The 144,179-nt window shown below is 39.2% G+C and overlaps 1 pseudogene; it reads left to right on the top strand.

The window, feature by feature from the left end:
- Positions 1-55,095: 55,095 nt before the first annotated feature.
- Positions 55,096-142,661, top strand: LOC118656746 (annotated as a pseudogene).
- Positions 142,662-144,179: the final 1,518 nt, after the last annotated feature.

The following is a 144,179-nucleotide window of genomic DNA, read 5'->3' as shown; positions in this document are numbered from 1 at the left end:
CACAGGCTAGGCTGAGGGAGCCCCTCCCTCCCGAGTGCACAAATTTTTGTGCACCGGGCCTCTAGTATATATATATATATATATATATATATATATATATATATATATATACATATATATATATATATAGGTATAAATAAATATATATATAATTAGAGGCCCACTGCATGATATTCATGCAAGGGGCTCAGCCCTCACAGCTGCAGCTGTTTGCCTTAGCCCGAGGCAAACACGGTGGTTGCCCTGGCACTCACAGCCCTGTCTTAGTCCGGAAGGTCATCCAGAAAGATGCCCATTCTAATTAGCATATTACACTTTTATTATTATATATACTAGAAGCCTGTTGCACGAAGATTCACTCAATAGGCCTTCCTTCCTCAGGCTACTGGCACCGGTTTTCCTCTGCCACCCAGGACCCAGGCCTTTGGTCCAGCTGCAGTGGAGAAGCCAAGCCCCTTCAGTCTTCAGTCTTCAGTCTTTGCTCCGACCAGAGCTTTCAGTCTTCGTTCCATGCCTGCATATGCAAATTAACTGCCATAGTTGTTGGGTTAATTTGCATAGTCACTCTGATTGGCTGGTGGGCGTAGCAGAGTGACACAATTTGCATGTTTCTCTTTTATTAGTGGAGATATATATATATATATATATATATATATATATATATATGTATTTTTATTGATTTCAAAGAGAAAGGGAGAAACATAGAAACATCAGTGATGAGAGAGAGTCATTGATCAGCTGCCTTCTGCATGCCTCCCACTGGGGAACTATCCCACAACCCAGGAACATGCCCTGACAGGGAATCAAACTGTGACCTCCTGATTCATAGGCCGATGCTCAACCACTGGCCAGGCTTGTAGTTATATTTTTATTTGTTATTGGTTTTCTTGGCTACACAATTGCTTTGTGGGCATTCCTGTGGGTAATTCAGTGACAATATCTGAGATGCAATCATTCTTCCCTGGGAAATCATGCTAACTGATCTATACTTTTACTCTAGGTTATTTTCTCTTGTTTGAAGGCCTATTTTATTCTTCTATTCCGGTATTTTATAAACGATATAATTGGTTATCCTACATTTGAATAATAGGCATATCACTAGGTTTACATTTTAATGCATATGTCTTATTGATTTTAAATATCTATTTTCACAAAGTCAGATTTAATGGTAAATTTGTTCAAGTAGTGTTTTCTAGAGAGCATAGAAAGCACTGTAACATAGCTATGTTGCTGGTTTTCATCACTGAACTTTCTAATCTTTTGTAAGCAGATCCTACTTCAATATTACTTTGCTTCTTTATTTAATACTAGAGGCCTGGCGCATGAAATTCCTGGGCGGGTATGGTCCCTAGGCCTGACCTGTGATCAGGGCCATTTTCCCTGGCAACCCCCGGCAGCCACCCATCCCCGGTTCCCCGTTTACCATCAGTCAATCGGAGCCTGCCGGGTCAGGGGGAGGGGCCGAGAGGTGGTCAGTGCACCTCATAGTGACTGGTTGAATGGTCGTTCTGCCATTAGGGTCAATTTGCATATTATCCTTTTATTATATAGGATTGAAAATATATGGAACCAATATACAGTCAGCAAAGACCTAGTGAGGCAGTTTTATTAGAGAGCAAGAGATCTTATCTCTGGCTGCTCAGGTTAATAACTGTAGTATAGAGAGAAGAAACCATGGGAAAAGGGCATTGTATATTAAGAAATGTTCTTCATGGGCTCATCTAGATGTCCTGCTCACAAATGGGAATGACTGAGATCCCCTCTGACATGCAAAAGAAGATTGCTAGGATAGCACACTCACATATTGTCTGTCACGCTAGGAACCCTGAAGAGTTTCATCATTATAAATTATATAACAGAAATTATATATAAAAATGTAAGAGGCAAGAACAAATCTATGTGGCTAGGAAGAAATTATCTATGAATAAAATTAGAGGGAACTGCAAACCAATAGACTGTTATAATACAAGGTGATCATTCCAGTGCAGAGTGATAAAAGCACTTCATAGGAGAGTTGTCTCAGCTTCCAGCAGCAAAACAGTATGTGGAAATAAGGGGGATTGAGCTGAAGACAAAGATATCATCCGACTTACTTGTGGCCGAAGAAATAATAATTAAAACTCAAACCATATGATCTCTTATTTGGAAGTTGTAAATCTCTTATTTGTAATCTAGTATTTAAAATAAATATTAGTGAGCCATGTGTTTTTCCAAGACTGTGGTATTAGCTATTCTTTAACTACACTTTTTGTGGTTTTCTCACAAATAGTCCAACTCCAAATGAGAAGTGCTTCTTTATTGTTAAACAAGAGTCTCAGCCATGTTGTCATCACTTCTTCTAATATTTTCCTGGTTGATCATGGCTTTCTCTTATTGTCCTTACAGACTTATTTCCAGAGGACAATGTTTTCATAATATCCTCAACATTTTTATTTTCTCATTTATTTCTCCTATCAATTCATACCTAGATTTCTGCAGTAGCCTTTTATCTGTGCTCCTGTTTTCGTGTATCTTTCTCCTTCATCTGTTTCATGCAGTAGGATGTGTGTTGACTAAATGGAGGAGCCAAGAGGTAAAATAAGGTAGCACTCAAGTCCAAGTAGCAATCACACATTTGGATAGCATGGACAATTTGAACAATGTCCTTTTTCTTCCATAATTTAAGGACAAGGAGGCCCTAACCAATTTGGGTGGTCACCCTGAGCAGGGACGTGCATGGCTCTCTGTGACACTGCCATTCCCTGACTCACAGGCCTTCATTTACTGCGACACACACTCAGTTAACTGGTACTTGTTGAGGATGGTGACTAGTGGGTAAGGAGCCCCTTCCCTGTTCTCACATAATTTATAAGCTGGCTCAAGATGTAGACAGAACATTTGAAGCCATATCTACTTTTATATTATGTTTTAATGTTTGTTATAAATTATATAATGAGGATTTGCAGTTATTAAGACCTCATAGGTTAAGGGCACCTAATTAGTTTGGGGGACCAAGCTAGTCCTTGCAGAGGAGTGCTTTCTAAATTGAGACCCAAGGCGGAGTTAAGGGATATTCAGGCCTGAGGCAGAAGGCAAAGTGTGACCTGTTCTCTGGCCTCTGAAATGCGGTTCTGAGGTATATAAACACAGAGATGTCAAGGGGCATGCACAGGAAAACTGAGATGGGGTGAAGGGCAGAGCATGTAAGGGAGGAACAGTGTCAGAAAGACAGACAGGGCCAAAATGTTCAGTTTGTGCACATTCATTTCCTAACATTTTTGTGTTCTGCAAAGTGCATCACTTAGGCCCCCTTGTCAGTTGTATTCCAGGTAAGTTCAGTGATGGACAGCACAGGAGTGAGGCTGCAGGGCAGGAGAAGTGAGGCCAGGCAATATTGTTTTTCTTTTTCTGCAGAGATTACATTTTCTCCATGATTCCAGCTTCCACTGGACCTTTGTCACTCACAATCTCAGCTCCTGTCAAGCAAGTTTCTGCAGAAATTCCAGCTTCTTCCAGGAATCTCTGACTCTGAATTCTGGTAACATTACTTACTCTCTTTGTCTGTGCTACCCTAAAGAGGCAGTGGCTTCTTACTATTGTCATTTTCTGCTTTTCTCAGCATCCCCCATGTATCTTTTCATTTCTTCAACTTCTTTGTAATTGCTTATTGCATTTGTTTTCCTCTTTTGGATTTCCTTCCGTGAATTCGGTTTTCCTGATTACACCCAATTAATAAAAGGCCCTTACATGCCACACTAATAAATAAGAGTTATTCTGGAAGCAATGGTGAAAAAATATTTTCAGCAGAACATGTGACTTAGTTCTATATCTACTGCAGAGTGATCACACTGGCTGTTCTGTGAAGCATACACAGAGGGGCAAGACTGGTGGCTGGAGAAAGAGTTAGAAGGTTCCCTGTGAAAATCTGGGTGAGAGAAGAGGACCGGGGCTATGCAACCTGCAGTTGGGACCCACCCATATGAGGAGAGGAGCTCCATTCCAGATCAATTTAGGAGGGGTGAGAAGGAAAGGGGATCAGGAGTGATTCTCAAGTTTCCCATCTGAACAGCCAGATGAATGGCGGTGCTATTCACAGATGGAAAGCACCAGAGGAGCTGGCTGCAGGCGCGTGCCTGCTGAGGTCAGCGTTGCGATGCGGAGTTGTCTGTGTCTTTGAGATACAGGGGACTGCACAGCACTATGAGGTGAACCAGGCTGGAGCTTGAGTGGGAAGTCTGTCTTGGAGAAAAAGATGAGGGAGTCATCTCCTTGAAAAGTGTAATTGAAGCCATAACCGTGGAAAATGTTGCTGGGGGAATTGAGAACAGTGGTTCTTAAAGCTTGACCAGGTTATGAAATTCTTGGATGATTCCTCCCAGGTTAATGCATATAAGCAACATACTGACTCTGTTGTAATATAATAGAGGAGAGCAGGCCAGGGCATATTCCCTTCCCTGCTTCTGGAGGTCTTCTATTCCTAGTTCCCATCAGTGGAAAGTAAGTGGACAAGGTGTGAGCCATTCCTGGCCAAGATTCTTAAGGAAAACTTGGTGGTTCATCTATCTCTCTTGCTGATTGATACAAAAGGTCATCAGCACTTTGGAGGCAACAAAGCCTCAAAGTGGAAAAGTCCTACTCTCAGAGTCACTGTGTGAAGAGAGCTTCCCACTGACTGGGAACGCTCACTTTGGACCATTGCAGGAATGAGATAATAAATTTATGTTGCTTGAGACACGTATTTTTGATTTTATCTTTTATAAAACTGTAGTCCACATCAACTAATACACTGCATGATCGGTGAGTGTTCTTTAAATTCTACTTAAAAATGTCCAGATTTCTGGTATTCTTATCAAATCAGAAAATCTGACCACAATGGGCCCCTGTTACTTCATGACAATGACTGCCTGAAGCTGAGTAGAGATAGTTCTTACCCTATGTATCTTGCAAATAACACTTCTCAAGGGAGCGGATCCAATTGGCTTTGTTGATTACCATCTGATAAAGTATTCCTCTCCAGCCCAGATTTTCCTGCCAGTCACCTGGGCCTTCTTATGTCCATCTACAGGTGACTGCCTTAAGGTTAGTCACAGACCCTTGAAATTTATTCTGGTTGTGACACAGGGTCAGATGGCACTCCACATAAAATGTGTGTGTGAGCTATTCTTTCTGACCACTTGGCTTAGAAAAAGAATGAAATTTGCCCCTGTTTTGGGGGGCAGAAACTCTCAATTTATGTCCCTTATTTCAGCATAACCATTAAGATTGCCCCCCTTTACTCTCAAAATGTTCTGGCTTGAAATATAAATGACATTATCTCTCTATTAAAAAGAGACACACCTTTCACAGATATTTCTCCAGTGATAAACATCACTCTATGTCAATTTCACTTGTATGTGCAATACTGAGGTTCAAATACCTCACATGTAAACCCCCTCAATATTTTTGAACTTTGCCCCACATTTATCCAACCTCATGTTTTATGCTAATAGTTCCCCTCCTTGTTTTCTAGCCAGTCAGTTTACTGTCTCTGTCTTCTTTGGACATTGGATGTTTACCTAGCCACCATTTATTTTGCTTTTAAGTAATGGTTCTCCCAGCTCCCTTGGACAAACACTTATCAGTGTGCTTGGTTAAAATGTCTGCCTCTATCTTCAGGTGCAGAGTTGAGCATGTGACCTAGCAGTGAGGATCAAAGCCCCATGTTTCTTTGGCCAATCAGATCCAGTAAAGGTTGGACCCATGACCTAAACAATGTCAGTCATAACTGTCTCTAAGATTTGTAGTAGAATAAAAGAGGAGTTATTCCCTATGTGAGACAGAGAGATTAATTCCCAACAATCTTATGTACGTAAATATGAATCAAGATGATTCTGATTTCAGACTCCCATAAAGCTGTTCAGTATTTAGCTAATAAATTCTTTCATTAAAGGCATAAAAGACTTACAGCAAATGCCTCTAACATGCGCCTTTGTGCCTTTGTTTATGCTATTTCTTCAAACTGAAATGTTTCATTTCTTTTGCCTATCCAGCTTCATTACTTTGGGATTAGGCAAAAGCACTAATCTATCCTCAGAGATCCTTTGGTGACCTACTTCCTCCCAATATAATCAGCCATTGGCTCTGAAAACATCAGTTTGACATACAGTTTCAAGTGGCACAGCAAAAGATGCCTGTTATTCCATAGTAACCGGGAGCACTGCTACTAGGGATAGATTGGTAGCATTCTATTATGCACACTATCTTTTCTAGCAAAGTGCAACAACTGAACTAATCAGTATACCACTGGTGTATATCAGAACTCTTTCATTTGAATACGACAGAAACTCAACATGCACCCAGTTAATTGAGGAAGAATCCATTGGCTCATGTAAGTAGGAAATGTTGGTAGAGATTTCAGTGATGGTTGGAACCAAGAGTTCAGTCAGAGCTTGTTCCAGATGTTTCCACCTTTCAACCCTCCTCCCCTCCTTGTGTTTGCTTAATGCTGCACATAGACTCTCCATGTAGTGAAGGATATGGCATGGCGGTGGCCATTTTTTTTCCTTTCAGTTTAGCAACCCTAGCTATTAAATGCAATATTTCAAGCTGTCATATAAAAGTCCAGGGGAGAATTCTAATTGACCAGCCTTGAGTTTGGGTCCTTCCACAAAACAGCCACTGAGGCAAAGAGTTTGGACTTTTCTCATTGGCAGGGCTTCTGCTAGCCCATATGGCTCCATAGCCTTTGTACAAATGAGCAAATGATTTCCCCACTAGGTAGAGGCAGCCCTGCAGGTGAACAGCTTGGCAAGCAGATGGAGCCTTTCTGAGAATTAGAAAAAGGTGACCTTTCTCCGGGCATATACACCCCATGCCAAGGTACACAGCTTGAGAAGAGAAGCATGGCTAGATTTCAGGCCTCACTCATTCCCTTGGCCAGACATCCTTAGGCATAACAGACTGTCCACGGTGTCCCCACTCACTGGACATTGTGGATCATGTGATCAGCTTCTGTTGGAGCCAGGTAATGAGCATGGAAGTGAGATGCAGGCAGAGAAAGCTACTATGACTGCAGCACCCAGGACCTGACATATATAGAGATGGAGTGATTCCTCAAAAGAAAAATGTTACAAAGACACAATATGCTCAATTCTTGATTTTTAAAATGAGTATGAACACCACAAAAAAACACCATTGTAATATAGCTGTACATTGGTTTCTTCACACTACAGGTATATTACACGTTCTTTTCAGTTAGAATATTTGCAACTTTCTGCCATACATTGATTGCTTACTATATATGTTTTTATGTTATCTCAAATCATGTTTTCCATTTCTTTATGATTACACAACCCTTGAATTGAAGGTAGATATATAACAGAAGCTTGATAAATAGTATGTGTATCATATATTATTTCTATAAGTTAAAGTACTTTCAAGATTCATTGCATAATCATAAACATTATGTGAACTTTATTGCAAAACAATTGATCAAAAGGCCACAATTCTTTTCTTGTTGAGAAAATATGAAAAAAAGACATATAAAAATATAAATAAAGAGTATGGTAAAGGAAATTTATATATATAAATTTATATATATTCCCAATGTGTTGCTTGCAAAAAAATAGGCCCTATAGTTGCACATCTATAAAGGTGATTTACCTGATTCACACCTAATTCTGTCACATTGTGCTGTCTATTGCACATGATAATAAAGCACTGGGCCTTTAAATTTAGAGTTAGAACTGCTATAGGGGTAACTGATTAAGTATCTGTGCTACAGAAACTAGGGCAGCAAAAAGGCATTGGGAAAATGTTTGAAGGTCATTAATGTAATGAGGGAGAAACCTCTCAAAGGAGCAAAGGGTAGAATACCAAACCATTGTCTGAAATATTTCTGAGCCAAGACTAGATGTAATGCTGAAATGATAATAAGGTAGGCAGATGCACTTTTCTAATTATTTGCCTGCCATTATGAAAAGGGTGGTTTGGTGACAAGAAAACAAACAAACAGAAAACACTGAACAACATCATTGCTCAATGTTCATATACACAGAGATTTTCATGCTAACATTCTAAAAAATGTTTTCCTAAGAAAGTTGATAATCTGTTGAAGAATTCTTAGAGCCTGTATTCTTACTTCTCATCTTATCCTAGTTAAATATAATCCCACTCAGGTATAACCTCCCATTTGAAGTATGATTGCATAAATTCTTTTTGTGTGGATGGAATGTGTGTGTGGTATATGTTGAAACATTAAGTGTATTAATTGTGATGCTCATTTATTTGTTTCTCTCTCTTTTAACTACATTTCTATAATAGGACTAATTAACTTATCTTAGCTCATCTGTTTCAACCTATTATCTCCCCAATTTATTGCATTTTCTAAAAGTCTTCATAGTATTTTTTTGGATACAGTATTGAAATAATAAATTGAATTGCAACACTTGAGAAATCTTAGATTGTAAGGTAAGGAAATCCTAACTCTAGATGAGAAAAACTAATTTAAATTATCAGTCTAAAAATCAAGGAAAAATTAAACATCTCGAATGTGAGGAGGTCCAGAGTGGCATCTATACAGACCACAGTAATAATAAGAACTGTCCCTCAGATGCCTCCAAAACTGTCATTGAGATCCTTTTATTTCTAGAAAGTAAGAAATATAATCAATTACAGCTTCTGAATTGTATATGTGAAAGTTAAGTTTAACTGATTTTTCTCTGATTTGATATGTTACCAATGGATAATTCTGGTTGTCTTGTCTCAGGTCAAAGGTCCATCCTGGGTGAGTCAGAAGAAGTAAAGAAAAGACTCATGAAAGATCATGGTTGAGACAAACAAAGGGGAAATTCCAGGAAGAACAGGGCTGCTGTTGCACTTCCTGGAAAGATTGAGGCATTAGAGAAAAAATTATAATTGTTATGTAATTATACATTTAATATGGTATAGTACATAAACATAAATATTAAAAATAGGTTGGTTTAAAAACACTTAAATCAAATGTACAAATGATAAGGCACTAATGATATGAAAAGTTTTAGAGGATTTTTAAAATATCCATAAATATACATTATAGCATATTTATTAAACAAGAAGCTAAATTTAAATTTTCAACTGAGACATTGAGTTAAGGTAGATTTCTAATGCTTAATGAATTGTGAGATATAGCCAAAAAAATCAAAAGCAATATTTAAGAACTGTTCCCTGCCATTACCTGTTAGGGACAAAGCCCAGATTAAGGGAGAATTGGGAGGAGAATTGCAAAGATGTTGGAGAGAGGTGTTGCTATGTCCTACTCAGCCATAAGGGAAGGGTGGAAATTCAGATAAACAATGATCAGCTTTTGTATAAGTTTATCCTAAATATTGCATTATTTGTTGTTTATCTGAAGTTAAAATTTAATTTGGCATTTTGTATTTTATTGGTTAACTGTGGAGGAACTGCACCCTTTGACGCCAAAAGGACTCCCCAGAGAGAATGCCCGCCCACTCGCCCCTGGGGACTTGCCTGACAGGCTAAGAAAGCCAGAATGGTAGCTGCTTTTTAGAAGACTGTACGAATTGTCCATGAAAAAAACATGGACCACACAGAAGTAATGCAAGAACAGAGCCCTCGATTCCTGTCCAAGAGACTGTGTGGGAATGGGTAGTTAGAAAACTGAAGGTGGATGATTGGGGGTCTGAGGGGCAAAGAGAAGTGGGGAAGCTGGGGCAGGGCAGTTATAGGGGAGATTGTATCGTCCACATCAGGGGTTGTTCATAGAGCCCCAGCAGCCAGTTTAGAAGGTTTACCTGAAAGCCACCATGAAGCCAAGATTTTATTTTCAACCTACACCACGCCCAAGGAGTATAAATATTATTTTATTACACCAATGAATGCACATTTTATGTATTCCACTAGATTTCCCCAAAATCCAATAAAAGAAGGGCTAAATGCTTGAGGTGGGATTATCAAGCAGAATAAAGGGAACAAGCCAATCATGTTCCTTCACAAAAGAGGAGGCACCCTACTTGCTACCTAGCAATCCTGGTGGTGAGGGGTCTGGTAGTTAAGGATTGTGGGGAGAAGAGACCTGAAACTTTTCTTTTCAATGAATCGTGCAGATTTCTAAATAAATAATCCAGAGGGTGTGTGTGTGCGCACGCGCGTGTGTGTGTGTGTGCGTGCGTGTGTGTGTGTGTGTGTGTAGTGAAGTGATCATAGATCTTTTTTATTTTAATGAGTACAAGAAACATCTATGAATAAATTTTGAAAGGAATATGAGAGATAGTTTATAAAGTTGTGTTGATTATGTTACTTTATCAAGTTTATTCGACCAATCAGTTACATGTGTGTTTACTTTTTTTTGTTAAGGATACAATAGCATTAGTTTATGAAGCATTCAAATAAAACAGTATAAGGATTTGACATTTTTTTTTTTGGGGGGGGGAACTCATTACTTGAAAAAATCAACTTAAAGAAGAAAATAATAATTTTCTTTAATTCTTTTATTTTCATAATACATTTAATGCCATTTTTTAGGTTGGATGAAGTTTTATAAAGAATATGGAAGATGGTAAACAAGGGATAAATGGTGACAGAGAGAGGCTTGACTTTGGATGGTAGGCACACAAGGCAATGTGCAGATGATGTATAATAGAGTTGTATGCTTGAAATCTATATCATTTTTACTAACCAATGTCACCCCAATAAATTAAATAAAAAATGTTAAAGAGACCCAGGACTTGAAAAAAAATAGAAATTCAATGATCAAATTTAAAAGAAATAGTAAAAAAACACTGTTCTGTTGATAATTGTATACAGAACATTTTTTTTTCCTATTAGGTATCTAGAAAATATGTTTTCAATAAAACTAGGAATTGATGACTCCATAATCAGGGAAACACAATAACAATGTACATTGCACACTATTCACACTGATGGTTCTGCCACTATTTCTAAAGGAATGTGTTTTTCGAATGGCAGACTCTTTGGAAGACACTGTTGGTGAACTCCAACTAAATTGTGTTTCTGTGCACCATCTCTTTCCTTAGCTTCTCTGTGCTTGGGTACAGCCAGTTTCAGAAAAGGCAGTGCATGTCAGACTTGACACATAGCTCAAAAATACAGTGTTAAGGAAAATGGGTTGTTTTAGGGCTGCAGAAGGGGCACAACTACATAAGACAATGTATTATTTCATTGGAAATCTAGGCTCAGAAAGCACCAATTCAATGAACTTTGAATGTGCCTCGATATTTCATACCATTTTAGTGTTGTTGTTTTTCAGATAAATCAGTACAATTTTGCAAGCAGGTCTACATCTAAGTGAGAAAACATTTGTTAAGCAAGCAAACAAAAAAAACAACAACAGAAAAGCAGTATTCATGAAGTCAATATTTATTATATACTGAAAATATTTAAGCTGGTTATTTCATTATATGATATGGTGGTGAGCCTTTTGAGATTATTATAATCAGAATGTAATTATATATATATTTAACTTTATTTGCAACATAATAATAGTACTTAGAGAAAAGTTTGAAGTTGGTAGAGTTCTTTGAAATCTTCTTATAAATATACTAAAATGATGGGTTCAGGTGTCCAAATTTATCATACTTAAAATGTGTTTTAAAAAAATATGAGTCTTGAATACTCAATGACTCCTTCAGCCCTCTGGTTCTCATTTCTGAATGAAGATGGATTTGAGCCACCATTAACCACACATGAAACGGGGAAATTTAGATTATCCATGTTTTTTTAAATGAGGAAAACTACTTTTAGATTGTGACACACAGTGTAAACAACTGCTGTTCTATTTGCCATCATGTCCAACCAAGGGGCAGCTGTCAAGATTATGTCGAACATTTGTTATAGCATTTACATCAAAGCAGTTCTCCTGCACACACCTCTACCCCATTTAAAATGAGGCCTTATCCCTGACTCATGTGGCTGGGTTGGGTGGGCAACCAAAAAGTTGCCCATTTAATTTCTGGTTAGGGCACATGCCCAGATTGTGGGATGGATCCCTAGTAGGGGGCATCCAGAAGGCACTGATCAATGTTTCTCTCTCTCATTGATGTTTCTCTCTCTCCCTCTCCTTTCCTCAATCAGTAAAAAATCTTTTTAAGAATCAGGCACAATGTCAAGAAAAGCCTTTTGAGGCAATGGTCTTCCTCCAGGGGCTATTTCAATTCCAAGTTAAGAATTGCAGAAACATGCTTAAACAGACATCCTGGGCTGGTTAAGGCTCCTCTGTGATGTGTTCTAAGCCAAAATTCCAGTCTATGTTATATATAATTATAACAATTACACAGTACTTTAGATTTGAGAATACAGTTTATACAAAAGTATGGAAATATCATTTCCCTTTTAAAGAAATGTGGTGCACAGTATTTTTCTTATTAAGTGATTAAATTTAACCTAAGATATGGTACATGTTTTTAGACTCTTACAAGCATTTAGGGAAGAAGACTTTAATGTCCACGGAGACTGCCATGATATTAAGGTGATCATGTAATTTCTTCAATTGTCCTCAGAAAATAACAATAGCGATAGAAAACTCTTTCCTTTGTTTCTTGCAGGGGAGAACCAAAATGCCTCTCCCATAGTAGAGTCCCAGAGAGCTCTCCTTCTGTGAGAGACACCTTCTGGTTTATAGCACAGTAAGTAGGGCATATATTTGAAGATAGCAAATTATGGTAAGCTTTAAAAAAGGTAAATCAGTTGACTAATTTAACACTAACTGCCTGGAACACACTACATACTATTCCTGTTCAAGGCTAAAAGGATTTATTAATTCATCAACTATTGAAGTTAGTAGTAATGACTTTACTTTCTTCTAGATATGTGAATTGGTAGTTCCACTTCATTCAGTTCCTATTTCACAATCCTGACAAAATAATTTTGAGTCACAGGTCCCCCGTCAAATGCAAAATATTGTTATTGTCTGAATGTGTTTTGCTTCTGAAATCATAGAATAACAGCCTGACTAATCTGGTAAAGGATTATAAATTTAAACTCATATTTTTGTAGATGAGGTAAGTGAGGCTTGGAGAGTACATGGCAAAGATACTAGAAATATGTAGATTTTCTTTAGTTTATTTTTCTATTTATGGTTGCAAAAATAGAATATAATATTTCCAGTATTGACTTAGCACCAGTACAGTGACTATTTCAGTGAAACATGCCTGCCATTTATCCCTGGATTTTAATTTTCTGTAATACCGCCCCCTGCAAAAAAAATAAAAAATACTCTACCTAATTCTTTCTTGAAATAAGAACACTTGATTGCTGACCTTATTTGAGGTGGATAGTAAACCGTGTGATGACACATGTATTCTTTGTCCAGCTCTGAAAGTGGTTCATTTTTATGACATTGGGAAAGCTTTCCTATTTTTCTATACCTCAGATTTACTGAATCATATAATCAACTAATTGTCATGTTTCTATTTACTGAATATTTAATGTGCACAGTATACTCTTTTAGATGCATCATATACTCTACTATAGTCATAACAACATTGCAAGTTAAGAATTCTAATCTTCATTATACAGATGAAAAAGCTGAAGGTAAGGAAAGATAAATGGCCTTCCAAGGTCAAAGAACCAATAAAGGGCAGTCCAGACTCCACTTGAACTCATGTCTTCCTGCTCCTAAAGCCCATGTTTTTCTCATTGTACTAGACTTCCCCCCACCCCACCCATTTATACTAGGTACCATGATGATGAGTCACTATTTTCCAAGTAGTAATATGTGCTTTGTGCTTTATTATTTTTATCCATTGCTCTGTAGGAAGAACAACAGCAAATATAATTTACTTACTCTGTGTAAAAATGCTTTAAGTATCATTTAGAACTTAGGTTAGTATCATTTAGAATTTGAGTTAATGGCAGAAAAAAAGAAAAATAGAATTGTAAAACTACTTTCCTCTTTGGTGAGCTTTATTTTGCTGGATTACAAACAAGGAATCATGAACTGACTGGTGTTCAGTAAGGATTACATGTGAGGAAGTCATTGTGGCATATAAACACACTGGACATGGATTTACAGCCTGGGTCCTCACCTTGGCTCCTCGCTGTCACCAGCAGGCTCATCCTCAGGGCATCACTTGAGCCTTAGTGTCCCCAAAGGGAGATGCTTGCTCATCGCACTCCAAAGGGTGATTATAAGGATCCAATATCTATCTATCTATCTATCTATCTATCTATCTATCTATCTATCTATCTATATATAAAAGCCAAGCGATCAGAACAACTGGAACGACTGGAATGACCAGTCACTATGGCACACACTACAGCCGGCCGGCCAACCAGCCTGATGAGGGCATGTCCAGCTGGCCAACCTCCCATGGCCCCTCCCTCAGGCCCACCAACCCCAATCGGTCCCCATTGGGGCAGGCCAGCCAGACACACCCATGCATGAATTCATGCACTGGGCCTCTAGTTAATAATATGTGAGCAAGTATAACCTACACAGAAAGTGAAAGTGAGTAATAAACAATTTAGAGATTCAACTCTCAGTGACTGGGAGGAAAATTATTGGTGCACATTCATATACTGTAAGGATTATGTAAACTGATGTGTCCTTTACATGTATGAGTGAAGGTGATTTTTCCTCTTGAGTAGCCCATTAACTAGCTAGATGATTTTCTCACCCTGAAAACAGCTAAGGCACTGTTAATAAAAATCATTCCCATTCTCATGATGATGCTGGGTCAAGATTATAGAGTCTTGAATTTTGATCCAAGAGGTGTAGAACTGAAGCAGCTGGCAAATGACTCATTGTTTTCTGGGTTGTATCCTGAGGAATAAGGAATAAGCTTTTGTAGCCAGCATTTTTTAGAAAACGTGCTGGAGGAGAGAAAAATCTTTTTAAATTTCAGCATTGCAGAGCAAATTGAAAAGGGGGGACTAAAGAATCCAAAAAATTGATATTAAAATTCTATTGCAGTATTAAATACACAGGAGAGTTATTTTGGCCAACAGAATTCAGAAATGAAAGATGGCAATATAAATGGAACCAGAAGCCCTGGCCAGGTGGCTCATTGGTTGGAGCATTGTCAGGTACACCAAAGGGTTACAGGTTAGATTCTCACAGTAAAGGGTATGCAGGAGGCATCCAATCAATGTTTCTCACAAAGATGTCTCTCTCCTTCTCCTTACTTCTCTCTCTAAAAAGCAATAAAAATATTAACAATAACACACAAATATCTTCAGGTTAGGAATAAAAGAATGGAACTAGAAAGGAGATATAACTAGAGATCTGGCTAAAATGTCATGTTAATTCAAGAAAGGGGAAACAGAAAATCAATGTAAGTGTCAAAGTAAATACTATTTGTAGTTTACCGAATACATATTTATGTTTGCATTAATAATTGTCTAGTAAAAAGTATGTAGTTTATTCTACAATGTGTCTTCAGTTAAAATTGACTAAGTATGAGGTTCTGGATTGAAATGAAATAAAATGTCATTAAAATAATCATATATACTAATTTTAGTCAAAGGTCTGGTACACATATCAAATTGTAAGTCTCTCATTACAGAATGATAATTTAATTACTATTTTATGTCTCATGTTAAGGAAGTGCTTTGAAAATTGTTAATATTGATCACATACAGTTATGAAGCATTCAAGTTATCCACAGTTAATCCTCACAAAATCTCTTTTGTGGGAAGAGGGGGTTCAATTATTCAAGCCATTTACAGGTAAGGAGGCTGAGACCTGTGATTCTGTCACTCGCCAAGGCTAGCCTGGCTGATAAGAAGCACACAAGGGATTTGAAGCAGACACTTTGACTTCAGAATGTGAGTTATTGGTACGTGGTTGGATTCCTCTCTGTTCCTCATCCGGCGCATGGAAAAGAGTGCATGCAGATTTTTTGATGCACTTAAATGTTCTGGGCAGAGTGCCAGGACTTTTGTTTGTGGCTACGCCTCCCTTCCCCTTATCCAGACAGCTTCTTTCTCTTTCTGCAGAGCTATTGATGAGAGAACATTGCCTTTGGTATTATAGCTGGGGAACACTGAATAAGATATTCTTAGATATAAACTTGTGCTTTATCACTGAATGGAAATGATTGCAGCACAGCAGTCAAGTATGTGAGCGCTGTTTATGAGTCCTGCGGAGTATCAAGTCAAGTAACGATTTTTCATTTTCTGTAGGATTTCCATAGGAATAGGCCAGAGGAGGCACAGTGTGACTTTATCAGTCAACAAAAGATTGCCAGACAGAAACATCCTGAGTGTGTGTGTGTGTGTGTGTGTGTGTGTGTGTGTGTACCCGCGCCAGCATTTATATATTCACATATTACCCCCATAATTATGTGCCTTTTCTGAAATTTAAAATACATTGAGATTTGTATCAGGCCGCACGTTTCCTTACTAAATGCCTCCTCCTACTGCTGCCAAGGTAAAATGTAAAATCATGTAATTTAGACATACTAATAAATTTCCTCAGAAGCCTGTTGATTTGTCCAGTGACCATAAAGACCCAGGTGGCTACTTTTAAAATATTGATACTCTTTTAGGATAGAAGTGAATTCCATAAGAGCCATTCATTCATCAAGAAATATTGTCAAAAGCCAAGGCTTCAATCTCAGACCATCTGTTTTCCCCACTCCCTTTTCATAAGGCAGGAACCTGTCATGTATCTGCAGGGGATACGTTCAAAGACCACCAGCGGTTGCTTGAAAATGCAGATAATACCAAACTCTCTCTCTCTCTCTCTCTCTCTCTCTCTCTCTCTCTCTCTCTCTCTCTCTCTGTGTGTGTGTGTATAATCATTTTTCTTAAACATATATGTCTATAATAAAGTTAATTTATAAATTAGGCACAGTGAGAGATTAACAACGATAACTAAAATAAAATAGAACAATTATAGCATCATACTGTAATAAAAGTCATGTGAATGATGACTCTTTCTGTCTCTCCGTCTCTCTCTCTCTCTCATAACTGAGACAATTACTAGGTGAATAATGGGCAGGTGGCATATCCAGTGTGGATACACTGAACAAAAGGAAGGTTCATGTTCAAGACAGGATGGAGCCAGACATTGCGAGATTTCATCACAGTATTCAGAATGATGCACAATTTAAAACATATGAATTGTTGATTTCTGGAATTTTCCATTAAATATTTTCAGACCTTTGTTGACCAGGAGTAACTGAAACCACAGGAAGCAAAACTGCATTTACGGGGGAACTGTGACAATTTTCTGATGTTATCTTTCCAGAAATTCTCCATCGTGCCTGGCTATTAGTTCTCTTACTCCTTTCACAAGATACACATACATCAATCCTGTCCTGCTGCTCCCAAAGCCAAGGAAAAAGACTTTTCTTTTGGGATTTGTCATTAATAGACATAGGGACCAGACATGAAATTGACAAACGGGGCTAGGTTATTGCTCACTATAAACTGAGAGAGGCCAACACATTAAAAGAGTGACTCTAAGTTAGACTTAAGAGCTCTTTATACTAAGAGTATTATGCTGATAGTTTTACAAAAATGCCAATCTTTAATCCTTGCAATGACTGTTCTCCCAGATTTGCTTACGCCTATTTTCTTGTCAACCTGTTCTCAACTCAAAATTGGCTATATTATCACCACCCCAAATACCAGTCTCTCTTGATTACCCTGCTATATTTTCTTCATAACACATGTCACAATCTGAATATACCTTGATTATTTATTTGTTTAATTTGCCATTATTTCTCTCTCTTATGCAGAGTGACAAGACTAAGAGATCTTAATCAAAACTCTTGTAATAGTTGTGTGAATTTAGCAAGTTACCTAGCATAACTAACCCTCTGTTTGTATATCTGAAAAATTCTAACCCTCTGTTTGTATATCTGAAAAATTAAGCTAATAATAACTTAATCATTGTTGGGAAGACTAAAAATGATAATGTGCATAAAGCTCTGAGCACTGACCAGGACCAGCATATGTTAAGGATAACTTTCACTTCTCCATTTTTATTTTCGTAATCAAATCCAAACCTCTATAATCGCTTTTCTAAACCTCTGAAATAGCCTCCTGTCACTTTTTCCTGCAGCCTTCTCCCGTTTTTGGAGAAGGCATGCTTTCAAACATGAATGAAATATGATATGCCAGCTTAAAATAATGGTTTCACTCTTAGAATGAAACACAAACTCTTTACAATCACCTCGATAACCCTGTGTGTTCTGGTTACCTTTTGAACCTCATTTTATACTATCCTTTCTCTCCCATGCTGTTCTTCCCTATTGCTTATTGTTTAAAAAAGTAGAAAGTGAACAAAATGTTGAAAAAAATGAAGCATATCTCCTTACATAAAATTAATTTCTAGAAAAAAAGTTAACAATGAATTAATTTAACAGTAGATGCCAAGAGAAGGAGAACAACTGAATTGAAAGAAATGCCTGGGAAATACATCATGAAAGAGAAAAGAAATTAGAAATATGATAGAGCAGTGTAAGTTCAGTGCATAGAATGAGAAGCCCTAAATAGTTATCAGGACATTTGAAAAGTAAGAGAGTATAGGTTTGTTAATATTTCATGAGGCAATGACATAGAGTTTTAAAGATTGGAAGAGCATAAAAAGCCCTTAACAAACAAACAAACCCATGTTTATATGTGTTACACTGAAACTACAGAACCTGGGAGACAAAAGTAATGAAGTCACCAGAGAAAATAAATGGATTACTTTTAAAAAACTAACAGATGGAAAGAAAATATTTCATTTCCAACAGCAGATGCCAGAAGACAATGGAGTGATCATTCCGGAGTGACACATACATATGCAGAATTTTATTGAATTAACAAGTAATTATTTCAGTTTGTTCAGAGCAAGGACCTTGCCCACTTTGATCACTGCCTACTGACAGTGTATAGAATATATCATAAGAACTCCAAAGCTATTTTCTGAATGAATAAATAACTGGAAAAATGAATGAAAGAGCCCACAATTGTTATTGGTAGAAATAACAATAATAAGCTACTAGAGGAAACTCCATACTGTTCTCCCCAGTGGCTGCACCAGTCTGCATTCCCACCAGCAGTGCATGAGGGTTCCTTTTTCTCCACATCCTTGCCAGCACTTGTTCTTTGTTGATTTGTTGATGATGGCCATTCTGACAGGTGTGAGATGGTACCTCGTTGTCGTTTTGATTTGCATCTCTCAGATGATTAGTGACTGAGTATGTTTTCATGTTTCTTGGCCTTCTTTATGTCTTCTTTCGAAAAGCATCTATTTAGGTCTGTTGCCCATTTTTTGGTTGGGTTGTTTATCTTCCTTTTGTTAAGTTGTATGAGTTCCCTGTAAATGTTGGAGATTAAACCCTTATTGGTGATAACATTGGCAAATATGTTCTCCCATGCAGTGGGCTTTCTTGTTGTTTTGTTGATGGTTTCTTTTGCTGTGCAGAAGCTTTTTATTTTGATGTAGTCCCATGTGTTTATTTTCTCTTTGGTTTCCATTGCCCTTGGAGCTGTATCAGTGAATAAATTCCTTCGGCATATGTCTGAGATTTTGCTGCCTGTGGATTCCTCTAGTATTTTTATGGTTTCCTGCCTTATGGTTAAGCCCTTTATCCATTTTGAGTTTATTTTTGTGTATGGTGTAAGTTGCTGATCTAGTTTCATTTTTTTGCATGTATCTGACCAATTTTCCCAACACCGTTTATTGAAGAGACTGTCTTGACTCCATTGTATGTTTTTTCCTTCTTTGTCAAATATTAATTGAGCATAATGGCTTGGGTCAATTTCTGGGTTCTCTATTCTATTCCATTGATCTATATGTCTGTTCTTGTGCCAGTACCAGGCAGTTTTGAGAACAGTGGCTTTGTAATAGAGCTTGATATCTGGTATTGAGATCCCTCCTACTTTGTTCTTCTTTCTCAAGATTGCTGCAGCTATTCGGGGTCTTTTTAAATTTTTAATCTGGATGAATTTTTGGAGAGTTCATTCTATGTCTGTTAAATATGCCATTGGTATTTTAATGGGGAGTGCATTGAACTGCCATTTGACCCAGTGATCCCACTTCTAGGAATATATCCCAAGAAGCTAGAAACACCAATCAGAAAGAATATATGCACCCCTATGTTCATAGTGGCACAATTCACCATAGCTAAGATTTGGAAACTGCTTAAGTGGCCATCAGAAGATGAGTGGATTAAAAAACTGTGGTACATCTACACAATGGAATACTACGCTGAGGTAAAAAAGAAGGAATTCTTACCATTTGCAACACCATGGATGAAACTGGAGAGCATTATGCTAAGTGAAATAAGTCAGTAAAAGAAGGATAAATATCACATGATCTCACTCATTTATGGAAAATAATGAACAACATAAACTCATGAGTAAAAACAGATCCAGAGACAGAGAAATATTGATCAGACCCTCAAATCTCAGAGGGAAGTTAGGGGAGGGTGGGGATAAGGGGGAGAGATCAACCAAAGGATTTGTATGCATGCAAAGAAATCTAACCAATGGACACAGACCACAGGGTGATGAGGGCATGAGTGGGGGGCTGGGGGGCAATGGGGCGATAAGGACACATATGTAATACCTTAATCAATAAAAAATAAATTAATTAAAAAATAAAAAAACTTAAAGTAATTAAAACTGTAATACTAAATCATAGTGTCCCTTAGTATTTAGAATATTCTTTATAATCTTTTGTTAAAATATATTTTTCAGAGTCGTATATAAAACTGGATATGAAAATGGTATATTTTAACACTGCTAAATCATGGGAATATAATGCTATTGCCTTTTTTTTTTTTTTTTTTTTTTTTTTTTTTTTTTTTTTTTTTTTTTGTTTTTTGTTTTTTGTTTTTTTTATTAGTTAAGGTATTACAAATGTGTCCTCATCCCCCCCATTAGCCCCCAACCTCCCCCCCACACACACTCATGCTCCCATCCCCCCTGTTGTCCATGTCCATTGGTATGGCTTATATACATGTATACAAGTCCTTCGGTTGATCTCTTCCCCTTACCCCCGCCCTCCCCTACTTTCCTTCTGGGGATTGATAGCCTGATTGCTGTTTCTCAGTCTTTGAGTCTGTCCCTTTTCATCAGTCTATGTTGTTCTCTGTAATCCACAAATGAGTGAGATCAAAAATCAAAACGACAATGCGTTATCATCTCACACCTGTCAGAATGGCTATCATCAACAAATCAACAAACAACAAGTGTTGGAGAGGATGTGGAGAAAAAGGAACCCTTCTGCACTGCTGGTGGGAATGCAGACTGGTGCAGCCACTGTGGAGAACAGTATGGAGCTACCTCAGAAGACTAAAAATGGAACTCCCATTTGACCCAGTGATCCCACTACTAGGAATATATCCCAAGAAACCAGAAACGCCAATCAGAAAGGATATATGCACCCCTATGTTCATAGCAGCACAATTCACCATAGCTAAGATTTGGAAACAGCCTAAGTGCCCATCAGCAGATGAGTGGATTAGAAAACTGTGGTACATATACACAATGGAATACTATGCTGCGGTAAAAAAAAAGGAACTCTTGCCTTTTGCAACAGCATGGATGGAACTGGAGAGCATTATGCTAAGTGAAATAAGCCAGTCAGAGAAAGATAAATGCTATTGCCTTTTATCTAATGATTACTGAAATATTATTAGTTATAAGCATTTAGTTTGAGGTGATAAAAAACGTATTGATTGATTGTAGAATCTCTAAAGTCCTGAATGCTGTATCATACTCCATGTCACCTTAGATGTTCCCTTAATCTTTTTGATGTTCAGTTTGAGTTATAATATATTATAATCTAAAGCAGCGGTTCTCAACCTGTGGGTCACGACCCCTTTGGTGGTCGAACGACCCTTTCACAGGGGTCGTCTAAGACCATCCTACATATCAGATATTTACATTATGATTCATAACAGTAGCAACATTACAGTTATGAAGCAGCAATGAAAATAATTTTATGGTTGGGTCACAACATGAGGAACTGTATTTAAAGGGCCAGAAGGTTGAGAACCACTGATCTAAAGTATCTTTCAAACTAAAAAATGCTGTTTGCTTTTAAAGAAGCATCTAAGAAATATGCTAATTGCTATGCACTCTGCTCTGTGGATGTGATAGGAGAAGGCTGAGAAGGGAGAGGACTCATAAAGCAAAAGTTTTCTTTCAGAGAAGTTTATAATTTCTCAACCACATTTAAAACAATCAGTTTTGAAATGGTGATACTCAATGAATTGTTAAATAATTCTAGTTCAAGTCACAGTTCAGTGAGGACTGGAGTGGTTATGGGAAGTTTCAAGAGGAGATGACAGCCAGGATAACCCTCCTTCCCCCAGAAGATTCCTCTATTCTAATCCCTGCAATCTCTGAGATGTTACCTCCCATGGCTGTGACAGTTCATTTGATATGTCAAGTTAGTGAGGACACAGTACCCAGGTATTTGGTCAAGCACCAGTCTAGATATTACTGTGAAGGCATTTTTTTTAGATGAAATTAATATGTAAATCAGTAGACTTTGAGTAAAGTCTATTAACCTCTATGAGTGGGTGGGCCTCATCTAATTAACTGAAGGTCTTAAGAGAAAAAAGACTGAGTTTCCTCAAGAAAGAAGGAATTCTGCTTTCAGACTGCCTTTGGATTCAAGGTGCAGCATCAACTCTTTCCAGGATCTGCAGCCTGCTGCCTGTCCTGTTGGTTTAAGACTTGCCAGCCTCCAAAATTCTGTGACTCAATCCTACAATGAATTAGTCTTTCTCTCTCTCTTTCTCTCTCTACACACACACACACACACACACACACACACACACACACACACACACACCCTATTGGTTCTGTTTCTCTGAAGAACTCTGACTAATACAATGGTCAAAGGAACCTTGAAGATGTGACTCAGAACAGGGATCTTGGGCCTTGAGAGAGGGAGATTACTTTCAACTGTCCAGGTGGACCCAATCTAATCCCATGGATCCTCAAAATGAAGAACCTCTCCTGGTTATGGCTGGAGGGTAGTGTGACGGTGGAAGAAGAGTCAGGGAGCTGTGGTGGGGCTGGCTTTGAAATTAGAGGACAGAGCATGATCCAAGGAATATGGTTGGGCTCTAGGCAAGGAAACAGATCTCCTCCAGAGCCTCCATAAAGGAACACAGTCCTGTTGATGACCTGATGTTAGTGCAGTGATCCATGCAGAACTTCTTACCCGAGGAATTGTAGGCAATACATACATGGCATTTTAAACCACTAACTGTGTGGTCATTTGTTAAGCAGAAATAGGAAACTAATACTGAGGAAGTAGGATTTACAGACTCAATAGGTCTTGAATAATTGTTGCGAAGGCAGAATTGAAATGCCAGGCCTCAATATGAAGTATTCGTGCACGAAATGAAACTAGCTTATAGAGTGGCTTTATTTAGGCATCATCCTTCATATGGCTTCAGCTGATGTTCAAGCAGGTGCTGCTTTAAGTCAGAACATAACACTGCTCATGAAGCTGCCATGGGTATAGATGGGCAGGTGAATTTTGCCACTTAACTTTCTTGGACCCCAGTTGTCTAAAATTGCAAGTTTTTACATGTGACCGCATATCATGATATTTAAGGCTGTAAGATATTTAAAGAGGTCGCTTGATCTAGGCCTCTGCCTCCATGCAGCCAGCTAGTGTCCTTCTCATGAACGAAGTACTGTAATGGAGAGTCCCTATATGCCAAAGGTAGTCCCCCTAGTCACTGACAGAGTAGACGCGAAAATTCAGCCCAATAGCACATTTATGTGAAAATGTTCAAAAACAGATTCACATTTACTGAATATATATGTTTAAAAGCTGATTTGGTGTCTGTTCCTCTATTGTAAAGCACTTTGAAATTCTACTTTAATATTTAAACAGCTCATCATACATACTGAGAACTTAGTCTTTGTAAGTAGAATTCCTAAATCCCCAAAAATGTGAAAAGCAGAAAAACTGCTTAAGTTCCATGACTGACTTCTATTCTTACCTGAATTTTTGGACCAATAGATCGCCTGTGATTTTTACATTATATTTACTCTTTGCTTATCCAGGCATGGACATGATGGAAAATCATCTCTTCAAGAAACCAGTTAAATGAACTAATCATGTATATCAATGTTTGTCAGTGTTATAAGAACAATCTTTAAAAGCAAAGGAATGACAACAATCCTAACCTTGTATGTTGTGTTGAGAGAGAATGCCTAAAATATGCTAATGAAAGATTGCAGTTACACTATTATTTTTGGCAGAACATGCTAATCTTAAGTATGATTATAAACACCATTATGTATTAGGTGCAATTTACTTTGTTTTGTCCATATGGTTTGAAGACCCATGAGATTATATATCACCTCGGCATGCAGTCAGTAAAATTTCGGGGCTAGTTGAAAAACTGAGCACATTGTCCTTAGAGACTTAGTGTTCTTAAGAATCCTATATAATAAAACCCTAATATGCAAATCAACCGAACGGCAGAACGACCGGTCACTATGATGTGCACTGACCACCACGGGGCAGATGCTCAATGCAGGAGCTGCCCCCTGGTGGTCACTCCACTCCCATAAGGGGGAGCACTGCTCAGCCAGAAGCTGGCTGATGGCTGGTGAGTGCAGTGGTGGTGGAGGGAGCCTCTCCTGCCTCTGCAGCAGTGCTAAGGACCCCTTGGGGGCTCCCCGACTGCAAGAGGGCACAGGCTGGGCTAAGGGACCCCCCCCAAGTGCATGAATTTTCATGCACCAGGCCTCTAGTAAGAATATAATAATTCAAGAGTACCTCCTTCCTAACTGTGTAATAAGATTCCAGGAGTCATTAAGCCCAGTTATAACACTAATACCTAGGCAATGTAGAGTGGTGAGAAGACCCATTCAGGTGTGGGTTTGAATTTATTTATCTCAATTCTTTTCTCTCTTCCTTGCTTTCTTGTTTCTTTCCTTTCTTCCATAAATATTTACAATGCTCCAGGATGTTATTAAGTTATAGTTATTAAACGGTTATTAATAACTAAAATAATTTCTGTGTTCAAAGACTACATAGTCTAGTCATATACTGTTGCTGGCTGTGTGACTTTCCTTAAGTTGCTCAACTTCTCTGAGCACCTAGTACTGAGTCTGGTATTGATTAACAGTGGACTAAAGGGAAATGTCTTTTTCTTTGATCCCAAATTATTTGCTGGGTTTACATGTACAACTTTTCCCCTACACTAATAGGTTTGAATGATGCTGTGACAGGGTTGGAGAGAATGAGCTTTCTTTACTGCTAGAGATTTTTCCTTTCTTGTAGAGGGAGCTCCTTTAGTGTAACATTCTGAGACTTTCTCCATATCATTATCCATTTATCTCCCAGTGAAGAGGAGAGACATACCTGATGGGTGAATTTAGAAGGAGAAGGTGGGGATAGGGACTGGCTTTCTGTCTCTCTCTCTCTCTCTCTCTCTCTCTCTCTCTCTCTCTCTCTCTCTCTCTCTCTCTCTCTCTCAACATGTATCCTGTCTAGATCCCCCATACTATAAGTTATCAAAGGCTGCATTCTATGATGGAAGTGTGCAGTGATCTCCTTTTGCTATTGTTATGACGGGTAAGTCAGTTTTATTGTAGCATTCATTATAAGAAATCCCACTTACCCTCCACTGTAAGCCACATTTTTCACGGTCAGTAATAAGGATGATATTTCGGTGCCCCATCTGCCTTTCTCAATTGGTTCAGAATCCAGGTGGAGAAGAGCAGTGATATCTATTGTGTCACTGTAAATCCCATTAAATGATCATTATTGTATCCTTGGGACTCTTTCGCAGAAAATAATTTTTAAAAAAATGCCACTTGAACCTAATGATTGCAGATGCTAGCATAATAGAAGCAGGCTGAGGTCTCATGCCTCTCTATTTTTCTCCATGAGAGAGTAACTGGTGCATGATACCTTTCTCCCAAAAGAGAGGTTATAACAGATCATGATGAGGCTGCTCCTTTATGTTTCTACTTTTCTTATTTAAAAATTAATGGCTCGGTTCCAAAGGAGTTGTCTTCGTTTCCTACTAATTTTCATAATTGCTGTTTTTAATGGTGCAATTGCATTTTGAATTTGTAATATTTTTTAATTTGTTAGACTTTGCTATGCCCTTGTGAGGTAGGGCATTTACATTTTGTAGGTTAAGAAACTGTCATGGAAAAGGAAGTGACTTGCCTAATGTCACACAGCAAAATCAAAATTGTTGGTGAATATGGAATTGGGCATAACTGGAACTCATCCATAAGTTCTTTCATGAAATTAACCTGGAGACTCATAAGTAGACATAGCTAAAACTTTTTAAAATGTAGAATAGTAAAATTGGCCTTTTGTTCTGCTTATTATATTGGGACCATTAATATAAAACTTGTTTGTTTTTTTCCTCAGGAGCCAGCCCTGACTGGGAGTTGTATCATCGCTTCCAGGAAACACTGAAGATTTTAAAATTCATTTGCTCTGACTAAAAGGGCTAAGCTATCATTAGTTTTGAGTGTAACTAGTGCAAATATTTCTTTTGATTCTTGATGGCCCTGTTATACAGTTCAGGCCTACCTTTGGAGATATTATGAGTTTGGTTATATACTACTGTAATAAACTGAGAATTGCAATAAACTGAGAATTGCAATAAAGCAAGTAGTGATCTTTTTGATGGTGGAGGATCTTGCCTTTGACTTGTAAAAAAAAAAGTGCAACATCTGTGAAGCACAATAAAGTAAAGAGCAATAAAATTATGTATGCCTATAATATGATGGAACCAGCTCAGAATAATTTGTGAGAACCAATTTTTAAAAAGTTTTTATTGTTGAAAGTATTACATATTTCCCCCTTTTTCCCCATGGACCCCTTCTAGCCTGCCCCCACCCCCTGTCCCAGGCCTTCACCTCACTATTGTCCAAAGGTTATGCATATATATTTACAAGTTCTTTGGTTAATCTCTTCCACTTACCCACCACTCCAGCCTTCCTCTGAGATTTGACAATCTGTTCCATGCTTCCATATATCTGGATCTATTTTGTTCAGTTTATTTTGTTCTGTAGATTCCACAGATGAGTGAAATCATGTGATACTTGTCTTTCTCTGACTGGCTTACTAGTATATCGCTTAGCATAAATTCCCATGTCCCTCCAGCAGGAGAGCTAATTTAAATTTTCAGGAATAGTCAAGCCATTTGTTAAACATAGCCATTGTTGAAATTTAAATTATACAAACTTAAACATAAAACTATATTGAAAGCAAAACAAATAACATAGAAGATTATACTTTTTAGCTATTTTAGTATGTGTTACTATTATATGTGCTTTAAAAGTTATATAGGCTATGGTACCTAAATTGAAAAAATATTATACAATGATGTGCTACCGAATATCTCTTTCCCAACTCTGCATTTAATGATTTCATATTAGTTTGAATTCAGTCATGGTGGAAATATTTACACCACCATTTTGTGACTGTCATAGAAACATTTTATTAAATATCCTTCCAGTATTAAACAAAAACTATTAGTCAATTCAGAAGATTTTTTTTCACTGCATACGTGAATGAGCACAGTTCCCACAATGTCTTCATTATTTTACCCTCATCTTAATTATCATTCTAAACTAAAAAGTCAATCAATTTTTTTTCCAATTGAGCCCATAGTTTGGCTGTAGATATAAGAATTCAGCCAAAATCAAAGAAATTATTCTGTGAGAAACTAATACTATAGTTGTGTTGTGTATTTTATTTTAATTTATAAATCATGATAATCCTCTTTTAGTATTATATAAATGGTTGGCCTTTGAACAATCCAGGGGTTGGGAGGCCGGACCTCTGCACAGTGTAAAACCCACATGTAACTTCTGACTCTCCCAAAGATAACTACAGTCATCCTTTAGTTCCAAGAACCCCAGCGGATATAAAAATCCAAGGATGCTCAAGTCCTTTCTATAAAACGGTATCGATAAATGCATACAGTTGGCCCATTGCATGGATGGATTCCCAACCTCATATAAAAATTACTCTTTTCAATCTGCTGTAGGTTGAATCTGCAGAGACAAAATCTGGGGATGAGGAAGACCCACTGTATATTTATGGAAAAAAATCTGCACATAAGTGGACCTAAACAAGTCAAACCTGTGTTGTTCAAGGGTCAATTGTATACATTTTTTTCCCCAGAGACCTGGTATTGTGTACTGGTTTGATATTATTTTTATATCCACTTGTTTATGACAAGTGACATAGTTTTTATACACTTATTTATGACAAAAACAAAAAAAAGTTGTTTTAGAAGCAAAGTTGTTTTGATAGTTTTGATATATGTATGAAATAAGTTGTGTCAAGATGTCATCATCTTATATCAGTAGCCTAGTTGATGATGTACACTGATGGGGACTTATTTATAAAAACATGCAGAGAAGCAGTTATGGTAAGGGGAACTGTAGACTATAAACACCCAGAGTTTATGAGGATAATCTGAGAGATTTTGTTCTAGGCAAGATGATACTTTGCTGACCTGAATAGCTCTCTGGATACTGTTGGGATATTAGCTCCTGTCTTATTGAGGCAACGCATCCTAGACAATGGTAAAAACCGCCCAGTGACCCTGTGAAGGTTATCCTTCCTGCCAACACCAGCACCTTCATTCCCTAGAACCTGCTAAAAGTGGATTTTGTTTTGCCCTGGCAACTGGAAGTCAGCTAGAGGTTGGTTGAAGCTGATCTCCTGAGTGCCTCCTCTTACAAAACGATACCCCTCATCTAAATTTGGACTTTATTGCTTTCATCTCCCTTTGCCTGGAACAATAGTGTAATTAAACATATCATTGCTTTTGGAATTATTTTTTTATTGGATTATTAAGAAAAATTATCCTATATGCTATTGGCTGATGAAATTCCTGCAGTCAACATGTGTTTAATAAAATATTGGAAGACAAAAAACAATCTCTAAGCATAATTTTGTCACCCAAATCAAAACAAAGCAGCTGGTGGGTACTAGGTTGGATATTAGTCTCCCCAACAGATACATCCTAATTCTCAGAATTTTTAAGCATCATATAATATGGTAAATGAATGAATATCACTTAGGATTGCAAAAGTGTGATTAAGTAAGCATGTTGAGAAGAGAAGCTTATCCTGGGTGATCTAGGTGGTCCCTAAATGCAATCGCATTTATCTAATGAAACCAACACACTAAGAAAACGCAGAGAAAGAGGCAATGCAATGCGAGCATGGAGACAGCGATTGCAGTGATGTGGTCACAAGCCACGGAATGCCTGTAGTCACCAGAAGCTGGTGAGATAACAGATTCTTCCCTAAAGTCTCTGGAAGGAGTGTGGTCCTGTCATCACCTTAATTATGCACTCCTGCCCTCCAGGACTGTAATAGAACAAGTGTCTCTTGTTTGAAGTCACCCAGTTCATGGTACTGGCATCCCTCTGAGATAGTGCAGGTTCACTTCCAGGCCACAGCAATAAAACGAGTATCTCAGTAAGGGGAGATGTAATGTTTTTGGCAGTGGAGGGTATTGCCTTCAATTTGTGAGACTTGTGCAACATCTGTGATGTGCAATAAAGCTAAGTAAGTACAATAAAAGAAAATGCCTGTGCCCAGCCCCAGTGGCTCAGTGGTTGAGCATGGACATATGAACCAGAGGTCACGGTTTTATTCCTGGTCAGGGCACATGCCTGGGTTATGGGCTAAATCCCCAATAGGGGGCATGCAGGAGGCAGCCGATCAATGGTTATCCTTCAGCATTGATGTTTCCATCTCTCTCTTCATCTCCCTTTCTCCCTGAAATCAATAAAAATATTTTTTTTTTTAAAAAGGAGATGCCTGTAATTTGTTAAGACAGTCCTAGAAAACTAATACAATGTATGATGACGAGCCATTTTATGGATGCATTTGGCATCGGGTAGGGAAGATAATGTTGAAATGTTCTGGATTCTGGTCTCCCAACATCTGGCTACTTATATATTTCATTTGTTTTTGGTTCTAGGCATTAATTTCTCTCTATATAAAAGCCTAAGCAACCATTACAACTGGACGACTGGCCGGTAGCTATGATGCACACTGACCACCAGGGAACAGACGCTCAATGCAAGAGCTGCCCCCTGGTGGTCAGTGTGCTCCCACAGGGAACCTCCCATGGCTGGCCAACCTCCTGCGGTCCCTCCTCCCAGTCAGCCAGCTCTGATCGGCCCAATCAGAACTGGGTGAGACTACCCGATTGGCCCCGATCGCCAGCCAGACCGAGGGACCCCAGCTGTGCACGCATTCGTGCACCAGGCCTCTAATTTTTACATATTGTACAAGGTAAAAAATAAAACTCATTCATTTTAAAGTCCTAATGTACTCTAACCCTCTGCAAATGTGCATGTGTGCCCCATCTTTCAGAATTCCTGAGAAGTGAATGATTATCTTTCACTCCTCTTCCCAAATTTCCCAAACCATACAAGTAACAATGTTTTCAGTCCCCTCATCTTCTTGGAAATCTTTCACTTTATCTCTTAACTCTGCACTTTTCTTTACTATTCTTTGTCCTTTAACAATTTCATTGCCACTTATTATCAAGATTACACAGAGTGTTAGCTTATTCGTTTTGACTATTGCATTAGTTCCTTGCTCTGTAGCATTGCTACTATCTGAACAGTGTTAACACTTTAGAATTATGAAGGGCCTCTGAATCTTTGCATTAGATTGATTTAATAATTTGGAGGTTATTTGCCTTCTTTATGATTCGATTGCTTTTCTGTCATGCTTCAACTCCGTAACGTGTTAGCCTCTGCCATAATAAAGCTCTCTGTTCTGCTCTATTGTATTTGTTTTCTCATGTTTTTGTGTTCTCACTTTCTAAATTTTACTAATGGAAGAGCAAAAATACGCTGCCAGAGAGAAGTATTTTTTTATGAAACCAATATTGTCTGATAGAAATCTCAATGCACTAAAAATAGGTTCTGCCATGATTTCAAAACAAAATAAAAGATAAACATAGTTTATTCAAGATTTGTTGAATACCACCAGTATGCCTATGTGTGGCATTGGTTAAAAACAAACAAACAACAGTATATAAGACTGCAATCCCCCAGCCTCTGACTTTAAGCACTTCTAAGGGCTTTATAAATTCAGCTTGAGTTTTTTATTTTTAGCAATTCAAGAGCATTGTCTATTAGTTTCCTTAGGAATAATCTTTGTTTTGTTGCATACAAATTGGCTAATTTTTTTTTAAATATATTTTATTGATTTCTTTTACAGAGAGGAATGGAGAGGGATAGAGAGTTAGAAACATCAATGAGAGAGAAACATCGATCAGCTGCCTCCTGCACACCCCCTACTGGGGATGTGCCTGCAACCAAGGTACATGCCCTTGACCAGAATCGAACCTGGGACCCTTCAGTCCGCAAGCCGACGCTCTATCCACTGAGCCAAACCGGTGAGGGCTTGACTCCTTAATGTTTTAAGGAGTTTACTTCACTACTGGATATTTACAAGGCAGCTCACATTATGTTTAGAACTCCATTTAGGATCTGTAGGTACTTGTTATTTATTGAGAACCTTCTGAATAGGTTCAACCATTTATAGTAATCTGTTTTCAACCACTTCTTCAGTTACTTCTAAATGACTATGTTTTAAGTTTACCTTACAGTCTTTTAATATTTTGGCAATATTAACTCCAAAGACAGAGGAAAAACTACATGCTACAAATACCTTCCCAATTAATATCTCCAAAACAAAGCTTTGTATTTTTTACACTCCCTGTGAAATTTCAATTGTAATCCATTATATGCAGTTAAATCTTTGACAGTGACCAACATCCAAGACCTGGTGCCATCTACCTCACCAATCATTTTCTTTTAATTTTTTGTTTTATTTTTAGAGAGAGAAAAGGAGAGAGAGAGAGAGAGAGAGAGAGAGAGAGAGAGAGAGAGAGAGATCAATTTGTTGTTCCACTTATTTATTCATTCATTGGTTGACTCTTGTGTGTGCCCTAAACTGGGGATTGAACCCACAATCTTGGCATATTGGGATGATTTTCTTAGCAACTGGGCTACTTGGCCAAGGCTACCTCACCAATCTTAGTTAATACCGCTTCTCTAAAGATATCTTTCACTAACCCTACATGCTTTTTTCCCAATTTTATTTTTCTCTATATTTCATCATATTTCTTCTCAATCTCCATAAGCAGTCTTTTTATTCTTAAAACATGCTAATGACTCCACTTTTTCTTTTCTCTTCTACACTTTTTCCTTTGGCTAACTATACTCCCATTGGACTTCAACTACTATGTTCTGCATTGAAAAGAGGAGTTAGAGTAAGAAGGCAAAGCAGGGAAAATACGGATGTTTTCAGAAGGAAAGGCAAGATCAAAGATGGATGGGGACAGAGATCATCAAAGTTACAATGACAGAATCCATCAAATTCTCTTAAGAATCGGAGGTTTAAATTATTGCATGAATAACAAGTTGGGAAAATACCAAAAACCAACTAAAAAAATAAAATCTAGGAAAAGGAAAGTTTGGAGAGGTCCTCAAGTATTGACACAGAGTATTTACCTTATATGACCCTATAGACCATTATTGGAAGAGTTGGGAGCCATCTCTAAATGTGTCTTGAAATTCCATAACCCTAATCACATACTGATTTTTTTCTTTTTATGGGAATAGAGGAGGACACTGATATTATAAATATTGCTCTTAATATGTTTCAAATTTAACTACAGCTTTTGACCTAAGACATCATAAATGGTTGAGGTTAGCACTTGTTGCCCCTTAATTCAGTCCCCTCTTGCCTTTTTTCCTGATCATGATCATCAAGCAAGTATTGTTCAGAGCATAGTATCTCCTGCAAAAACTGTACTCTCCTGTCTTCAGGCAGAGAACTGAAATCTGTGTGGGTAACATTAGAATGTTGTCTGAGTTCTGACAGGGAATAAGTAGCTATGTGATACCCTTTAATCAGTTTTTCCTGTTGAAACTTGTGTTTGTTTATTGTAAATAGATGAATCAAAATAATTATTACTCCTTCTATTTCAGAAGGAGTAATGTCTGAATTTTGGCAGATTTTAAAACAGGGGACTTTAGGAAGAAGTAGAAACTATAATAATGTGGAAGCATTATTATTTTTAATAATGCTTAATTTACAAAGACTTATTTTTACAGAGTCTTTCCAAGTGCGAGGGAGACCTACCAAAAGAAAACTGAGAGCAGCCATCACCATTGACACCTGACTACCCTGAGAGCTCCTGAAGGATTGTTCCCAAGGGGAGAGTCTATAGTCTAGCTTATTCTCCAATGACAAGAACAATAATTTCCAACCTATTTTATATTCTATGTTTAGGGTCTTATTTCAGCCATGCAAAAAATATTACAATACTTATGAGTCCATTTACATTCAACTATTCAACAGGCAAATGTAATGTACAGTGACAAAAAATATATATATATAACATTGGTTGCCTGGGGCCAGTGGTGGTGGGGTGGTGAGAGGTTGATTGCTGAAGGATATAGGGCACTTTTTTGGGTGGTTGAGATGTTCCTTATTTTGATGGTGGTGGTAGTGACTGGAATACATTTCTCAAAACTTGTCAAACTATGTAGGCAAAATGGATGTTTTTATTGAATATAAGTTATACCTCAATAAAGTTGATTTAAATTTTTAAATATTTATGAATAATGCTTATATGAATATTCCTGAATATATTGGAGATTCTCTGAATTATCTTATTTCTAACATTGTAATCTCTGGGTGAAGCTTTTGTACTTCAGTTGGGAAGATTTATAAAATCAATCTCATTTTCAAACATTTTGATTATAAACTTTGTTGTGTTTTAAAGTGCTAGCTACATTTTAAAGATTTCCTCTGATAGGTAAATTGCTTAGCTTAATGTATTTCAAGTTAAATTACCCTGGGAGGGGTGTCTATACAATCTTCTGGTTCTTAGTATGTGATCTTTGGTATTAACTCCTGAAGTCAATGGGAGTATATGCAATAAGGCATGAATGCTTGGGCGACTGGCATAGTCAACTTCACTTAGAAAATGTTTAATTACTAATAAATGGCTTACCTATTAGGAATCTCAGTTTGTTTGTTTGTTTTGTCCTGACTCTAAAAATATTAAAACTATTTTGAGAGTATTGATGCTTATGAAAGTTTTTAAGGCTACAAAAGAAAGCAGAATATATTAAATACAATGAAAAGTTTCTATAATCTACACATCTTTTGAAGCTATACAAACTTGATTTCTGTACAAATTTTAAATTTATCATTAGACAATTTATTTTATCTATAATATGTAATCCGTTAAAAATGTAAGAAGTCCTTATATTTCTCTTGAGACATATTTATATTTTTCTTTGTCTATTGCCCCAAAGAACTTGCTGTTGATGTACGTGTCAAAGATAATTTAGTCAATGATATATAACTCATTCATAGTGGTAATATCTGTTAGAACTTCTTATTAAAGACAGAGATGAAACATATTTATATCCATTATAATAATTTGATCTTTTTCTTCCTCATTTTTATTCTTTGCTTATGCATAATTCTATTTATCACTCAAGCCAGAAATTGAATCTCTTGGGAACTACAAATTGTTTTGGAGAGATGTGTGCTGAACTTTAATTGATAAGGAGAAAAAACATGTTACCTATTTTCTGTGAGAGCTGATACAGACTTTTCGTTATGCTTTTTCTTCTTAGTTGCCAAATCCCTATCAAACCTTGGACTAATGATAACATATTGACTTTAATGCCAATTTTGGGAATGACTGGCAGACACTGTTGGTTCCTTGTATCTCAGCTCTCACTTTGTTGCAGCTATGATGGGCATTTCACTGTCATGCTGAGCTCCCCCTAACTCGGCCTAAGGTCTTTCTCTAGGCAGCAAAGACAGCATTCTTGGCCCACAGACAGGTGTGGCATAAGAAGGTGGTAGGAGTGCTCCTGCAGGGGAGGTGTGGGGACTCAAACAGCAGGAAGCCAGGGCTGGTGGATAAAGCCCCAGTTTCCACTCGTTCAGGATGCTACTGGAGGTTCTGCAGTATGTATATGCAGAAACTGTAGCCTGAGAGGTGTGGCTCAGTGGTTGGGTGTTCACCCAACCCAGGAATCAAGATATTGAAATTCGGTTCTGGGTCGGGGGACATGCCCAGGGTTGTGGAATCAATTCCCAGTGTGGGTCATACAGGAAGCAGCCCATCAATAATTCTCTTTTATCATTGATGTTTCTCTCTCTCTCTCTTCCTCTCTGAAATCACTATATACAAATACTTACTGGTTGATATTTGATAAGCCAAGTTCTTTATATTAATCACCAGAAGCCCGGTGCATGAATTTGTGCAAGGGTGGGGTCCCTTGGCATGGTCTGTGGGGACTGGGCCAAAACCAGAAGTCCAATGCCACCTGCAGCTCCTGCCTGGTGCTCCTGCTCATGCCAGCCCCGCTGCACCTGCTGCAGGCTCACGCCCAGTCAGTTCTGATCGAGAGAGGCTGGAGCTCGCCAGCTGTGAGCCCTGTGTCTGTTGCCCGTCCTGAGGGTGGTTGGGCGGGGGGGCTGGACATAATTGGCCCTCTGGGTGGGCTGTGGGATGTCCTCGCCAGCCTGGGATCCAGATCCATCTGCTGACTTTCGCGACGGTTGTTGGGAGCCACCTGGCAGCCGCTTTTATATCATTTCTTCATTGTGGAGTGTCTAGGGAGGGGAAGCGGCTGTGGTGCCCAAGGCCAACTTCTAGGAGGCCTGCCTCGCTGGTCCCTCAGTGCCTGGCTCATTCTCTGGAGATTGGACCTGCAGGACTACTGAGAGAGTGAGTGGCTGCTGCCGGGCTGGTGGGCCACCAGGATGGGTTGGTCAGCTGAGTGGCAGTGGGAGTGCACTGACCACCAGGTGGAAGCTCCTGCATTGAGCATCTGCCCCCTGGTGGTCAGTGCACATCATAGTGACTAGTCAGCAGGTTGTTTGGTCATTCAGTCACTTAAGCTTTTATATATATATATATATATATATATATATATATATATATATATATATATATATATTAGAGGCCCAGTGCACAAATTTGTACACCAGTGGAGTCTCTCAGCCTGGCCTAAGGATTGGCTGAAACTGGCTCTCTGACATCCCCTGAGGGGTCCTGGGTTGCGAGAGGGCACAGGCCAGGCCCAGGGACCCCACTGTGCACGATCTGGACTGGGGAGGGACCGTGGGAGGGGCTCCAGGGCATGTCCTGCCCATCTCACTCAGTCCTGATTGGCTGGATCCCAGCAGCAAGCTAACCTATGGGTCAGAGTGTCTACCCCTGGTGGTCAGTGCACCAGTCATAGTGACTGGGTGACCGGTCGACTGCCTGCCCCCTGGAGGCTCTGATTCAGGTGGTGTCCCTTGAGTCAGAGCGAGCGGTTGAGTGGCCTTAGCATATCATTAGCATATTACACTTTGATCGGTTGAACAAATGACCGGATGACTGGAAACAGCATATTAAGCTTTTATTATATAGGAGATATATATACTAGAGGCCCCGTGCACAAAAATTTGTGCACTCGGGGGAGAGGGGGGTGGTCCCTCAGCCCAGTCTGTGCCTTCTCACAGTCTGGGACCCCTCGGGAGATAATGACCCACTGGCTTAGGCCTGCTCCCGGGTGGCAGAGGGCAGGCCCAATCCCTAGGTTCAGCCCCTGGTCGGGCTCAGAGCAGGGGCGATTGGGGAGTTGGGGCACTGCCCCCTGTCATACACAGAGGAGGGCAGATCGGGAGGTTGTGATGCCACCCTCTGTCACGCTCAGGGTAGGGCCGATTGGGGGGTTGGGGCACTGCCCCCTGTCACACTCAAGGCAGGGTTGATGGGGAGGTTACGGAGCCACCCACTGTCACGTACAGAGCAGGGCCAATCAGGGGGTTGAGGAGCTACCCTGGTCACTCACAGAGTAGGGCCGATAGGGGATTTGGGGCACCGCCTCCTGTCACACACAGAGCAGAGTGGATCAGGGGGTTGGGGCGCCGCACCCTGTCACACTCAGGGCAGGGCCGATGGGGAGATTATGGCTCTACCCCATCACACACAGAGCAGGGCCCATGGGGGGGGGGGGGTTGTGGCGCCGCACCCTGTCACACACAGAGCAGGGCCTATCAGGGGGTTGGGGGGCTCCCTTGTATCAGGCACAGAGCAGGGCTGATCAGGGGGTTGGGGTGCCTTCCCCTGTCACAAACAGAGCAGGGCGGATAGGGAGGTTGTGGCCCCGCCCCCTGTCACACACAGAGCCACAGGGCGATCAGGGGGTTTGGGTGCTGCCCCCTGTCACGCTGATCCCGGTGCTGGGAGGCATATTACCCTTTTACTATATAGGATAGAGGCCTGGTGCACAGGTGGGGGCAGGCTGGTTTGCCCTGAAGGGTGTCCTGGATCAGGGTGGGGGTCCCCACTGGGTTGCCTGGCCAGCCTTGGTGAGGGGATGATGGCTGTTTGCAGCTGATCACACACCCTTTAGGGTGGGGGTCCCCACTGGTGTGCCTGGCCAGTCTGGGTGAGGGGCTGAGGGCTGTTTTCAGGCTGGCGGGTGACTGAAGCACCCAACCGCTCCTTTTTTTCTTTTATTTTTATTTTATTCTGGGCCAGCTTTAACTCTGAGGCTTGGCTCCAGCTCATAGGTCTCGGCTGCTGAAAGCAGGTATCTGGTTTGTTTGGGTTCTATAATCAAAACACTGTTTCAACTCCAGCTCTGAGATCCCGGCTGGCTGAAAGCAAGTTTCTGGGGTTTTGTTTAGCTTCTATATTTGTAACAATGTTTCAAACTGCAAGCTCAGAGACCAGCAAGACAGGCGGGGAATGTTGGAGTCCTCCGTCACTGAAGCAAGCAAGCCTCATGTTCGCTTCAAGCTGCCTGGCTGCTGGCAGTTAATTTGCATATTGCATATTTGCATATTGCATATTTGCATATTGTGCTGATTAGCCAATGGGAAGGGTAGAGGAGGTATGGCTAATTACCATGTTTCTCTTTTATTAGATAGGATATATATATATATATATATAATATATATATATTATATATATTATATATATATTATATATATATTATATATATATTATATATATATATAGGCCCAGAGGCCCAGTGCAGGAACTTCATGCATGGGGGTGTCCCTCAGCCCGGCCTGTACCCTCTCACAAGCCGGAACACCTTGGGTGATGTCTGACTGCTGGTTTAGGCCCATGCGGGATCGGGCCTAAACCAGCAGTTGGACATCCCTCTCGCAATCGGGGACCGCTGGCTCCTAACCACTCACCTGCCTGTCTGCCTGCCTGATTACCCCTAACCACTTGTCTGCCTGATTGATCACCCCTAATCACTCACCTGCCTGCCTCATTGCCCCTAACTACTCTGCCTGCCTGCCTGATCGCTCCTAACCGCCTCTGCCTTGGCCCCTGCCACTGTGGCTTCATCTGAAAGCACATCTGAAATGATGTCCAGAAGGTTGTTCGTCTGTCCAGTCTAATTAGCATATTACACTTTCATTACTATAGATAGATTTGTAGTCCTCTCTTTAAAGACTCTCTCATCATCCATTATTCAGACACTCTGCTCTGCTCAGGAATCTTTTAGATTCATAGTGAGGGCACTGGGGATTGATTGTTCCAGTTTATCCCTTTGCTTGGTTTTCTTTCCCAGTGATGAACTGTGAAAAGCAGGATGTGCTCCAAGTGTAAATTTGTTGCCTGATTTTTATATAGCCTAATAATACATATTGGCAGAAACCATGCTATCTTTCACTTCACTGTATTCTCTTTCTTGGCACACAGGAAGATTATATTTACTTACTGTTTGGTTTTGTCACCGAAATTGCATTTTGGCCAATGAGATGTGAACAGTTATGTGTGCTATTTCTTGGCCAGTACTTTTTTAAAATATATTTTATAAATTTTAGAAAGGAAGGAAGAGTGGGAGAGAGAGATAGAAACATCAATGATGAGAGAGTATCATTGACAGGCTATCTCCTGCATGCCCCCAACCCAGGCATGTGCCCTGACCAGGAATTGAACCATGACCTCCTGCTTCATAGGTCAATGCTCAACCACTGAGGAACACAGGTCGGGTTTGGCCTGGACTTTTAAAAAGAATGCGTAAATCTCCAAGTCATACTTTCCATGTTAGAGTGACCCTTCAGGCCAAATATTATAGGTGGTGCAACTGAAAGATAAAGGAGGGTAGACTGACTCATTTTAGCCTTTGCACATGTGAGACATTGTTTTTTTTTTAAGCCTCTGAAATTTCAGGATTTATCTGTTGCAACAGTTAGAGTTACTTACTCTAATTAATATATTATACCATTAGCCTAATCATTTATGATGGAAAAATAAATAAAAATTAATTTGATCATAGGCTTCAGGATTTCATTATTGCTTTTATCAACTTGTCAATAAATGTCCTTATGGGTTCAAAATGCATCCACTCCTATCATTAAAGTTGCTTAAATCCTCTAGAGTTTTTGTCCCCATATATGTTATTCTGGTCTTACTCTATGTGTACCTCTATGCCTTGAAGAAATATTAAATCCATTTATTTATTTTTGTTTCTGAGTTGATTTCTTTCTCAAAATGACACTATGGGTCCTGATTCCTCACTTCATCTTTTAAATGCCTAGTGTTGACTCAAGCATTCCATTAACATGGACACTAAGAGACTGATCTTATAACCCTTTAAACTCAATAATTTTTTTACTTTAATTCAAATATATGTTAAATCAGTAAAAGCAATCATCAAAGCTAATCTAATGTGGAAATACTGTTTTTTCATTAGTATCACTGTAAAATATTTCTTTTTAGTGAATATAAACCGTGCTTCTTTACTTTGAGATTTGTTAATGCTATTAGCCCAGTTGCCTCAGCTTCCTGAAAAAAAAAAAAAAATACTGGTACCTCTCAAACTTCTAATTTGAACTTCTCCCTTATATCCTCAGTTTTGTATTATACTTACAGCTCTGCTTTCTTCTTTCATTACACACCTCTTTTTTCAATTATTCAGGATTCTTGTGTAATGCTTCCTCGATTTCTCACCTGGTCTAGATTTTTTCTTTTTTCCTCAGTATTACCTTTTCTTAGGAAATCTTTTATCATCATAATTCATTTTAATCACGTTTATATAACTCTGTAATATCATGTTAATAAATTGACCTTTTATTTCTAATTTATTTTGTTAATATCTACTTACTTTGCTTTATGTCCTTTCCACAAGAATCTCGGTGAATTTCACATACATTTGATATTGTCTCTCATACAAACTTTCCTAGAGGAAGAAGTTTATTGTATATTATCTTGTTCTAATCTTTACATGTTCTGAGCATAATAAGTGTTATCCCTCAACTTACATTGCAATAATGTCTGGTGCAGATGTCATGTTACTATTGATACTGCTTATCTTTTCTTTATTGTTTTCAGGAGAGTGTAGTTTCTAGTAAGTTATTAATTGTTTATTCAAGCAAACCAAATTAGAATAAATTCATATTTATACAAGCGACTCTAATAGTCATAGCAACTGATCGAGATGTCAAAATCTTTGCATATAAACTAACATTTTTATTTAAAAAAGAGAAAATACAACACACATTGCATTCCAGTAAAAGGAGGAACTGAATTAGAATATTCTTGGTCAGTAGCACTTCTGAATTCCAGCCACACATGTCATGGTTCTAAGAAGAGCATTGGTGGTTAATCTCTTAGCTCTGGAGCCAGACCTCCTTGATTTAAAGCCTTGCTTCCAATGTACTGCTATGCGATCTTAGGCCAGGTATGTAAACTCAGGCTTTGCTTTTCACCTGTAAAATGTGAGTAGTTATTCATAAGTTCTTGTGAGAATGAAGTATGTTAATAAATGGGGGACACAGGAAGCAGAGTATAACTGTTAAGTCTAATTTCAAATCTGTATTAGTTAGTTGTCATACAGCTATCCATTCATGAGCACAAATACGAAACCACATTTGCTGAGTCTACTGTCTGCAAAAGCCTGAGGAAGTGACCCCTGAACATTCAGGTTGATTTTGATTTAACAAAACCTAAAAGGAGTTTTTGAAATTTTGGCAGTAGAACACTACTAAGATAATTGTTTGGGAGTGGGGTAGGTCAGAGAACATTTGGTTAAATTACAGGTAATTTTGTACAACATTTACCATAATTAAAAGAGACACTCAAACATGGTGGTATTTAAAGCCAAAGTTTCCTATCTAGGAATATCAGTCATGGGTATTTAGAGACCGTTTTTGAACAGCTTTCAGATATTTTTTCTTTAATTATCTTCTGCTGTATCACCTGCTATTTACTGTTTGATCATCTCAAGACTAAGAGAGGTGTCCTCGTGGATCCTCTTAGACTCAAGTGTTTTTTCTCAAGTACAACAGATGGCTGTAACTATTATTCTAGGGCCTCTCCTTCCATCATGCTGGGAAATTGGGAAACTGGGAGGTTGATGTGTAATTTTCATCAATGTCCACAATGTAAATATTCCTGTGAAGCTCAAGGGAAAGCCACTAATGGTTTAACAACTGGCTTGTGAAACCCCAGAATATTTAACAATGGACTCATGGGAACCAGTTAGTGCAGCTTTCCCCTCCCCCGGCTGATATTTTGCTTTGCCTATATAGGCTTTTCAGGTTCAGAATTATTCATAAATGTGAACAAGAGCACAGTTTCCCCTAATATCCACTTCAGCTTGTGTAATTCTTGAGGGACCAAGAAAGAATTTGTGTCGTTTCTGATGAGATTAAAACAACCTTCCAGCAAAGTGATACTTGAAGATTATTCTTCAGACTTCTTCATGTGTCCTTTCATTAAAAAGCCCGCACCATCATTACAAAGCAAGCTCCAAGAGACAGTATGTTCTTGAAGCTTTTGCAACCAAGACCTGGGACATAGGGATAAGGGGGGTATCCGCTATTTCCCTTCCTTCCCCTGTGGCTACAGAAAACACAGGAAAAATAATGGAAGGAGAGACAATTAGAATAATTTCATTCCAACTGCCTAGCACAGCATGGCCTTTCCTCTCCAATATGCCTGCAATTCTCCCTGAACCATTCTGAGGAAAACTTTGAAACAATTAAAATATAATTTAATGCATTGCAACTGTCTTCCTAGACTTGCTCACCACCACCTTTTAATGACTCCTTTCATTTTTCTATTCCCTTTATCCATTTATATTTTAAACAGAACATTGCCTTTAAACAGAACATGAGTTGGTGATAACAACACAATAATAAAAACACTATTATTATTTTCTGTTTCTAACAATAAAAAACTCTAGAGGCAAAGATTGTTTCAATATACTTACCTAATTACCCCACTTACAATGGGGGAAGTCTGCTATCCTTTCTAGAAAGACAGAAATAATCCTAAATGTCTTGCTAATTTAGGAAAACATGAACAGATTATATTTCATTTGACATCCCACAGTTGAAGAGAAATTAGTGCTAAACTCTGCAAGAAAAAAAAATATGATGCTGTTCTGAGATTCCCAGTAGCAGCCGGCTTCCTCATGGTCATGGTGTCAGACTTTACTGAGAGATTTTAGTGACTGCCATGTCACTTGGTCTTCTTTTATCTGAGTACTACGTTGACACGCTTACTGATTCTGAGCACTGAAGCTGAAAAACACTCAGTTAGCTTAAGGGCTGAAGGAATAATGCTAGATAAATCATGCTGTTGTTCTATGCATGTAATACTTTTCTCTAAATAACACAGGCACTTGGGACATGTAACCTTGCAAATCCTTGTGATAGTCTGATTAAACTAATTAGATACTGTTTCACTAAAAGAGGAAGTAAGGTCTCAAAAGAGGTGGTCATTTCCCAACTCTCCCCCAGTGTTCAAGCAGAGACATGAGTGATCTTTTAGGATTCACTTCTGAGGCTGAGCCAGTCCTGACTAAAGAAATAGGACAGGATTGGGAGGGTGGGGGGAATCACCTAAGAAAACATTCATTGATGTTATTGCTTTGAAATACACATTGAATGAGAAAATCAATATGTTCAAAAACAAATTGTTTCATTCAGAGACTTAATTTTGGTGAAAAACATCTATTGATAAATTGTTGGGTAAAACCAGAAAAGTCAGGATAAAAAAATAAAATAATGTGGCCCAAAATAACCCAACCCACAGCTACCTTCAATTATTTGATATGTTATATAAAGCACCAAGTGAGGTACTTCAGAAATTAAAAACTAATGTTATGTTTTAATGGTTTTTAACAGTGATCAAAGACATTAAATGTTCAAACTAGCATGCCTACAATTACAAAGCCATCTATCAGCAAATACACTATTACAGTGCTTATCTTAGTATGTGCTATGGTCAGAATCACTGAAGGACAACTTTCTGTTCTATTTGGCATAACCTCAGTTCTTCCTCATTACGACAGCATTACTCAAGGATCCAGCTAGCATTATCCTATACATCAGCAATGAATATTCCTTAAAAACATGCAAGTTCTCTTCCATTCTTAGAAATGCCCAGATCAATTTTCAGGAGTCATTCTGACTGAAGAATTTGATTGCATCTTAAGAGGTTAAAACTCCTCTGGCAAGATATGCTGATTTATTGGTTTTAAAATAGAAATGGAAATTCTAAGTGCTGGTTCAGCAGAAGGCAGGCACAGAAAGCTAGTGACCTTCAGGACTCTCTTGAGATTCAGTGTGAAGGTGGCCTGAGCCCAACCTCAAAGAAGAAAATGGCTCCTTAGACTTTATACAAGCTTTGGTGTTCTCAACTGCAAATACTGGCGTGAGGCTTTCAGTCAGGGTCGGCTACGTGGTGCTGCTCCGAGTTGAACAAACTCAGGAGGTACTAGTAAATGTGAAGGCCATATTTTAGACTATGAGAATCGTTTTCCCTAGAACAAAATTTCAATTTGACTTTTGTGCTGCATAACGGTGCAACATGGTAGCCCTACTTGGGCATACTTCACTGACCTCCCTCCACATTCTTTATCACTTGCCTAAACCCCACCATCCTCATCTTTTTCCTTACCATTTCATCTCTCTCTCCCCTTTACACATGTCATAACATCTAATTTCAAGTGTGATTTCATATGTAGTTGGTATATTTCCTGTCTGCACCACTAGATTATTCTCTAACTGAAATTACTGCCTTATAATTTCTAATATTCACATTTTGGCCCAATGTTTTCTAAGGAATTAAAAAATAATCTTGCATTAACTCCTGTTTGCTTGAGTCTGTTAAGGAGTTAGAAGTAGCTTATATCCTCAAGAATCCAGTGCTATTTTGGTGTCTTACAGCAAGCATGTCTTCTTCTTTCTCATATGGTAACGCTTTTCTTTGCTTCTTTGAAAAATTCATACTTAGCCTCAAAACACAACTCAAATGTTATATCTGTACCCCGAGGCAGTGCTTATCACTTCATTATCCTCTTTGATTTAAATACTACCCCATGGCAATCTCTATTGCTTCATGCATTTACATGTTTCTCTTCTCCATTAAACTTTGCACTTGCTATGGGAAAGGGTTATATTTTATTAGCTTTGCATTCAATGCAATTAGCACAATGTCTGATATTTAATAGGGTCTTACGGATATATTTTTAATACATTAGTGAATTGCATAGATGGAATTAAAAAAAATGAAATATGAAAGAAAAATATGACAGTGGTCCCAGTGTTGCTGGGTTTTACATTCTCTCTATTCTTGAACTTTCAGAATAAACACACAGTAATGCTCATTCCCAAATCTAACAGATGACAAGGCATGAGCTGTGTTTCTGTGCTCTAAAAGCTAAGTTCCTCATGGAAGAAAATAAAATTGTAATTCAAATTTTGGAATAAACACACACATCATTTTGCAATCCCTTAATATTCATAGTACCTCATTAGTGTTAGACAGAAACGAATTGAATATTAGAGTCTCCACTTTTAAAGAGTTCACTATCTAAATGGTCTTGCAAACATTTTTTTAAAGCTTAAGTAAAGTGGTATGAAAGCCTGGGTCATAGCTTGCTAACCTTTGATTTATAGGATAATTAAACGATCCCAAGCAATAGCCAAAAATGAGAAAAAAAATAATTCAATATATTGACTAATAAATAGGTTTTAGTCATTTTTCAGCTAAGACAGCTCTTGCTCATTTGCAAAGAGATGGAGTATATTGGCAGCAGTTCATAATCTGCTCCTGTTCACAAACCTACTGTCTACAGCAAGAGCAGAGCGTAGTTTTTTGGATACCTTTGACAATCCAATATGGAGTCACTGTCAGCCCTTAGAAGGGGTTCTGAACACCCAAAACCACAAGTCTGGACAGTCAGCTAAACACTCCATCTGGACACTGATAAGTGTGGGTCTCCACCCCTGGTGGCTATAATAACTCAGAGCTCTGACCACCAAACACTTGAGCCTGGCTGTACCATGGGGCACACTTGGAGCCCTGCGAGACATCCACCCCACTGGACATGTGCTGCCACTGCAGCCACCTGGCTTGAGACCTATGCCCACCTCCCCAGCTTTGGATGCCACCAGTGACCAGGACTTTACACTGAATACTCGTTCTACTCATTGCTATTGTGTAAGCTCCCCTTCTCTGTGTATAACCTGCATGTGACTCTCGGCTTATTGGGAAGGTCTCCCCAAATAGACCTGGCATTGTGGAGAGACACAAATGTGTGTGAGTGACTCTCTCAGGGACACTCCCTTGCTCATACACTTACAAATGTTGGAACCTTACAACAGGTAACAAGGCTTTGAAGGAGCAAGTCTCATCTCAAATTAAGAGTTCACAGGGATTCAGCCACATCTTTATTATGATTGTTGTAACCTGGTAAATCCTACTCCTTCCCTCAAAATGAAAGAAACAAATCAGCGAGACTATCAATTCATGATAGAAAGCAACATAGCACACCAATATCTATATACATAATTTTAATTTTTTTGCATCCACTACTACATCATGGGGTAAAGAGGGAGTTGCTTCTATGTATGTGGATTGTGGCAGGATAGTAAGAAACTAGGATAATCCCTAGGCAAGTGGAATGGAGAAACTGAGACAAGAAGATTAAACAAGAACAGCTTGTGAATCACAAGACCTTATCTTCCTCAACCAAGGACACTTGATTGAGAGCAAACGGCTTATACCTCCCCTCCCTAATCAGAAAGTACACAGCTTAAATCACACTGGCCTAGGAAAATAGAGAACAAAGACCCAATTCATGCCATTTATGCCAACTAAACCCAAGGACAAATAAAGTCTGGGGGACAAACAACAAAACCCCAAAAGCATTTGGATGGTATCACTTGGGGGATGTTAGGAAGGAAAGATAGCTGCTGGACAGGAGAAGGGGAAGGGGAGAAAAGGGGGAGTTTATCTCACCCACTGAACAAAGAAGTCAGCTATCATAGGACTTGCAAACAAGATGCACCCAAATTCCCTGTGTCTGTAAACTCTGTCTTCCAGTTGCAGCTCAGGTATACCATGGTCTTGACAGAACACACGTTGTTCCATGTACAGGAACATATATACACTGAGTGGCTAGATTATTATGACCACCTGGCATTTGTAGATAAATTAGCCGTACACTGCATCGTATGGGATATGGAAACCGGAGGCCTGTTCAAACACCTTTGCTGTCTGCAGTTACCAAGATAAAACGTCTCCAATTCGCACAGGAACACAAGGATTGGACAGTCGAGCACTGGAAAAAAGTCATGTGGTCTGTTAAATCACGTTTCCAGTTGCATCATGCAGATGGCAGTGTGAGAATTTGGCAGAAACAGCATGAAAGCATGCACCCCACATGCATGAGTACAACCCTTCAAGCTGGTGGGGGCAGTGTTATGGTTTGAAACATGTTTTCCTGGCATGATTTGTTCCTTTAATTTGTGTGGAACAATGTCTGAATAGCACAACATACCTAAGTATCGTTGCTGATCAAGTTCATCCTATCATGTTGATGGCGTATCCCAATGGAGATGGTTTCTTCCAACCAGACAATGCGCCAGGTCACGGTGCTCGTATTGTGTAAGAGTGGTGTCAAGAACATGAGGGAGACTTTACCTTGCTTAGGTGGCTCCCCACAATCACCAGATCTCAATCCAATTGAGCATTTGTGGGACAAAGTTAAAAGAGCCATCAGGCAGCTGGTTCCACAACCATCCAATCTCACAGAACTGGACAGTGCTATTCATCAGGCATGGTGTCAGATTCCTCGCATCACCTTTCAACATCTCGTGGAGTCAATGCTAAGAATAATCGCCAAAGTACTGATGGGGTGGTCATAATATGGTATGCTTTTCTCATGAGACCTAAATACTCTCCCAGCAGGTAAGCCTCTGTACACATCAAGAAGACAGTTTCTTCCATGAATATTAAAGTGTTTGCAGTCTAATAAAAAGAAAAAAATCATAGAAGTGAGGGTTTGGGTAATTAGTAACAATAAAAAAAGTTCACTGACTAACTTAAATGGATCATAAGGAAATATTTTCTTTTGATATATTCAAGGTCTTGTTTTTTTCTCATATTTTTCTTGTTTTTAATTTCTTATGCTTCCACCAATATTTTCTCTTTTTAAATATCACCACCAGTTTTTTTAGAGCTTTCATGAGTTTGTAAATTATATATTTTTTCATACTGAAGCCAATATTATTATGACTTTTTTTTTTTTTTCATATGGACTCAGCAGCTGAATCAGTGTGAATGTAATTCTGGGAATCACCTGCCAGGAGTAAGAGGTAATAGGTCTGCGTCCTGCAGCTTGAACAGCTGTTGAAGCAGTGTGCATTTAGTGGGATGTATAGAACTTTGCCTTGTGTTTGTTAAATGGCAGTCGATTGTATTTAGACAGTGAAATGGAGCTGAGGATGACAAGGTATAAGAGAGCAATTGGTGGGTACCATTACATCCTTCCAAATGTGCACCCTAAAGTGGCCATCAAATGACCAAAGTTTCCTAGGTTAACTTATCAAAGACAAGTTTCGCTTGTAAGTGTTTTGACTGAAAAATGGTGATAATATCAGGCAAAATAATTTTTAAATCATTTTGTCCTGAATTCATTCATCCTTCCCTTCATTTCTTCATCATCCATTCACGTAGTCAATACTAAATGAATAATAATTTTATGATAATTTTCTCAGTGCCTGAAACTGCATTTTATAAACATGGTCCCATCTGCCAGGAGTTACAAACCACAGAGAAAGACAGACACTAAATCAATAAGAGAACACCTAGACGTATAATTACAAATTTTGATGGCTGTTATAAATGATGAGGAGTGTTCTATGGATAAAAGGAAGACACCTGAGTAAGTTCATAAAAGCAATATTATATAGTGATATTAAGAGCCTGTCCTCTGAAGTCTACTTGTGTTCTGCCACTTCCAAGATTTGTGATGATGGGAAAATGTCTAATTCCCTTGTATATCATTTTTCTATCTAGAAAATGGTAATGACATAATATTTGCTTCATAGAGCCATTTATGGATGAAAAAAGTAATATGTAAATGTAAGTCAATTTCTTATTACAGTGAGTGGAAAGGTTAGTAAGTTCTCAATAAATACCAGCTATTATAATTCAGATAGCAGGGAAGGCCTGTATAACAAATTAATGTACATTTTATGTTTATGTGTTTAGGAACATTTAATATGTTAATTTGTGTTTGTCCTGGTGCATCTCACATAAAATGAGAAAGGGCTTAAACTTGCTGGTGCTCCTTTCTTAATGACAGAGAAAAATACTACTTCCACATGTGGTTTGGCCAATGATTCACAGGAAGTTTCATAATAATTAATTAATCAATTTATTAACTTATTGCTTGCTTATTATTATTTTTTAAAGAATAGAACAAAGTTTATGATTCCACTGTATAAAATAAATATTAATTATTATTCTCCAAAATAAATTTATCAAATCATATAAAATTTGCATTATGAAAAGTTGGCTCATTAGGAAAATGCCTGTATTTGAAAGTGGGCAAAATTTTGAGAGCCTCCCATGCAGAAACATTAGCAAGCCTTGGGCAGTCATCATGCAAGCTTTGAAATTCTCTTAGTAGGAATTTGATGCAAAATGTTAGGCCACTGAGAACCATTTATTCTGAAACCTGATATTTGCTCTGCTAAGAATCTTTGTATGCTGATAGTCTCAAAGGAGTTTTTCTAACATTTCCAATTTCCTACACTGTGTATAATTTAAGGAGATATTTGTTGCCTAATATGTTTTCTTCTGGAAGAATTCTCAGTCTGCCAGATCCTCCTGCTAAGTGAGATAAGGAAGCACTTTGATATCTAGACTGTCTGGCTCAGTTCATATACATTTTCTAAATGGACCTTGAGTGGCCTGGGAGACTATTCCTTTGCAATGACCCAACGTAGAGCTCACTCCCTGGGAATAATTTGTACATTCATTCACCTAGAAAATTGGTTGATGAAGTATTGATTTTCAGTATAGCCATAGCTTTTTCATCTAGGGGACTCATAATTTGTTAGTTTGATTATTTACTTATTTTGCCTTGGGTTTGGATTCTTATATGCCCTAATCTCTCACATCAACAACAGTGTGAAAGGTTCCTGTGCAAACATAAATGTTTTAAATGTGTTTGTGATATTTACTTATTTAGCTGAAGTTAATTGCAAAAAAAAAAAAAAAAAAAAAAAAGGTAACTCTGGAAAAGGGAATTTGTGCTTGGTAAATTCAGAGACAAATTAGAGGAAGATGTATACATATAATAAATATAAGATCCATAAAAGCAAAGGCTAATTTTGGTATTCCTCACACCACCTACTCAGTGCCTGTCACATGATAGCCTCTCAGTATATAATACAAATCAGTTGAATTAGCATTGTGCCCCCAATTCACTCTTTTTAGACCACACAGACCATTCCTTTAATGGGAATCTGAATGAAGTAAAATTTATTTTCAACAATGTTGTCTGATTTTTTAAAATACATTTTATTGATTTTTAGAGAGAGAAAGAGAGAGAGAGAGTGAGAGAGAGAGAGAGACATCAATGTGAGATACAAACATCCATCTTCAGCCTTCTACATGCACCTCACTAGGGATCAAACCCAAAACTTGGATATGTGCCCTGACCGGGAACTGAACCCTCCATGTTTTGTGTATGGGGTGATGTTCTGACCAACTGAGCTACACTGGCCAGGGCTGTTGTTTGTGTTTTTAAAGACACTTATGAAATAAAAACTCAATGGTTTAAAACGGCAATTTGGCATACTATATTCTGCCCATTGAAACAAAAGAGAAAAATAAGCAAACAAAAAAACTTTAAATTGAGCATGGATTAATCTCCCTTCCTTCCTCCCCACCTCAACCTTTTTTTCTTTCTAAGAACTACATTGTTAATTTCTTTTCTTATAAAGGCTACTCTTTAATGGTCAGAAGAGTATCTAAGATTTGAATTGCAGAGAAAAAGTGTTAACAGGTGTCAGACGTCTTGATCAGGTTGAAATAATCATGCATTAGAAATTAAGTCCCAAGTGAAAATGGAACTCCCATTTGACCCTGTGATCCCACTTCTAGGAATATATCCCAAGAAACCAGAAACACCAATCAGAAAGGATATATGCACCCCTATGTTCATAGCAGCACAATTCACCATAGCTAAGATCTGGAAACAGCCTAAGTGCCCATCAGTAGATGAATGGATCAGAAAACTGTGGTACATCTACACGATGGAATACTATGCTGCTCTAAAAAGGAAGGGACTCTTACCATTTGCAACGTCATGGATGGAACTGGAGAGCATTATGCTAAGTGAAATAAGCCAGTCAATGAAGGAAAAATACCACATGATCTCACTCATTCATGGATAATAGAGACCATTATAAACTTTTGAACAATAATAGATACAGAGGCAGAGCTGCCTCAAACAGATTGTCAAACTGCAGCAGGAAGGCCGGGGAGGGTTGCGGAGCAGGAGGTAGGGGGGTAAGAGATCAACTAAAGGACTTGTATGCATGCATATAAGCATAACCAGTGGACATAAGACATTGGGGGATAGGGGAGGCTAGGGGACTGTCTAGGGCGGGGGGATAAAATGGACACATATGTAATACCCTTTGTAATACTTTAAGCAATAAAAAAAAAAAAAAAAAAAAGAAATTAAGTCCCTTACAACATTTTACTAGTAGACTAAAATAAAGTAAGTCAAGGCCAGTCTTTACCTTCTCACTTTGGGTTATAGATGACCACACCTTCAGGCTCTTTGGTCACCACGTCCTTAATAAAAGGTCCCACAACACTCATTGCCAGACACTGAGAACAGAGCTGAGTAGAGAATTGAATTGCGTCACACTCTGAACTCTTCCGCCTTTCTGAGTAAGTTTATAGTGACCATTTCATTAGTCAATTCATTCATTAAAATATCTTAAATAACTACAGACTGGTGAGTGAAAAACAAAGTCCCTGTTTTCCTGGAGCTACTAGAGGAATCATACAACATGCAAATAAACAAAGTCAGCTTGTGACATAGGCTATGAAAACATTAAAGCGGGCTTAGGACATAGGCAACCAGGAGCTGGCAGGGTCCCGATGTGGCCACTATGATAGTGGAAGGCCGCTCTGAGCCGGTAGGTGACTGTGGTGGCTTTTTGAAGTATCCATGTTGCTAAGCTACAGTCCTCAGTTTTTCAGTAAAACAGTAATTAAGATTCTCCTGTGAAGAAATTGTGCAGATACAGTTAAAATCTATTATCAGTTGACTTCATGTAAAAATAACGATGCTGGATGAGCCTCACTTAATCAGTTGGAAGGCTGTAAAACCAGAGTCAAGGTTTCCCTGAAAGACAGGAGCAATTCTGCTTGTGGACAACAGTCTCATGCCTGTGGAGTTTCAGTCGACTCATGATCTTCCCTCCTGATGGGCTGCCCTACAAACTTGGACTTGCTAAGCCAGCTTGCTCTCTCTCTCTCTCTCTCTCTCTCTCTCTCTCTCTCTCTCTCTCTACACACACACACACACACACACACACACACACACACACATTTTTTCTGCTACTTTTCTGATAGAACTCTAAATGTTGATATGTTGACATATCTCTCTTTCTAAAATATTTCTCTATAGATATAGGTACTTTCTCTTTGTGTGTATATACAGAGTGGGGCCAAATAGGTTTACAGTTCTGTGTAAACAAAACATTGTTTGTTTATTTTTGTATTATTATAATCATAAACTGCATGTCTTTTTCCATAGAAACAACTATAAACCTACTTTTGCCCTACTCCTGTATATGTTCTCTCTCTTTCTTTTATTTTCTGCCGCTTCTCTGGTTGAATTCTAAATGATATGTTAAAATTTTAAGTGAAGTCCTCAGTGAACTGGGGACACTAGTCTTTTTAGGCCTTCAGACAGATTGTTTTATGCAGAGAAGTAAGGAAGTCCTTGAGCAGAAATGAGAATTTGAAGAAGAGGGAAAAAGGCCTGCTTCTAACCGGAACCCATGGATGGGAGGGTTGTATATTGTGGGGATTTTTGTTTGTTTGATTTTTGGGGAGAGTTGGATATTGTTAATACAGAGAAAGAACAGAACCAGTTTTTGTAGGGCTTTGCAGGCAATAGAAAGGGATTTAGATTTCATTTGGGTCTAAGGGGAGGTCATTGGAGGATTTGAGCAGCGGACTGATGTGCTCAGATGCGGACTTTATAAGATTACTCTGCCGCTGTATGAAAAACAAGCCCGAGGGGTCACAACCAGCATGAGGAAGACCTGGGAGGAAGCTGTCACAGTGGGGTGTTTGCAGTGGGTGATGGTAGCCGGGCTAGAGTGGTGGCGGATGAAGTGGCAAAAGTGGATGGTTTGGGGATATATTTTGGTGATGAGTTCACAGGGCTTGCTGGATTGGATTTTACGGTAAGCAAAATCAAGGGATCAAGGGCTAAAAGGCATTTTTCCTAAGAAGCTAGATAAATGGAAATATTATTTGCAGAGAACAGGAAGGCAAAGTTGGGGCAGAAAGCGAGAGGCGCTGGATCCAGGGAAGAAGTGGACGGTTTCATCTTCTGAGACAGGAGAAGAGCCTGAATCGGAGGTGCCAGATGCAAATAGATGGGGAAGTGGTTTTAGTCCTTGTCCCATTGAGTCTGTGTTTCTATGAAATTTAAAAAAAGGGGGGGGGGGTGGCGCAAACCATCTTCAATTGCAATAGTGTCCACAAATGTGAAAAAGTACTCCAGAGAGCAGCCACCAGAGCAAGCACCAGGGCAGTTGTGTGCTCAGGGAAAGGGGTGTGTTTTCTTAAGCAGATGATGGGAACAAAGTTGATGCTGCAGAGGTAGGTGGGAGTAATTGCATGCAAACTCCCCGAAAATCTGCCTGTTAAGTCTTTAAGAGAACAGTATTATGGCTGGAGCTGAATCTGGAAGAATTGTGAATGGCAGGGGCTTCCCGTTCAGCACCACAGAGGTTTCTGTCGGTGTCTTCCTTGGGCCTGTATCATGCAGCAGGTTTGCATTGCACACATACCAGCCATGGGCCAATCTCATTCAGTCCTTGTGGATTCTCCTTCTGCAGTCAGAAAAGTCTTGTTCACCCAGATGCCGAAGCAAATATCTCTCCTCTGTCTTATCCCTTCAAATCAGTCAACAAATTCGTAGCAGCACTTGAGATTTCTTCTACAAACTTGTCATATTCTCTGTCTTGGCATTCAGACCACTCCCATCTGCCATTGATATTGTCACTGTCTGCCTCATCTCCAGACTTGTTGCGTTCAGTCTTCAATCCTCTATTATTTTTCACTTTCTACAGCCAGAGTCATCGTTCTGAAATGCATAGCTAATGCCATCACTCCTCAATTTAAAACTCTTAGAGCATTTCAAGGGCTTCCAGAGTAAAGTGCAGCCTCTTGCCACAGCTTCCAATGCCCTTGTGGCATGGCTTGATCTCCCAATCCTTGCCTACACCTTTTTGCTACCTTGGCCTTGCCTTCTCAGCACTGGACAACTGGCATTTCTCCAGGACACTACGCTGTACCAACCATCGCACAGGCTCCCCATTCGGCCTGGTCGTGTAACCTTGTACTACTCATTTGATAGGTCTCAGCCATGCCACCTCCTCTGAGAAGCCCTCCTTGATAATACAGTGGTTGACTTTTCTCTGCTCCTAATGTCTTCTATGCTTCTTCTGAAAACAGTACTTATCAGTTAGGCTTGAAATGGTCTGTTTTCATGTCTGTCTCCTCTACTAGACAACGTTCCTTGGCAGAAATAGTGTTTTGTTTGGATGTTGTTGTGTTTCCATCACCACTGGATTCTGAGGGACTAGCATAGTATCTGACACAGATTATGAGGTCCAGGGCCAAACAACACCAGTGCCTGGAAGAGCTTTAACCAAAGATGAGAAAGATCAGCTCTGATTTTATATGAAAATACTCTGTTCCTACCCACCCACACAGACATTTCTAGAGATATTTACAAATAGATATGATTGTGGTCCTTTCTCTTGGCATGAAAAGGGGCTCTTTTCAATAGCTCTAAGGACAATTTGTTTAACTGACATTATGTAAGGTCCACATACCTACGGGCTCAGGGAACATTTGGGTTAAAGGTGATTTTATCTCATTAAAGGTGATTTTTATTACATCCCACTTGCTCTGGTTCCACCATTGCACTCTCCTAACACCATTGTTGCCATTTATAGATCAGACCCCTAGACAAATGCATATGTGTATGAGTCCTGATTAAGGGTATAGCTTAACTTCTTTTATAGGAGCTTTCTATGCCTTTTAATAATTTAAAGAGAGCTCTGCCCCTATTTATGTACTAAAGAACATTCTATTATATCCAAGATTGCTTTCTTTGCTCATTGTATATGGAAGACGTCTAGGGACATTGGGATCGGCCCATCCAAGATAACCCTTTTATTAATTCAACAAACAGGTTTTGAGCCCCTATTATATTCCAGGCTCTGGGGATATAGCAATGAATAAGACAAGCCAGGTAAATGGTCTCCTGCCAATTACAAACTAGGAGAGGAGGTAGGTACTATACAAGCAAAAGTGTGATGTGTTTATTGAAGGAGTATAATGGAGCACCACAGAAGCATATGTAGAGGGATGGGGAAGTCTTCTCTGAGGAAGTGATGTATAGACTGCAGTAGATGAAAGGCTGTGCACCAAGTATTGAAACATTTTCAGAAGGCCCTGTTTTTCTCAGCCTCATGAAGGAATCTTTATTCCTGCCCCTGGGGCTGGCTGTTAAGTTGCCTTGTCTTGCTGATTCTATAGTCATAGTCACCTGAATGTTGGGTCATGTTGTCAGAGTGGTGAGAGCTGCTGCTATGCAGCAGCCTGAAAGCTCCAACTCTGTGCTATGCATCCATGAGAGCTCGATAAAAGGAAACCGCTATAGTAAAGGTAGAGGCACTGCAACCCCACCTAAACTTAATCCAAGTCATCAGACCGTGATGCCACCACTACTGTTGCTGCTAGTGCCACCTATGGTATAGAGTTGCCTAAGGCGTGGCCGATACTATACCACTGCATTGAAGATAGTCCATTTCTCATCTGTTTCATTGCCCTTGCCATAGAAAGTGTTATGTGAAATGCCCTTTAAGTTAATTCTCTTTTTAATTTAAGACTTCCTTAAGACCACTAAGCTGTGAGTGCATGGGGATAAATGCGGGTGCAAAGGACAAGTCTGCAGAGTGGATGTCATATTGTGCTCAACATTGCCCTTCATTCAAACATGAAGCACTGCAACTGGGCTAGATTTTGAGACTGACTTCCTTCATTTAGGATTTATAAAGATACTAGAGGCCCAGTGCATGAAATTCATGCACTCAGGAGTCCCTCAGCCCAGCCTGTGCTCTCTCGCAGTCCGGAAGCCCTTGAGGGATGTCCGACTGATGGCTTAAGCCCACTCCCCAAAGTCGGACATCCTTAGCGCTGCCACGGAGGTGGGAGAGGCTCCCACTATCGCCACTGCACTCACCAGCCATGAGCCTGGCTTCTGGCTGAGTGGTTCTCCCCCTGTGAGAGCACACTGACCACCAGGGGGCAGCTCCTGCATTGAGCGTCTTCCCCCTGGTGATCAGCTTGCATCATATCAACTGGTCATTCTGCAGTTCAGTCAATTTACATATTAGCCTTTTATTATATAGGATTGATATTGGAATCAAATCATACTAAGCTTTTGTGAATTGCACAGGAAATGCTTGATGCCATAGTTTCCATAGTACAAATAAACAACCAAAGCCATATCCATGAAAGACAAATTGTTATTTAGTGGAATGTGCTACATAGACATCTTCATTTAAATGTAAATGATTGAAACCCTATAAACACAAAGCTTTTTATAATAGGTAAGCAGCCAAGGCCATGCATTCAAGAACATCTTTAGAAGATTCTTTTTAAATAAATATACCTGCATTTATGCTTCAGAGATTCAGCCTTTGAAATGGTGAGGCACTTATGAATTATTTTAAAGAAAATTTGATATACTTATCAGCTAAATACATATATCTGGTGTCAGTGTAATTATTATTCAGAAACATTTAGATCTGATTGGCTCATTGAAAGTTTTGTTACATAAATCTGAGATAACAGATTCACTGCCTAACACTATTCATCCCTAATTTTTTTCATATATTAATGTCTCTATAGCATGTCCTTTCTGGACTAGTAAAATTGGCAGTTATCATTTTTGCTCTTCTTAAACATTATCTCTTATATAGCATATTTTAAAAACACTTTGCTACTACTGCTTCAGAGATGGAACAATTTTTCTGGGGAAGAGTCAAGATTTTGCTTTTTTTCAACTTTTGTAATAAAAGAAAACCATGTATCAGGAACAGAAGAGATTATTCCCAATATAAACCTCTATTTTGAGAAAGCCCTGGTCACTTTCAAGTAGACTATCCACACAGATTCTTGATTAAACTGAAGCAATGGATAAGCTGGGTAATTGTTCAGGGTATTGACTTTCTATCTGACAAAGCTTTGGGTCTCCAAAGTTGCCATGCAGTAACCCTATGCTTTCTTGATTTGCTGCTACTAAGTTCTTGCATTGCTCAGAGTGAAGGTCCTTTTTGGATTGGATAAGATTGTGTGAGGTCTAGAGAATGGATAAAAAATGTTTACTTATTCACCACATCTAGCTCCTACTTAAAAGGCTATCAAATTTAAGTTCTAATCACTTTATTGCCTTCCTTGATAAATTTTCTTTTTTAAATAAATCTTTATTGTTCAAATTAATACAGTTATTCCTCTCCCCCCCACCCCATAGCTCCCTTCCACCTGGTTCCCACCTCACCCCATGCCCTTACCCCCCACCCCACTGTCCTCATCCATAGGTGTAAGATTTTTGTCCAATCTCCTCCTGCACCCCCCACATCCCCTTCCCCCTGAGAATTGTCAGTCCACTCCCTTTCTATGTCCCTGATTCTATTATATTCACCAGGTTATTCTGTTTAACAGATATTTTATTCATTTTATTTTTAGATTCATTTGTTGATAGATATGTATTTGTTGTCACTTTCTTCATAATTTTTATCTTTACCTTTTTCTTCTTCTTTCTCTTCTTAAAGAATACCTGTCAGCATTTCATATAATACTGCTTTGGTGGTGATGTACTCCTTTAGCTTTTTCTTATCTGTGAAGCTCTTTATCTGACCTTCAATTCGAAATGATAGCTTTGCTGGGTAGAGTAATCTTGGTTGTAGGTTCTTGCTATTCATCACTGAATATTTCTTGCCACTCCCTTCTAGCCTGCATAGTCTCTCTTGAGAAATCAGCTGATAGTCATATGGGTACTCCCTTGTAGATAACTGTTTTTCTCTTGCTGCTTTTAAGATTATCTCTTTGTCTTTTGCCCTTGGAATTTTAATTATGATGTGTCTTGGTGTGGTCCTCTTTGGATTCCTCTTGTTTGGGGTTCTCTGCACTTCCTGGACTTGTAAGTCTATTTCTTTCACCAGGTAGGGGATGTTTTCTGTCATTATTTCTTCAAATAGGTTTTCAATATCATGCTCTCTCTCTCTTCTTCTGGCACCCCCATAATTTGGGCATTGATATGCTTGAAGTTGTCCCAGAGGCTTCTTACAATATCTTCATATTTTTGGATTCTTTTTTCTTTTGTTTTTCTGGTTGGGTGTTTTTTGCTTCTTCATATTTCAAATCTTTGACTTGATTCTTGGGATCCTCTAGTCTTCTGTTGGATCTCTGTATATTACTCTTTATTTCAGTCAGTGTATGCTTAATTTCTGATTGGTCCTTTTTTGTATCCTTGAGGGTCTCAATAAATTTCTTGGAGGTTTCTAGATCCTTGAGTAACCTTATAACCGCGGTTTTGAACTCTATATCCAGTAGTTTGCTTTCCTCTATTTCTTTCATTTGTGACATGTTTCTTTGTCTCCACATTTTGGCTGCTTCCCTGTGTTGATAGAGTGGCCTTGTGTTCTAGGTGTCCTATAGGGCCCAATGGCTCAGCCTCCCCAATTACCTGAGTTGGACACTCTTGGTGCACCCCTTTGTGGGCTGTGTGCACAGTCTTGTTGTAGTTAAGCCTTGATTGTTGTAGGTATCACTGGGAGGAATTGACCTCCAGGTCAATTGGCTGTGAGGACCAGCTGTGTCTACAATGGGAGAAATGCTGTGCTGGAGCCACCCTTATGGGACAGGAGTTGTTGCAGTGGGGCTTTGGTGCTCACTAATTCTGCCTCTTGAGTGTGTTGCTTATGGATGTGAAGCATTGTACTCTGGTATGGTCTCACTCTGACCACTGGGTACACTGGCTCTTGGATCTCCAAAGAGGTGCATAGTCAGCCACTGCCTGAGGTCACCCAGCAGGAGCTACAGAGAGATCTGCAGATTCATCCTCTTTGTTTTGGGTTTGGAAGTACCCAGATGAGGCCCAGCTGTGAAGCAATGCAGGCTGCTGCTGAGGGGCCTTAGGCCTTCTTTTGGAAGCTTTGGAGCTCTCTGACGCAGCTTCAGTTTGTTAGGTTTTAGGTTGCAAAAGGAGAGGCCATTCATATGCAAAAGACACCATGCATAGCTTGGGTGGGGTTGTAAATTGGGTGGGACGGAATCTCAGGGAATCACCAGGGAAGAGCAAAGAGCAATGGCTGCCATTCAGACCTGCACTGGAGAGGTCCCCAGGTCTCTGTGTCCCGTGGCCCTGTGCAGAAACAATAATTGCTGGGAGCACCTCTGAGAGAAAGCTGCCCTTGTGTTCAGGCCCGATGTCAGACAGTCCAGTTTCTTCCTGTATGAGTCTGGGTCCCCAGAGTCTCACCTAGAACTGGAGTTCAGAGCAATTGGGAGCTTGTATCTCTCTCCCGATTGAAAAAAAAAACACACAAAAAACAGTGTACCCAGTTGCCAGCCTGTTTTGCATGCGCCTCCGTACCCCCACACTTCCGCACCTCCTACCAGTCTCAATGCGCTTTTTTCTTTCCTTCTAGTTATAGAGCTTCCACTCAGCCAGCTTTCCTGTGGTTCTGGATAGTCAATGTTTTGTTTTTTAGTTGGAGTTTTGATGTGGTTGTGAGAAACATCAAGCACAGGTGTTTACCTATGCCACCATCTTGGTTGTTCCTTCGATAAGTTTTCTATACTAATTATTTTGAACCATTATTCTCAGTTATCATTTTGGACTATTTACAACTGTTTAAAAATCTAATCAATTCCAGATTTCCCACAGTTTTATTTGTGACCCTTTGTTCTTAAGTTCTTAGTTAAAACAATCAATAATAATCAAAACCAGTTTGGTTTTCTTTGCATCATCTGAGGTGTGTGTGTGTGTGTGTGTGTGTGGTAATACATTCAATGCTGTTTGGGGAAAATGATGAGCCTCATGAAGTGACAGAGAATTAAAAGTAAAGGCGCTGATTTTATCTCTTCAAATTGCTTAAGACTTGAAATATAGGGCAACAAAGGATAAAAAAATAAGTTAATTTTATCAAAAGGAAAACATGCTGGTCTTAATCTCAGCTCTTATGATTAAGCCACTAAATTAGCACAAAGAAGAAGAAAACAAAAATGTAAAAAGAGGGTGAAAAGGCAAAAGTAATTTAGTATAAGGTTAATGAGATATTTCATGGAATCTAAAGAAAGATATATACTCAAATTTCAGGAACTGAGTCTGGTTAATATAAATTCTATTTTTACTAAATGTTATTATTAATTCAAATTCAAATTACCTGGTTTTAGGATTTTATTTTCTCTATTTGTTATGGATCCCGAGAAAGTATTGTCTCTGCTTTTTAATACAGTTGATTTATCCTTGTCTTCTTTTTATTTGAAATTGGCTTTCTCTTCATTCCTGAGAAGACTTACAGAGGCTACAGACATTGAAACCTACCTGCAGATTCCTAGAAGAGAAAGACAGTGAGTGCAGCCTGCCATGGGTGCCTATTTTGGGACCAATAAGCAATGGCCAGAGCTAAATTTCACACAGTGCAAACATGACCGGAGGTTGTCTAACTCAATTGGATTGAAGGGTCATATTTTTTAAAAAATAAAATAGATCATGTATTGAAAAACGTCACAAGCTGCCTCCTCTGTTTGTATAACAACTTTCAGGGTAAAATTACATATATCCATCTTTAATGAACCTTTGCTAATTATGATTCTAATTGAGATCTTTGCCCAGAAATTGATCACAAGTGAGGAGAGACCTCAAAAGAAAACATGTTGTATATTTAGATTATTACTGGTTTGATCTGGACAACTCCTGTTTGTTTTATGATAAAATTCATAGAATTCTGCAGTGGCTATCGTGTTAGTCAGGGTTCTAAAGAGGATCAATAGGAAATAGGATGGAGAAAAAAAAAGAGTTATTTTAAGGAATTGTCTCATGCAATTGTTATGGCTGGCAGGTGGCAAGTTCAAAGTCCACAATGCAGGTTGGCTGGTTGGGGATTCCGGCAAGAATGTTGACGATGTAGGCTGGAGTCCAAGGGTGGCCACTCAGAAAGGCTTTCTATGTGCAGTCTGGAGGCAAGATTGTTTCTTTGGGAAACCTCTCTTTTTTCTTAGGGACTTCAACTTATTGGACGAGGCCCACTCACATTGTTCAGGGTAATTGCTTCACCTACAGTCACCTATTGTAAATGTTAATCACATCTTTTAAAAATACAGAAGTAAATCTAGGTGAGCATTTGGCCAAACTTCTAGTTAATATAGTCTATCCAAAATGACACATAAAACTAACATTATAGCCAGTAAGCCTTCTTATTTTGTAAGCTGCTAGCTACTTAAAGTTACATAGGAGCCTCTTTGTGTCATTTCTTTATTTTCTTGTGATTATATATTCTAAGCTTTGGATTATACTGTCTGTTTTTTTCCATATTTTTATTTAGGAATGACAAACCTGACAGGAATGCCCTCGTGTACATATTTTTTATAAATATTTTTTAAAAATTAAAGTGCTATATTTCATCATTTGTAAACCGGTCTTGTATTCTTGCAGCAAATGAAATGTACGTTCATTACAATATATGTGACAATGATAAAGCAAGAGAAGATGTTTTACGATTGCAATAAATTAAATAATCCTTCCTTTCATTACTACAAGTAGCCTAGTCAAAAATGTGTGTTTGTGCAGGTGCTGGGGGGGTATCTCAAACTACAGGGAGTGTTGAGAATAAATTCTCCCATATTTTAAATATTAATAAAAATTAGAGTGCATTAGGGAAGTGAAATGGGAGATCTGGAATTATTACAAATTGTAAACTATTGTGGAGAAACTAACTACATCAGCCACCTAGCAAAGCAAAATAACTGATTAATATAGGGCTTAGAACAACTAACATGAGCAGAGGATTACAGATCCATGTTGCTGAGGTTCATAGGATATTGAAAGGAAGACCAAGAATTAGGTTTTACAAGCTGAGGGTCAAATTATTAATTTAACAATGCAACAAATTATTTAATCTCCATATAAGTCACCACCTTAGGATGGTTTACATTTGGCAGTATTTTGTATGCTCCTAATTAAAAATAAATAAATAAAAGGGTTAGCTATTGGGGCCTGAATTTGAATTGATCACCCACCACAATTCAATGACATGAAATCACCTTTCATCAGGCACATGAAGTGTTTTACCTGTGAAATAGAGTCCTATCTTTTAGATTTAATAAGAGGCCTGAATAGAGTAGTATAAAGTTTTCAAGCCTAGATTACATTATGTTATTTAAAAGGACTTGCTTCCATTTGTTGTCACCATTCTGAATGTATGCTGCCAATGAATGTAACCTCAACTTACCTGAACTGAAAAACTCAGAATTAGGGCATTTGCACTCATGCTGTATGCGAATAACTCCTCGAACTAAGATGCCCAGTGACTCAATCCATTTATCACAATATCCAAATTATTTATTTTTTTCAGAATGCTTATTTTAAGTCAGTTTTTATGATATGATATGATATGATATGATATGATATGATATATTATGTTATGTTATGTTATATTATATTATATTATATTATATTATATTATATTATATTATATTTATTATATTTATTATATTATATTATTATATAACCCTACATTATATACTATTTATACTAGAGGCCCGGTGCTCAAAAATTTGTGCACTCGGGGGAGGGGGGGGGTCCCTCAGCCCGGCCTGTGCCCTCTCGCAGTCTGGGACCCCTCAGGAGATAATGACCTGCTGGCTTAGGCCTGCTCCCAGGTGGCAGAGGGCAGGCCCAATCCCTAGGTGCAGCCCCTGGTCGCGCTCAGAGCAGGGCCGATTGGGGAGTTGGGGCGCCGCCCCATGTCATGCACAGAGCAGGGCGATCAGGAGGTTGTGATGCCACCCTCAGTCACGCTCAGGGTAGGGCCGATTGGGGGGTTGGGGCACCGTCCTCTGTCACACTCAAGGCAGGGTTGATGGGGAGGTTGCGGCTCCACCCCCTGTCACGCACAGAGCAGGGCCAATCAGGGGGTTAGGGCTCTGTACCCTGTCCCTCACAAAGCAGGGCTGATCAGAGGGTTGGGGCGCCGCCACTCTCACACTCAGGGTAGGGCCAATGGGGAGGTTATGGCTCTACCCCGTCACACACAGAGCAAGGCCCATGGGGGGGGGGGGGTTGGGGTGCCTCACCCTGCCACACACAGAGCCGCAGGGCGATCAGGGGGTTTGGGCATTGCCCACTGTCATGCTGATCCTGGTGCCAGGAGACCTCGCAGCTCCGCTGATCCTGGTGCTGGGAGGCATATTACCCTTTTACTATATAGGGTAGAGGCCTGGTTCATGGGTGGGGGCCGGCTGGTTTGCCCTGAAGTGTGTCCTGGATCAGGGTGGGGGTCCCCACTGGGTTGCCTGGCCAGCCTGGGTGAGGGGATGATGGCTGTTTGCAGCTGGTCACACATCCTTCAGGGTGGGGGTCCCCACTGGGGTGCCTGGCCAGCCTGGATGAGGGGATGATGGCTGTTTGCAGCTGGTCACACACTCTTCAGGGTGGGGGTCCCCACTGGGGTGCCTGGCCAGTCTGGGTGAGGGGCTGAGGGCTGTTTTCAGGCTGGGGGTGACTGAAGCTCCCAACCGCTCCTTTTTTTCTTTTTTTTTTTTATTCTGGGCCAGCTTTAGTTCTGAGGCTTGGCTCCAGCTCTGAGGCCTCGGCTGCTGAAAGTAATTTTCTGGCCTTTGCTTACAATGTTGCGATCCTGCTGGCTGAAGCCCCGTGGACTGTGGTTTTGTTTAGCTTCTATATTTGTTACATAGTTGCTTAGAGTTGCAGCTCAGAGGCCTGCAACAGCAGGCGGGGAACGTTGGAGTCCTCCGTCACTGAAGCAAGCAAGCCTCATGTTAGTTACAAGCTGCCTGGCTGCCGGCCGCCATCTTGGCTGGCAGGTAATTTGCATATTGCCCTGATTAGCCAATGGGAAGGGTAGCGGTCCTACGCCAATTACCATGTTTCTCTTTTATTAGATAGGATGACAATTCTGGTGACTATCATAAGGATAAAAATAGGAAGTATTAGAAAACCACATATTTTTAAATTTCCTTATGTCTAGACTAGGGGAGATCAAGCTCTATAGGCAGAACACCATGTTGCACATTTAATAAACTATGATCACTGAGCACACATGAGTAGAGTTTGCTGTACTAATCAAATAAAAGACATAAAATGTTAATGAAACATTTAATGGTCCACATAATCATTATTGTACAGCATAGTAATTAGGTACAAAATTGTAAGCAACTCATATGAAAGTCAATAATCATAATCCTTTTTAGTGACAGTCTGAGTTCATGCAACGTCCTGACACCCCCTTGACATAGCGGCAGGATGAGAAGCTACACAAGCGGTTTAGGGCATTCTGGTCATTTTTCTGATAAGAACAATTAATAGTCCATATGTGTTGAAGAAAATGAATGAGGATTCAAATTTACCTCTCACACTCTCGGATGTCCTCTGTTAATTCCCCATTAATGCCCCTCATCAGCACATCAAGACGATATTTTCCCAGCTCCCCAAATACTTGCATGTTTAAAGGGAGGATCAATGGGTAGACTTGTATCACAGAAGCAGGGTAGCAGCATGAGACATTAACCATTGTAATATAATCAGGATGTTTAGAATGGGGGCATTACATTGGAGGTTGACATGTAAGATGATATTTTGCATAAAGCCAAGAGTGAGACTTAAAAGTGAGAGTGACACGGCCCGGAAAATGCTCTAAGGATAGATTTGAGCAGGACAGGAGCTGGAGGAAGAATTTGCAGTGGGTTTTCATGCGACTACTCAGAGAGCAAACAGAATCTGAGGCAGCTAGATTAAAAGGTGCTGATGACACCAATGTCTGGGGTCCTCTGACTTATTAAATGACCTTGTGAAACAGCCTCACAGACTGGGGTGAATATTGGGGAACACTGTCCGTCATTGCCAGTCCCTCAGCTTCTTGAACCTGTGAAGGCACATTCCCCTTGGGAACCATACCCCTGCTCAGCTTGGGATCAGGCCATCATTCTTTTTTAAAAAAATTAGCTTCATTGTTGAAAGTATTACAGATGTCGCTCTCTTCTCCCATGGACCCCCTCCACCCCTCCAGCCCATCATTTGTAACAGTGGAAAGCTGGGAGCTGAAGCCTCCATCATCATCTTGAGGTTTAACCAGCCTAAGCTCTCCTGCCTCCTACAGGGGGATTATCATGTGGTGACTACTTCCCATGGTCTGGCCTTTCCCTTCCTCTTCTCTCAAGACTCAGCCAAAGGAGCTGGGCAAGAAAGGAATGATTAAATAATAGGGTTACCATATGTAAATAGTCTAAATTTATACAAATTGAATTGTATTATAGACCTGATGTGTTTTCTTCATTTTTTTTAAAATTCTCACCCTGCCCTAGCTGGTTTGGCTCAGTGGATAAATCATCAGCCTGTGGACTGAAGGGTACCAGGTACAATTCTGGTCAAGGGCACATGCCTGGGTTGTGGGCTCGATCCCCAGTGGGGGCATGCAGGAAGCAGTCAATCAATGATTCTCTCACATCATTGATGTTCTATCTTTCTCTCCCTCTCCCTTTCTCTCTGAAATCAATAAAACTATATTTTAAAAAAATTCTCACCCAAAAATATGTTTTTATTGACTTTTAGAGAGAGAAAGGAAGAGAGAGAAACATTGATCAGTTGCCTCTCATACCTACCCTGACGAAGAATTGAACCTGCAAGCTAGGTATGTACCCTCATGGAGAACTGAAACCACAACCATTTTGTATATGGGAGAACTTTCCAATCAACCAACTGAACCACCTGGCCAGGCTTTTCCCTTTTGTTTAAAATTAATAATATATATTTATATTTTACTAGAGGCCTGATGCACGAATATTCATTCAATAATGGACCTTCATTCCCCTGGCTGCCAGCACTGCCTTCACTCTGGCTAGAGCTACCTTTCCACCTCCCCACACTGCCTAGAGGCCCTGAGCAGCTGGGGTGGTGTGGAATGCCTGCATCATCATCATGGTGACAACGCAAGCATCCATCCCTGACCCCGGCTGCTCAGCGTCTGCATATGCAAATTAACCGGCAGCTTTGTTGGGTTAATTTGCATACTCACTCCTGATTGGATGGTAGGTGTTGCAAAGGTATGGTCAATTTGCATCTTTCTCTTTTTTGTGTAGATTATATATAACTAGAGGCCTGGTGCACAAAATTTGCGCACCAGGGTGGTGTCCCTCAGTTTGGCCTGCATCCTCCCCAATCTGGAACACCCCTCTCACAATCCGGGACTGCTGGCTCCTAACTGCTCGCCTACCTGCCTGCCTGATTGCCCCTAAGTGCTTCTGTCTCCCAGCCTGAGCGCCCCCTAACTGCTCCCCAGCTGGCCTGGTCACCCCCAGCTGCCCTTTCCTGCTGGCCTGGTGGCACCCAACTGCCCTCCACTGCAGGCTTGGTCACCCCTAACTGGCCTCCCCTGCAGGCCAGGTCACACCCAACTGCCCTCCCCTGCTGGCCTGGTTGCCCCCAACTGCCCTCCCCTGCCAGCCTGGTTGCAAACAAATTCCCTCCACTGTAGGCTTGGTCACCCCTAACTGGCCTCCCCCACAGGTCTTGTCACCCCCAGCTTCCCTCTCCTTCTGGCCTGATTTCCCACAACTGCCCCCCCCCTGCTGGCCATCTTGTGGTGGCATCTTGTGATGATGTCGTGCATGATACTACCTAGGCTTTTATTATATAGGATATTTATCAGTATGGCTGTGTAACATTTCAGATGGTTCAGTGGCTTTCCCATCACATTTTACTTATTCAGTCATAATTTAAGTTTCTCATTTAGGTACTTAATTACTCTCAACTCCCTGGTCTCAGAAAATAACTACAACCACCACATCAAAATTCTAACATTGCATTTATGTATGAAGCTAGGAGTGAATTTCTTGATGATAAGGTCTAGCTAGTGTCATTTCATTAATTCCTCAAGTGGCTGTGCTAGTTTACATTCCCATCAATAATGCCTTACTTTACCTGGTTAACAACATCTTCACCAATATTTAGTATTCTCTGAATGTTTAATGTTTGCTAAAATAATGATTGCAAAGTGGATACTCATTATTGTTTTAATTTTTCCTTATAATGAGGTTGAATATATCTTAATTTACTTGGATTTCCTTTTTGATTATTATCATCCCTATTAGGCTTCTTGTCGTTTTCAGTCATCAAGGTTCCTGGTATATTCTAAGTTTAATCATTAGCCTTGCTCTTTTAACTACAATAATTTCCTCCTAGGTGACTACAATAATGTCACCTGTTGACTCTGCACATAGTCTCCCCCAATGACTTTCTTTTCTCTTTGCTTCTTGATTTCCTCCTTCTTTAAGGCCTAACTCAAGTACACTCATTGTCATTAAGCATGCCTTTACTATTCAAATATCATGAACTCCTCTATTGTTTATTTCTAACAGCATGGGTTGCTTAAATTCCTTGAGGTACTAGGGATATTTCTATAACATAAACTCACTATTATAGATGGTGTTAAATATATTTACATCTTCTAGTATGCCAATTGTGCCTAGCACAGTGTTTAGGAAATAGATGTCTATTTATTTGCTGAGGTCTTTAAAAATTATTTGCCATCACTCGTTACACATTAGCTTTATCAGTACATTTTATTTGGTTATAAAGTCTCAATAAGATTTTATTATAGTTTCACAATCAGTGTAGCCATAGAACCTAATTGAAAAGACTAAGCAAATGTTCTTGTTAGTATGGCTAAGGTTAAATGCATCAAAATGCTCTTACCCTTATTACACAAAAAATATTGATTTACCTTAATTTTTTATTTTACTTGCTTACTACCTATTTAGTTCAAATTGTCCATAAACATCTCACTGTTAATTTTATAGAAAAAATGTGTTGCAATTCACATACGTTCAGTGGAATACAATAGCACTCTAATCACTTTCCAAAGAGGTCATTCCCATGGTTACTCTAGGGCTGATCTTCATTCTAGAAAAAGTGCCAAATAAATGATTATTGTTTTTGAGATTTGAGTGTGAGAGATATTTTAACATTGTCCTAATTAAACAGCTAACTTTAAAAAAAGGCTGTTCACCAAGAATGAAACATAGAAATGAAACCGATTTTATGTCCTCCTCTCCCAACCCTTCATTCTCCAAATCCAGGCTTTGAATATAGAAAGAATCCCTTACTGGATTGACAAGAAATGTAGATATGGTTTCAATAACCTTATTTGAAATCAGAGCTTGACTATGGTTGAGTTTCTTGATATAAGGAGGGAGTTATCAAGAACAAACTGACTTCAAAAAATTATCTGAAGAAGCCCCTTAGAAAATGCCCCTGCATGCTATTGTCCAGATGAATAACACCAGGTTCAGACTGTCTTCCTAAGGAAATTTGGAGCAAAGGGATGCTTAATCATTGCGAAACCACATACACATATCTTGAAGTGACTTTTTCATTCACAGGTCAACATATGCTTTAATTCATTACCTTCCAAAATGCAACAGTGGCAAAGAGTACTTTCTGAATTTCTTATACATTGATAAGGCAGATTTTCTTTTATGGACCTTGAGAGCAGATTTTCTTTTATGGACCTTGAGAGCTTGTTTGGAGGTTCTAGCAGGGGAGCGCAGCTACTCGTATACCCTTGACCGAAGACCGGTCCTCTCCTGGGGGGGGGGGGGGGGAGGTAGTCCTCTTCCACCAAGCGCGCAGCTTCGGGAGGGACGCACATGGATCGGTGAGGGAGGAGGGGGACACCCGCCTAGCCAGCCAGATCAGCCGAATCAACCCTGGCGATCAATGGGGTGACAGATGTCGCAGCCAGATCGCCCTCACATCCGATTTTCTTTTAAATAAAGGTCATTTACATAGAGTTTTTTAAACATCAAAACCAAAGAGCTGTTTTGTAGAAAAATATTGAATGGCAAAATTTATAGTCTTTATGCAAATATAAATTTTAGCTATTTCAATCTTCTAATCTTACCTGTTTTTTTAAATACTTATTTTTGAAAAGAACTAGCAATTTTAAATATGTTTGTTTATATAGTTTCAAGTTCAGGACTTATAGAAAGGCTACCATAGATTCAGAGTGATTAATTTAAAACTGAGCTGAAGGACACAAGTAAACTTCAACTTTTATCAGTAAAGAACTATCAGAGACACTTATCTCATTCACTCAGACATTTATCCATCTCTCTACAGAGCACCAGCACATTCTCTAGACATCCCTCAAAATGCATAAATGTACTGGATGTCAAACCATAGAATTTTACTTGAAATATGTTTCTGTAAAACCACTTTATCAGAGTCTACAACATGTTATATATGTCATCAAAGCTCTTTAGCAGTTTTTCTATGTAATGTGTTCTTCTCCAATTTATTTTCTGTAAGTTAGAAATGGGTAAATGATAAGTCCTTAAGTCAATAAATGTATAATATTAAAAGACTACAATTTAGTTGGCATGGCCTTTAGAAAATTAAGAACTATAAATTGCCTTTCTAGTGACTCTAAGTCACGAATAAGTCTTGTGATCACCAATTAAATATAAAATCTATATATTATACAATATTCCAATAATAGGGAAAACTTGTACTCCAATACATTTCTTACCTCCCTCAGAGTGACTTCATGCCTTAGATACCTGGGACAACTCTGGTTTATGCCTTCTGGTGTTGTTATAAATGCTTCTTCCTTTTATGTTCAAAACCTTCCCATTTTGCATAGTAATTTATATGGCCACCTGTTTATTTTCCTTCATAATACTTATCACCATCTAATATAATGTAAATTTATTCCAAATATATTTATTGTCTGTCTGTTGATATTACATGTAAACTACATGGTAAAGAATTTGTCTTTTAAATCAATAGTCATGTTCAGACAAATGTCTGATATAATACAAAGACTTTAGAACTATTAGTTAAATGAATAAACATATGGACAATGGTGGAGTGATAGTTGAGAGTTCATGTGATTTTGGAATACTCTCACTCAGCCAGCTAGCATGAGATTTGTGCAAGCCATTGTAGTGCTAAAGCTGGAAAGGCAATGGAGTGGGTGGGAGAATTGCTAAGATCTCTAAGGCAATGAGAATACTCTGGGAAATAGCCATGACATTATCTCTGTCTTCTTTAATTAACTACTGCAGTTACTAATATTTGTCTGTTTTTTATTATTAAATAGAGTTGTCTAGGAGGTTGAGGTGGAATCACACAAATAGTGTGGTGTGTAGCAAGCAAAACTTACTTCTTCCCCAAATGATTTCAATCATAGACTATGTACCAGCCAGTCACAAAAACTGCGCTATAAAATAGGACATGATGACTTGATAGGTCTTGAAAATAATGGCAAAACAACTCACAAACTATATTTTGCATTATTATCATAGTCATAAAACATTTATTGGAGTATTCTTGATACTACATTTCGCTATATTCCAGAAAGAGTTTGAGAAATAAATCCTCTTAAAACCTGAAGTGCTTGAAAGTATTTAACTTAAATATAGTGTACATAGCATAACTGAACAAAGATAACATAGCAATTCAACCTTTGTTTAATGCCTGCTCTGTTCCAGATACTGAGCAAAGTAGGCACTAGGAAGACATGATATCTGCCATCAGAGTGCCCAATACAGGGAGAGAGAGAGAGAGAGAGAGAGAGAGAGAGAGAGAGAGAGAGAGAGAGGTAAATTTTGGCCAATGTGATTAGAGCTATGATAGAATTCTCCAGAGATTTATGGTAGTGGCAAATACAAATGTACAGGATATTGTAACTCCATTGTTTTTTGGTTTCCAAATAGAAGGAGTTAGGGTTAGGGTTGGTCTTCAAAACATTCTTCTGTTAAAGGTTGAGATACTTTTAATACAGTAGCACAAGGATTAAAAAAGTATTCTCTAGAAAATTGTATGGAAAAAATAAACCCATAACCTGTTTGTGCCAGGAGAGAAGAATTGAAATTTATTAGCAATTTACATTCTCTTTCAGTCTTTTCTTTCTATAAAAGGCATCACTTGTCCCTAGAGTACACAGTCGTGAAACTGTTTACCTAATGTTCAGGGATAAGGGAGAAGTGTCTGCATATTTCTGTGTGGAAGGCTTTACTGTTTTATAGACTTTCCATTGCCTCACAAACAAAGGTCTTTCCAAGAGAACTTAGAAATAATCCTACTAATTTAGATTCCCTATAAAACAAGATTACCTTTGCACTGTATTAAAACTAACATTTAGCCCGTGAAATGGCCTTTGCATTTTCCTTTTGTGTCAGGGACAAGCTTAAGTTTTACTTTCTAGACAGTGAGTCTTTCTAAGAGAAAATGCAGGATTTCAATTTATGTTTCTAAACACCAGAATACACTCTTCTTACACAAGTAAAAGTGTCCTTGGCTGCAATTTTCATCTCAATGTGAATGTCATTCCCCTGCTTACTCTTGAAGCTTTGAGTTCAGGCTTTGAACAAAGCTCTACTTGTTGTTGTTATTACAAGCCACATTCCTGACAGCTCTCACATTAATGACACCGATTGCTTGCTTTCCTGCCTCCTTTTGGAGCTTATTTTGCCATTTTTTCAATACTTCTTCACCTGTTCTCAAACAGAATACATTCCAATGAGATTTAGCAAAGTTATAAGTTTCCACACTCAGAAGAGAACTTCCTTTTTCTGACTTAGGTGACATCCCCAGAATGTACTTAGGAAGTGAAGTCTACGCACCTTAGCTGGACCCTGTGGCAGAAGGAAGGTGGATAGAAAATCACTCTTTTCCAGATATCACATGTATGTTTACTACATTTAAGGGTGAGGAGAAGCTGTCCAAGGGACTGGACCAAAACAAAGGGACAGTTGATCTTGTATTCCTTTTGAGGTTTAAAATCAAATCTAAATTATGTTTTTAAATTTAAGAAGTACATAGAAAATATTTTATTATTAATTTTAATATAATCAACCTATCACAAACAAGTTATTTTATATCATTTGGTGACTTTTTCTGGATGATATAGCTCAAAATTGATTATGGAAAAAATGAGAGAGCTGAACGCTAATCCTCCAAAAAAAAAGAGATTGTTTCCTGTATAAGAATGTTAACAATATGGTAACAGTTCTATGGATCTGGGAATTATAAAAGGCAGATGATATTGGTGAAACAACATATATGAAAGAAAGGAAAGATAAAAGAAAAATACTATATCACTTTTGGTTATGATTATAAAGACAATTACCTAGTTTAGAAATAAGAATTCTATAGGAATGTTACAAGTGAAAAATTGGTGACCATAAAAACCTATACCTCCATATTTTGGGGATGATATAATAGTCATGGAAGTTCTTTCAATTATTTTTTTTAAAAAGTAGTACATGGAGCCAGATTATTATACTATACTTACTATTATTGTTTGTACAAAAAGCTACATTTTTCTCTAAAACTTAAATTGTGTTGTAAGAAAGGAGATGCTGGTTGAGAATTCTAGTAATTTTGTGATTATTTCTTTATCTTTATGGCTTAAAAGGTCCTTCTTTGTTGAGGAGACTTCAAATGGCATAGGCAGAACCACAGGGTATAAAGGTATTGTACCATGACTTGTCTAGAGTCTTGAGCTGCAAATAGTATAGAGAAAAAAGGAGAAAATCAGATTACCCAAGTTTAAATGGATAAACATGAGTCAACACAAAGCTTAAGAATTTACTAAATTATTAGATCCATGATCAATCATGATCAAGATTAGATTTGAAGACATTAAAATTCAAAAAATGTTTGTTTTTGTGTGTGGGGAGGGTTCTTTTTTATTTCTTTTTTTTTTTTTTTTTTACTTTTTATATACTCTATTCACACTGGACAAAGTAACATGTTCTTATTAGCAATTTGTGTTCAGTTTCTTCAAAATTCATTGCTATCATTTTCTTCTAGGCTGATCTGTTCACTTGTTTTATGACAATGTACCAGCTGTCTGAGGGTGACCCTGCTAATTACCACACAGGAAACCATTAAAGAATAGAGCAATTAGAAGGGAGGGAGAATTTTTTTCTGATTTTTTTTTAAAAAAAACTAAACATGAAGTTCATGAATCAGAATGTGTCATGAGCCTTTTAAAATAGAAAAAAATCTTATCACTAATGTAATTCTAACTCTGCAATCACAAATGATTCTGATGTGTAAGAGAAGGGTTTCCCAAACAAAGCCACCTGACTGCACAAGTAGCTAGGATAAACTTGGATTTTAAAAGGGCAAAAGACACATATAGCATATAACTCAAGGCAAATGCAGAAGACTGACATGGTAAGTGAGAACGGTGTTAGGAAGGACAACGCCTCAAATAAGCATTCTAGAAGCCTCTTCTTGTGGAGAACTATAGCCTGTGACATTCTTCTGCACTCTGTAGAGACACATGATGTCCACTGACATAGGCCCACTGGTTGTCTCTATTAGATCGTGGTCATCTGGAGGGAAGAGAATGTGTTTTATGTCTTCTTCACCTTGTTATAAAGTAGAGAACTTAATAAATGCTTGGTAAAGAATTATGCACACATAATGTCAAGTTCCTCCAAAGAAAAAGTTTTAAAATTCATATATGGTAAAAGAAAAACAAAGAAAGAATAGCCTTCCTGCTGGCAGTCAATGACAAAGAATAGAGATCTTTGACAATTTGCACCTATGTTTTTTGTCAATAAATATCTTAAAGCAAAGATGATATACTAAACCTAAGTAAGAGAGGATGGATGCTCAAGGGAAGTGAAAATGACTAGAGAACATCTAGTTGTTATGAATGAGTTTAGGCTTGGGTTGCCCAACCTAGCAGAATTATATTTTAGTTCAGAAAATAATTTATTACTTGCATAACATTTATCATTATAAAAATTAAAAAATGTTATGAGTTTCTTACCCATTGAACATTTTAAATAATTGCTGGATGCTGACTTGGAGATAGGGTAAGGAGACTCAACATCAGAGGGATGGTTAGACTTTAATATATGAAGACTTTCTATTCAACCCTAAAGTTATAAGCATATAAGAATTTTTCAAACTCATCTCTCATTTTTAGAGTTTGGCCTAATTCTTGGAAGGCAGCTATGCTCACCGCTATACCACCAACGCAACCCTAATGGCCTAATTCTTATAGGTCTTCCAACAAAATTATTTCTCTCCTACTGTTAATCCTCCTTAAGATGTACAATTATTTTAGTAAAATACAAATATGAATTAGCATTATTACTTTCTTAGGAGTTGCACTTTAATCAAATAGTATACATTTTTTAGTTATATCTGGTATAAAATAGTGATTACAGGCAAAACGTTTGTTTCATATATTGTTTTATTTTATTTTGGTTCTTCCCTTCCCTAAATATGTAATTCTGAGTAAGCTATATCAATTTGTAAATTTCAGTTTACTCATCTATTAAATAAGAACACTTTTCTCATAGGGTTGTTGTGAGGGTTAAATGAAATAATACATGAAATAGCATAGATAATTACATCAATAAATGTTGAAGTCTAATTGCTAAGTATTTAATTTTCTGACCCTCAAAATTTTCAATTGTGAAATGAAGTAAAGGAAAATTATCTCACAGGATTGTAGCCAAGACTGAATGAGGTATAAAAAGAGTGACAGCTCCTGACTCTTAGTAGTAACTCAACAAATGCTAGTATTTTCTGTCCGCTTAAAGATCTTTAGGGCTAATCTAACCGCACGTCTGCATGCTCAACTAGATATCTCTTGGTTTAAGGTAGTGTTTCTTAATATTGTCTGGGGGCTTTTCGCCCCTTTGAGAAGCTCCTGAAAGCAACAACTTTTCTTTCAAGAAATATACACATACATATATAAACACACATCTTGCACCCAATTTCAGCTACTTTTTGGATCCCTGATATGAATCAGTTCATGGATCTGTGGTCTCCGGGTTAAACACCATGCTCTACAGAGCACCATGGTTTGGCATGAAGATACATAAATACTCAAAATGAAATCATCTGTTGCACATCGCTATCTGACAGTATGCACATCAATCCTGTATTTATTTGAGTTGGTGTTATCTAGTTCAATTTCAATGCTTCCAGAGGGCTTATACAGAATACTCACTGTGGAGCATGACTAATACACTGAGGTTCACAAATGGGTACCTTTCGTAAATACTAAATGGTATCAAAATGAGATGGGGGAAACCTCACTCTGTGAGAAATGTTGTTTAGGGATTAAATAAATGAAACTAAAATACCAACTTATTTCAATGAGGGGCTTTCCTATAGGGAAGTGAAGTAAAAGACAAGTGAAGAACTTCAAATTATTAAACATAGAAAATAAATATGTGCATACATATTCAGGTAATAGCTTACCTAACTCAAAGCAAAAAATGCAATCTTCCACTTCCCTGGTGTAGTGGTTTGATTGAGCCACTCTTTAAACATCTCCCTTCCTTAGTTCTCACGGATGTAATTACACAAGCTAAGTTTTCAGAAGCTATTTAAAAGTGTTAAGAAAAGTATAGCTGTGTGAGATATTTTTTTCTCACACCTCCTAGGTATTTTATAAATACTAAAAATAGTGAAATTTTTAGACACTCAATACCCCTACCACAAAGCACTGATATTAAAATACTATGAAAAAGATAAACTTATATTGCCCAGAGCAAGTAAAATGCAACAAGTGTATTTGAAACCATTCAAAGTAACAGAGTTCTACAATGGCTTAACAAATGATTTAGTGTGAATTCAAAACCTCACTTTTCTCACAATATGATTATGCTGAACTTTGTACTAAGTTAACACCATGTTTCAGAAACCTCTCAGGGTTTCTGAAAGTGGATATTATCCATTATCTGTGTCAGATGTTATGAAATTCTGTTGCTTTATTTTAGAACATACCTAAATAAATATATTGAGTTCAACATATTTTCAGTAACTTAGGCACTTATAAAGAAATATGCTTTCAACTGCCTTTAAAATAAGTCAATAAAATAATTATATTTAATACTAAAGGCTGGGTGCACGAAATTTGTGCATGGAAAGGGGGTTCCCTCAGACCAGCCTGCACTCCTTCCAATTGGGGACCCCTTGGGGAATGTGGGCCTAAACCGGCAGTCGGACATCCCTCTCACAATCTGGGACCACAATCTGCTCACCTTCCTGACTGATCGCCCCTGACTGTCCCTGCCTGCCAGCCTGATCACACCTAAGACAAGAATGTTGAAAGGTATCAGGTAGTCAGTGGGTCAAATTCAAACATCTTTTTATCCCATTATTTTTATTATTTACGCTATTCCTTCCCTCTGGCCATCACCACATTGCTGTCTGTGTCAATGCGTTATGCATATAAATTCAAATGTCCTGATACTCCACAATGCACTCTCTGAATGGCTTGTGGAGAAGAGATCTCTTAAGAGTTCATGTGGTGTACGTCTGAAGAACAGCTATTGTTCATGAAAAAGTGGGTTATCTATTAAAGTGTGAAAGGCATCTGGTAAAGAGATTGGAATAAATTGCCCTCCCAGTCCTTTTGCTGCTGCCTAAAGGAATGAACTTTGTTAAAATAACACTGTGCACTTTATTTCCAGCTTTTAAAGCCTGTGTCAAAAAGCTCTTGTGAACCAGGGAGAGCAATGTAATTAAAATGAGAAATGTCCCTCCACCTTAGAGGCAAGTGGGAAGGAGAAGAAGTGCACTAGGATATATAGGTACATAGACTTGCCATTAATTAAAAGGCACGTGGCATGTGGCTTGCGAGTAGGCGCAAACATATCCATCTGCTCGGAGTGGGGAAGAAGAAGTACCTGGTCATAGGAAAGGGAGGTCTACCATGTAACATTTCTTTTTTACTAATGGGCTCATTTTTATGAGGATTTTCTGAGCGTTGTCATGATTAAACACTATTTTATGAGGGGCCCTTACTCATGCTTCTGAACTTGCCGGAGAAAAGTAGATTCCTCCCTCAAGCCCTCTTTATTCTGACTTTTGGAAATGCCCTTTACAGAGTAGGCACACAATATGTGATGCTGATGATGCTGTTGAAGTATCACAACACCTGGGAATGAAGAAAGTAAGAGTTTAGTGCTGCCTTAAACTATGTGAAAATGAGTGAGGATAACTCAGTGCTTGAAAAGGAAACGCAAAGAGAGACTGGGGAAATGAAATGAGTGTGGCTATAGAAGTGTGCGTACCGGCAATAACTTAGCACTTATTGAGAGATTCTGTGAGAAGGGACATGCTCTAAAATGATAATGCTACCCAAGTTTATAGAGATCTAAACACACTTTATTGATTCTGTGTACTTGTAAGTAGGTGGCAGAGTGCATTTGCCTTCTCTTACAGATGGAGAACTAAGATACTAGTTCTATGGTTCTATTTAAGACAAAATTACATAGCACACAAAAGGAAGGTCTGCCATTTAGAAATACGTTCTCATGATCTGGTCTTGGAGCTTCCAAAGAATGTGCCTTATAGATACAGTATTGTCTGGTTCAGAAAACTAATATACTGAGATAATATAAAAAATGTTATTGTTGCTAAATAAGTCAAATATCACCAAATGAAAAAAAAAATGATTTAGAGACTAAGGACTCAATGACCTAATCTAAATGTGTTATAATGATTAGTAGCTCTTAGTTCCCTATTGACTTCCCATGTACTTTCTTTATTTTTATGTTCTGCATTCATATTCAAATATATTCTTTCCCTCTATCCATAATAAAAGGCAAACAACAAAATATGATTTACTATTGAGAGAAATTAACCAATACTTCAAATGTACCTTGAGTTAATAACCTAACAATAAAAAATAATTAAAACCACTGTAGTTGTGGCCAAGTTCAAAGCAAGGCTTTTATTAAGTGCTTCCTTCCCTGCCAATTTACATAAACTTGAAGTTCAAATTCATATTCATTAGCATTATTGTCATTTAAATGATTTCTTCATAAAGTCCCATACAGAAAATATTTACAGCCTTTTCCACACCTCTGTCAAGGGTCGGAATCATGCTTTTCTTTCTTAGAACATGATCTAAATTTCTAAGTTCCAAGACCACATTGTTTGAAAGAGTAGGCATACTCTAATATAACCAAATCTCATCATTCCTTTTTTCATTAATTTTCCATAAGAAAAATCCAAACTGCTTAGGGGCTTGCCAATAATTAGCACTCTGAGTTGATTATTAAGTTTTTGAATTATGCATTTATAACTGATTTTCAAGCCAGACCTTGTTCTTTCATATTTTGAAAATATACTTTATTAATATTGTTCAATATATTTCTGCTTTTAATGTTTACTGAAACTTTCTCAGTCAACAATTTGTGTTTTTGCTTTTCAAAAAAGAAATATTATAATAAACATAGAATAAAATTATCAAATTTAGTAACTTTATCTTGTGGTTTATTTATCACAAGATGTGAGCTTTAAGAATATTGCCCTAATTAATTTGGCTCAGTGGATAGAGCGTCTGCCTGTGGACTGAAGGGTCCCAGGGCATGTACCCTGGTTGTGGGCATGTACCCAGTAGGGAGTGTGCAGGAGGCAGCTGATCGATGTTTCTCTCTCATCGGTGTTTCTAACTTTCTATCCCTCTCCCTTCCTCTCTGTAAAAAATCAATAAAATATATTTTAAAAAAAATTAAAAAAGAATATTAATAATGTTGAAGATCCATATGAAAATACTGAATAAAATGGATATGAGCTCAATAATTATTTTTTTAAAAGGTGATTATTTCTGTCAAGTTTAGAGTAACAGGAAATAGGTAGGGTGAGTTCCTGTCACAGAATGATGGCTTGTATTAAAATTTGAGCTGAGGTTATCTGGGTTTGGAATTGAACAACTCTGAGAAATTATTCAATAATTAGTGTCATGTGTTCAGAAGAAGCATTTGATGATGTACCACAAGGATCTAATAACAATTATAATGATATACAATACTCATTGAGCACATAATAAACAGAAACTATACTGAGCTCTTTAGAAATGTATAGAAAACTTAGTATAGTTTTTTACCAAGGAAACCCATATTCTGTCTTATAACTTGACATAGCTAATGTTTGTTCATTGGATTCCTGGCTTTCATATGTCTTCATTGCGATAGGGGTACAAAGGCAGAATAAAAATACAACTTTTATATTTTCTCTTTTTCTTTTCTTTCCCTTCCTTTTATTAACAGAATGTGTAATTAATTTATAAAATGTACATATTTACTTTATGTTTTGACTATGATCTTGTTGCAATTCTCAGTTGGCCAGGCAAGAACAAAGATATTTTTAATCCAGCCATGAATTTAAATGACTGTCTACCAGGAATGTGAAGGCTGATTGATTAGGGCTCAGAAAAACTGGGATGATGCACACCTGATCACTGCTTAACCGGCTGCAGAACGCTGACCATCCTGTTCTGGGATCCACTGATGAAGACATTCATCAAGACCCAAGACATCCACAAGGAATCAAGACCACACATCACTAGAACCCCTTTTGTGCTCCCTACACACATTTCCTCCCCCTGATTTTCCTAGATAAGCTTACTTCTAATAAGCTGAAGGGGAAGGTGGATGTTAAGGTTTTACCCATCACTTTCCCAGATTTCTGGCATCTGATATTTTATTCTTTAAAATATATTTTTGAGTTTGGAGAGAGGAAGGGAGAGGGATAGAGTGATGGAAACATTGAAGAGAGAGAAACATTGATCAGCTGCCTCCTACATACCACCTACGGGGGATTGAGCCCACAACCCAGACATGTGCCCTGATAGGGAATCAAGCCAGCAACCTTTTTAGTCATGAAATGACACTTTAACCAACTGAGCCACACTGGCCAGGGCAACAAGATATATTTTTTAAAGGTTGAATAGCATTATATACCTGGATACAATTCATTTTGTTTTTGTTTTTTTGTAAAAAGTTAAGTTGAATTTGACTTTGTGTTGATGCAGTTAGACTAAGTATGTTAGGCAACACAGCTATTGAATACATATTTCATTATTTAATTTTAAAATTGTTCTTAAAAATTGACAGAAAAATAACATTAAAGTATATTTTTGTATCCTTCACAATAATACACAACTGTTTCAAAGTTTGCTGCATACATGCATGTGTAACGTTTACCGAATTATTTTAACACTGCATACAGTATTTTCACTGTTTTATTTAATATCACCTTATAAACGTTTTTATATTTAAAATTTCTTTTTCAGATATTATTGAGGAATTTCAGTAAAAGAGTATCATATTTATATTTAATTTTAGAGTGATAGGTCCTATCTTTATAATGAAAAAAATAGAGACACTAAATATGGGACTGGTACTCTTCAAGTAAGAAATTTTGAGGGTGCCAGGAAAGCAGGTCAATGTGAGCAGTGTTGTGAAATGTTCCAGAGGTAAGTTAATGACCAGGACGTATGAGAAAGAAGTGGGCAGGAAGGAGGTGAGCATTGAAGACATAGATCTAGGAGTCGTCCCAGGTGCCAGTTGAGATCTCAGAGAGGGAGCTTGTAGAAGCAGAAATCAGCGCTAATTAAAAGATTACCCATGGACACCAGGTTCCGCAGACATCAATGTCACTCTTACCAGAATGGAAGGTGAAACACTGAGGAAAAATGGAAACTGCACTTTCAGTATATTTTAAAAAAAAAAGGGATAGTGAAAGGGAGATTGGTAGTTTGAGGAATACAGCAGTGAAGAGGAGGTTTAAATTTCTCTTCTGTCAATTTTGTATTTTTAAGATTGTATATTTTTGCAAACCTAGGGAAAGTTTTAGGATAGAGAGAAGACAGTTATAATGCAACATCCAAAAAGAAATCAGAGAATAGGTAGAATAAAAAGCCGTTAGAGAAGACACAGTGGATATTGACTTATATTTAGTAAAATCCCCGTGTAAAGCATTGGAATTTAAAATGTAAAGCATTGGAATTTAAAGGTTGATTGTTTGAAATAAATATCTTTTTTTTTTTGCAAAGTGGAAATATATTATAAAGGAATATCTTGTGGATAATGATCATTTAAGGATAAAGAAAATCCAATAACATCTTTTAAAGACTATTTTAAGTCAAAATAATAATAGACATCTCTAAATGATGCTAAATACTTTTTAAATTACCATAGAGTCAAAAAGCATTAAGGAACCTGAAAGGTAGAGAAATTTGGAAAGAAACCAAGTCACAATTTTCCAAGTCACCTTCACTGCCCCCCATACTCTTATGGCCACAAACACTTGCTATTGTGTGCTATACCATTTGTGTGTGCCTGTGTATGTGTGTCACCACCATAAATACAGTCTCAGCTCAGCAGCCACTTTACTCATAGTTTATGTTGGTGTGTGCTAAAAACAAATTAGCCTAATTCTAGTCTTTGATTTCAGGGAATTGTCCTCTGTGCCCTGTTCCCTGGTTTCTGTGAAATGAAAGAGAGCTCCCCACAAAAACAGGGAAATCATGTTAGTTTTTGGCATATCTATTTCTTCTTTTATTTTAGGTCACTAGGAAATTGTTAGGAATTATTTCTGATCAAATAAAAGTATTTTCAGTTTCATGTCTGTATGGAGATAGGCAATGAATTCAATGAACACTGAATTTAGAAATATAATACTTGCATTTGAGTGTCCATTCTACCATTGATGTGTTGTGTCATCCAGAGGAAACCTTTTAGCTTCTTTGAGCCTCAGTTTTTTCTTTTTAAAATTTGAGTTCATAATTTTTTCTTAACACATTTATTTGAAGATTGGGGCAAATGATCATGAGTAATAAGTCCTTTGTAAACTATGTGTCCCTTTTCACATACAAGGCATTATCTTCTTATTACCTACTAGAGGCCCAGTGCATGAAATTCATGAAGGGGTGGTGGGTCCCTCAGCCCAACCCACACCCTCTCCAATCAGGGAGCCCTCAGGGGAGCCCTCTCTAATCTGGGAGCCCTGATGGCTTATGCCCACTCCCTGTGGTTCTCTGCTCTCTGCAGGACCTGGCCGCTCCACGCCCGCTGCCCAGAGGCCCTCCATGGCCAGGGCAGGATGCTCCGCAAGCACACCCACTGCCCAGAGGCCCTCCATGGCCTGGGTGGAACGCTTGCCTCGTCGCCACAGCAATGAAGCAAGCATTCCGCCAGGCCGCTCACGCTGCCTGATCTCAGTGGGCTTCCCCCAGGACTGGGGGACTCTGGCAGGGCTGAGGGGACTGGGTGCCACCATCTGTCGCTGTAGGTTCCACCATCTTTGTGACAGAGCGACAGTTAATTTCCATTTTACCCTTTTATTAGATAGGATGTTCCTGCTTAGAGTAGAGACTGGATGGATAAAAGGCCTGCAACACCCTCATTTGTCTCTCAGCAAAACAGGTAGGAGAAACCATGTTCATCTGAAGATTAGAGAGTATTAGTCCCTATTCAAGGGCTCTGAGTGCTGACAAGAGAGGAAGTCACCAGTGGGCTGTGCACAAGCCTTCCCATCTGGGAACACTGAGCCCCAGAGCCCGCGTGGAAGAGCCTTCCACAGACCCACAGCCCATTTGTCTCCGCTGCCTCTGTCTCCGAGCAGGGTCATTCACACAGTCCATTTCTCAAATCTATGCTTAAAATGTTGAAACAGTCTCAAACTGAGAAAGCTTTTTTCCAGAAAAGCTGTCATCAATGTTGACATTTTAAGCTAATGGAAATTATTTGGAAAAAGGAAAAGTACTTGATATATAGTTTTTCTCTCATCTTTTCAATAGATAATATATATATATATAAAAATAACAAGCATAAGATGTCCCGTATGAGTTATACCCATTCCGTGCAGAATTCTATGGGTGATATCCAAATGAAATCAGTGCTTAATGCATTCAAGTCTGGAGTAGCCAACATTATAAAGAGATGCATTACCTAAGATAACTGCACACTACACAGCCAGGAAATGTGAATATTTGATCTTGAAGAAGATAGCTGTGTTATGCCCTGATTAGAAATATTGTCCTGCTGGAGTAGGGAGAATAGGACAGGAAGATAAAAAGACAGAAGCTGACAGCAGTGGATGTTGCCAGGAGCTGCACAAGGCAGGTGCTAAACTTTGCTTTACCACCTACTGTTAATTGACATCAAATTAGGCCCCTGCAGCAGTCTGATCTTCCCAGGTTCTAGGCTTTCCATGTGCTGTTTGTTCTGTTTCTGTTGGTCTTTTTTAAAAAACAAATTCATGCTTGTGCAATGTAAGGAGGATACCACTAAAAATATTTGCAAAGACTTTAGGGCCCTAAATTGGGGACTGAACTCATATTCAGGAGGCTACAGTTCGAGGGAGGATGGTCCAGCATTTCCAATGGAACTTTTGAAAATGTGAAGCTTCCCTAATGTGTTATGCCTTTAAAAAGACAATGCCCAAAGTCAGATTATGTGTCTCCGTGAAGAGAATGAAATTGTGGAAGCGATGTAATTATGGATGGAGAAAGAAATGGCTCTAGGGAGCAGCTGAGTGGGTGGAACATTTCTTCTCTGTCTCAACCCTAATAACTCTCATGCTACTCCACTCTTCCTTTCCTGTTTGCGTGACTAAAAGGCCCTGAATTCAGTTAAGGGTAATTGAGTTAAATCAGTTTCCTATCCAAATAATGTTAAAGTAATGATGTATGGTACCAAAAAAAAAAAAAAAAAAAAAAAAAAACTGCTTGGTAAACCTCTATTCTAAGCCTGAGAAACAGCCCAACACAATTTATTTTCTTCTGCCCTCTCTCTGTTTTTGAGAAATGAAGCAGCGTTTTTGCAGAGCAACGCATTCGTTTTCGTATGCTCATATCTATCTTCTTCATGTTGGCAAAAGATCACTGAATTCTGTTTCCAAACATCTGAACTCTTGCTGTAGCGACTGCCAGGTCCTTCCACGGAGTCAAGGGAACTGAAGACGAAGCCTTGGGAAGCAGCCTGTTGAGCAAATGGCTAATTAATGTAATGCACTTTAGAAAGTAGCCGTAATTAAAAGCTTTACTGGAGAGCAAGATCAAATCATTTACAGAAGTTTGGCTTCATGTCCCCAAGCAAGCATGGTTACTTATAAAAATCTCTTAAACTAATCACTAATGATCTGTAATGTAAATGTTGAATTTCATAATGATGTGCTTTTTCTCTCTATTATCTTGAAAATCAGCGGCTTCTGAAACTAAGAGGAACAGCCTTTGTTTGTTAGATGTTTTCATGTTTCCAAAATGAACTCATTGGAAGTGTTTTGCATCATAAAGTGGCGTCCTAGTCAGCACTGCCAGGTGAGGGTTCAGCGTGCTGTGACCTGCACAGCGCCAGGGAGCGCTACTTCCCTACGTGTCCAGGTGACTGTGCCACCAGCTGTGGTGCCATGCAGCAGCCTGGCTCAGAGCTGTGTTTTAATGGTCCATAGATATGGCTCACTCTTCACATCAGCTTTTCTCTGCACATCAGGCTTTTCCCTGCAGGTGCATTTGGGAAGACACTGAGGTTCAGACTTAGGCTGTTGTATTTTTCATCTGAAAAGGATTAAACAAAATCAAGGAATCATTTTCCCTACTACTCTGGATTTCCTGCTGGTGGAACTATTTTTATATTGTCAGTGATGAATACACAAACAATGAATAAATAATGAAGATTACCTCTTGGGGGGGTAATTTATTCATGTCTGTATAGAGATAGGCAATGAGTTCAATGAGCACTGAATTTGGAAGTGCTAGAGAGGTTGAGTGTGAAATTGTGGGCCTTCTCACAGATGACCAATATGCCAAACACTTTGAAGCACTGTAGAAGCTTTCAAACTTGAAAAAATAAGTACAATTGTTACGTATTCAGAGTGTTACTTTTGCAAGCCATTTGCAAATTTTAAAATTATATTGCTAAAAGATGAATATGGTTATCATAACTTCTGGATTTTTTGTAATAATTTAGACAATATTATTAACTCAAAGGATACATGAGTGTGTGCAATATATTTTTATATGTAGGCAAATGATGATGATATCCATTTTAGAAGAATTTAATTTTTATACATTTTAGAATAATATTTATTTTTACACTGTAAAACAATCTAAACCTAATTTTTTTTTTCCAGGAATTCAGTTGGAAAATGTCAATGATAAGATGATAAGGCTAACAAAGCAGTAATTTTTTAAAATTCATTTTTAAGTGGATTAAATGCTATTATACAAAAACTAGAATCAAATTGAAGACTAAAGCCACCTACAAGAACTGATATAGTGTGTGTAATGTATGTATTCAATGTTATATAGTATATACATATAATCTCTCTCTCTCTCTCTCTCTCTCTCTCTCTCTCTCTCTCTCCACACACACACACACACACACACACACACACACACACACACACACTCAATTTATATATAATTTATATATACAGAGTATTTAAACCTTGGACCCAGAGGTCTACATTAAGTGTTTTCCTTTGTGATCCTGTAATTTAGTCTGTACTCTGTTAAAGTAATTATGTTGCTTTGTAATTGCTTATTCCATTTCACAAGTTGTAGGTGCAATGAGAAAACTTGGTAATTACATACCAAGTATTTACATATCTCTTTAGTGAGATTCTGTGGATTCAAATTCTGGCCCTATTGTTTACAAACTCCATGACCTTGAGCAAGTCATATTTATAGTGACTGTGTCTCAGTTTCTTCATCTGTAAATTGGGGGGGTGGGGATAACAGTGTCTATGTTATGACTTCACAGTGAGAATTAGATGAGTTTTTTATGTAAAATACAAAGAATAATATTTGACATATATAAAGTGCTCAATATATGTATATTAAAACTACATACCTGATACTCTGTCTGCAGGATTCACTGTGAAAGCTGTAAGCTTTGTTCCTGGACACCTGGTACACTGGATGACTCTGTCTAGGTGACTCCATAGAGCCAGGAGGAGGAAATGTAACCTCATGCATAATTTGTCAACTATTCAAAATCTTATGTCCCTTTAAAAGGGATCTTAATTAAATTCTTCTCTAAGACTTCCTGTCATATTTACATTACCAAAGCTACTTAAAACCTATTCTGATCAGTCTCTACTTTATCATTTACTACACACACACACATACACACGCACACACACATGCAGGAGTTGGCTCCTCTAAATAACCTATAAAAGATTTAAAACTGTTAACACTTTTGAATTTACCATCGCTCAGAGCCACAATTCACTGTTTAATCCCTGAAAGGGAAACGTTATAATCTTTCCATAATAAGTAAAGCATTGCTAGGTATTCTGTTAAATTACCTCCTGTAACACAGACATTTCCAACTACACCAGGACTAACTGCCCATGCACAAGGAGAAGTGGAGGACTTAGAATCCATTTGCATTACATTATACCTCTTCAAGCTGTTGCTATATTTTAAAGAGGTGCTTTTTACAAATCATCTAAAGTTGTCAAGCTTATATTCTCATTGACCAGAGATGGTGGAGCTACTCTTTCTGTGGTCAATAAAATCTTCAGTGGGAAGAATACCCTAATGCAGTGATGGCGAACCTATGACATGCGTGTCAGAGGTGACACGCGAACTCATTTTTTTGGTTGATTTTTCTTGGTTAAATGGCATTTAAATATATAAAATAAATATCAAAAATATAAATCTTTGTTTTACTATGGTTGCAAATATCAAAAAATTTCTATATGTGACACGGCACCAGAGTTAAGTTAGGGTTTTTGAAAATGCTGACACGCCGAGCTCAAAAGGTTCGCCATCACTGCCCTAATGGTTAGAGGAGGGAGTCCACAAAACAGGTTCATACACAATGTTGGAGTCACTGAAGTCAACCTGAATTTCAGTAGAGATTTCAACATCATATCAAACAACATTTTAGCAGATTATCAGTTCTCTTCCTTTATTACCTATATTTTGTGCTTTATCTTCATTATTTCTCCATGTTTCTATATTCCCTACCTCAATCTTCAAGTGGGAAACCATTAAGTAACTTTGGGTATCAACTTCAACTCAGAAAATAATTGTGTAACAAGTTTTCAAACTACTTTTGCCTTGCAAATGTACTAAAAAAATCATTGTCTACGTCACCATCTAGAAGGTAAATTTTGCCTGCATTTTGCCCAATATTTCTTTGCTTAAAGCTTTTAGTCTAAGAGACACTCCACAGATGCATAAAACAACTAAGTAATGAAAATTGAGTTTGTTACATTTCTTTGCTTGGCTGTGGCCCAAATTGTAATAGCCTCATCCTCATTTTCTTCAGATCTTTAATATATTGACTACAGCTTATCTTTATAACTGCGTTACAGATTTTGTAATTTTTAAAATAACGGATAGGTCAGGAATTCCCTGTGTAAGTTGTGAAACATGTATCTGCTATCACGTAGAGCAATCATTCATTCTGAGGGGCTGAGGCATTCATGAGTATGACTAGCATGGGAGCAGAGGTTCACGTTTTGTGCCAAAGGGAAAGCTGATTTAATGTTCCCCAATAAAAATTGTTGTTCCAATGTGTGGGGTAGTGAACTGCATTAGAGACTATAGGAGATGGCATCTTTCACCCCAAAGTCACCCTTGAAAATCTGAAACAAATTGAGAGTGACTAGAAGTGCCATAAGATAATGGTACATAAATTTTTAGTGGATCATCATGAGGACCACAGATTTCAGTATTTTGCTTTGTTTACTAATTGCTTATTATTCGTTGGCTAATGTGTTCCTATTATTTACATCATCACAGCCAGGACACATTGGAGGGTCAAAATCAGTCCTAAAATAGCTATAACTTTTGAAATACAACAAGTATATTTGTATATTGTTACAACTTTAGCTTTTATTTCAACTAGGGAAAGAATGCAATTCCTTAAAATGCAGTTAAATGATAATGAGCATCATAACTACTATCAATTCTATATCTTCATAAGTTTTTTAATATGGTAAGAACATTGTTTTGTGTTAGATATGGTTCTACACCAAATATACATTAATATTCTGTTATTATTGCAAAAAATCAATTATATCTTCATTGTTGATCATATTATAGGATTTACAATATCAACCTTACCCAGGTAAGATGTTCAATGTTTCTTAGGTAGGCTGTAAACTAATTCTTAATAGTCTTACCATAACTGTTTTCAGGTCTTGATTATATTGGCTATGATTTATTTTCATAACAGATTTTCTAAATTTAAATCTTTAAACTGTAAGTAGGACATTTACTATCATATTTTGCCTGTGTCAAGTACTATTGGAGCAGCTGCAGGTATATTTGGCATTTGAGTAAGTAGAAGTTAAATTGCAGGTACATGTACTTTGGACTTATTTGAATATTTTTGGATTTATAACATATCCTCTATAGAGAATGATATTACAAATTATTGCCACATGAAGAGGTGGTCAATGACTATACAGCCAAAAAACGTAACTTATTATATAGATAAATTATTGATATCCATTTCAATGTAGGAAAGACTCCAGAAATATCATACCATCCACCTTGTATCATGACATGAAGATGTGGGCTGAAGTTTAGAACAATATGAATGTGTCTTAAAGCATAAAGCACCGATTTTCAACTGGAGTGCCACAGCACACTGATGTGCAGCAAGAATTTTTAAAACATGCAGTGCCGGACTATTTTATCAGGAGCACTGACTTCTTTTCTCTTCGATTGTTAAATAAAAAATGACAACAGCTAACACAAAAATAGTTGCCTGGTGTAAATTAATAAAAATTATACCTATTTATTTTATCAGATTGGCAAAAATGTAATATATTTTATGGTGTGCCTCAGAATTTTAGTAGTTTGTATGTGCCATGAGATAAAAAAGGTTGAAAATCATTGTCATAAAGCACTGAAAATACGAGTGTATGAAGAAGAAACCAAAGTTTAAGGTTATGAGCCAGCAGTAGCTCTATAAAAAATGTTTCCAACCATTAAATGAGTAAAATAATATTTTTATAATCACTTACCCTTTATCAGAGTTCTTTCCTGCAAAAATACGTTATAATGCAGCTTTTCCTATCATAAACTTGTCATGCACATGTTTTTCATTTGTGATAAGAATTACATGAAGTAAAATTAATCTGAATTTCAGAAAACATTCTGTGCCAATATTAAAAGGTTTTATACATTTATGCATCTCAGCTATTATTTCACAACCATAATAAAGGAAGGCTAAATGATCTTCCCATTATCAACAGGAAGTGTTACTTCCACACTATTCCTTAGGAAGGAGAAATTAAAGAATAATATGTTAAAAATTAGAGAAAGAGTATTTTATGAAAATATTAAGTGGTCAAGTAAAATAAAAAGTGGTGTTTTTTTCTAGATGACATGATATTTTTATCTTTGTCTACTATTCCCAAATTAAAATTGGTTATGATTTCTTTTATTGCTTTAAATGTATATTCATTTTGAGTCTCTATTTTGTACTTGTTCTTTTTTCTTGAAAAGGGCCCCTGGTTTCATCACTTCTTTAATATTCCCGGCAGGTCTGTACTAGTAGATTGGTTCAGAGATTCTGGAAAGCAGCATGGCAACATTTAGCCATGTTAAGTGCAGGCCCTTCCCATAATCCAGCAACTCTGATCCTGCCCCACAGAAATTCACACAGCTTCTGATTCCTCTGAGGCAGTGTGTTGAAAGTTGTCCATAATTGGGGAAGTGGGTGGGAAACTATGGAGGATGTACTCAGTGTACTATATAACAATTTGAAGTAATGAACTGGATATCCAAACGACATGAATAGATCTTAAAAAACGTCATTGATAGAGAAACCATTTCATTTAATTTAGATACTATGCACTTTGTGGCAACACCCCCCCCCAAAAAAAAAAAAACAAAAAACAAAACAAAACAAAAAAAACATAGACATAAACCCATTTGAATGGTTGCAACAGTAAGAAGAATGAATGGAAATAAAAGTTTAAAACAAAGGAGATGCATTTTGAAAAATTTTCAAGTACTGATAACCAATATTTTTTCAGATGCTGTGAAGAATGATGGACTCACACCTCTTCGCTTACTGTCAGAAAGAAAGAAAAAAAGATTATCTACTTATCTTGAGAATAAATATGTATAGGCTGTGTGGGAAACTGTTTATTGCCTTCACTATCTGATAAGCATAGACAGAGAACTCCCCGAAACCCCCCGAAGGCTGGGTGCCTTTGAAGCCCTAGCAAAGCTCAGAGCTAGCTGCCACCTCTGTTTGTCCAGACAGTGGTAGCTGAAACTACTCCCCCATTTATTATTATGTAAATCCCTGCTGATGGGCTAGGCTGCTTGTTACTAGGGGGTCACCTGCCTAAGGGCTATGCTATGGGGGCATCCCAGATCAATAAAAGCTTGGTGAGGCCTGAGCACGGGGGAAGTCGGGACTTGCCGCCTGGTCCCCCAATATTGCAAAATTATCTCGTGTCTTTTTCTCTCATTTGCTGTGCGGCTCCTCTTTCAGATACCAAACCCTACTCCACGCAGGTCATGGAAGGAAACACTCAACAAGGCTGCATAGGTGTACTACAAGGTGAAGCAAAATTAGGTTTACAGTTGTTCATATGGAAAATAATACAATAATTAATAAATTATTTCACATACTCACAATTGTATGCCTACTTTTGCCCTACCCCATGTACAGTGTGGTGATAAGTATATTATGGAGATAATTATTGTTCATAGCTTTGCTTTACAAAATTACATAATCCATCCTATATAATAAAGAGCTAATATGCTAATTAGACCAAACAGCTGAAGGGCCATCTGAACAACCTTCCGGACAAAGCTGGGGCTGCAAGGGGCTATGAGGGTGTGAGGGCTGGCCAGGGCTGTGAGGGCTGAGCACCTTGCACAAATTTTGTGCAAGTAATAAATAATAAAGAAATATAACCAAAGCAGACTATGAAAAAGTACACATTTAAAGGAATACACACGATTCTTCTTCCTCTCTCTGTCTTAAATTCTCATATTTCCCAGAACTAATCTTTAATTTTATTCTCACAATTTTTTAACCCCACTTTTGCTTGATTTCATTCCTGCCATAGAATTCACTAAACCTGGTCATTTAACTTCCCAAACTCTATGAAAAACTCACTGCTTACTAGATAATTCTTTCATCTCAAACTCAACAAGTACCAACCTGAACTCCATGTGTATTTTCTATTTTATTCCATCCTTAGCCTGGATACTGAGATCAAAATTATTAGCTAAGAAATTGAAAAGCCACCTTAGACTCTTTGATCAGTTAAGAGCCAAATCCTGTTCTCTCCCCAACTTAATGCCTCTGCTTTTACCTTCATCTTTTGATGGGTCTCTTTCCTTAGTTTTCTTTGTTTTCCCTTGTGTCCATCATTTCTATCTGCAGTGACAAGTATCCTTTCAAAAACAAAAATCTGACTAGAAAATACATATAACTTAATTATACACCCTTAGCCTTCATTTGCAAAATAATCACTTATCCCTATAACCACACTCTAAAAAATTATATACATTTGGAATTACTCTTTCTAAAGCTGTCATCATTTTTTCTTTTCTAAATTTATTTACTCATGCAGTTTCCTCTATCCTCTACCTGCTCTGGCTTCTATATCAAAGGTTTCCTGCTCCTCAATTATTTCTTAGCCTTATATTTGGAGCAGAATTAATTATATTCTTTGCCCCAGTGTACTCTATCTTATTAATATAATCTCCTGTCACTTGCATTGGTTAAATTTGTTCATTTTTTATTATTGCTATTAGAGTGTAAGTCTCTTGAGAGCATAAATTGTATGTTATCCATATTTTTATCCTTACTTAGCACAATGTCTGATGCTAACTTGGTACATAATAAATATATGTTATACATGTTGATACCTCAATAGATAAAGTAAAACAGCCCCTAACTGCTTCAGTAGCAGAATGGATAAATTATAATTTCATACAAATAAATATTATAAAGCAATGAGGATAATCATACAAATATAATTTTAAGCAAAAACTCCAGACACATAAATGAACATGATATATAATTCTTTTCATATTATTGGGGAAGAGAAACTTTTTCTCTACTCTCTTGTGTTCATTTCCTGGGGGCCTGGGAGTTAAACTGGCAAAATACAGATAAACAAGAAAGGTTTCTTTGTATGAACATAGGAGCTAGCAAAGAAGTAGCTAGTTCACCAAATGGTTGAAATTAGAGGTTTATATATCTAATATACTAGGAAAAAGCAAAGGGGGGCAGAAAAGTCTTTTATGAGAAGAACAAATAGGATTCTTTAGCAAAGACAAATGGGTTTTTAGGAGAACTAATGGGAGATAAGAAAGTTTATTATAATGTTTGTTTATGCAGGTGTGAGTGGTTTTGATATTTTTCATGGCCTTGAAACCTCCCAGGAGAATAGATTTATACGAGCTTCATTTCTCAGAAGTTACTGCTTTTAGTCAGATAAGGGAAGCTCTAAGAAGGGTACTTCCTGTATCTGTTGAATCTCAAATGTCTTTGGCTTAAAATAATATTTAATACTAACTCTGAGGTTCCAAGTGAGTTCCCACAATATTAAGTTAAAAACAATAACAACAACAGAAAAAATTATAAAGTTGGGACTCAGGATAATGGTTAATTTTATTAAAGAAAAGAAAGTGATTGGGAGGAGATGTGAATGGACTCTTGCATTATTGGTAGTATTATATTTCTTGCTCTGGGTGGTGGTTACATAGATGTATTAAGGTTGTGGAAATTCATTGTATTATATCTACACTAGTAGCCCTGCACACGGATCCGTGTGCCAGTAGCTCTCTGCGGGGCCTTGCTGCTCCTGCGCCCGCTGCCCAGAGGCTCTCTGTGGCCCAGAAGCACATCCACGGCTGGGCGTGGAAGATGCAAGTGTTCCGTGCCCCGGCCTGGCTAGAGGCCCATCTGGGGCTGGGCGTGGAACACTTGACTTGTCGCCAGAGTGACGACACAAGCATTCTCCCCCAGTACCACAACAGCTCCGTGCCCGCTGCCCAGAGGCCCTCTGTGGCCGGGTTGGAACTCTTGCCTCGTTACCGTGGCAATGAAGCAAGCATTCTGCAGGCTGCTCACCCTGCCCATTCTCAGAAGCCACCCCCCTGGTACTGGGGGACTCCAGCGGGGCTGAGAGGACTGGGAGCTGAGAGGACTTGTGGCTATGGGAACTGCCATCTTTGTGATGGAGTGATGGTGAATTTGCATATTACCCTTTTATTAGATAGGATGGTTGAGTAATTCTGTGTGTGTATATGTATGTGTGTGTGTAGGTTTATTAAAGAAGAATGAAAGACTAAATGAATGAATTTTACTTTGATGTATAATAGACAGTGATATTCAATATATGTAATAGTAGGTGAAGGAGAAATTTTATAATATTTGTACTTAGAACCAATGTCACTATTTTTATAATTAATCAAGGAAAAATAATGAATAACATATTTTTAAAACTTCTTGACAGGAATGGAGGAAATATTTACCTCTCTCCTCTGACATATTTAAGGCTCAGACCTATATGACTGTCTATTTAGATCTCCACTTGGATGTCACCGAAGACCTCAAGAATATTTCCCAAAATGACATCATCGTCTCGCCTTCTTGCTGGCTGGGCCAAGTGCTATCAGTTGTTTCCTGATTTGGTAAATGTCACCATCAACCGGTTAGTTTCTCAAGTGAGAACTATGAGAACTAAATTTGACCCATCCAAACAATCAATATATTCTGTTGATCATTATTAGTATATATCTCTCAAGTGTGTCCACATCTGTCCATCTTTACTGCCCTATTCAAATCTAGAGCATCACAATTTTCACTTTTACATCATTGCTGCAACAACCGTGTGACTGTTTTGCTAGCTCTGGTCTTTATCTTCACTATCATCTATTTTCTACAATAGATGGCAGAATGTTTTTATATCTAGCTCCAAAGGAACCAAACAAGGGTGTTTTAAGAATATATTGCAACTGATGTGAGTTCTGTGAGAGCAAAGCTAATAAGACTTCTAACCAAATTGGAAAGGAGTAAGTATTAAATTTTACATGCTATAAATTTAGGACAACATTCTATTTATATACATAAGTAGTCTCTGTCTTAGAATTAGCATTCAAGAGAAAAGATTTTCTCAGTAATGCTTATCAGCACATGAATTCAAATGTTAAAGGCATGCATTTTCACACAGAATAGTGCCATTTAGCTGCCTTGTGTATCAAAGACAAAAAATTGCCAGATATTTTTTTCTTAAATTGAATGTGCTAAATTTGTATTTCAAAGACTTTGGTGAAAATATGCTTAAAGCATAGAAATAATACATAACACCCAGAGAATTCTATCCTGGCAATTATTTAAGGGTAAAATATTAGCCAACATGAAAACCTATGAAAGCGTATATCATTTCTGAAGCCTTGTAGGTGGTCCATGAGCAAAAATGTTTGAAAAGTACTGTTTTAGTAGACTAAATGGGACAAGGACCATTCTCTAATGGAGAGAGGTTTCACTTAAACATTATCATAGATACATGAATTTGTCAAACTCTAAAGGATGAAAGATATACTTTTTTTCATTATTTCCCCCAAGGTATTAAGAATTTTACATTTCAAGTATACAGTGAGTGGCCAGATTATTCTTGGCATTAACTCCATGAGATGTTGAAAGGTGATGCGAGGAATCTGACTCCATGCCTGATGAATAGCACTGTCCAGTTCTGTGAGATTTGATGGTTGTGGAACCAGATTCCTGATGGCTCTTTTAACTTTGTCCCACAAATGCTCAATTAGATTGACATCTGGTGATTGTGGGGGCCACCTAAGCAAGGTAGAGTCTCCCTCATGTTCTTGAAACCACTCCTGCACAATACGAGCACCGTGGCATGGCGCATTGTCTGGTTGGAAGAAGCCATCTCCATTGGGATACGCCATCAACATGATAGGATGAACTTGATCAGCAACGATACTTAGGTATGTTGTGCTATTCAGATGCTGTTCTACATGAATTAAAGGACCCAATTCATGCCAGGAAAACATGCCCCAAACCATAACACTGCCCACACCAGCTTGAAGGGTTGTACTCATGCATGTGGGGTGCATGCTTTCATGCTGTTTCTGCCCAACTCTCAATCTGCCATCTGCATGATGCAACTGGAAATGTGATTCATCGGACCACATGACTTTTTTCCAATGCTTGACTGTTCAATCCTTGTGTTCCTGTGTGAATTGGAGACATTTTATCTTGGTAACTGCAGACAGCAAAGGTGTTTGAACAGGCCTCCGGTTTCCATATCCCATAGGATACAGTGTACAGCTAATTTGCCTACAAACGTCAGGTGGTCGTAATAATCTGGCCACTAAGTGTATATGAGGTTTCATTTTTTTTGCATTTCAATGTGTTATACAACAATCAGAAAAGAAGTTCCAATGATTTTAACTATGAAACAATAAACATCTGAAAAAAAATAAGAGTTCTAATTTGCTCTATAAGGAAATCCATGTTCATAGCTATGAGTATTTTAACTTTCCCTCAGTTTATACAAGCCAAATTCTTTCTGAAAAGATTGGAATCCATCTGAGTTAAGAGTAGAAAGTTTAGATCTAAGGTATAATATATCTGATATAAACAATATTTATAGGTAATATTGTAATATTGTGCTGTTCTGAAAACTAAACAATGCAGAATACAACTAATAAAGTGAGGGAGATGTGATAGCATTTTAATGTCCTAAACTTGGCTTATTTTTCAATGTGGGTGGGTGGGTTAGAAAAGATAAACCAAAGAACTTGAATGCATATATGGCCACAGAGAACAGTGTGCTGAAAGCCTCGGGGAGCAGGGAGCTAGAAGCATCAAAAACCTTTCTTTTACTTTTTCCCACTCATCATGTTTGCATCCTTGTTAAAGGCCAGTTCACTTAGAGGAGAAAGGATCTGTTTTCAATGTCATGTCTCAACTCAAAATTATTCCATAGTCCTACTGAGATGTGTACCATCCTGAAAACCTGGCCACATAGTCTGCTTGTGCATAAGGCCTGTCCTGGACCATGTAGCAGAACTTGACTTACCCCTCCTCTAAGATCACAGGAACAAGAAAGCAGGCCAACCCCTTCATAGCTAAGTTGTGGCATTCACAACTCTTTAACCATTTGATCCTGATCCGTATCTCCACCTTCATTCTCATCCACAGACACCTTAATCCAACAACAGTCAGCTGCTCATCACTCCCTAATACCAAACAAGGTTTTTGGTTCATGAGCCTTTGTCCAAATCTCCAACCACACGAACCATCAGTGTCCTCATTCTGCACAAGCTTCATTCACCTAAACTGAAAAGGCCAACTCAAGGGCCATTCCCTCCATGCATTCTTCTTGGATTCCCACGTGAGAGTAACATCTGCCAGTTCTGAGCCCCAGACAGCTCTCATAGCATTATTACACTCTGCTCTGAGTTGATGATACACAACTTTTTTCTTCTGCTAAATTACAAGTTTCCTGAGGCCTGGGATCATGCCTTGGACAACTTTGTAGCCTCCATATGGCCTAATACAAGTGCTTTCAGATAATGCAAGAGGATCCAAAATATTTAATATATTGCTGTCAGTTACAGAGAAATAGTAGTGTATTGTTATTTCTGAGAATTTTTATAAACATAGTCCTGTCCTTCTCTAAAAGAAACATGACCATTAAAATCAATAAAAACTATATTCTTAAAGGGAAAAATTTTTTCATAACCTAGTCGTGGCAAATAATTATTTCCACTTTATACATGACCTGTTAACTTAATTATCATTACTTATTTATTCAAATGTTTTGAGAAATAAATTAAGATATTTTAATTACATATTTTCTTAAATTCACAAAGTTATTCAAGTGTATAACATAAATATTTATGTACCAATTATGAGTTTAAAAATCTTACTAAAATATTAGAAAAAATAATACAGAAGATTTTATTTTTTTTGCATTCTATTACTTCCTATATTTTTAAAGTAAATTACAGTTTACATTTAATGTTGTTCTATATTAGTTTCAGGTATATAGCACAGTGGTCAGACAATCATAGACTTCAAAAAGTGTTCCCCCTGATATTTCCACTACCTATCTGGTACCATACATAGTTACTACAATATTATTGACTACATTCCCTTTGTTGTACTTTACTGTGACTCTTTTCTAACTACCAATTTGTATTTCTTAGTCCCTTCACCTTTTCTCCTAGTCCCTCAACACCCTCCTCTCTGGCAGTCATTAGCCTGTTCTCTGTTAAGATATTATTTCTGATATACTTAATTTTTATTGCCAATACTTTTGACCATCTACTTTCAGCACTATATTTTTCAACCATTCAAATCTAAATGTAAAATCTCAAAACAGCAAATTATCTATTTTCATGACAATATGATCATTTCCAATAATTCTACATCATTTAATAAATAATGAGAAACAATAACAAATAGTCATCCCAAAATGTGTACAAATATAATTTATTGTTTATTGTTCCCCAAAAGGATTGGCAAATGAACTTATTAAGCCAATAAACTTTACCATTATTATAGGTTCCCAACAACAAAAAGCATCTTTAAGTCCTGGCACAAAACCTCACTCATTAAGAATCATCAAGAACAAGTTATACAAAGCAAAGAATCAGCATCATTGAAACAGCAAAAACAAACAAACCAACACTTAAAAGCAAAAGCCATCATAGCAGTGAATTCTTACAGGATATAGCAGAATGAATGGACTCCGTGGATTGGTTATGCAGAACCGCCACCAGTAGAAATTAAAAATGATATAGCAATGGTAATTGGATCAGAGATTTCCAGGAATGAAGAGAGAAAACTACAGTCAATAAAAACAAAAACTTGGAGAAACTAAGATGGCGGCATAGGTAAACACCGGGAAATTGCCGCCTCTCACAACAATTGAAAATTACCGCAAAGGACAGAGCAAACATCATCCAGAACAACAGGAAGGTTGGCTGAGTGTAAATTCTACAACTAGAAGGAAAGAAAAGCACGCTGAGAGCCAGAGGAGCTGCAGAGGTGAAGTGCAGAGGTACAAGTGCAGAGGTACGGCGGCTCGTGCGCGCGCGAGTAAAGGGGGTAGCACCTGAGGACGCGGCTGTCTTTTTGAATCACAAGCTCCCGACTGCTCTGAACTCCGGTTCCGGGAAGTCTCTGGGGACCCAGGACTCATACGGGGGGAAGCTGGTCTGTCCGGCAGCGGGCGAACTTGAAGGCGGCTTTCCCTCAGAGGTGCTTGCAGCAATTAGCGGGTCACTGAGACCCGCGACTCCAGGCGGAGAATCAGCCATAGCTCCTTGATCCGCCCTTTGATTCCCTGAGTCCCCGCCCCACCCAGGCTGCGGCAGAGGCTTTTGCATGTGAATGTACCTAACTGCAGCCGAGCCAGGCAGACCCGGAACTTCCAAGAGAAGGCCCAAGGCCCTGTAGCGGCTTGCATTGCTTCACAGCTGAGCCTCTTTGTGGCTCCTGCTGTGTGGCCTCAGGCAGAGGCTGAATTAGCACCTCCTTAGATCCAGGAGCCACTGTACCCAGTGGTCAGAGGGGGACCATCCAGATTGCAACTCCTCAGATCCATAAGGGACACACTCAGGGAGCAGACTCAGTGAACACCAAAGCCCCACTGAAGCAAGTCTTGCCCCAGAAGGGTGTCTTCAGCACAGAAGTTCTCCCACTTTAGACACAGCTGATTCTCACAGCCAATTGGCCTGGAGGTCAATTCCTCCCAGTGAGTCTACAACAACCAAGGCACCAAGAGTGCACCAAGAGTGTCCACCCCAGGTAACTGGGGAGGCTGAGCTACTGGGCCCTACAGGACACCTGGTGCGCAGGGCCACTCTATCAACACAGGGAAGCTGCCAAAATGTGGAGACAAAGAAACAGGTCACAAATGGCAGAAATGGAGGAAAGCAAACGACTGGATATAGAGTTCAAGGCCACGTTTATAAGGTTTTTCAAGAATTTTATGGAAACCACCGATAAATTTAATGAATCCTTCAATAAGTATAGTGAGACCATGGAGGACATGAAAAAGGACCAACTAGAAATTAAGCATACACTGACTGAAATAAAGAATAATTTACAGAGATCCAACAGCAGACAGGAGGATCCCAAGAATCAAGTCAAAGATTTGAAATACAAAGAAACAAAAAATACCCAACCGAAAAAGAAAAAAGAAAAGAGATTCCAAAAATATGAAGATAGTGTAAAGAACCTCTGGGACAACTTCAAGCGTACCAACATCAGAATTATAGGGGTACCAGAAGGAGAGAGAGGGCAAGATATTGAAAACCTTTTTGAAGAAATAATGACAGAAAACTTCCCCTATCTGGTGAAAGAAATGGACTTACAAGTCCAGGAAGTGCAGAGAACCCCAAACAAAAGGAATCCAAAGAGGACCACACCAAGACACATCATAATTAAAATGCCAAGAGCAAAAGATAAAGAGAGAATCTTAAAAGCAGCAAGAGAAAGACAGTCAGTTACCTACAAGGGAGTACCCATACGACTGTCAGCTGATTTCTCAACAGAAACCATGCAGGCCAGAAAAGAGTGGCAAGAAATATTCAAAGTGATGAATAGCAAGAACCTGCAACCAAGATTACTTTATCCAGCAAAGCTATCATTCAGAATAGAAGGTCAGATAAAGAGCTTCACGGATAAGAAAAAGCTAAAGGAGTTCATCACCACCAAACCAGCATTATATGAAAAGCTGAAAGGTATTCTTTAAGAAGAGGAAGAAGAAAAAGGAACTCTTACCATTTGCCACAGCATGGATGGAACTGGAGAGCGGATAAATACCACATGATCTCACTCATTTGTGGAATATAATGAACAACATAAACTGATGAACAAGGACTGATCCAGAGATGGAGAGGCATTGATTGGACTGTCAGGACTTGGAGGGAAGGTAGGGGAGGGTAGGGGTAAGGGGGAAAGATCAACCAAAGGACTTATATGCAAGCATATAGGCCTAATCAATGGACATGGACAACGGGGGGGTGAGGGCATGAGCGGGGGGGGGGGGGGTAGAGGGTAACGTGGAGACAAGGACACATATGTAATATCTTAATCAAAAAATATATTAAAAAAAACAACTCATTTATGCTTTATGTCTTATACAATTAAGAAGGTGAGTCACAGGTTAAAAAGTGATGATGCCCATCTACAAACAGCTGAGGCAGTCAGTAATTTACTGGGAGCCCTCTGAAGATGGGAGTCTTCATCGGTACAATAGAAATGCATGACTTACCGGATAGCAATAGAAAGACACAGCGTGAAAAAAGCCTACTCGAGATGTCGACATCTCTCTCAATATTGTTTGCTTGGGCTACAAATTCTTCCAGACGATAGTCAACTTGCTATGCTAATAATATAATTAATATTGTTTTAGGTACCTTATATTCACTAATATAAGTAGGTGTGAGAATTTCTTCCCTGTATTTTATATTTTTCCAGAGATCAGGAAATTGTTAAGGAAGGATGTGCCAACCTTGTTGTATTCTACCAGGTTAATTATTTGAGAAAATTAAAGAAAACATGCTTAGACTCCTAGGTGGGTGTGTCTCAGTTCCTGTTGTCAGTATTACCAGCACAACTCATACTGTTTCAATATGGAATTAATGATTTGATCATTTTTGTTTACTAGCACCTTAGGTACTGAGATCTGATATAAATGAAAACCAGTTTAAGGGGAGGGACTGACCAGCAGTAATGAGGAAAGTTTCCCAGTTAATTCAGTTCAGTACATTTCCTTCCTATTATTCTGACAGCAATAATGCCTTGGGCTCTTATACGACAAATAAATCCAGTGACTAAATATTGATGAGATGGGACTGATAGAGCTATTATTTCTCTCCCATACATTGCCAAGAGCAATCATCTCAGATCCTCCGGATGATTGCCTAAACCCCCATGGGACTGCTGGAACTTTCACTACAAGGTGCTGACACCAAGATGCCCCTAATGTTAGTCACCCGAGGAGGCAGGAAACAGCCCGCAAGAAAGACTTCACACTGCTTTTCTGGGAGAATTGGGAAAGGGACAAGTCTGTATATGTGCACGGAGTTAGGAAATGAAGTTGAGACAGAAAATAATGCTGATTGCACATTTAAGTTTAGAGACCCAAATTGTACTTTCTTAATTAAATTCCGAGAAAGGAGAAGAGAAAAGAGGTCCCTAAAGATAAAGTATAAAATATAAGTGATCCCAAATCTCATAAAGAGAAGTCTGCAGAGACTTGAGTTATGTATTCAGAAAAAGAAAAGGAAAGAAAAAAATAACTTGTTGCAACTTTGGAAAACCTTAGAGCATCTTGAAGTTCCCTATGTTTATTTTCAATTTGTTTTGTGGTTGGAATTTCCATCAGTACACTTGACATTTTATTTAAACACTAGAGGTCCGGCGCACAAAATTTGTGCATGGGTATGGTCCCTAGGCCTAACCTGAAATCAGGGCCATCTTCCCCTGCTGCTGGCAGCCGGCACCACCCCCACCCCCACCGCCACCCACCCGGGTTCCCAGTTTGCCATCAGGCAATTGGAGTCTGATGGCCAGAGGGGGAGAGACGAAGGGGTCAGCCGTTTCCACCCGCTTACGGGCCCCACTCCTTTGCAGGTCGCCCTCTGTGTGTGGGGGGCGGGTCGACCTGCAGGGCAGGAACCTTGGCCTGGCTCCACCTGCATCGCCTGCCACCCACCCCCGGGTCCTGGCAATTGAAGGCTGCCAGCCAGGGAAAGGGATCGAGAGGTGGTCAGTGCACCTCATAGTGACTGGTTGAGTGGTTGTTCTGGTCGTTCTGCCGTTATGGTCGCTGGGCTTTTATTACATAGGATTTAGGAAAGAAGTATGGCATACTAAGTAGTGGGATAAGGGAGAAGGGATAAATACCCTTTCCTTTATTAATTTATTGAATACAAAATTATTGAATATTTACTGTGTGCAAAATTCTGGAGACAAAGCAGATAGAGCTCTTAATCTCACCAAACTTACATTTTCATGAGGAAAACAGAAAAAAGACACACAAGGAAACACATTGAATAAAAGATATAGTTAAAAGGTATGACAAATGGTGAGGGAAGCAGTGATATATGACAGGGATTGTGTGCTTGTTTTCAGGACCATCCTTGATGGGGTGGGGATGATGGGTTTGGGAAGATGGCATTCTATTCTACAGTCTGAATTAGGGACTAAAATCCCCAAAGCCAGTCTGTTGTAGTAGCTACTAAGAAGGAAAGAAAGCAGGTACATCTCTTAGAATTGATAATAATGAAGACACTTGAAATATAAGGGACTTGGAAAGCTTCTTTGTCCAGCTTTAGAAAGCCTGAATTGTTTCACACTGTAGAAGTGTATTCGTTGATGATAATCATAACCAAGAGAGCTATTTCTTGGGAGCTGAGGGGGTTGGAGGACTGAGATGTGGATGCTATCAGATAGATGTCTAGGAACATAGAGTACAAAGGTCAAACATTTGATAGGATAGTGATTAAACAGAACTGCTATTTGATTTATTTACACAATACCCCCACCCCATACTATGTTCAAATGCCATTGGTGAGTATGGATTTGGATGGAAGGAAGGAAAAATGCACTGTTGAGATATTGCACAATAGAAAATACCTAATTTTCCTTGGTAAAAACTACTTTCACAATCTATTTTTATTTTACCTGTGCTTCACATTTGAAAAACAAACCATAAATCCACCCTAAAACATACTGATTAGGAAAAATGATGGTGGGTGGCAAAATTTCATGGAGAACAGTATGAAAACACAAAAGCTATAGACCAGTAACTCTTACTTTTATTTATTCTTTGCCAGAACAAATTGAATAGAGAGAGAAACAAATGTGCTCTGTATATCTTGTGGCATACATGTAAGGTTTGGCTTTTTCCTCCAAAATCAGTATGAAATATCACCCCTGTCTTTGACTTCCCTTTCTTTTTAATCTTGGTTTAGTTTACCCAAAACTAAGGTAAGACCATATTTTATTTTATTTTACTTATACTACACTTTATATTGCCATACCACTTTATCCTCTAAAATAATTTATTCTCTGTTTATAATGTCTGCCTTCCTTAAATAAGGCTGTGAGATACAGGAAGGTCTACCAGGGGTGGGCAAACTTTTTGACTCGAGGGCCACAATGGGTTCTTAAACTGGACCGGAGGGCCGGAACAAAAGCATGGATGGAGTGTTTGTGTGAACTAATATAAATTCAAAGTAAACATCATTACATAAAAGGGTGCGGTCTTTTTTTTCAATAGTTTTATTCATTTCGAACGGGCCAGATCCGGCCCGCAGGCCGTAGTTTGCCCAGGGCTGGAACCAGTTATCTGTTTGAATAACACTGGACTCACAATGCTGCTAAGAAGGCTTTTAGCTCCAATAGATAGTGTATTCATTGTCTTACCAAAAGGTCACTAGGTCAGTGATATTTTTATCTTTTCATTTTTTCTTTTGTAAACAATTTAATAAACCTTACTAATTGACCAAAGTCATACTATAAACCAGTGATGGCGAACCTTTGGAGCTCGGCGTGTCAGCATTTTGAAAAACCCTAACTTAACTCTGGTGCCGTGTCACATATAGAAATTTTTTGATATTTGCAACCATAGTAAAACAAAGATTTATATTTTTGATATTTTTTTTATATATTTAAATGCCATTTAACAAAGAAAAAATAAGTTCACGTGTCACCTCTGACACGTGTGTCATAGGTTCGCCATCACTGCTATAAACAGTGCATATAATTCTTCTTCTCTTTTGAAACAATATTGCCACTCAAAGGAAATAAATTAAAAAAATACACTTCTGAATTCAAGTTAGAAAGCACAGGAAATTTAGCATTTTAGACAATGAATTATCTAACATTTCAATACATCCCTAAGTCTTTTGTGCTCTTCCTTTTTTGATTTTTATTTTCCTTAGAGAATCAAGAAAGAAATATTTCTCTGTTCCCTTTTTTTTAGCTCCCAATGCACCCAGTGATTCAGGATAGGGAGCTTGCCAGAGCTGGGTTTCATCATCCCATAGATGAAGCCTGGCAGAGCCATTAAACAGTGCCTCTCCTGTCACCTGTTGCTTTGTTCATCCTGAAAAGACACAGAACCCTTTTCTGAAAAAGCAGGACTTTGAGGAAATATGTCATTACCTCCAAAGGAACTTCAAAAAGAATGCACATTCACTGTCTTTATAACATTTCCAACTCCTTTTAGAATTAAAACAACATAGAAATACACCTTGTGAGGCATCATATAACAAGCTATCCTCTCCTCTGCTCTCTGGGAGACGAGGTAGTGAGAGACTGTGAAATATAGGAAACCCAAATGTCGAGAATCTTTGAGGCTCGACAGTGAGAACATTTTCCAAACTGGTTCTGCAAGGATGCTCACCAGAGAAGAAGAGTTTTTTATAGACAAATATGTTTGGAAAATACTACATAATATTCCCCTGGCTTAGATTGATGAGGCATTGGCAGAGGTTCAATACTCTGAGAAGTGCTGTAGGAAAGAAATGTGTTTAATTTTGGTGACAGAATGAGTTACCGAGGTTTTATTTCATTTTTATTTGTCTGCAGTGTCTGCTTCCCTTCATTCAGGCAAGTAGCCAGAGCCTCTCTGGCTTCTTGTTTCCCGGCCCAGAGCAGAAGATTCTTCAGGTGGCTCATTTCTCCTCTCTTTCTCTCTTTGTGAAAGTCTAAGGTTATTAATGAAAGGATGTCAGTGTCCTAAGGGGGAAAGAGAGAGTTTTGAACAGAGACACACATGAAAAGCTTCTCCAGGATACGAACCAGTCCTGACACCAAGTCCTTGGCATCCAGTAATGCACTCGCTCCATGACATCACTCACGACAGATGACAAAACCCAGAGAGGAAGGGTTTCATGATAGGACCCTAGGCCCCAGAGCTTTAAACATGAGGGAACTAGAAAGTCCTGTGGCCCAAGCTTGGCACAAAGGCCCCAGGGGATCAAATGATGTGAGAGAATGAGGCCATCAGCAGTTGCCATGATGGACTGAGCATGAGCAGTAATCCCTACACCTTTCACTAAACCTCTTGTACTCTTGTGTGACCTGGGGTGACTGCTGAACAGTAGAGAGAGACCCTGGTGAATGTTGAATTTCCTGCCAAACTAGGAGACAGGTACCTAAAAAATTGACTTTAATTTGATTAAATACCAGGCGGGGTGGGTGGGGGAGGCAACTAAATTCTCTTCTCTCTCTCTCTCTCTCTCTCTCTCTCTCTCTCTCTCTCTCTCTCTCTCTCTCTCACACACACACACACACACACACACACACACACACACACACACACTCACTTTCTCCTTCACTTCCTCCCTTCTACTCTCTCTAAAAATCAATGGAAATAATATCCTTGGGTGAAGATTAACAGCAACAACCTAATTTGACTTTTAAAATAGATAAATATAATGTTTCTTGTATCAGTTTGTTTATGAAATAAGTTTCAAACTGCTACACTTTTTAAAAAATATATTTTATTGATTTTTTACAGAGAGGAAGGGAAATAGATAGATATATTGATGAGAGAGAAACATCGATCAGCTGCCTCCTGCACACTCCCTACTGGGGATGTGCCTGTAACCAAGGTACATGCCCTTGACCGGAATCGAACCTGGGACCCTTCAGTTCGCAGACCGACACTTTATCCACTGAGCCAAACCAGTTAAGGCTCCACTTATTTTTATCTGAATACTCTTCTTAAGGAACAGCATAGTACCAGACAAATTTAAGAAATTCAAGTACATTATATATATATTTTTTTAAAGTTCAACTACTGCCTCATGAAACATATCTGAGATTACAGCTCTGTAGCACCTCAGGAAAGAACTTGCTGTTAGAAATGCATGTTGCCACAGTGAAACAGACCCCTTTACTTCCCTCAAAGGGCAGATAGGCCTCTTTGAATCAGATAGCCAAAGGATGCTGTCAGCAGACTGTCACCCCCGTGTCACCGCTTAGTGTTCAAATGCTCTGGTGTCTGGGCAAGCTGGCCTCCCTGCTGCAGCCTGCTTATGCACTTCCGCGTGGGCCCAGCAAAGGAGGCCCTTTGCTTCCATGAACCCTTAAAGTAGGGACACTTTCACAGGAAGAATTTGGCTAAGGCTTAAATATCCTGAACTAAAAGACACCCGTTAAAATATGTTCGAATTTACAGTTAGCAGCACTAACTCTGGAGCTAGAGGCTTCTGCATTCACCTCTTAGCTGTGCTGCTTAATTGGTGTGAGCAAGTTATTTCAGATGCTTCATGTGTAAAATAGGGACAATAATAACACCCACCTTGGTGGAGTACCATGAGGATAAACAAAGGCAAGATCTGTGAAATGCTTAGAAAAGCACCTGGCACATGTCACTGTGTGCATTTCAGTTACAACATGTGTTTCATTAGAAAGGACACATACATGGTATCATTCCAGAGCCTTGTGTCTTCTTTTCATGCCTCTGTTTTTGTCTTAGTTTGCCCTGGGATAAAGATGAAACTGCCTGAAGGTCTCTTTGCTTGCCATTGCATGATCTAAATCCAAGTATGTTTTATAATCAATATACTCTGTACTCTAGGTAAAAGTGGCACTTTAGATAAAAGCAGAAAGTCAAAAGAAATATCAATTTATAAATGCAGATGCATAGATGGGTCTTCCTATGAGTAACATTTAAAATTAAATCAGTTGATATTAAATCAAAGTCTGGAAAGCTTCTGAAATACAGTGCAATGCTATATCAGTGGAAATCCATTTTGAGTCAAGAATGAGAGATTCTGAAAGCTGTTTCGCATTTTACAGTGCAATTTCAGTGCATCATCCCCAAGAAGTTTGGTGCAGGTGTTGCAGTAATGGTGATGCATGGGCAGAGTTCACAGCTCACTGGTCTTCAAGTGTAAATTTCCATCTGGGAAGTGATTTAAGTCTATTACCCTGTGCAGTAAAAGAATGAATGCTGTAGCTTGAACTTACATTTCTTATTTACTGTCTATACCCTTTTAGCTTTTGGAATTTTTCTTTAAAACTGCCTTTTTAAATAGAATAATATCAAACACTCCATAATCAGAACACTTACTATGACACTACTATTATTGGTGGGGAGCTCTCTGTAGCCCCACCTGTTGCCAGGGGAAGTGGGCTTCTTTCAACATAACAAGACAAGACATTTTCAGAGATTCTCATGGGAGAGTGAGTGACATTTTTTTGGAATGACACCGCTGAGTTTCCAGGCCCCCTCTCCCTCCATTCTACCATGGAAGAGGTCTAGCTGTGCCTTCAGCAGAGCCAGGTTTAAAGCTGCTGCCCAGAGTTTCCACTCCATGCTTACACAGCCCAATCCAGTATCAGGCTACCTTAGTATGTGTTCCCAGCTGTAGTCCATTAGTCCATTGTATGTGGGGGTCCACATGGCCGTGGGCCACATGGCTATGGAGGGAACACAGGTAGGAGCAAAGCTAGAGGAACAAGAGAACAAGCTCCTTTTTCTGGGGGATTATGTATTCCCAATTGTTTGTGGGCTCACAGTGGTTCCACCCATCTAGCCAATTAACTTTGTCCAGAACATGGAGGGGGGTGTGTCCCTCAACCCAGCCTGCACCCACTCCAATCTGGGACCCCTCGAGGGATGTCTGACTGCCCATTAGGCCCGATCCCTGTGGGGCCTAAATGGGCGGTCGGACATCCCTCTCACAATTCAGGACTGCTGGCTTCCAACCGCTCGCCTGCCTGCCTGTCTAATTGCCCCTAACCACTCCCCTGCCAGCCTGATCAACACCCAACTGCTCCCCTACTGGCCCGATTGCCCCTAACTGCCCTCCCCTGCAGGCCTAGGTTCCCCCCCAACTGTCCTCCCCTGGTTAGACTGAAAGGCACCTTCCTGGCTTTACCCTGACTTTTCTGTTCATGTGCCCATCTCCTCTTTGTCCAGTCCTTTCCCCCGGTGATCTGCAGGGAATGGACTGGTGCTTCCCTGGGGAGTGTGACATTGCAGCTTCCTGGTGAAGCTGCCCAAATGACCATGCTTATAGTGGTCATTTCTAAAGCAGAAAATTGAATTTGTTTCCTACAGTTGAATATCAAAATAGTTGAAACCTTAACCAATAAGATTTGCATTTTCACACCAATTCTCATTTCTTACACCATAAATAAATATAACAGCAAAAATAAAGTGTTAAAAGGCAATAGAGATGTTCCAAAATTTCAGTTATAAGGCCCAATGGGGATGGGGAAGTAGAATAAACGTTAGAATAGTTTATCCTGTTTTTCTGACCTCAGTCATATATTCAGATTTGGGGAAAAATTCTACATAGTTTTCAGTTTCTTGGTGGTATCTTCTACCCTAACTTTGTTGACAAAAGATGATGAAAATAAAATTTAAATAATATGCTACATGGTGATTACAAGATGGCTGAAAATGAGGTGTCATTGTTACTCAGGTCTCAGTTAATACTTAATGAGAATACGGAGATAACTGAAAGACAACAAATACCTCATATTTATTTAAGAACATCAATTTCAGGAGAGCTCCCTGTATACCAGTTTATAGTAATTGCACCATCTTTTAAAATGTTTTGCAGACATTTATTCTACTTATTTCTGCCAAATTTACTTTAAAAATCATTTACTCAGTATTTGTTATTCTTAATAACCTAGTAGCAGACTAAAAATGAAGTTACAAACAACATATATATGATTACCATATGTACAGATTACCCACATTTCTTTGTTTTTGGTCACCATGTTTTTGTCTGTTCTCTTTGGTCTTTAAGCCTTTAAGTTCTAACAGCACTCATTTAAATTCAGAGGAAGGCAGTATTCTTTTTTAAATTGTGTTTAAAATATATATCAAATTTACCATTTTAGCCATTTTTAAATGCATAGCTCTGACATTAAGTACATTTGTACCCATTAAACATTAAGTTCTCATTCCCTCCTCCCCCAAGTCCTCTGTAACCACCTTTCTACTTTCCATCTATGAATTTGCCTACTCTAGGTAACATATAAATGACATCATACAATATTATTTTCCTTTTGCAACTGGTTTATTTTAATTAGCACAAAGTCTTCAAGTTTTATCCATTTTCTAGTAAGTGTTAGAATTTCCTTCCTTTCATTGGTCAGTGGATACATGGGTTGTTTCTACATTTGGCTGTTAAGAATACTTTTGCTATGGACAGGGGTATGCAATACCTATTTGAGTCCCTACTTTCAATTCTTTTGAACATGGACATACACAATTGTGGATCTTATGGTAAGTCTATGTTTAAATTTTTGAGGACCCTCCATACTGTCATCCACAATGTCTGCATTATTGTCCTTCCTGCTAGCAGTGCCCAAGGGTTATTGTTGTTATTTTTATTGTTATTTTATGAAGGCCATCCTAATGAGTGTGAAGTGGTGTTTCATTGTGGTTAGAAGCAATTTTCTTTTTTTAGTATTTTTTCTTTTCTTAAATCATTAATAAAATTGTATAGGTTTCAAGTGTACAATTCTATGATACATCATCTGTATTCATCTGTATATGCATTGTGTGTTTACCACCCAAATTCAAATTTTCTTCCATTCCATTCTTAACAGTTAAGAACGTAGCGGAGCTGGACTGCCTACTGTGGAATTTCAGTTTTCATTTGCACCTTTTTCTGTTTTTCAGTTTTCTTCGTGTATTAAATGAGAGTGTCCACTTCCTAGCATTATTGTAGGGATGAATATGTTCATATGTATAAATTACTCAGAACACGCCTTGGCACAGAGTAAGCATCATACAGATGTTACCTGTTATTATTACTAGAGGCCCAGTGTACAAAATTTATGCACTGGGGAGGGGGTCCCTCAGCCTGGCCTGTGCCCTCTTGCAGCCTGGGAGCCCCGTGATCGATCACCCTGCAGAGGGAGGCTCCACCCACCCGCCACAGCCAGCTGACCAATGGTTTGGGCATCCCTTTTGGGGGCGATCATGGAGCCCCACCCCCATTGATAGGCCTCCTTCTGTGGGGCGATCGTGGGACAATGGTGGGGGGCCCTGACCAATCGCATCGCACCTGCCTTGGCTGGCCTGGTGCCAATGCGTGTCATAGTGTGGTCGTCCAGACAGTCATTCTGCTGTTCAGCCGTTCAGTCAATGTGCATATTACACTTTTATTATTATAGATACCTGTTTTCTTCAAAGTTTTTAATATTGATTTGTTTTTCAATGATCTAAACTTTTGTTCTCCATCCATACTTGTCATATTTCTTTATTTTAAAACTAGAGGCTTAGTGCATGAAATTCATGCATGGGAGGGGTGGTGTGTGTCCCTCAGCCCAGCCTGCACCCACTCTAATCTGGGACTGCTGGCTCTCAACCGCTCGCTTGCCTGCCTGTCTGATTGCCCCTAACCACTCCCCTGCCAGCCTGATCGACACCCAACTGCTCCCCTGCTGGCCTGATTGCCCCTAACTGCCCTCCCCTTCAGGCCTGGTCCCTCCCAACTGCCCTCCCCTGCTGGCCTGACAGCCTACAACTGCCCTCCCCTGCAGGCCATCTTTGACCACATGGGGGCGGCCATCTTGTGTGTTGGAGTGATGGTCAATTTGAATGTTACTCTTTTATTAGATAGGATTTCTGAGTTCTTTTATGATTGACCTTATTTCTAGTTGTCATGAACCATTTTTATTCCCCTTATAATAGTCTTCCTCATTATTTCTCTCCCCAAAACTCTCAAGCAAAAAAAATTTCCCTCTAGAGTGCACCTGACTTCTTCAAGCAGCTGCTTGTTATTTTCTAACATTTTCTTCCACTGTACTATTTTTTTTTCTTATTTTTTCTACCACTACATAAAAATCATCTTCTTTATTCTCCTTCATTTTTTCTACTTTCCTTACTAACTTCTACTACCCTTCAGGCACAGGTGATGCTTGGCACATAGCTGCTAATTGTTCTGCTTCTGCGTTTGTGAGGTCAACACTGGAACATTTTGCCTAGCTTTGAGTCTATTTTAACAAGGACGCAGCCCACAGTTCCTGCTGCCCCTCATCACCCACACCTGAAAACTCTTCCTTAACTTTTTAAAAATATGTTTTATTGATTTTTAGAGAGAGGGGAAGGGAGAGATAGAAACATTGCTGAGAGAGAAACATCAATCAGTTTCCTAGTGCACACTCCCTTACTGGAGATCAAGGCCACATCCTGGGCATGTGCCCTGACCGAGAATCAAACCAGTGACCTCTTGGTTATGGGTCGATGCTCAACCACTGAGGCACACTGGTCAGGTTTTCCTAACTTTTTATACTCAGCTTCCCAAGGTGTATCTATGGAATGGTCTGGAAAATTCTCAGTCACAGTGATGTGACCCAGTGGTAATTACCTTTTCCCTTGTGGCCATGGTGTCTGTCTCACAGATCCCCTCTGCTAGCTTTTCTGGAGCTGAAAATGCATCATAATTCAATTTTAACTGGATCACAGCACCTCCCATCGTCACTATTTCATTTCTGAAAGTATAAAATCTCCTTATTATGTAAAAAGCCACTTTCTCTTCCACTTTTGAACACATTAATGAAAAAAAGTCAATTTCTGAATAATCACTTGTTAAGTAGATACACAAAATTCACAGGAATTTCACTCTTGAAGGAATTCTCTAAATGTCTTCTTTTCCATTAAAATAGCTGGCTAGGCACATTTTCCTTATCTGACCTTAAACCCTCCTATTCATCTTCTAAACAGCTCCATCTAAACTGCCAAAGGGCCTTTGAGGCTATTTCCGCTAGGATTGCTCCTGCCTCACATGTCTGCAAGGTCTTGAGTTGCCTGTCAGTAATGAGCTCACCTGTCCCCAAACCCTCACTGCTTCTCCCCAAAAGGAAAAATTGTTCCATGGCAGTTCCCATGGCATCCTCTCAGGGCACCGTCTGTGTTCTATCATATGTTATATCTATTAATGTGCATTATGTCGTGCTTATGCTTATATGAATTGACAGCTACAAAAATATACCTGAAGAAACATAAAACTATATGATAGATGCCCTAACTGGTTTGGCTCAGTGGATAGAGCGTTGGCCTGCAGACTGAAGGGTCCCAAGTTCGATTCTGGCCAAGGGCATGTACCTTTGTTGCGGGAACATCCCCAGTAGGAGGTGTGCAGGAGGCAGCTGATCGATGTTTCTCTCTCATCGATGTTTCTAGCTCTCTATCCCTCTCTCTTCCTCTCTGTAAAAAAATCAATAAAATATATTTTTAAAAGCATATGGTAGATAGCAACATATATCTAACTTTCTTCCTGCTGTACAGATTGCCTTTCATTTGCTTTCAAGATTATAAAAAATCAATTATGTATATATTACATAAGTTATAAATGTAGAGGATAGCTATGTTATAAGAATACTTGTATGATCACAGTATACATAAGAATGTTCCAAAATACACATATAATAATAGAGAGAATATTACTTAATAGTTTACTAGATTTGTTTGTAATGCATAAGAGAGGTGCAATGTTCCAAATTTTGAATAAACTCAAAGTACTAGTAAAGCATTTGAACCATGTTGTGTTTGGTTTAGCTTTATTGGTAAATAATGGCAGAATCTTAAACAATATGTACGTAGTTTACTTCTAGATTATATGAGTCCAAGGAATTCTAATTGGAATGGCTACTCTGTGGTCATCGAAGGTTAAGGTCACTCTATTTTAGAAATCCATCATCTAAAATGTGGCTCATTGTCCAACATGTTTCCTCTCGCCTCTGTTGTGATGCCTGCCTTCTAATCAGCAAGAAAGAAGGTAGGGTAATGGAAGATTACAACTATCTCTTTAAGGACATTTACAAGGTTGCACACACGATTTCCACTTCAATCTCACTGTTCAGAATTTAGTTATATGACACATCTATCACTAGGATGCATGTGGTCTTCTGCTCAGCCCCAAACCAGTGTTTTTCTTGCTGAAGGAGAAAGAAGAAGATAAAAAGGAGAAATAGGAAGGAGGAGTGAGGGACGTGGATAAGCGTTATAAGGAAGGGGAAAAAAAGAGAAGAAAATAAAGAAAAAGAAAAAGTGGAGAGGGTAAGGCTAGGTTCTTTTGAGCTCAGCGTGTCAGCATTTTGAAAAACCCTAACATAACTCTGGTGCCGTGTCACATATGGAAATTTTTTGATATTTGCAACCATAGTAAAACAAAAATTTATATTTTTGATATTTATTTTATATATTGAAATGCCATTTAACAAAGAAAAATCAACCCAAAAAAATGAGTTCGCGTGTCACCTCTGACACGCGTGTCATACTTTCGCCATCACTGGGCTAGGTAGAGTAGTGGGGAGAATAGACTTAGGGAGACAGTCTTCAATCTCTATACATAGTGAAAGATAAAGTCAAGATTAAGATCATTTTTGTACTTATATACTCAGTATTTTTAGGCTTGGGCGAATTGTTTGTTGGCTTTTGGAATTTCTAGATAATGTGTTATTCCAACTCAGCAGTATCCAAAAGCCTATATATGAATTAGTGTTGGGCTCATAAAAAGGAGAAAAATAAGAACAATCTAGTGAGAGTTTCATAAAGCTCTATTCTAAAAAACTAAAAACAAAAACCAAAAACTTCAGAATTATGACTTGACTTGGTTTTTTAATACCCTACCTAGCGTATAATGGTAGTAAGAATGTAATCAGAATCAAGGTTTGGCTGCCTGCCACCATGAAAACCAAACTCATGAAACAGGTGCTGGTAAGAAAAAGAAAAAAGGTTTATTCAAGTTCTAGTAACCTGAGAAGATGGGGTACTCTTTTCCAAAGCCCATCTCAACATCTTAGGCGAGGCAAAGGGCTTTTTTTATAGGGGGATCATGGAGAGAGGGGAACTAAGGAATTCTGGCCATGTGCAGGTTTACATTCCAGCTCTCCAGTGATTTCAATGCTCTCTTTTATGTGTGTCAGCATCTGGCGATTTTTTCCTCTTGGCAGGTTTTATTTCTGGGGACAGGATGTGGCAGGCCTGCCAGCCATTTGCATCTCCACTATCCTCCTGTGGTTGAGGCCAGCCCAAAGAGACACTAGGGCTGCTACTGCCTGTTACATGCTAAAACATGAAACTGTTAATATTATACACTACACGTCTTATTAGTTGTAGGGAGTGGCTATAGGGTCAAGCCTCGGACTGACCTGTTGGCAAAGCCACAAACAAGTCCCAGTTTAGAGGGCACAGCCCTTTTAGCATAATTAGGCTTGACCTTATGATGCTCCCTAGATCTTATCTGGGCAGCTAATGGGCTGAAGGAGGTGCAGCAAGTGCTGCCAAAACAAGTGAAACTCATAAGAACAGAGTAACTATGGTGACCAAGACCTTGTTTACCTCTGGCTATAAAATAAAGGCTCATCTTGCTGTCTGTGTCTCTCTCTGTGGCCTCAGCCAGGCACAGGAGATCCACCTAGGGGTGGGCAAACTTTTTGACTGGAGGGCCACAATGGGTTCTTAAACTGGACCGGAGGGCCGGAACAAAAGCATGGATGGAGTGTTTGTGTGAACTAATATAAATTCAAAGTAAACATCATTACATAAAAAGGTACGGTCTTTTTTTTTCAATAGTTTTATTCATTTCAAAAGGGCCGGATCTGGGCCCGTGGGCCGTAGTTTGCCCACGGCTGAGACCCAGCTTATTCTCTTTGTAGGTCTTTTCTACATTCTTCACTGCCCCCCCTCAGGCTCACTGAACCCTTGGCTGAGCTGGCCCGGCACAATTAGTGTATACTTATTTTTAATTCTTGGTAAGTTAGTTAATTAAATGTAGAGTTTTCTTATATCCTATATCTTATTACAAGATAAGATCACATTTATTGTTGCTTTTTAAATTAAATATGTAAATTTCACGGTATACTATCTTTTAGGAGTGTCCTTTTTCACAGAGCATAATTCTCTGGAGATTCATCCAAATTGTTGGGTGTTTCAATACTTCATTCTTTTTATCACTTAGTAGTATTTCGTGTACAGATATGCGTAGTTTGTTTAAACATGTGCCTATTGAGGAGCACCTGATCATTTCTAGCTTTTGGCTATGAGGAATATAGCTGTTGTGAACATTTGTATATAGATTTTTGTGTGAAATTAAGTTTCTACTTTTTGGGGACAAATGCTCAAGAGTGAAATTGCTGCATCATATAATGCTTAACATGTCTAGTTTTATGAGAAATAGCCAAAATATTTTCCAGGGTGGCTGTATCACTTTACATTTCTACCAGTAATATGCCAAAATTTGGTGTTATTTTATTTTTCCTTCACTCTCCCCCTCTCTCCTTCTCTCCTTCTCTTCCTTGTTTCCTTCCTTTCTTTCTTTGGCATGTGTAAATATTTTTGACTTTATTAATGATAAATTTTCTGTAGTCTAAGGATGGCTTAATATAACCAACTTCTTGGGGCTGATATGCAAGTAGTACAAAATTAAATGGTAAATGGCATATTAGAATTAGGGAACCAAATTTTATATTTAATTTTTATCTCACTTATTCTCAAATATTTACTGAGGGCTTCTATGTAGCAGGCAGAGTGCTACTTCAGGGAATGACAGATATGGAACCTACCTTTGGAGTTCATGTATAGGAAGAACATTGAGTATGTCAATAGAATTGATGATATACTTTAAAGAGTAAATTGTACTATAGTTGAACATATTTTTTAACCCTTATTCACCAAGGGTTTTCTGTTATTGTGATTTGATAAAGCATAACTTGAATTGAATGATGTTAGTTGAGTGGATAGAAAAGCTGTGGTAGCCCTAACCGGTTTGGCTCAGTGGATAGAGCGTCGGCCTGTGGACTAAAGGGTCCCAGGTTCGATTCCAGTCAAGGGCATGTACCTGGGTTGCGGGCACATCCCCAGTAGGGGGTGTGCAGGAGGCAGCTGATCGATGTTTCTCTCTCATTGAAGTTTCTAACTCTCTATCCCTCTCCCTTCCTCTCTGTAAAAAAATCAATAAAATATATTTTTAAAAAAGAAAAAGAAAGAAAAGCTGTGGTACACGGAATACTATGCAGCAATAAAAAGAAGGCTCCTGCCCTGGCCAGTTTGGCTCAGTGGATAGAGTGTTGGCCTGTGACTGAGAGGTTCCAGGTTTGATTCCGGTCAAGGGCACATGCCTGGGTGAGGGCTCGATCCCCAGTGGGGGACTTGCAGGAGGCAGCCTATCCATGATCCTCTTTCATCATGGATGTTTCTATCTCTCTCTCCCTCTTCCTTCCTCTCTGAAATCAATAAAATATATTTTTTAAAAAGAAGGATCTCTTACTCTTTGAGACAGCATGGAGGGATCTGGAGAATATTATGCTAAGTGAAATAAGCCAGTCAAAGAAAGAAAAGTGTCACATGATCTCATCATATATGGTATCTAATGAACAAAATAAAGTGATAAAAAAAAAATAGATCCAGAGACATAGAAGCATAGAACAGACTGTTAAATCTCAGAAGGACAGCAGGGATGGGTGGGTGGGAAGATACCAATCAAAGAACTTGTATGCATATGTGCAAAACCCATGGGTAGAGACATTAGTATGGTGAAGGCCTATGGCTTATGGTGGGGGCAGGCTAGAAGGGTTCAATGGGGAACAAAGGGTACATGTAATACTTTCAATAATAAAGATGTTCTTAATAAAGAGAAAATATATCTTTTAATAAAGAAAAAAGTTTTATATCCTTTTTAATGTATACTGTGAATTTCAAGATCATGTATATTTCTTAAAGTGATTATATGATATTTGCTTAAATATTATTCACAATATCAAATAATAGATTTAATGATAATTATTACTGTAACAAAGAATATGTTTTTCAGTTGGGAGATGTCCCAGCCTAATAAACAAGCAAGCAGCAAATCCAAATAAAAACTATGATATCGTGACAATCTAAAATTTTTTAAATAATTATTTCTGATAGTAATAAAATATGACAGAAAAGCCAAATAGTAAAAAAAAAAAGGGATAATCAATATGCCAGAATTCAATGAATGTAATAAAATCTAGATAGGTTGCCAGAATTGATAGGTTAGAAACATTGTTTTAAGACAAAAAAAAACAAAAACAAAAAAACCCAAAACAACTATTTTTAATCTGACCCTATTTTAATTGTTTTGTGTTTTGTTTTGTTTTTTTGTTTTTTTTTAATGGAAACAATGTAGGAAGCAGCTCAGCAAAAGAATTTGATCATACAGGGTGGGGTGCAGTGGGTTCACAGTTGTGAGTACATGAAAGACAGATTTTATTCTTGTATTATTATATATTGATTACTATATTATTTTCCATATGAAGAGCTGTAAACCTACTTTTTCCCCCCTCCCCTACCATCCCATATATTACCTTCAAAGCTCAGGCACACTCCCAGATTAAATAGCCATGCTTGATAACCATATTTTTTTAAATATATTTTTATTGATTTCAGAAAGGAAGGAAAGAGAGGGAGAGATAGATAGAAACATCAATTAATAGAATCATTGATTGGCTGCTTCCTGCACGCCCCCAACTGGGGATCGAGCCCACAACCTGAGGAATGCGCCCTTGGCCAGAATCGAACCCGGGACCCTTCAGCCCATAGGCCGATGCTCTATCCACTGAGCCAAACCGGCTAGAGAGTGATAATCATATTTTTAAAAAATATGTATTTTTTGACTTCAGAGAGGGAGAGAGAGATAGAAACATCAATGATGAGAGAGAATCACTGAATGGCTGCTTCCTACACGCCCTACACTGGGGATCAAGCACACAACCTGAGCTGGTGCTCAGACCAGGAATCGAATAGAGATCTCCTGGTTCATAGGTCCATGCTCAACCACTGAGCCACACTAACTGGGCTATATTAACTTAGTTTATCCATATGCTCCGTGAAAATTTCTCTGAGACCTGGACACACTCATAATTATTTGCTGAGTTTTTTAAAAACTTGAATATTGATTCAACATTGGAATATTTAGGTTGTCAGAACTAGAAATTAACATCGCCCTTTCACTCTAGCTCCTAACAGTGTTCAATGCTGTTGATCCCATCTCTATAATCATGTCTGGATGCAGATACACTCAGACATTCTTTTACTTCTCTGGCCACTTTTGCATCTTCTTTTGTAGCTTCTCCTCTACTTTGAATATTGGAATTAGTCAGAAGTCTGTCTCAGGTCCTCCTTCCTTCCCTTTTCATGCTCCTACGCTGTCATTCATTCTCATGGAATGTGCTGGATTTCTCAAATTTCTACCTACTGCTTAGACCTCTCCTCTGAACTACAAACTTGTATATGGAATTGTTACCGGGAGGTTACATATCAAACTGAATTTGTCTAGATCTGAACTATTGGTTTTACTTCCCAAGTCCATCCTAGCCCGCTCAGGTTTTCCATTTAATGAAATGGCATTACTGAATACCTGGTTACTCAAGTAAGAAATCTTGATATTTATCATCCTTTCTCTTATTACCCCACCCTTGTTGAACTTTATAAATTTCTGTCAGAGAAATATATAATATCACCCAAGCCCAAGCCACCAGCTTTCATTGCCTACAAAACTGGAACAGTTTTCTAATGGCCACTTCGTGTCCATACTTGTCATTTCTAATTTATTTTCAACAATGAAGCTAGAAAATCATTTTAAATGCAAAACAACTTTTGTCCATACCCTGCTTTAAACAAATATAATCTCACTTTTTTTTTTTTTTTTTTTTTTACCATGATCTGGTATGTCCCTGATCTGGTTTTCATTTACCTTTCTTACCTCATCTAATTCTCCTCACTACTTCACTATGTGAGTCTCCTTTTTTCTCCCTGAACATGATGAGTTCTCTGCTACCCATGTGTCCTTATGCATACAGGTGATCTCTTTGCAATATTCTTCTGTATATTGATATATATTAGATATTTTTATGCTCCAGTTTTAATTTCACTTCCTTAAAAAGGCCTTTCCTAACTACACTATTGAATCAATACTCACTTAATCCACACTTTCCCCCATAAGAATTTCTGCTTGTTTAATTTTTAATAGCACTTGTGTTAACTTCTAATAATTTTATTTTCTTATTTCTTATGTTTCTCTTCTGCTCCCTCACTAGATTATTTCCCCCCACAAGGGAACAGCTGATGGTTGTCTCATTTCCCATTTTATCCCTAACACCTAACTGGTTCCTATCATATAATAAATATTTGTGAAACTTAAGCAAGTATGAGAAATAAACCCCAGCAGAAAGCTTAGTATCCAGAGATTTGAAAAATCCATTTGGTTTTGAAGTAAGTCTGAGAGGACCCAATTTTATGAATGAACTAAATATACGAGGATCGAAACCAGAAGACTCATGAGAGCCTGAATTGGGCAGCGATCTAGGAAGATGGTTTAGTGAGATTAGAAGGATATATCAATCTACAGGGAGACTGGGCCTTGGAACTGGAGGGTAGGAATGAGACTGAGGTAAACATGAGTTCTAAAAAGTGCCAGGAGGGTGCTATGCACTTGAAACAAGTTTCAAATTCGGACCATGAAAATGATGTGCATGACTTTTGAGTGCTGGGTTACAAGGAACTAGAAAATAATTCTGTGTCAGAATATGACTAACCGAGCGTGGCCTGATAGGAATCACTGATTAATTCATTTAAGGATTTTCAATTCTACTTGGCTCTGGCGAGGATATTTCCTAGTATTGAAAGATGACACCCAATTCTTGGAAGATAAGCACTGATTTTAGGAAGTTGAGGAAGTAAAGCCTATTTGAAACATAGGCTTTGGGATCAAGTCAACTTGAGTTTCAATAAAATGAGATATTGAGAATCTAGTAGACCTTAGATAATGAGTCTGTGAGACTTCTAGTACTTAGTTTATTAATCATAAAATATTAACTTCTTAGGATTTTTGTGAAGAATAAAAAGTTAGTGTATATGAAAGGCTTATGATGATACATAGTACATTGTCATCATGCAGTAATGCTAGCTACTATTATCCATATTTTAGGCACTGGGACAGAATAATAAGAAACAAGTAAGGTTATTAGACTTTGCTCCTATCTACCTCTCCACATTCTCCCATAGTAGGTATGTGGCTTTGCACAGTAGGTACATCATGGCAACATGTATACGTGATAAGGAAGAAAATGTATTCATACCTATTTTAGTGATGGGCTCCTTAGTATTTCTGAAGATATTTAAATGGAACTATTTCAACCTAAGAAATCAAATAGGGCTGTGTGAGAAGAACAGTCATCATGATAAAAAAAAAAATCATGCAATGCATGAAACACTTTATATTACACTAAACTGCAGTGAGGTAGATTACTTGTTGAGTATTATTTCTGCTTTAAAAAAGAATAAATGAGTTTTTAACACAGGTTTTGTGGATGTTTAATGTCTTAATGAAAGTCAATCGCAAAGGTAGAAATAAAACCAACGGTGAGCAAATCTCATTATAAGGATGGACTTATTAAGCACCTTTCTTCTTTAGCATTCCACCCTAGCCAGCGTTTAGATTTTATGGTTTGCATTCATATCAGAAATAAAATAAACATTCTTTCAGCTCTCAGTCTGCAAGAGATAGAACAAAATACAAGAAGATAAATTCAGAAACAAATTATCAAATAACATCAGATGCAGGTGGTATAGCTATGGGGAGGCCTTTAACACAGAAACAAAGAAAATTTAGGAAAAGATGAAAATGTTCTGGCATGAAGGTCACTGCTGAACACTCATGAGCAATTATAAATACCACTTACAGTGCTGCCAGTGGAAGTGGCACTGGCTTGTCAGCAATGTAGCAAATAAAGCTGAGGTGGGGCAGGGAGAGAACCAAAGAGGAAAATCAACTGTAATTGATGAGTCCACAGGTAGATATAAATACATTTTTCTTGTTGGGCATGAATCCCAGAGTGCCATCATCATTAGACATCCATCTTGATAACTGCTCATCAAATAGGGCAAAAGAGAGAAGGGAGGGAGGGAGGGAGGGAAGGAAGGAAGGAAGGAAGGAAGGAAGGAAGGAAGGAAGGAAGGAAGGAAGGAAGGAAGGAAGGGAAGGGGAGGGAAGGGAAGCAACGCATATCCTTAGAGGCCGTTGAGGAGCCTGAAGAGTGCTGTAGCAGTGCTCACTTATTTAGTTTCTCATATTTCCCTGTGTAACGTATCTCTCTACATAGCTAAAGCATTAACATGATTTAGTGATTGTGTCAAACTACATCAGCCTTAAAAATGCAATGAAATTGGAGGTTTTCATACCAGATCATTTTCAAAAGGGAAGTAAATTGAATAATTTTATATCGTGTTCACTGTTGTATCGAATAAACCTAAATTTTACAATGTAGAAAACTCTGATGTTCACCAGAACCAATCATGTTATGGCAACTGTCCAGAATTTTTAATTGTGAGACTAAAGGTGAATAATAACTAATGATATAGTTTAGCATAGAAATATTGGAAGGAGGTGTGCATTTATAGTATTTATAAAAAAGTCCTGAATGTAAGAGTACATATACTTGAAATGTTGTGGAATATTTCTGCTCAGATGATCACCCTCTAAAGATTTAGGAAGTGAAATAATAAAATTTTAGCTCTCTAGAAATTAAAGGGAAAAATTCATGTGAAAATTTTATCAGTGCCATATCTACTATATGGTGAATCATTAGTACTACATTTGGAAACTAGTTTTTATTTTAAAGCAGAGAGATTTTTTGCATTAATTATTTATAATTTTTAATACAAGTATAAAAATAAAAGATTTTATCTATATGTGGCACAATTAGTTACAAAAAGGTGGGAGGGTAGCATGTCAGTGGTAGCCATCTATGTGGCTAAAATGAACATAAAAGGTCTTAAATAAAATACTAGAGGCCCAGTGCATAAATTCATGCATGGGATCGAGGCCTATCAGGAGAGTGGCTGGCGGGGGGTGGAGGGCAGTGCAGGAGGTTGCCTGTGGGAGTGCACTGACCACCAAGGGGCAAGGGGGAAGCTCTTGCATTGAGCGTCTGCCCCTGGTGGTGAGTGGGTGTCATAGTGACTGGTTGACCAGTTGTTCTGGTCATTCCAGTAGTAATGGTCATTTAGGCATATATAAATATGTAAATATGTAAATATGTAAATATGTAAATATATATATATATATATATATATATATATATATATATATGCTTTTAGAAAAGATAAGTAGACTTTGTGCCTGAACACTGAGGCAGTGTGACAGAGCGGAGGCTCTAGTAGATAAGATGAAAGGCCAGAATGACCTCAGTGTGAATTTTGGAGGGTCCATTTATACTCTTTGAGCCTCAGTTTCTCAATATGTAGAAGAGGTTTATAATACTTACCTAGGCAAGTTATTATGAGGGTTACAAACAATGTGTAAAAACACATGTACAGGATATAGGAAAATACATTATTTGCTGCTCTGGGCATTATAGATATCCTAATCTTCCTGATCTTTGTCCATAAAAATGCCAGAAGAATTATCTACTAATTATTGTGACAAAAGTTCTCACTCCCCCAAAATCATTTAGAAAGATATAATAAGAGAACACAGCATTCCATTTAGAATCATTGCCCTGGTCCACATATCAGTCTCCTTTCTCCTTCAACCTGCTCCGCTTTAAATCAAATAGTAGTCAAGATCACCCGGATTCTGAGCTATACCTCTAAAACAGTGGTTATCAACCTTGGCTGCACATTAGAATCACCTGGGAATCTTTTTAAAATCCTGATTTCTGGGCCTCATCCTCCGGAAATTCTGTTTCTTTGTTATGGGGTGGGGCCACAACATTAGTAACAAAGAAACAGAATTTCCGGAGGATGAGGCCCAGAAATCAGGATCTTGAAAAGATTCCCAGGTGATTCTAATGTGCAGCCAAGGGTGAGAACCACTGCTCTAAAAGGAGTCGAATAAGCTCTAAGAGAAAAGCAAAACCATAAGAAAATAATAGTATGCATTTGTTTAGCAAAAATGATAAATAAAATTGGTAGCAATTATATTTTCTATTTATTAATGAGAAAGTGGTATTCCATGACTCTAGCTGTAAACCAATAAACTGTTTCCCTGAAGTTCAAACCTCATCCAATCCTAGAGCCACAGAAACATCCACAGTAGCATGATTGAGTCCAGAATTAGTCTTACTGGCTCAAGATACTAGGTATTTTGCACGACTGATGTTGCTTATCTGTGTACCATACAAATGACAACCCCTCTTATGAATGGGAAATGTTATCTCAGTTGTCATAAACAGACTTTTATGGTAAACAAAATAATGGTTCTCTAAGATGTCAACATGTTAAGCCCTAGAGGTTGTAAATATGTTATGTTGCATGGCAAAGGGGAATTAAGGTTACAGGTGAAGTTAAAGTTGCTAATCACCTTTAACTTGAAATAAAGAGCATGTTCTGGATTATCCAGGTGAGCTTAATGTGATCAGAGTAGCCCTTACAGTGGGAAGAGGAAAGCAGAAGAGTAAATAAAAGAGATATGCCATCTTGATAAAGACTTGGCCTGCCATTGCTGGCATTGAAGATCCAAATATTTGTATATCACCTCCTTCTTAGCAAGATGGCAAGGTGATCAGATGAGATCCAAGCTGGGATGCAAAGCAATCCAGATAGAGAGCCAGACATGGCGCTCAGTCATTTGAGAGATGAGCTGAGTTTAAAGGACCCAGTCTACCTGTGTGCATCCAGCATTCACACTACACAGGAGAGTTTAGTTAACTGAGGCAAATTGTTAAACCCACCAGTTAACAATTCTCACATTCAGCTGGAGCTATAACTGCAGTTTGGTTAGACATTTTATCTTGATATGATTAACTATGGTCATAGTTGCACAAGAAGGTTTCACTTCACACATATGGCTCAAACAATAATCATTTTGTGCAGAAACGAGTACCTGGGAAGGGGTGTATGCTGGAACGCCTTTTCACAGATGATGGAAGTATGAAGAAGGCAGCCCTGTACTGTGGATCTCCTGCCTCTCCGACCATTGTTGGTGTGAGAGAGGTCAGCAGGTGGCGATGTGAAGTCCCTGCACTCCTGGGCTCTAGCACTGCTTCTCTCTGGTATGTCTCTGAGGCCGCCCTTGGTGGCCACCCTGCACTATATTGGCTCCCTGAGCTCAGTGGTTTCTGACCTTTTGGATCCCATAGTCTTTTCTGTCCCACTCTAAAATTAACCCTTTATTTGTAAAGAAAAGGAAATAAACTAATAGATCAAATCACACTAAAAATAGTCTCTGTGCCCCTGTCTCTCTCATTATCTTCTTTGGTTGGGGAGCTCTTTTTTTTTTTTTTTTTTTAGAAACAAACTGTTTTGTCTTCTTCGAAGACAGGAGGAGGGAATTCTGCACTCAATCCTGAGGGGATGTGGCGGGGGGGGGGGGGGGGGGGGCGGGCATTATGTGTCAAAAAAGAAAAATCAAATAAAGTTCAATTGTTTATGTCAAAAAGATTATAAATTCTTATATCTCTATGACCTGCTGACATCAATCAAGTCTAGATCCAATTGAGCGCATTTTACGTATTAGGAACAAAACAATGATGTGCATTAAATTAAATAGTTAACCTTAACTACTTAATGCACATCATTGTTTTATTCTGAATAGGAGTTGTGACCCTAGGACAAAATGTAAACCAAATGTAACATTCTTCTCAGTCAATGCTCACCTTTCTGGATGATGAATTGTACTAGGTTTCTCAAAAACAGTCAATATGTGCATATTCTTTAAGTCTTTGGCAAATAATTCAGTCATAAGCTAGCCTTTGCAAAAATTTTTATAACATCTTTTATTTTTTGTATGATGTTTGGTTTTATATTAGGTTTACAATATTACTGCATTTAAATAAAATAGTCTAATTATGTGGTAGCTACCTGATAAATAATATTTTGTTCATTGGGCTAGATTATGGTAAAAGAAGAATGTAAATAAAACTGAAGCATGACAATATCGGGATGTTTACAAAAGAGCAGTGTTTTATGTGTAATGTAGAGAAATAACTATTTTGTCATCACTCTGAACAGTCTTTTTAAAAACTATCTTCAAAAATGGCATGATGAATCAATAATATTTTTCTAAGCAGAAAAATTATGCTAAATATTTGCATACTGCCAACTAAACTTTTATAAAATTGTCTTTTAATAAACCTAGCTGGAGACATTGATATTAGCATACAATATTATCTTTTAAATATCCATGATTAGTATAGAACACCATTCTTTGTTTCTGAGTAAACAAACAATTATGTCAGAACTATTTTTTAAGTCTGATAAAATTTTATCTAAAAGTAAAGTTTCCTTTTTAATATATGAATATTATTTTATCAGTGTCAATCAAAATTAACCTAATTAAATTAGTTAAGTAACAAAATTAACTAAGCAAAAAAAATCTTAAAAAAAATAAGAAATTATATTTATAAAGGTTTACCATTATTTTTATATTTAACTATGTGGTTAAATAAATGTCTTTGCTATTTAAGTAAATCCATCTCCTAAGAAAATAAATTGTCAATGTAATGCTAAAGTAAAAAATCGAATAAAATTATATCCCTGGCTTGATCCATGGCTACTTAGAGTTTCTACCTATAATTTAATTTAATTAAATGAGTACTTATTTACTAAACTCTTATAGGCAGTAAGGACAACGTAACGTTAAATATGACAAAACCTTTCACATAGTAATAATAGAACACGCTTTTTTGTTGACTCCGTTTTTTTAAAAAAATACCTATAGGGACCATAGGATGCAGCCTTGTAAGAAAGTTGGATTTATGGATGTTTTACTGAACCAGTCTTTGCACCAGCTTGTCATATGGCAAACCTTTTCATGCTTTATGTCCTTATTCAGTTCCTCTAATCTTATCATTCTCTTTAATCTTAGATTTCAGCAAACTTTCTTCATGTAGGCTCTGAAGAAAAAGGTTTCACATCTCTGTAGACCTGGAGACAGGTCCTCTCTCTGGCACCAGCTGGAACTTTCCCCAGCTGGGAGCCACTCTTGGCAGCCCTGTGATGCAGCAGCACAGGCCTCCTTGAAAGTCAGGGTTTTGACCCATCTTTTAGATGTGGCTGGCCAGACGCCTGCTTTTCCATTTTAGAACAAAACAATAAAAACTTTTCTTACTTTTTTATTTTTTAAATAATCTCCTCACATCATTTCACAGTTTTTAATACTAAAATAATTTATTTTGTAGTCTAATAGTCAATTAGGAGAGAAACATCTATATATATATAAAAGCCTAATATGCAAATTGTTCCCTCGGGAGTTTGACCTGGAGACTGGGAGTTCAATCGCTTGCTATGACATGCTTTGGCCACCAGGGGGAGGCGCAGAATGAAGGAAGGCCCCGGCCGGCAGCCATTAGACCCCAATTGGCCCTGATCGCCAGCCAGGCTTAGGGACCCTACCAGTGCACGAATTTCATGAATCAGGCCTCTAGTAAAAACATAAAAGAGACAATTCAAAAACTTAATTTTAGCCAAGAGTTTAATCTCTCTTTTTTCTTCTCTCTCTCTCTCTCTCTCTCTCTCTCTCTCTCTCTCTCTCTCTCTCTCTCTCTCCTCATTAGAACTGAAAAATTAAGCATTAAGTGGTGGAAAGATAAAAACTTAATGAAAAAATAGATGAAACCAAAACTAAATTAATCCACCCATGAATTTGCCCTTTCCCTGATAGCAGAGATGAGCATTGGGTTTTGATTTGCAGATATAATCTACTCTTCTGAGATCCTGAGATTTAAAAAATGGATGCCTTCCACTTTATTGGGGTCACTTAATTAACTAAAAAGGGCAAAATGAGTGGAAATCCTCTGAAGCTCTTTATTGCATGCTTTATTCCTCTTGTGTTGAAATGCATTCCTTAAAGAAGATAGCTAGTTCTTATTGTTTATGCATCTTACCCCAGAACTGTCAAAATATATTAAAATTCTGTATCTTTTTTTTAACCTAGGTTTCGGTCTAGCTTAACTTTCCCAAAAGAACATAGGAAGAGTTCTATTTGACAAGCCATGGATAGTGTGATTCTTGCAAGCATCATTTCATTATAGGTTAATGAGAAAAGATGCTGCTCTTTTCAGTGCCACAGCTTTTATATTTGCAGGTGATTTTTTTACATATTCATCTGAACAAAATAATTTTCACAGTTTTGTTTTAACTTACTTTTCCCCTTCATAATTCTCCCCATTGTCATTATTAATTCTTTGAGAATTATTTTTTTCTCACGTATAGGAGGTTGAAATGATGGACAGAAAATGATGTGTTTTATTCTATCGAGAATAATATTTTAGGAGAAAATATATAGAGTTTAATGGGAAATAAAGCTGTAGAATTCCATTATTTAACAGTCCACACTCTGACCAGAGAGCATTCACAGAACATATTTACATTAGAATTATTTTAGTCTGAGATTTAAATAATCAATGAAGGTTAATGGATAGCTAAGGATATTTGAAGTATGGATGTGCTGTGTGAGTACCAAATAGAAGGAAGCAAACAGACTTCATTTACAAACATTTATTAAGCATTGTGTATGTGACAGGCACTGAGGTAGTCACTGACATATCAGCGGGAACAAGAGAAAATCATGTTCACATAATGATCACAGTCTGGAAGAGAGACATATGCCAAACATATGATACTAGCAGCTTAAAATCATGGTCTCTTAGTCTTCTGGTCTGTTAATACATTGTGATTCACAGACTTGACATAGAAGCATGGAAATATGCAACATTTCTGGAGTATTTCCATTTATACTCTGAAAGACCAACCACAGTAACGAAATTTAAAAGACAATATAGGTAAAAAGGATCTAGTCACAGAAGTAAGACAAGTTGGCAGAATGTTCAAAGGACAGAGAAAAATTAGATCGGAGGCCTAGAGCTAGAGATTTAAGTGCAAAAGAAACAAAACAGATGAAAATGGCAAAAGTTTAGCAAGTTGGCAACCAGATAAGAATGTCTTACTGAGTTAGGTCTTGATCATGATTTAACAAAACAGCCTGGTGGGCATTCTTCCATGGTAATGATTTCAATCCTAATAAAAATAATAAATCAGTGGAAGGTGACTTGCTGTGTTTATCTCTAACTCCATAGAAATGCTTGCAAGCAGGTTGTGGACCAATTCTGATCAAGGGGAAAAGGACAGCCTGGGTGCTTATGGTGGGGCATTCATAATGAAGAAGCAAGTCGGCCAGCTATGAATAAGAATTACCTGTGGACAGTAACTCAAGAAGCAAATGGTGAGGTTAGAGCATTTTAATAGGATTCTTTAGAAAAGGGAAATTCTAATTTCAACTTAGATATCATTATTTGTGTCTGTGTTAATAAGACAATGGATAATATATTTAAAAGACAAATCAGAGTTGCACAAGGAACAAGACTTCTTTTGGAGAAAATATGTAGAATTGAAGAAAGCAATTTTCTACCAAGCAATGCAATCCATATTTGACTACAAAGAGGAAATAGTACCTAATTCATACTGAATAATTATACAATTCATATATGTGGTGAGACAAAACATTTGTACTTGGCAGAAGGCCAAAGTTAAGCACCTCTTTATTCCACTGATTTATATGTCCCTTTGATTATATTGGATTTTTTTAAATTTATTTTTTATTGTTGATAGTATTACAGATGTCTCCCATTTTCCCCTCCTTTACCTCCTCCAACCAGCCCCCTCCCTACCTCAGGACTTTACCACCCTACTCTCTGTGTCTGTGGGCTATACATATATGCATATGAGTTCTATGGCTAATCTCTTTTCGTCCCCCACAACCCGCCCCTCTGAGATCAGTCAGTCTGTTCCATGCATCCATGCCTCTGGACCTATTTTATTAGTCAGTCTATTTTGTTCATTAGATTCCTTATTCGTTTATTTTGAGTTTTATATACAATTATTGATAAATATATATTTATTGCCATTTTATTGTTCATATTTTTTTATCTCTTCTTCTTTTCCCACTTCTTTAAGAATACCCTTCAGCATTTCATGTAATATTGGTTTGGTGGTGATGAATACCTTTAGCTTTTTTTTGGTCTGTGAAGTTCTTTATCTGACCTTCAATTCTATATGATAGCTGTGCTGGGTAGAATAATCTTGGTTATAGGTCCTTCCTTTTCATTACTTTGAATATTTCTTGCTACTCCCTTCTGGTCTGCAAAGTTTCTGTTGGGAAACCAGTTGACAGTCATATGGGCATTCCCTTATAGGCAATTAACTGCTTTTCTCTTGCTGCTTTTCAGATTCTCTCTCTGTCTTTAACCCTTGGCATTTTAATTATTATGTTTCTTAGGGTAAGCCTCTTTGGGCTCCTCTTGTTTAGGATTCTCTGCTCTTCCTGGGTATGTATGTCTATTTCTTTCACCATGTAGGGGAAGTTTTCTGTCATTTCTTCAAATAAGTCTTCAATTTCTTGTTCCCTCTCCTCTTCCTCCAGCACCCCCATGAAGCAAATGTTGGTACGCTTAAAGTTGTCCCAGAGGCTTCTTACACTATCTTTATATTTTTGGATTCTCCAGCTCTATCCATACTGTTTCATAGGCTAAGAGAGCCCTCTTTTTATAGCTGCATAGTATTCAATTGTATAAATGCACCACTGCTTTTTATCCACTCTTCTACTGATGGGCACTTGGGCTGTTTCTAGATATTAGCTATTGTAAATAATGCTGCTATGAACATAGGGGTGCACATATTCTTTCTAATTGGTGTTTCAGGAGTCTTAGGATATATTCACAAAGTTGGATCTTTGGGTCAAACAGTAGTTCAATTTTTTTTTTAATTTTTGAGGAAACTTCATACTGTTTTCCACAGTGGCTGCACCAGTCTGCTTTCCCATCAGCAGTGCACTAGTGTTCCCTTTTCTCCACACCATCACTGTTACTTGTTTGTTGATTTACTGATGATAGCCATTCTGGCAGGTGTGAGGTAATACCTCATTTTAGTTTTAATTTGTATCTCTCTGATGATTAGTGATGAGCATTAATTTATTGTCTATTGGCCATCTGTATGTCCTCTTTGGAGAAGTATCTATTTAGGTCCTTTGTCCATTTTTAATTGGATTGTTTGTCTTCCTTTGTTGAGTTGTATGAATTATTTATGTTTTGAAAATTAACCCCTTAATATATGCATCATTGGAAAATATGTTCTCCCATTAAGTTGGTTCCTTTTTCATTTTGATGATGGTTTCTTTTGTTGTTCAGAAGCTTTTTAGTTTGATATAGACCCATTTGTTTATTTTTTCCTGTTTTACTCTTCCCTTGGAGATGTGCTCGTGAAGATTCTGCTAAATGTCTGAGATGTCTGACATTTTATGGCCTATGTTTTCTTGTAGGATTTTTATGGTTTCACAGCTTACATTTAGGTCTTTTATCCATTTTGAGTTTATTCTTGTGTATGGAGTAAGTTGATGATCTAGTTTCACTTTTTTGCATGTACTAGTACCTATTCAGTTTTTCCAATACCATTGATTGAACAGACTCCCTTTTTTCCATTGTATGCTCTTGCCTCCTTTGTCAAATATTAATTGACCATAATGGCTTGGGTTGCTTTCTGGGGTCTCTGTTTGGTTCCATTGATCTATATGCTTATTCTTGTACCACTACCAGGCTGTTTTGATTATAATGGCTTTGTATAATAGTTAAACTAGAGACCCAGTGCACGGATTCATGCACTGGTGGGGTCCCTTGGCCTGGCCTTGCCCTCTTCCAATCTGGGACCCCTCGGGGGATGTCAGACTGCCAGTTTTGGCCTGCTCCCCCCAGGCCAGGCCAAGCGACCCCACCAGGCCTCTAGTATGCATATAAGATCTTTGGTTAATCTCTTCCCACCCTCCCCTTTCCCGCTTTCTCTCTGAGATTCATCAGTATGTTCCATGTTTCCATGCCTGTGTGTTGAGCATCTGCCCCCTGGTGGTCAGTGAGCGTCATAGCTACCAGTCAAACAGTCAAACATTGAAGGGTCGGACGGTTGCTTAGGTTTTATATATATATAGATATCTGGCATTGTGATACTTCCAGCCTTGTTATTTTTTCTCAAGATTGCTGCAGCTATTTGGGATCATTTTTGGTTCCATATAAATGCTTGGAGTATTTGCTCTAGATCTGTGAGATATGGACATTTTAATGATGTTAATTCTTTCAATCCAGGGCAATGGTTTATGTTTTCCCTTGTTTGTATCTTCCTCTATTTTTTTTTTTTCAATGTCTTATAATTTTCCAAGTACAGGTCGTTTTTTAAAATATATATTATTGATTTTTTACAGAGAGGAAGGGAGAGGGATAGAGAGTTAGAAACATCTATGAGAGAGAAACATTGATCAGCTGCCTCCTGCACACCCCCTACTGGGGATGTGCCCACAACCAAGGTACATGCCCTTGACTGGAATCAAACCTGGGACCCTTCAGTCTGCAGGCCGACGCTCTATCCACTGAGCCAAACCAGTTAGGGTCCAAGTACAGGTTTTTTATCTCCTTGGTTAAGTTTATTCTAGGTATCTCATTTTCTGTTGCAATGGTAAATGGGATTTTTTGTAAAATTTCTCTTTCTGAGAATTCATTATTGGTGTATAAAAATGCCATAGATTCCTGGGTGTTAATTTTGTATCCTGCTGCTTTACAGAATTCATTTATTAAATCTAGCATGTTTCTTGGTTGTCTTTAGGTGTTTCTATGTACAATATCATGTCATCTGTGAATAATGACTCTTTTACTTCTTCCTTTTCAATTTTCATGCCTTTCAGTTTTTCTTCTTGTCTGATCATTGTGGCTAGGACTTCCAGTTCTATGTTGAATAAGAATGGTGAATACAGACATCCCTGCCTTGTTTCTGTTCTTAAGGGAAATGTTTTTGGTTTTGCCCATTTAGTATGATGCTGGCTATATGCTTGTCATATATGGCCTTTATTATGTTGCAGTATAATCCCTTTTTTCACACTCTACTGAGAGTTTTATCAGAATGTGTACCGGATTTTGTTGAATGCTTTTTCTGTCTGTTGATTTGATCATGTGATTTTTATCTTTCATTTTGTTTATGTGACATCTCACATTTATTGATTTGTGAGTATTGTACCAGCCTAACATCCCCAGAATAAATCCCATTTGGTCATGGTGTATGATCTTTCTAATGTATTGCTGAATCTGATTTGCTAATATTTTGTTGTAGATTTTAGCATCTATGATTATCAGGGATATGGATCTATAATTTTATTTAATTTGAGTAATTGACCTTAAATTGCATTGCTTAAACAATTTTATTATCCGATCTAATAAAAGAGAAACATGGTAATTAGCGTACAACCGCTACCCTTCCCGTTGGCTAATCAGCGAGATATGCAAATTAACTGCTAGCCAAGATGGCAGCTGGCAGCCAGGCAGCTTAAACTGAACATGAGGCTTGCTTGTTTCAGTGACGGAGGACTCCAATGTTCCCCGCCTGCCTTGCTGGCCTCTGAGCCTGCAGTATGAAACATTGTAACAAATATAGAAGCTAAACAAAACCCCAGAAACCAGCTTTCAGCAAGCTGGGATCTCAGAGCTGGAGTTGATACAGTTTCAATTATAGAACCTAAACAAACCAGATACCTGCTTTCAGCAGCAGAGGCCTCAGAGCTGGAGCCAGGCTAAAGCTGGCCCAGAATAAAAAAAAAAAAAGAAAAAAAGGAGCAGTTGGGAGCTTCAGTCCCAGCCTGAAAACAGCCCTCAGCCCCTCACCCAGACTGGCCAGGCACCCTAGTGGGGACCCCCACCCTGAAGGGTGTGTGACCAGCTGCAAACAGCCATCATCCCCTCATCCAGGCTGGCCAGGCACCCCAGTGGGGACCTCCACCCTGATCCAGGACACCCTTCAGGGCAAACCAGCTGGCCCCCACCCATGCACCAGGCCTCTATTCTATATAGTAAAAGGGTAATATGCCTCCCGGCACCGGGATCAGCATGACAGGGGACAGCGCCCAAACCCCCTGATCGCCCTGCGGCTCTGTGTGTGACAGGGGGCGGGGCCACCACCTCCCTATTGGCCCTGCTCTGTTCATGACAGGGGATGGCGCCCCAAACCCCTGATCAGCCCTGCTCTGTGCCTGATAGGGAGGAGCTCCCTAACCCCCTGATCACCCTGCGGCTCTGTGTGTGACAGGGTGCGGTGCCCCAACCCCCCCACCCCACGGGCCCTGCTCTGTGTGTGACTGGGTAGAGCCATAACCTCCCCATCGGCCCTGCCCTGAGTGTGAGAGTGGCGGCGCCCCAACCCCCTGATCGGCCCTGCTCTGTGGGTGATAGAGGGCGGCGCCCCAATTCCCCCACCCCCCCACGGGCCCTGCTCTGTGTGTGATGAGGTAGAGCCATAACCTCCCCATCGGCCCTGCCTTGAGTATGACAGTGGCGGCACCCCAACCCCCTGATCAGCCCTGCTCTGTGCATGACAGGGGGCAGCGCCCCAACTTCCTGATGGGCCCTGCTCTGTGTGTGACAGGGGGTGGTGCCGCAACCTCCCCATCGACCCTGCTTTGAGTGTGACAGGGGGTGGTGCCCCAACCCCCCAATCGGCCCTACCCTGAGCATGACTGAGAGTGGCATCACAACCTCCCAATCTGCCCTGCTCTGTGCATGACAGGGGGCGGCGCCCCAACTCCCCAATCGGCCCTGCTCTGAGCCTGACCAGGGGCTGCACTTAGGGATTAGGCCTGTCCTCTGCCACCTGGGAGCAGGCCTAAGCCAGCAGGTCCTTATCTCCCAAGGGGTCCCAGACTGGGAGAGGGCACAGGCAGGCCTGAGGGACCCCCCTTCCCCCCGAGTGCACAAATTTTTGTGCACCGGGCCTCTAGTTTTAAATAAAATTTAGTTATGTAATCTGTACTGTGTTAATATGTTAGATAGGGAGGTCAGAGAAGACCTCACACGAAATTAGTATTCGGTCAGAGGCCTGTTGTAAGTGAGGAAGCAAGCCATGGGGTTATTACAAAGGCTCTGAAGTGAAAATAAGATTCGAGTGTTAGAGGAATGACCAGGAGGCCAGTGTGAGCAAAGGTGATGCAATGTGCGGTCATGGCAGGAAAGCAGCAGAGGTATGAAGGGTTTAAGCTAAGCAAGGTCTTCAGCTTGTTCTCTGAATGAGAGGCTGAGCCTTTAGGGTATTTTGAATGAAGAGTTGATGTACTTTCTGTATATATATTTTTTTAAACTAAACACACACACAAAAAAAACAAAACACCAAAAAGACAAGAAAACATTTAGGTAATGCAGAGCAACCACTGCCCCAATGCTATTTGCTGTTATTTCCTCCTTCCTCCTTGTATCTAGCATTTTGCTTAGCACTATGTTTGCAATAGTTATCCATGCTTTTTGTATGTAATAATTATCTTTTATGTCTAATTGTTCCAAAAAGATACAGAGTATAAAGTACCCTAGCTCATAGTATATCCTTTCTACTGTTATTTTTTTTTTTTTAAATATATTTTATTGATTTTTTACAGAGAGGAAGGGAGAGAGATAGATAGTTAGAAACATCGATGGGAGAGAAACATCGATCAGCTGCCTCCTGCACATCTCCCACTGGGGATGTGCCCGCAACCCAGGTACATGCCCTTGACCAGAATCGAACCTGGGACCTATCAGTCCGCAGGCCGACGCTCTATCCACTGAGCCAAACCGGTTTCGGCCCTTTCTACTGTTGTTGGAGATTTGGGTTGTTACCCATTTGGGCTATTAAGACTAGTTATGTTATGGATATTATTGTATATGTCCTTTGGTGAACATATCCACAACCCTGGGAGTAAGACAGCTAGATAGTAGACTGTTTCAGGTTTAGCAGATACCACCAAACAAGTTTTCTCGAGTGATTATACCAGCTTATACCCCAACCTACTGGTACTGTCATTGTATTAGTATGCTAGGGCAACCGTAACTAAATACTAGAGGCTGATTTGCTTACACAACAGAAAATTATTTTGTCATAGGTGTGTAGTCTGGAAGTCTAAAACTGAGGTGTCCACAGGGTTGTTTTATTTTCTTTTTGGTTTGTACATGGCCATACTCTCCCTGGGCCTTACATGGTCTCCTATCTGTGTCCAAATACCTATTTTTTATAAAGACATCAGACATATTGGATTAGAGCTCACCCTAATCACCTCATTTTAACTTAATTACCCCTCTTAAGACCCCCATCTCCAAATAGTCATATTTTGACATACTTAGGGTTAAGACTTCAACATAAGATTTTTGGAGGACACAATTAAGCCCATGATAGTACTCTTTTATATTTTGGCTATCTGTGTGGACATGTTTTTACGATGGTTCTAATTTATATTTTTCTGATGACCAATGAGGTAAAGTATATTTAAAATATTTATCAGTCCGGCTATGGCCAGTGTGGCTCAGTTGGTTAGATGTCATCCCAGGCACCAAAAAGTTGCCAGTTTGATCCCCGGTCAGGGAACATGCCTGGGTTAATGGTTCAATCCATAGTAGATGCTTGCAGGAGGCAGCAGAGCAATGTATCACTCTCACATCGATATTTCTCTCTCTTCCTCTCCCTTCTTCTCTCTCTAAAAGTCAATTAAAAGGATTCAAAACAAACAAATAAGTAATTATTTGTCAGTCCTTTAGGTAACCTGTTTTGTGAAGTGGGGGATTAATTGGTTTGCCAGTTTTTCTATTGTCTTTTTCATTGATTTTAGGAGTTTTAAATGTTTTCTAGACGTGAATCCTTTGTGAGATCTGATTTGAAAGTATTTTCATCAGTTTGTGGCTTACCTTTCCTTCTATAAGTAGAATCTTTCAACAAATGGAAGTTTTCAATTTTAATGTAGCCCAGTACCAGTTATTAAAAAAACCATTCTTTCACCTATTCATGCTATCGAGAGAGGGGCCCATTTGACATTGTTCTGGGTTCCCACATAACTTAAAGGGAGACCTTGAGGCTCTGCAAATGAGTGAGGAGGGTGTCCTCAAATTCCTTACTGCAGGAACCCACTGGAGCGGCACCACCCTGGAGATCCGAATGGAACGGTACCTCTGCAAAAGGAAAAGCCATGGCGTCTACTGTGCTAGTGTGAGGGACTGTGGCATGGAAGGGTTACAGAATGTTACTGAATGTGCTCGGAGGGAGGAGGATGTATGAGGAAGGATTGTGTTGTCAGGATATGGAGAAGGATTGTGTATGTGCTGGGAGGGGGGACTGACGTATGGAGAGGGATTGCAGGGTTAGGAACCATGGAAGAAAAATTGCTAGATTGTCTTAGAAAAACAATGTGTTATGATATGCTCCAGCCAGGTGTGACTCTGTTTACCCCCCCCCCCCTTTGTGCTTATGAACTTTCTGTGAACTTCTAAGGTAACACTGTTTGCTATAAAGGATCATACTACATCCTTGATCTCTGCCACATGCTCCGAATCTCCCAGAGGGGGAGATAGGCGCTGTGGTCAGCTGGCCAGCTTAATAAAAGCTCTTAAATTTAAATTCTAAGTCGGTGGTCTATCTCGTTGAGCCAACCCATAACATTTGGAGGCCCCAGCGAGATACCCGGCAGGGAGGAGAGGGACCCCCTATTCAAGGCAGGAGGCTCTCCCCCCAGCAGCGGTGAGAGGGACCCCCTATTCAAGGCAGGAGGCTCTCCCCCCAGCAGCGGTGAGAGGGACCCCCTATTCAAGGCAGGAGGCTCTCCTCCGGCAGGGGTGAGAGGGACCCCTTGATTAGGGCAGGAGGCTCTCCCCTGGCAGTGGTGAGAGGGACCCCCTATTCAAGGCAGGAGGCTCTCCCCCACCTGTCGCCAGGCACTCAGCGAGATACCCCACACCTGTGGAGAACGACTAACAAGGAGGCCTCCAGTCCACCCAAAAACTTTCAATTCGGAAACCGAGCCACCTGGACTCTTGAGAGAGGTAAGGACTGGTCGTTAAACTGGAATTGGGACGTCCCAAGGAAGGACCTATACGGAGGGCTGGACGCAGCGGTACTCCTGGTCCTGACCCGCGGCCACGACGGTGGCCGGGGTCCCTGGTTCGTGCGGCTATAGGATGCACTGGGTTTGTCTGTCTGGTATTTGTTTGTCTTGGTGTTTATTGTCAAAAAGTTGTCTGCTTCTGTGTACACCCTGCTGCAATGTTTTTTGAAAATTTTCAGGACTTCAAGGAGCAAGCTGCAGGTTCCGGGCAACCTTAGGTTGCATTTGGCTGGTTTGTTTTGTCTTTGTTCTTTGTTGTCTTTGTCTTTGTCAAATGGAATAGGGTCAGTCATCTTCATCGACCCCCTACCAGTCTGGCCCACTCCGAGTGAGTGGAAGGGGAGCTTGATCACCTCCCGGGAAGCTATAGAGCTCCCTCAGGAATTGGGAAATTGTTAGGAATTGGGTGGATTGTTTAAACTCTGAGTGAATGTCTGGTGAAAGTGTGTGAGTGTAGAGGGAGGGAGTCTGCCCTCTCCTCTCCTTTGTGTGGCTCCACGACTTCGGTTATGGAGTCCGAGTGGGCCCCAACCTGCGGTTCCTCGATTCGTCATATGGCATAACGGTGACTCACCCCCATGTGGAGGTGACCAGGCCCGGGGTTTATACGGGTGCACCTTAGCTACGACGAATCTAAGCTCCCAAGGGGCGCGGCCAGGCGGGCATCTGCGTGAGGATCTGTGAAAACAGGTCACCCCCTCCCTTGTCTGTCTCTCACCACCGATCATCATGGGGTCGGGAAAAAGTTTGTTTGTTTGGGACTAGCCAAATTACTACAGAGAAGGAGGACTAGATACAGCTCCAGCCTGGGCTGATCTACTAAGAAAGTGTAAATCATTACTGGTCTGTGTAAAGTAAAAGCTACTTTGATTTATTCTGCTTTCTGTTGATACGCTTGGCTGAACGTTTGGACTGGCCCCTTTAATAGTCTTCAAAGCCTCTTGCAGCTGCGAGAATTATTTTTTCTCAGAGTCTTTTGCTCACTGTTAAAGGGGAATCAGCCTACTTAGTTAATAAAGTCTGTCTATCAGTTGCTCTTACCTGGGTTGTAATTTACTGTATTAAACTGAAGTTCTGGGGTAGATTTAAAAGTTATAATGTTAATGCTTTTGATTTACAGCGATTCTGTGAATGGGAGTGGCCCACTTTCCAGGAGAGGTGGCCAGATGCAGGGTCTTTTGATCTGACCACTGCCTACCGGGTCCATTATGTCATATACGGCCGCCCAGGGCATCCTAACCAAATTCCTTATATTCAGGTTTGGGTTGACATATTGTCCAAGAAACCCCGGTAGATAAGGGCATGCCTCCCGAGGGGAAAATTGAGACAGAGACAGACAATTCTTTTGGCCGGGCCCCAGAAGGGAAAGGCTCCCCCGATCCTTCAGGGAGAGAGGGGGAGAACCTGCAGGACCTTGCGACATCCACCAGTCCTGCAGTTCCTATGTTGCCACTATGGCAGGCCGTCCCTCTAGATCTGGGGCTAGACAGGCAGCCCTCTGGGGAAGCAAGGCAGACCGAGGCGCTATTCCCAGCTCCAGACCAAATTGGGGAGTAAATGATCAAAGAAAGGGGGCTAGATACCTGAGCTGCCTGCAGTGGCCCTAATAAAAGCAGCAGCAGCGAGGAAGTACTTAGGCCTTTGGCTTGCAGGCTACAGCAGTTAAGCCATAAGCCAATGATTGGTACTAGCCTTCCTACAGCCCCAGAAATAGAGTAGCAAGCCTGAGATCTATGAAAACTGCAGATAGAGCTAGTAAAAGCTCCCTGCTTGCAAATGTACTGAAAGGGTTTAGTACCTGTTGCTGCTGGAAGAGGAGGGGCTGATATCCCCTTCCAGCACACTCCCTTCAAAGAGGCCTGGTCGCTGCTCTGCCATAAAGGGGACTGGTGGGAAGACAAGGAAAGCAGGGCCCTGTAACTAATAAACAGAGTTAAGAAAAGAGCACTCTCTCTGGACCTGGGAGCCATCAGGACTTTGAAATTCTCCAAGAGAGGAGGAGTCTGACTCAGAGACTCGCTGAAACCTCGTTGGGTTAGGAGGACTGGAGGCTGCATATTGAACTTATAGACTGCAATTTGCTAGGCAGAGGTCCAAGCCCAGTTGTATAGGGGTTAAGCTACCTATGTACAGCAAAACAACTTTCTCCTGTGCCAGAATACATTTTAAGGAAATTGGACAAACTGTATTTGTGGCTAGAAAGAAGAACTGGCCTATGTGTAAACTGTCCTGGAAGAAGGCTATGTAGGGTAAACCCAAAAAGTAAAGGGTGTCTAGCTGCCAAGAGGGCAGTTGCCCAGGTGGGCAAAGAAGAATACCCATTAAATTTTGGTTTCTATTGAGAAAGAGTTGACAGTTAGCAACCTGTATGCTGTCTTACAGGCCTGTGCGACCATGCCCATGTCAGGGGTGGCACAAAATCTCAACTGTAGGAAACTGGGGAAGGCCTGTCTAGAACAGAGGGGGTTAATAAAGTGGTGAATACTAGCCCTCTGTTACAGGAATTACAGACCCTGTGAGGTCCTGTGACATATAAGACCCTGTAGGGAAATAAAGCTCCTTTAGTCCGTTCTGAAAGAACAAATAAAAGACAGATTAAAGGCTATGTTTCCCTCCAGGCAACCCAACTGAAACCCCAATAGTGACAGGGGAAAGGAGGCTCTCGATCGGTATCACCAGACTCTATTGGGGGCATCTGAGTTGCTGCTTGGAGACCCACAAACCTCTCTAAAGTGACAGAGACAGTCCAGGGGCCTAACCCTGATGCCCCGGAAAGTCGGAGGGCTGTCAATGTTGCATTTGTTTCCCAGTAGGCCCCAAATATTAGAAAAAATGACAGAAGTTAGAAGGCTTTGAGGGGAAATCAATCTCTAAGTTGGTTGAGGTGGCCCAGAAGGTTTTTGACAATCGGAAGGACCCGATGGCAGGTTTAAACACCTGGATGGTCAAGGTCCTCCTGGCCCTGAGCGAGGAGGGAGGCCCAAGGGGCCGGAGAGACAACAAGGGCAAAGAAAAGCCTCGCGGAAGAAAAGGAGTCCAACCCAAGCTTGGGGAAAATCAATGTGCGTTTTGCAGAAAGGAAGGACATTGAAAAAGGGAGTGCCCTGAACGTACGGGGGAACCGACTCCCTACCATGCTGGTGGAGGAGGTAGATTGGGGTTGCCGGGGCTCAGCTGGCCCCCAGGAGCCCCGAATGACCTTGACAGTGGGGGGCCAAAAGGTAGACTTCCTTGTGGAACTCATAGCACTCACTCAGGCCCTCTGGTGGGGAAAGGGAAAAAGAGCAAACATTTCAGCTTCCTGAAAACAGCTGCCTTGAACCCTGCCACACTCCTCCCTGACAAGAAGGCAGAGGCCCCTTTGCATGACTGCGAGGAGACACTGACTACCCTCACTTCCCTCCGCGAGGACCTTGTGGACCAGCCCCTGCAGAATCCGGATGAGACCCTCTACACCGGCGGGAGCAGCTTCATAGAGGAAGGTACCCAGTATGCGGTATGCGGGGCGGCAATAGTGACATGAGGAGGAGCCAGGGGAGATCTAAGAAGCCCTGGTGAGCGCCCTGGCACTCGTCCTGCCAGACCTACCCAGGGACTGCAAGGATATATCTCCTCACACTGCCCTTACAGGAGGCCAAGGAAGTGGCTAAAAGACCAGTAGGGCCCCTAGAAGTTCTCGTAGCCCTGCCAGCACGAAGGCTCCCAGAGAAGCCTACTCATCTGCCAGAGGAGCAGTGGCTAGCTGAGAAGCTAAGGGCCCGGGAAGGAGAGGCTGGATGGCTAATTCTGCCAGACGGGAGGCCTATCGTGCCAGAAGCCTTGGGGCAGACCATCGCTTCCCAGGCCCACTAGAGCACCCACCTGGGGGGAACGAAGCTATCAGAACTACTAGAAAGAGAATTTTACAACCCAGGGCTCCAGAAAATATCCCAAGACTTGGCTAGAAGGTGCCAAGTGTGTGCCCGGGTGAATCAAGGGCTCCCTGTTGTCGCTGCGCCGGGACAGCGATTCCGAGGTCAGAACCCTGGAGAACACTGGGAAGTGGACTTCACCGAGATACCAGGAGGACAAGGAGGGTATAAATACTTGCTGGTTTTCATTAATACCTTCTCTGGCTGGCCTGAGGCATACCCAACCAAGGCAGAGACAGCACAGGTAGTAGTTAGAAAACTCCTCACTAAAATTGTCCCCGGGTTTAGCCTACCACTATATATGGGGTTCGACAATGGCCCGGCGTTTATCGCCAAAGTTACAATCCATAGTTAAGGCCCTGAAAGTTACTTAGAAATTGCATTGTGTTTATAGACCACAGAGTTCTGGACAGGTAGAGAGGATAAATCGGATCTTAAAGAAAACATTAACTAAGTTAAAATTAGAGACTGGCGAAAACTGGGTAAGTCTCCTTCCTTTTGCCCTCCTCAGAGCTAGGTGTACTCCGTATATAAAAGGACTCACCCCTTTTGAAATTATGTTTGGCAGGCCGCCACCTCTTCTTCCCCTCCTAAGGGAGGAAAAAATTGCCCAGCTGTCTACCCGAAATTTGCTTAAGTCCTTACAGGCTTTGCAGAGCAGCGCCATGTCAGCACAACAGGTGATGAAAGCCATACGGCAGGAGGACGTGCTGAGATCCAGTCCAACACAGCCTGCCTTCTCTCTGGGTGATCTCGTCTGGGTGCAGCCCACGACCCTAGCAGCCTGAAACCTATATGGGATGGACCCTACCAGGTGGTGCTGAGCACTCCAACCACCATCAAAGTCGCAGGAAAGAGGCACTGGAAATTGTAACCCCGTCCTCCTCATGTCTCTCACCTGGTGAACTGACCAATGGGAAGGAGAAAGACATGGGAACTAAGACTCTATGTCAGCGGCCGAGCCAATTCTTCACCATCAAATGCCAGACTCTTCCCCGGTGGCTCGACCCTACATTGCCAAATGCCTCCTCAATTTCATATCGTAGAGGAGGGCACTGAATCAAAGATTTGATTCGGGCATAAGACCAGTAGGGAATGTGCTAGTGTGAGGGACTGTGGCATGGAAGGGTTACAGAATGTTACTGAATGTGCTCAGAGGGAGGAGGATGTATGAGGAAGGATTGTGTTGTCAGGATATGGAGAAGGATTGTGTATGTGCTGGGAGGGGGGACTGACGTATGGAGAGGGATTGCAGGGTTAGGAACCATGGAAGAAAAATTGCTAGATTGTCTTAGAAAAACAATGTGTTATGATATGCTCCAGCCAGGTGTGACTCTGTTTACCCCCCCCCCCCCCTTTGTGCTTATGAACTTTCTGTGAACTTCTAAAGTAACACTGTTTGCTATAAAGTATCATACTACATCCTTGATCTCTGCCACATGCTCCGAATCTCCCAGAGGGGGAGATAGGCGCTGTGGTCAGCTGGCCAGCTTAATAAAGGCTCTTAAATTTAAATTCTAAGTCGGTGGTCTATCTCGTTGAGCCAACCCATAACACTACCTCGTAAATCTGACGAAAACCTGGGAGAAGCTTCTGGCTATCCGCTAATGCCATTGTTGCCAATTGAAAACCCAGGTGATGTCAGTGTCCTGTCCTCCAGGGATATCCGCCAACGAGCTGCGCTGAAATTTGCTGCTGCTCCTGGAGCCACCCCTGTTTCTGACCGCCCCCCTCCTGAAAGCTTCACTAATCAGATCCCAAGAGACTTCTGGGTCCCGAGACCTCTGCTGGTTACTGATCCCAGTTCTGACCAGCAGCCTCTCACAGAGGAGTCTTCTGTTAACCTGGCTTCCATTGCTCAGTATAACACAGACTTGCCTCTGCACTATGTACACATTACCATCCCTGGCAACGACGAGGGCGCTTACGCAGTGGGTCTGATACAGTGGATACTGGCCCAGGAAATTCTGCGCATGCATGGTACCACTCCCTGGAACACCCATGGAGGTCGTGCCTGATCTCTGCTTCTACAGAGATCCTGAAGAGACTGAAAAGAAAGAGCAGACTGGTCTGAAGGCGCAGGTGCCCTCTGTGGCAGCCCAGAAGGTTCCTGCTGAAGACTGGAGTGCTCAGCAAGCCCCTGAACACCGGTCTGCAGCCCCCACTGCTCAGGCCACTGAGTGGGGAGAAACTACCACTGAGTGGTCTTCAGCTGTTCTTCATCAACCTCATAAACAAAATGTAAATAAGGTTGATGGATAATAAACAGTTTCTAAAATAAAAAAGACAATTATTTCCTCACTGAGTAAAGTTATTGACACATTCAGTCACTGTATACAGCGTAAGACAAAAGTAGGCTTATAGTAGTGAGTACACAAAATACAGAATTTATTTTTGTATTATTATTTATTAATTATTGTATTATTTCCCACAAGAACAACTGTAAACCTATTTTTGCCCCACCCTGTATGTGTGGCTCTCTTGCTGCAATCTTTTCTGTTCCATTGGCCAATTTTTCTATAGGCCAATGTCATTGAGTCTTAATTTTTGTAACTTTAAAATTCTTTGAATAAATTCAATTTTGCCTCAGTCATTTTATCTAGAAATGTAAAGACACCTTTACCACATTCACAAACCATTTATGTTAGTAGCGCAACAATGGTGCATAAAACTAGCAACATGTTTTGCATGTGACTGATGAATTTTGAAATATTATTTATGTTATCTAGAACTTTATACTTTTGAGGTTATTTATCAGTGTGCACTTTGAGTTTCTCATTATAATATTTCCACAAGGTAATTGAGTATTATTTGTTTCATTTTATACCCAAGGAAACCAAAGTTAATTGCTTTACCTAGTGTGAGATAAATCATTATTTAAAATTAGAATTCACAATCCCTGTCTTCTCATTCTGTTGTTTAACCAGTGAGGCAGGATGCTGTTTTATGCTATTAGTCTTCCTTAAGAAAATAGAAAGCTGTGTTCCTGGGATCAAATATTGTTTACAGATTCCCATTAAGTCTTAATTTATAGTTAACAAAACTCTGCATTTCCTTACTACCTGACATGTGCTTAGATGAGTCATCCTTCATGATAAAACTTATTCAGTTATGTATCAGTAATGTAACATAATTGAGTCCAATAACAACATTGTCACAGGACCTGAATGCACACTTCAGAGTCTGTCTTTGCTGTCTCTTTTCAATTACCATATCACTCTCTCACCATTACTGTCCAAGTTGACATCTGTTCCTTCTAGAGTATTTATCTTACTCCAGGATTTAGTTCAATAGCTCCATTCACATTTTTATTCATATCCCAGAAGTAGTCAGATTTCCTGTTTCAATCCCTCTGGATATGAACTATGTAGCCCTTCCACTCTGCTGTATCTTAGCATCGACCTTATTCCTCATCATGCCCACCACACTGCTATTGGAAATTATATGAAAAGTTGGGGGTTCCAATAGGCTCCACTGATGGAGAGCGTTCTCTCTAACAGCTCCTCTAGATACTCCCGGGCATTTGAAAGATTTTGAGGCAGGTTAGTGAGAAATTAGAAAGATTCCTTGGCAAGTGGAATGAAGAAACTGAGACAAATGGTTGAACAAATGGCCAAAAAGGCTGAGCAATTAACAGACAGCTGATAAATCACAAGACTGGATTCTGCCTAAACATAGATACCTAAGTGTAGGTGGTCTAAATGTGTACTCCCTCACCAAAAATATCTAACCATAGGTGGTTTAAATCACTTTAGGGAGATAAATAACAAAAAGCCAATT

The sequence above is a fragment of the Myotis myotis genome, unplaced genomic scaffold, assembly GCF_014108235.1.
Source record: "Myotis myotis isolate mMyoMyo1 unplaced genomic scaffold, mMyoMyo1.p scaffold_m19_p_1, whole genome shotgun sequence".
Classification (NCBI taxonomy): domain Eukaryota; kingdom Metazoa; phylum Chordata; class Mammalia; order Chiroptera; family Vespertilionidae; genus Myotis; species Myotis myotis.
The sequence above is the reverse complement of the archived record's forward strand: the minus strand, read 5'-3'. Positions and strand labels throughout refer to the sequence as shown.